Here is a 144,179-nt window from a genome sequence, read left to right as displayed (position 1 = left end):
ACTTAGATGTATGTAAAGTGGATTATTATTATCTTTATTTATTCAGAAATGTTTACTGCATTCACAAGTCATAAAAGTATTACAAATAAAATAATTGGTTTAAATAATGATTACTATAATAAAATTTATAAAGGTTGATTGGTTATAGTTATAAAAGTTTGGAAAGGAGTGAATGTATAGCTAATTTTCTGTCAATTAATGTGTAGTACACACTATCTAGAAATCAAACATTTCAGGTATAATACATAAATATAGATAGATATAGATATAAAAGAAAAAGTGATTTCAAAAATCGAATTGTATGTGGATGTTAAAACTAATTGCTGTTAACTACCTGCCCCCGCAGACTTTGTACTGCTAGAAGTTATTGGCCAGTCACATTTCAATGGAAATATTTCAGGGTGATCACTTTATACAGGGTGATTTGAAATAGGTATATAATCTTTAAATATTTTATACCTATAACCAACTACCCTGTATAAATGCATGAAATGAAAAATCTTTTCAAAAATTAAATTTTTAATTTGTATGTTAGATTAATAATGAAATCAAAATTTTATTCATTTCAAATTAACATTTATTTTTTCACAAAATTTATAATAAGAATAGTTTACAACAAGACCCAGTTTAACGTCAAACTCAAATTGAAATATCAATAAAATTTAAAATGAAACTTTTGGTATATAAACACTTGTGAACAACAAAATCCTCATACAACGTTAGACAATATATATTATATAGAACCTTTTTTGTTAGCTTCGGAATCCCAACGCGAGCATCCGTACATTGTACGAAACACAAAGGATTTTTTCACTAGTCACCTGTATCATATAAATACAAACGGAAAGCCTGATGGCTCAGTTGTTATAAGCAGTCTTCCCGGATTCGTTTCTCAAGTGTTCCTTACTAAATAACTATTTAAGACGATATAAGAACTAGATTTATTGACTCATTGGTAGTAGGGTATATATATTTTTTTATTTATTTATTTAAACTAGATGATTAGTAAAGAAAAGCAATTTATTTACATATAGGCACAAGAAGCTAAAAAATTTATAAATACTACTAAAAGGGCAAAAATGATACATTATAAAGTAACAATATATTCACCAAAATAGTAATATAACTCTTCATTAAAAAAATATTAAAATCTAGCCGTGTATATAGAAGGTTAAAAAAGCACTCACACCGGAAATACCCGCGTATTCCTCAATAAGACAATACTGATAATGCTACTTCACGCCTTTTTCTACTTCGCCTTTCACTTAGAATTAACTTAATTATTATTGCATAGTCACAGGGTGCAAAGAAACTGTAGAGTCGAATTAAAATACAATCCTTTTCCGTGTCGTGTGCAGTTACTATTAAATCAGAAATCATTTTAAACGACTCCTTGCTTGATTGCAAAACATTCAATAACTTGAGTAGCTTTTAACTTCGACTATTATTGTTGCCTGCTATATAGCTTTCTGAAACAGTAAACGATATTTAGTTTAAATAAATTTTAAACAGCTTGTTGTTATTAATGACAAACAAACATATATATCGGCGTAACAGCTTTGTACAATCGCGTGATTGTTAAACAATTAATTATTGTGGCATGAATAGATATTTTAATTCGTAGTTAAGTGGAAATGGGCGGAGCATGGCGCTCGAGCATTCTCGCTTCACTGGAGGCAAAATTCTTGAGTACAGACCACAAGCCGGTAGACGTAGGGTGAGGAAACCTAGTGATGTCGCAGAAGGAGGCTGCGAAGAGAGAGAGAAAAAAAGAACGTCTGAGCTGTACATCCGCAGTCGCAGACCTGAACGTCGGAGGGTATTATACCGCGCCTTTCTCCAACTCTCTTGGCATGGCCTTGGCGACAGAGTCGGGATGGGATTCGCCGCAAGTAAGGAATCAAGGCACTGAGCCTCTTCTGCCTTTGGAACTGCGATAGTATGCGAAAACGTTCCTGTAGTTTCAACAAATGCGTTCAAGAAGACCGTGGGGCTTTAGCGGGTAGGAGTAACCTTTTCGTCTATGTGCTGAAACGACAATTTGCGTAAACCTTGCGTGAAAAATGTTAATAGTAACTTATTTAGGATAAGTATTAAGTTCGACTCCCCTAGTTGGTGTTGAGTAAAGAAAACGTTTGAACAAGTTATTAGAAACAATTTGTTCCTACGAATGAATTTAAATTGGTGTAAAAAAAACTATTACAGAATTTCCCAAGCGTCGATGTTTCGCAGAAGAAACCACTAGGAAATGCATCGAACTAGCAAATTAAAGAGTGCAAGTTTCAATTTTCGTGGAAACAAATTTCACGGAAACCCATTACGAAGTTACCTTAAGTGGTCGCACATAAATTTCTAGTTTCACTGATACGCGAAAAGTTTGACCCATTTTAGTCCAATTACCGGGGGAAGGTTGCGACAATTTTGATATATTATGACACCGGTGACGTCATAATGTATTATAAACTGCCCGTCACCCGCGACTATCTCCGAATGAATTTATACAATGACTCTTTTGTAGGTTAAACGTATTTTGAATGTTATCTTTTCCAGTTAAATAAAAAGCAATGGATCCGAATAGTATACAATGGGACGGATAAAAACATTTTGAAATGAGATGAATAAAAATATATTGATACGAGTAGAGTAAAACAATATGGTATTAAAATCAATTACTTTAAAAAAAATGTTGCGAATTTTTCTATAGAAGTATCAAGCTTTAGTTGAATATGACTCATTGTAGTATAATTCATACCACATTTTTTCTGTTTAATTTTAGTTTTGTTTATATATCTTAAGATTTCAAACATTCCGTGATATATAGCTCGATTCTATTTTCGATTTTGAAATATGAAAGCAACCTATCAAAATGTGAATGTTAATATTGGGGAACGCTATTGAGTGTTTTTAAAAGATTTTGGATTTCAAAATTTTGTAAAATAATCCATAGTTATACACGGGTAGTTAAGACAATATTTGGTTAACGCTTTTCTCCTCTCATTTATATATATTTCACGCAAAAGACAACGTAATTTTTTGTTTTATTTTTTTTATATTTCAAAGACATTAGCGTCTGTACCTTTGTTTTTTTACTTCCGCATTTTATTTCTTGCGTTTCTGCATGTCACAGTGTTTACTAAGTCTCTTAAAGTATTTCCTAACTTAATTCTTGGGTTCATAGATCATTGGTGTCTTGTTTGTTTTTCACGACGCCATAACAATGTCCAGTTTTTAACATTACGATTCGTGCGACCATTTCCTCATCCCTACTCCAAATTTCGATGGTTGCCAATGCAGCGTATTTTTTCTTAAATATGCAATAAATGTTGCAGTGGACTGTACTTTTAAATTTGGTTAATTAATTCAGTAAAGCCACTGTGCTCTGCTAAACTTACCGTTAAATATTAGATGAACAACGACCATAGATAAACAGTCAAACCCTTTTTTTTACAAAAGTAATAATAATAGGAATAGATTAATAAATAATTTTAAATATTTTGGTCTAATCATTGAATGGCTGTCATTCACTAACACTGGACCCCACCTCTAAGAGGTCCACTAGTGCATACGAGATGGATCCTGGTTTATGCATTTTGAGATGCATAAAGTTAAGACTATTTTTAAAAATAAAAAACCGGTTATAAATCAATACGTATCTAAAATGATTTATTAATAATAAGCTTGAGTTTTATTTTTCTAGTGAGACGCAAGACAATTGATTGTAAAGGAACATATGAGTGGCGTATGCGCATCTCTAACGTTTCGGGGCAGTGTAACTTCAACCGTATAGTTGACTGCACGCTCTATGCTTTGTTAATTGTTACATTTGTGTTCCTATTAAGTTTGGTTAGCGTGTGTGACGAGTGTATGGTACGATGGCTGCGGTTTGGTATACAGTAACACCGATACTTTTGGGATTCTTTTTAGGTGATTACATATGATTTTTTTTCTATTTATTAGCATTTATTATTTATAATTGTACTTTTTATCATTCTTGTATTAGATAAAAGCGTCGATCATAAATATCTTGTAGATTTTCTCCGAATATTTAATATTTTTCGAACAATTTTTTTATGAAACTTTATCCACGCTTGAGATTTGTATTCCATAACCAATATATATATATATATATATATATATATATATATATATATATTTGTTAAGAGCAGTATATATATATACTGCTCTTAACAAATATAATAAACTTGCTATCCCCACACCTGCTTCACAAACCTAATGAACGCTATCTCTAAACCACTTTGAGGGTGGAATTTCGTAAAATTAGCCAACTGTCCTCTACTCGGCAGGTATATATCTACCATAACTTCAAATATTTAAGCATTATGATTACAAGATTATTATCATTTAGATCAGTCAGTAAATAGATGTAAAACAGGGTGATTGACTATCGACCTTATAGCTTTAAAGGGATGAATGTATAGTATATTTGTTGTCAAATAATATTTGGTAGACCCAACCCAAATATCAACGTTGTCAAAAACTATAACGTTATGTTAATAAAGTAAGCAAAAGCGTTTCTAAAATTATAATTGCTATGTAATAACATTAATTATTATTTACAATTTTTCTCTGCAGAGTTTGTACTGACAGATGTTATTGGCCTGTTGAATTCCGATAGATAAAAAAAATATTTTAAATTGATCACTTTATATCGGTTTATATGAAATATGTAAAAATCTGTAAGGCTTTTTGCTTTCAAATGAGCTATATTTTCACTCCTTTAAAGCTTTTACATCCATAACCAATTACCCTGTACACCACTGCGCTTAACGAATATTACAAACTAGATGTCCGCCGGCTGCTTTGCAAATTTAATAAACAGCGCTTCAAACTCCTTGCGGCTGGAATTTCATAGAACCTGTCCTTAGCTGACCTGTAAGCAGCAAAAGAAATATTCCTTGAGGTCTTGACTTATGTTTCCAGAGACATCTTGATGAGACGGTACGAAGGCGGAAATCTTTTATATGCAGGGCATTACAGAGTGATTACAATACCCGGCGACAAATATTGCACATCGACCTTTGAAAAGAGACAATCGGCTAATTTCTCTGTCGCACGACTGACAACACGTCACATAGGTAGTATGGGATAGAGATAACGCTCTACGAAGCCCAAATTAGACGATTGTCTCTTTCCAAAGGTCGAAGTGCAATATTTATCGCCGGGTACTGTAGTTTTTTATGATTATTTTTAATAACGGCAGCTAAGTGACTTTTTGCAATAGAAATTATGTATGGATAATGTAAATATTAATTCATTTTAAAAAGTAATAATTTGAATTTTGTAAACCTTTTTTCCTGCTATATTATCATTAGATCATTAATAAGTTTTGAATTCGTTGATTTAAAAAAAGTGTACCCTTTCCAAGAAAAATTAGGTACTTCCATAGTGTATTTATAAGACAGTGAAAAATTGACTGTACCAAAGTTACGACTGCAATAAGTTTCTTACTCGTTTGTAATAAACGGAATCAAATTTCGGCTACCTTTTTCAAAATTCAAAGTGCTTGTTAAAAGTAAATTGACAGAAAAATCCCATTATTCAATAAACGAAAATTTAAATGACAAGAATCCTTGGCAATGACGTCGCTTGATTATTTTTATTTCTTTTAGGCTATATCTGATAAAGTGTACATGTATGTCTTTGTTGGTAAATTATTAAAAGATGTGTTGTTTTGGAGTTTCTTCCTGCTTTTTAACACAACTATACACCTTGAGAATTAGAGTAAAGTCAAAAATAAAATAGTTTAAAAAGGTGACTATCAATAAGAGTTATGATAAAGCTCCAATGTTAAATAAATGAACTTTATCTTAATTTTTATCATACGTTAATTAAAAACAAATGAGACATAAATTCATCTCTTTAAAGCTGTTACACATATGTCCAAACACCGTGTATATTATATGTGCAGTCATATGTAGTCACTATGTTTTGATATATGATAAAAGAATATAAAAATTAACTATTACATTGGTAAAAAGATTTTGTGCTCACTATATACATACATACATATATATATATATATATATATATATATATATATATCATCGGCATCCAAACTTCACTACTTTAACAAGTGCCACTGAATACTGAAGACAGACTGCAGATGTGATTGACGTGTCAGTCAAGATATAGATATATATAATATTAAGTAAAAAATTCTGTACACTTCTCTATTATTCGTTTAAATGAATATCTTTGTACATTTTTAACAAGTTTTTATTTCTAATCAACAATATATTTACCTTCGTAATCAACAGCCTTTTGCCATCTAGTATACAACGTCTTCTGAGTACGTCATAAACTACCAAATGACAATCAAATATCGACATGCGCAGAAACGACAATGTTTACCGGTCTGCCTAATAATTTTGACAGATATTAATTACTCCTAAAGCCTTCTAAGTTAATTACACGTGGTTCAGGCTACGCCCTTTGCCGTGAACAATTCGAATATACAACCGTAAAAAAAAAGTTCACACACATTAGCCGCTAAATAAAATTGTTCAAACATTACTACGTTCCTTAAGACACTATCACAATATACAGTTGGTATATCTTAAATCCCACAGGATTTTGAATTTTAAAAATCTCTGCATCTTGTACCTCAAAAGAAGAAAGAGCATGAATGAATTACAAGTAGTTTTCTTTCGTTAAGAGTCAGTTTCCTTTATCATTGATTGATCACTGTGTAAGCGAAGTCCGGATATTAAAGCTCTAGCCAATCTTCACCGGTTATGCATATTTTTCTCACAAACAGACTCTTGCAGATGCTGGTCTTAATTATACTCAATTGGAAGCAATTACTTAATGCCCGGAGTGGTGCCTCTGTGAAGGGACGCCATAACTTCAGTTATTGTTTTTAAGAGGACATTAAATAAACTAAATTGCTTCAATAAAACAAACGAATCTACTTTCGGAGCAGATTGGCTGTTACGCAGAATAATCTTTTTTTAATTATTGTGTTTATGTTGTGATTAAATGTTATTGTTAAAGATAACAACAATATATTTCGTTTGGTGCAGGTAATGCAAAACCAATTATCGTGACAATCTTTAGGGAAAGTATATGCCTAGCAGTGGTTTGATCAGGTAAGAAGAAACTACGAAAATCCCCTTGCAAGGTAGATTAAGAGGGCATAAAATGAAGTTCGCGAAAGCGGCGCAGGACGGGAGCTAGTGATATGTATAGATATATTTCCAGTCAGTGTACAGTTTCTTTTTTTATTATATAATAATATAATAAAGTATATCAATATTGACAAATATTCTATAAATCCTTAAGAAGCATATAAAGAGTGTTTATAAAACTGTGTATAACTTTGCCATGTCACATTTTACAATCGGGTTCTTAACACAACAATCTTCAAACTACAATTTGTGAACATCAAATATCTCAATAACATACTAATTCATCATCATCAATGCAGCCATAAGACGTCCATAGTTGAACATAGGCTTTTTAAACGGACTGGTTGGAAGCTGCCTGTATGCAGCGACTTTCTTAACGACGACCTTGTCTGTTCATCTTGTGGGCGCAAGTCCTTCGCTGCGCTTGGCCCGTGGTGATGAATGCAGAATCTTAAAGCTCTAGCGACCATCTGTTCTGCTATATAGCTTGCCCACCTCCACTTGCCAATCCACTGGATAAAGTCAGTTTTTTTCTTTTTTTAAATGGTCCCCGCTATTGGGGACCTCTCGTTCCCCTATCTCGTGTGGGACAGGGACTTTTTATTTATAATAATTTATTCAAATATTTTTTATTATTATCATTCTTCTCTTTCATGTATCATATTATCTGTCGTACTGTTTTTTTTTTGTTCTACAATTTTCTCAGTCTTTCGCTTTCATTCCATTAGCCATACATCCATTCTCAACCACTGCATTCTAGGTTTCCTTGGGTAAAGTCATTTACGTATACAGGCGTATACGATATGATTCATTTTAGTAGAAACTCACTCCAAAATTACCAAGAACGACTGTAACTCTAAAGGAAAAGAAGGAAAGAAAGACGTATCAATAAGTCCATTGAACCATGTCTCGTATGAATATTGTTCTAGTACGGAACGATTGCAACAACAATGTCCAATTGCAACAAAAAGTTGTTGTAATTTTGATTACTTACAGTAAGCGTAGCTAAAGAGGAAAAGGAACGTATCATCGTCTAAATTGAGTGTTCCGGATTCAGGTTGACGGATGGATAGAATGGAATTCCGTCTAGCAAGCCTAAGATGCAGATCAAGAAATGTTCTTGAAAATTAAAACGTAATTTAAGATAGTGGGACTTTTATAATTACTGAATTTAAAAGACTATCAAAATAAACTATGAAAAGAATGGTATCTTTTTCTAAAACATTAAGTTATTAAAGTAAAAAGATATATATTATATATAAATTAGATCGTCCCCTGGTCACTAAATTATGATAATTTAAATATGACTTATTTATATATTTAGTGACCGATTTCATTCCTCTTTTATACAAGATTTCTAATACTTTCTACAGCTGAAAAATGAAAACAAAATGACGTAATTACTTGAATATCTTCATGTCATATAACAATATTACAAAATAATTTATTTTTATTTTTGAAACTGAGGTCCAATAACCTGTGAAAAAAAGAGTCTGTCGGTACAGCTAGTAGTACAGAAATATGTGTTAGTTTAACATTAGTTTAAAAAACAAGATCGAGGCAAAAAAAATTAATGTCTGTGTGTAATATTAAAATAACCGCTTTTTAATAAATATGAATATATAACAAATTTTTTTTTGCGTTTCTATTTGTTGCGGATAATCTCAGAAATGGCTGAACTGATTTTAACAGATCTTATACTGACAGGTAGCTGATGTAATAACAAGTAATTTAGGGTTCTTTTATGTTAAAATTTTTTTTAAAAGAAAAAAAATTACTAAATAATTTTTGTAAAATGCACGCGGACTATGGCGTGGGAACAGCTATTTCTACAATAAAATAAAACTCTGTCATTATAATATTAGGTAAAGGTCTTTAACATCTATCTATATATCTAAAAGCTCTCTAAAGCCTTTTTCCAGGAGGTAATTTAGAATCAAGATTGAAACCACAGCTTTATAAAAAGTTTAAATGAATAAATAACCTAATAGTAAATAGTCCTCTAACGAATAATCCATTAAAATTAAATATGAAGATTATCTAGAAACATGCATTATTTTACGAATGCTTTATTTGTTAAAAGACTTTAATTATTTGTTTGAAAGATGTGTGTTTTACACATATATACGTAGGAATATGTACACTGGAACACACGAAACATACTCAGACTACTATTGTGAAGTTATTTTCTTATTAAATTAAATAAATTGATATGAAAATAAAAAATGACAGCTTTGTATACTGATTTTCATTTAGTTATTAAATATGAAGTTCAAACAGCACTATAAAATATAAATATTTTAAATAACATCACAGTCGTTGTCTAATATTTAGAACAACTCACTAAGAAGATATTTACTAATTAACTATATTATCTATGTATTTAAGAAGTAGTAAAACAGAAGCTGTCAACACAGCAATTGCTTAGTCATATTTCTTCCGCCCATCGCATGATCGCCAGTATCACAACAAGCGACGTCCTAAATACGATACATTAAAGTATTAAGGCGCGCACGACTCCTCAATTGAGCATATTAACCATCCTTTTAAGTCTTGAACTTCGTACAATGCGAGCACTGTAACTTGTTCACTCAGTTATTAATGCTCATAGCTCTTGTTGTAGTTTTTATTTTAAATTCTCTATGGTCACTGACACCGACAAAATTAAATGTAAAAATGCACAGATAGTATAATTTTTGCTATAACGATGTATATGTATTTTTAATTACACACATATTTTATAATAATTTTAATTAATACATATAATATAAAAATAAAATAAAAATGCTCTAAAATGGAAAACGTTTGACATAAAAACGTTTAATAATCCATTAAATAGCAAACATTAACACATAGAACATAAACATAATACCAAAGAAGTAACAAAATTAAAAAAGTTGTTATGAATATTAAATATTTCTTAATTAAAGTTGATAGTAAAAAATATTATTATATACAAATACAAAATGTCTGACAAATATTATCAAAAATTGAAATCGGCATTGATTTTAAGTAGATATAATAAATTATCGATGAAAAAGCAAACATTAAATAGAAATAATACAAAATTACATATTTATATATACAAATATATATATGTAGATATATATATATATATATATATATATATATATATATATATATATCATGCATTGATGTATATATTTGTAATAATTTAAACTCTAAACTATGCTAAATGTATTAACGCATATAGCGGTTTCATAATAATGATATGTAGAACTACTTTAAAAAGAAATTACGAACGTAATTGTGAATATAAATCAAACATATAAACTAATAAACCAAGAAAGAAAAAACATAAAATATAACAAGAGCTATTAATTTCTGTCGCATTCGCTTTGCATAGTTAAGCGGTCTAATGTATTTTATTATTATCACAGCGATGAGGACCGAGTCGCGTGATTCACAATTTATCGCGTACATAAACAATTGTGTGCACACATACGAGAGCGCGGTGCGATCGAACCGAAGTGGTTAAGTAACAATAAAAATAAATGAGATATGACGTCCCTTTCCCTTTCAAATATTTGATAATTGGCTAATTTACCAAATTTAATGTATGGGTGTCAGTTACTTGACGTTAAAATTATTCATAAATCTATATTTCATTTTCATATCTCCGTTCACAAATAAATATGACCGACGTAACTGAGTGGTAAAATCGCTTGATTCTTAAAATTTAATAAAACAGTACGTAATAGTTTTCTTTGTCTTTCAGAAATTTTGTACAAAGGTGTTAATGATAATATGATAAATATATAAATCGTGAAATTATATAAATTTAATTATTGTAGACATTTTGCAACCGTTTCATAGTTAAAAATTAATGTTGAATAAAGACTTATACTAGTCTTATTGATGGGTAGCTTCCCGTCCCAAAGAAAAGTGCTCCAGAACAAGCATTTTTGGGCAACACGAACAACGGATTGCCTGGAGTCTATCACCCTAAAGCCAAAGGGTCCAAGAAAGAGAGTTCTAATTTAGATGATGATAGAGTCTTTAGCTCCATCGCGAGCTATTTTAGCGCGGAAGACTTTCCTTCACGTTTTATATCAGCTAGTAGGAATAATGGTCAGTCCTTTCTCTGTGTGATACTTCCACACTCCATAAAACCACTCTGTTAGTATATTATGACACTTGCATCTGCTAGTATGCTTTAATAAATATAAAAACCTTTGGCAAGTCGTAAGCCTTGAGCAGACTATGTAGGCTTTCCTTGTCTTCACAATTGATGACCATGATTGTTTATCTTGTACGTACTTTTACCAACCTAGCCATAGATGACGAGACTAAAAATCACGTGGAAGTTGGAAATCATTTTATTTCAATATAAAAGGGCCTTTTAAAATTCAATATAAAAAATTATAAAATAGCGGTAAAATGCCATTGAAGTTCCTTTTCACTTGTAAAATTCTGTGAATTACAATCTCGGCCACTGTGATCATTTATTGATATATACGAGTATATGTAAGTAATGAACCGAAACGCAAGACTATAGTTTTTTTATAACATCAGACAATCGTTATAGCAAGATGCTATTACTTATTTTTATTATATCATTATATAATATTTTAACTATGCTAATTATCACGTAATACGCTATAAGCATTTTAATACATTCTTAATAAAATATCTGTATTAAAACTTTTTGGTTATTTTGATTATTAATTCCATTTTATAAAGTTAATTTCCGTATAAAAAACGCGCTATATGTAAACGCTTATAATAATATGCGTAAAAACGTTAATATATAATAAATAAATTTGCAAAGATGTAATATTTTTAATCAACAAATAAATACTAATATATAGCCAGAATATACAAAAACAAGAAATATACGACAACCGCAATTAATTTAGGATTTAACACAATTGGTTTAAGCGTCTTAACGGAACGTGATTTAATTGAGCAAGCTGTTAATCCGGCTCAAGTGCGAACGCGATTTCTTTCGAATAACTTTATAGTGCTATAGCGGACGCAATGCAGTCGTTGTTTACGCTACTTTATGGCTTTATTTACGCTAGTGAATTGGCACGCGTGTCCGTGAGTGGATTAAACAATTAATTATGTAAATGCGAAGGTATGGACGCGGCTTTATAAGGGCAGGTCACGCGTGCCGGTGCAGCGGAAATAAAACAGAATGACGGGTGTGTTTCATTCATTTAACTGAATATACATGTAAGTTTTTGCAAACAAAACAATTGCGATAAGTAAGATTAGTGCTTTTTTGTATTACTTACCCAGGAAGAGGAATTTAACTTACTATGTTGGCCTATTCTAATTGAACATTTCTGTGGTTGTGAATACAAAGACTTGTGTTTTTTAGGGACCAAAGATCAGTTTATCGCTTTCACTCTACTCCGCAATTTTTCTGAGCGCATGATTGGTTAATTCTTGGAAGTCCTGTTGCGGTGGCGTGCCTTGAACTCCATTGTCCATTGCAGTGGTGTTCTTGAAGGCGAGTTGCATGTCAAATAAGACTATTGTTCAAAAGGAATAGACGTTGCTTAAAGCGTGCCGTCCGTATGTTGAACTCATTGTATGACAACTAAAGAGCTACAGGCCTATGGAATATATGTAGTCACCCACCATGTTTTTCCCTGTGGAATACAGACATGATTTTGTATCGTGAAACCTGAATTACAATTTAATTCGTACAGTCCACTAAATCATGTTTTAAGTGACAATGAGCAGGCCATAAATGACGTAGGATAGATGGTTGCTGAGGTCTAAGTTCTAAAGTAGGACCATGGGCTGGTAAACGCGAGGACATCCTCCCACAAGGTGTATGAACGAATTTGTCTAGGGCATCGGAAGACCATGAAAGGAGACTGTGTCCTATAAGCACATGCATCAAATTAATTACAATTATATATTACAAACAAGTTAAAATATCCTAAAAATATTATATTATGATTTATATTTCGCACTAAATACATTCGTAAATATAAAAAGGTTTTACAGGTATAACGTAAATAAACAACCAACATAGTTATTATGCGGACTGGTTGAACACATTGTCGTGTAAAGTGGATTAGGGAAAGTTTTTACATCTGTGTTCTTGTATTATGAGCCGCAATTGTATGTACACTGCAAACAAGATGTACCAAAATAAGAAGATTAACTTCTGATCTTTCATAACATTAGTATATAAAACGGTAATATGCGTGTGTGTATAATTTATATATACGGACTGTAATAAATGAATAGTAGTATTGTCTAATAGTACAACTAAGCGCTCTTAAAGATATTTTAACAAATTCCTATGGGTGAAAAAAAGGCTTTCACCTTAGTGTACATAAAAGATGTACACACGGGAGCAAAATAATGAAAATCGTTGCGTGTTTTGTGTTATTTACTCCACACAGACATTCTTAATAGAATTAAAATAAATGGTATGAGTAATTATTGTAATTTTTAAAGGAAAAAAAATTTCGTTGTACAAAATTTTAGGAACATAGGTGAATTTTTTTTTAGATATATATTTTTATTTATCCAAAATATATGTGAATGTGCAGTGGTAGCCTAACAATAGAGGATCAGTTAGAACAATAGAGGTCTTGGGTTCGATTTCCGGGCAATCTTATACAATCCACACTTTGTACATTAATTTTATAGGATTGCCAATACTCACAAAGAAGCTATCATAGGATGGGCAGTAGCGTTCCTCTGCGTACCATAATACCGGCGATTATGGTGTAACAGATGTTTTACCCCTTACGTCTTGCTGTGAACGTAAAAAGAAAGCTTGTCTTATATTGTATGAAATAAAACATTAAGTTTTACATGAATCAATCTATGAAAAAGGTATGAATTGTCTATAATATTATTTTTCTATCACACTTCACAGACGCAGATTACAGGTTAAACCCGTGAAGATTAACAAAACCTTACCTAACTAAATATAAGTAACATCTAGAAAGACGTCTATATCGTCTTTCATATTAGGAAAGGCGATACTAAACATCTTTCATAATATCAAGGATTAAACGAAGTAAAGTCTTATAAATAATAATTATTTTCAAAAGCACTCCCCTTGTCAATCTATACAGTACCCGGCCATAAATATTGCACATCGACTTTTAGAAAGAGACAATCGGCTGATTTCGGATTCGTAGAGCATTATTTATCTCTTATTGTACATCGTTGTATCTTGTAAAACCATTGAGAGTAGTACAACCAAGCAGTGGATTTTCGAACGCAATTATCGATTCTTCGTTATTGAATCGTATGAAGTTTTACATTTCGATATATACAGACGTTTTATACGCTCAAAAACAAATGTAGGAAAAATTTGGTATTAATACGAGAAGTGATACTGAAATATTAAGGAGAACGGATAGTAATGTCTGTTATATTTTTCATGAAGTACACATGTAATAATTTTTAGTGGTCATACGTAGTTAATAATGTGAATATAACAAAGCACCTGATAAATAACAGATATAAAAATAAACTTGCAAAGCCTAAATTTCTTCTTCATAAATTACCAAATCATTCATATGTGTAGTACGCATATATAATAAAATTCCAAAAGATGTCTAAGACCATCCTTTTCCAAGTTTTATATCTAAAATTTAAAGTATATTATTAAATATATCTTACTACAAGATTCATGAGGTTTTAGTTTATCGAAATGTGTGGAACTTAGTATGTTGATTCACTAAAATGATTGATAGATATAAAGATATACGCATGAACTGTTGAGTTTCTATTAGACTTTTATCCACAGATCAGCGTTCCGAGCCTGTGGTAGCTAACTATTTATAATTTTAAAATATCGATGATTCAAAAGCGCATAGAAATGCCTACTTGAATAAAGATATTTTGAATAAATAAATAAAAGATTCATTTACTTCCGGTAAGAAAACACAATTGTTTGTTCTTTATTTATTTTATAACTTTTTTACAGATGTGACTGCGGAAACCATCGATTTGAACATAACCAGCGGATGGAGACCAGAGGTGGGGTGGGAGGTTACTTGCTCCTGGAGAATTCCGAATAACGACAGTTTGCAGTCCGTGCGATTGCAGAAGAACGGTCAGCAGTTCATGATCTACAGACCTGAGGTTTAACCCCATGATCTTAACTCCAAAAAAACTTAAATGTTCAATAACGGAGGAGCTTTTACACACTGGAAACGTATGAAAAGGACCAATATTTAGCCACTTCCGCACATGCAGTGGTAGTCGTGCAATGAAATGCACCGCCTGCCAGCCCGCTGATAAACGCGTATGCAGCAAACAATGCGAATCACACAACCGCCACAGAGTTGGTGTGTTTAGCACTGATCGGTGTAACATAACTCCTGAAGATGTCCCGTGGAGGGGTGAAACACGTGTTGAGTAATTTGGCGGTGGCGGTTGTGTGATTCGCATTGATTGCTGCATGCACTGCATGTGCGGAAGTGGTTAAATATTGGTCCTTTTCTTACTCAGGACTTCCGCAAGGTAACGCCTGATTCCATTAAATACTGGAAACGAATGTAACAGCTCCTCCGTGGACTCACGTTGAATGTATTCGCTTCACACACCCAGATACTACACCGTTCGAAATAATGCACTCTACAGAAAATAAAATTGATTAGTGTAATTATATATATTTAGTCTAGTTCTATTTCGTACTTTTATTTCAATTTTTTTCCTTGTTTGGTTTCTGTTATGTGTACTAAATATATATAATTAGTTTTAAATCAAAATAATATACCACTACTGCCATCTATTAGCATTACTTAAACCATTCTCAAATAATATATCAAAATACGTCTCATGGGATTGAATGTAGTGCGTAGTATGTAACGACCAAAGCATAGCCCTTGCGTCGTTACCTTAAAAGTGATCTTAGACTAGGCTCCTTCTTCGCCCTGCCACTTAGTATTCAATCTGTAAATACTTACCACTTACTACAGCTTAAATCAGTTTTAAGAAAATAAGTGAAAAGAACTGCATTTATATTATTAGATACACGGCCCGTCGAAGGCGGAGATATTTCCAACTGCGGAGAGCGCTATGGGCGTGGAGTGCAAGCTGACGGCCGCGAAGGGTCGTCAAGGAAGCTGTGTCCTCACTGTGGAGCCGCATCGTCCACAGACCTCTGACTTCACCTACACTTGTGAGGTGTCCGGGGAACGGCCCACTTTCGTCATCGAACGCAAAGACTACCTCGTGAAGATGCTGGGTAAGATACAAAAATATTAGGATACAAGATAATATTTTTATCATATGCAAAGGAATTGCTTAAGACTCATATAGGTCGCGTGAAGTCACTGAATCCAGGCAGCGCAAGAGCAGTCATCTTTGAATGAGGCCTATGTCGTGCAGTGGGCGTCTTTCAGCTAACTTGAGGATGATAAAAGAAATCGCTGAGTTACTATATAACTAGAATGACATTTAATCTTCCTGCTTTCCTATTTCTAGAGAATTATAACTCGAGTCCCTTCAGCATCAGAGTAAATAGGTTCCTACTGAGTCTGCGTGCTTCACCTTTTGCTTACATCGCACCATCAGCTGAGTTTGTGGTTAAACGCAGACAAATAAGCTATTTAAAAAACACACACACTCATAAACACACATTATCCTTTACATATTACTAGGATTTTTTATCAGTTCTTTTCTATCTGCTTTTAAACATATACTGGTCATCTCTGTACTACACTGGGTTTTTTTGACCTGGCTTACACTGCCGCTCAGTATTTGGAGATTACGTGAGTTCGAGGAGGTAGAGCGCAGAGGTTACTTAACCTAAATCCTCTGTTAAGGTTGAAAATCCCAAGGGTTACCTGAAAAGCCTCTGCTCGACCAAAGCTCTTACATTGCTCAAGCAGACACTAGAGAAAATAGATTGTCTTCGTCGTCGTTGTTTCAGTCCATTGACAATCAAAACAAGGCATAGGCCTGCCCCAAAGATATTTATGGGGTACATACCATAATCTCCTGGAAGGCAGTGAGGTATTATGATACACAGAGAACGCTGCTACCCTAGAAGCGTGTTTATAAGCAAAATTATATAAGATATCCGCGACCTACGATCAGAAATCTCAATCTTCAATCTTCTGTATCTCTGCTATTCTACCTCGAGTTGATTGAATAATAGAGAATGCCTGTAAATCATTAACTCTTCTATTAGACAATGTGTGTTAACAAATAAATATGTTTTGTCAGTACCACCAAACGACGCTCAACTTGAATATAAAACATACGATGAAGTGAACCCAGGAAGAGTAATGCTAAACTGCAGTTCCTCGGGCCTGCCAGCTCCGACGTTACAGTGGGAGGTAGACGAAAATAAGGTAAGAAAATAACTATTTATATTGAATGAATAGAATAAGGTGAACCGGTGAACTTGATAAGAACGTCCTATTTGAAATCTACGAATCTTTTTCCTATTTCTATCACCCTGTATAAAGTGATAACTTAAATCTAAATATTAATCTAAATGTATGTATATAACCTAAAAAATATAACATAAATTTATTTTTGATTAAAATTTAAATGCGATAGAGCAATAACTCGACAATAGAAAGTCAGTCGGCATATCTAGTATAGTATAATATAAAACCGTCCCATATAAACAACCCTTATGTTGAACATGTTTACTCTAAATTAAATTTCCTCTCAACTTACCCGTTATAAATGGATGTATTCCTTTGGAATGATTAAAATCCAGATAAACGTAACGCTTACCAAGGGACGTTACAAATTTGCCTTTGTGTAATGTATCAAATAAAACGTTTTAAATTAAAGATAACATACACGAGGCATTTGGGATGCCATCATTATTCAGCTTCCGCGTACTTCTCATCTCCGCGTTATCATTTATCACGTCGTATACAATATTTAAGTATAGTAGATAAAACATTAAAATTCTTCGAGACTAAAATATTTTAAATAATTTGTTAATTAAAAAAAGTGTACATTGTTTATCTATGGTCGTTATCCATCCAAAATTCGATGACAATTTTATCAAAAAACAATTGCTGTACTAAATTAATTAACCAAATTTAAAGATCCAGTTCACCGTAACATTTATTTACATATTTAAAAATAATACATTTAATTGGAACCACCGCACAGATACTAGCGTACAGCCTGAGTATGATAATTTGGAGTAGGGATGAGGAAGTGGTCGCAGCAAACCGTAATGTTTAAACTGCATATTGTTAGGACGTCGTGAAAAACAGACAAGACAGCAATGATTTAAGAACGTAAGATTTAAGGTAAGAAATACTTTAAGAGACTTAGTAAATCGCGTGACATATAGAAACGCAAGCAAAAACGTTATTGAAAAAAAGTCAATTACACAAATGTCTGTAGAATTTTTATTTATATAGTTGTAAAAAAACCTTTTTAATCACCGTGTATATAAATTTCCCAGGTTCAAGCGGACTTTACCGGAAGGATTTGGAATGCGACGTCGAAATTATGGCACGCGTGGTCGTTCCTTGCGTACACTCGAACTGACCCACACGCAATCGTCAGCTGCAGTCCCCAGGTCCTGTCCCATCAGGAGCTGATCAAAGGAACACCGGCTTTGTATAGTGCAGCCAGCATACTGTGTAATCAACTTTTTATTTACTTCCATTTTGTTTATGTACAAATGACGTTTGTACGTTGGCGTCTTAATAAGCTCGAGGGATTCCTCAATACAGAAGACGTTGCGTAAATAGGAACTATCGACTAAATTTCGAGAATATGTTACATAATAAATATTAAAATGTCAAGACTGCGCCCGCAACTTAGGAATTACCCATGAATTAAATTTATATACCTTTAAAAGAATCTCCAGTTTATTTCAAGATATAACTTAAAAACTACTTTATCGACTTCATCTTTTGTTGGAGAATATTCTCATGAAAAAAAGAAATCAACGCAGAAACTCAAACAAAATATCTATTGAACTTCACATTTGACAGTTCGCTTTGAACTTCTTGCTTTTGACAGTTCACTTTGAACTACGCACGTTTGACAGTTCAAGCGCGTTCAAATATATTTAATAAGAAAATTAATTATACTATTTAATAAATAAAGTTACCGATCTGAAATAGCTTACATTAATTTATTTTTGTTTTGGTACTTTTTCTTTCTCTTCTCCCTTTTGCGACGATAGAAGCCCACTACAAAAAAGATGTCCATAGGAGAATGTACCATAATCGCCATGCTAGATAAGCGTGTTGGCGATCGCAGTGTGGTATTATGGTATGCCGAGGATACTGCTGCCCATTCTCTGAAAACTTGTTTCAGAGCTGTGACAATACTATATGATTAATGCAATAATAATAATAATAATATAGTCTTCACTTTGTTGGCACTGCTCTTTTGTAACGCGACAGATAAATAACTTGGTAGTGTGTCGAAGCAGCTAGTTGATTATAAATTTGTAAATGATTTAAAATTAACTCTTTCTTTTCAGATACCACAAAGACGTTGCTAGCAACAATAATGTTCTTAATACTGTATAGATGACAAGGAACTAGGAAAGGTTGTTGAAGGATACTTAAATAAAAAATACGACATTTCAATGTTTATATTTCGGCGTAGTACCGTTGTGAACGATTTTACATAAAGCTGCGGTTACACCACACATACCCGTAATAAACAATAGATTTGCGATCTTTACATTGTATAGAATCGAACTAGTTTGTACAAGCCTGAATTATGAGCCTAAAATACACTAACACAATATTTATAGGGGACCTTAATTAAACAGTTTTTGCATGGATGGCCGATAATCAATAAAGACGCAATTTGATTTCATCTCTTAAATTACTTTAAATATATCAATTTTGGTAGGTTTTAAAAACCGAAACATTTAATGTCAATATATTTATCGCTCAAGTGTAACCGCAGCCTAATATTAAAATAAGTTTATACAGACAGAAATTTCTTTTACATTGCAGTCCTCGTATTATTATTTTATTTATTAGAAACATTTTATCGAATTATGTGAAGTCGGAATGCATTTTTTATATTTTATTTTTACGTTTTATTTGTAATATTTTTTTAATAACTGCAATGTAAAATATTTCTTTTTTGGCATTTTTACTGTAATTATATTAATATGTTACATAGCAATGTGTTTTATTTAAACTTTGACATATATCTTGCGGCAAACAATAGAAAAATGTATATAACTTTAATACTAACTTAGAGAATACAGATAAATAATTATATTTTCCTAGTTAATCTTAGGAATGTTAAAGTGCGTAATTTAAAAGGATTTTATGCATCTACGATATAATAAGTTGTAATGCAAATGTAAATAAGTTTGGACGAAATATGATAAAACTTTATATAATTCGTTAAATTCTAATTGAAATAAATTTACTATCGCTATCAATGAAATTCGCGGACGAAATGTGACTAGACGATTTTTAAAATACAATTAAAATGTTCACGACAAAAAAAATTGAAAATTCTTGATAACACAAAACAAAGGGCCGTATTCAGGCATATAATTTATTATGAAATTCCAAATGAATTTAAAAAAAATGTTTTCAAAATGATCATACAATGATTTATTAAAGACTATATCACAGTGCCTTCAACTAACAATCTATCTATACTTCATATGCACATGTTTTAGAATGCACATAATTAAACATGGATTCATTTATTTATTTCACGATCAGTATGGTAATTTTCATTTATATATTCAAAAGGATCATTCACTCAAAGTCGTGTGAAGTGCCGTGATGTGAATAGACACGCAAAAGGCATCAAGAACCATGGCTTCGGCTGGTTTAATGGTTAAACGTTAAATAGGTAATTAGCATTCAGATTCAAGAATGTCTTTGTTGACATTGAAATGAGCTTAAGTCAAATTGAAAAAAAATACAATCTATTTTTCTTTAATAATACATAATTCTTTTTCATATTCTCCAGCGTTGGTATTTTTAAAATAAATATAAATGTCTTTATTTTTTATATAATTATATTAATTTCACTTTCGAGTACTTTATTTTAATCAAAACTTTAACAGTATTTTAAGTTTAAGCACCCATAACATTGGTATTAAAAAATAATTATGAGCATTCTTAACAGCTTCACAGTGAAGTATAGATATAGCGCTACCAAAACCACTATACCGCGCTTTAGGTATGAGGAGACGGGGGGCTACTCCCAGTGGCTCCCACGCTCCCCCACCATGCCGCGCTATCCCAAGGCGCGGTACAGCGGTATCGGTAGCACTATAGTCGTTAGCCGACAATCAGTCTCCTAGACGTGTTAACATCAATTTCTCAACGAAACCAGAACCCTCACTTCGTTACGTCTTTTATATAACCAAATACGTAATCAAATGAATTTTATTAGTCATACGTACCGTTTTAATTACTCAATAATTTACGACTTTTTATATAGTTTATAAACTTGTGCGTGAATTTAACAAATCGTTTGTGATAATTGAAAATTATTTTTAAAGTATATAGAACTTGTAATATAAAGATGAACTTTCTCGTAACGAAATATTAATCCGTTCACAAAACGTGTGGACAAATTTGTTTTTAGTAAAGTTCACTTTTTGGGGATTAAATAAAAAATATATATGTACAGTATAGTGGACAAAACAAACGTAATTGTAATAAAATATAAAGATGTGTTTACCAAGTCGATTTTTTTAGATTGATAGAGGTAACAATTATTTTTATAGCATCCACATATTACTGTTTTTTTATAAGTTTTTTATTTGAAATATTTGACGTTGCGTGCTGACATTTGGCACCAATGTAAACACATCCTTATATCATTACGACTAACTAATGTTTTTATGGCTGGTTAAAGTAAATAAAAGTACAGTATTATTTAACAATTTTTCGACTTGAATTTAGAACAATTAGTACCTATTTCCGAAACATACTGAAAAACATAGATATGACTGTATTTAAACATCATAAATTTTTGATACAATAAAATATTTAAATTAAAATTAAAGCGCCAGAGAAACAAATGTTAAATGATTTTATAATATTCGTTAATATATTATTAGATTTAATATATAAATATTACTAATACATAGTAAAAGATCGTTGAAGCGTGCCTACGATTTCTAAGGGGGGAGGGAGTACAACATCAAACTACATTTATATGAAAAAACATTATTAAATTTCAATACAGACGATATACGAGGAAGATAATATCACGGCTTAATTCGAATATCTGAACTACGTATAATTAAGATGCACTGCGATAGTGCAAACTACAGACTCCATTGTAGTTAGTTAAAAATGTTACACCATAGATTATAAATGCTATTATATCATAAAATGTTCATACAAAACTTCGTGTATCCGGAGTGTCAAAACGCATTAACCACAGATAAGAAATACTGACGTCATTACACAGATTATTAATAAACATTAAATCAAATCTCACATTTAGATTTCAACTTACTGAATACGGAATGACATGTATATTTAATAGAACTATTTTGATATAATATACAAGAACATATTTCACTTCGAGTGACAAATATAAGAATTTTTATATTTAATGACTAGACGAAGGTACTATATTTCATAAATTTAGATACTTAACTATATATAATCAGAATTCAAATATCGAACTTGATATTTTATAAAAATTCTAAATCGGGTAACACAAATGGAAATGTTATGCGACAAAATTAAGTAGTATGATATTATAGAGGAGAATTCAAGTCGGCAACTGTTTTTATATTTTGTCGACTAACCAGACGCCATGATGAATTAGAAATTGTCAGTTATATTATTCCAACAACCTTATAATAATTCATTTATTAACAATTTTCAGATCAATCGGCCATATTGGAAACTTATGGGAGAAGCCTATGCTACCGGGGGGCGTCTTATAACTGAAATGATGATGACGAGTACATTTCTGTTTTTACAAATTTCGTTAAATTTTTCTTCTAATTTCTCTAGTTTATCTATTGGATTCTATGCGTAATTTGTTACACCAAACTTCTATTTCACTATGACTCATCATGAGCCGGGTACAAGACGGGTCAATTCGACCTTGTACTCACGAAAAATGTAATTATACGTATATAGATATACACATATAGACAAAATGTTAAAATGAGAGAATGTATAGCTAATATGTCAATGTATGTTATATATCCAAAACGAGATACCAGAACGAGAAGCAGACCTAATGGCAGATGGGCTGACGAGATCGCGGCTACGGCAAGTCACGGGTGGCTCCAAGTTGCCAGATATAAAAAAATGGAAAGCTTTGAAGGGTGCTTTTACTCTGAGAGGGTCCATATAAACTTAGTACAAAACTATCAAAACTATTATCATGTCATTTGTATGGAATGAAACAAAGATTTATTATTATATCTAAAAATAAATGGTTTTAGAAATAATAAATAACATAAGGATATAGTATAAAAAACAGTTTAAAAACTCAGATTACTTCATGTTAAAATAATTATTGTATGCTCTATACGTGTCCAAGCAGGCTTTGTACTACCAGGCGTTATTGACCTGGCGCGTTCCAATAGTTAATAATTCTATATTATTCTATTTCAGAGTGATTAATTCTGACTATACATTCTTGATACTTTTAAATGAGCTATACATTCTTTGATACTTGTAACCAATCACCTTTATATTGTATATTATCATTTAATCACCATTTAAAATTTTTCGTCGTTTTTATCCAATAGACTTCCATTGCAAGACATAGTCCTCTCCTGAAGATATCTATAGGGGGATAATAACGACGCTGCTACCCATCCTTCTTGAAATTTGTTTGTGAGCAATGACAATTTCATACAATTAATGTACAAAATCTAAATCACATAAGATTGTAGCACCGAAAATGACTCAGCGATATGATCCCAGGACTGGGACTTGTGATCGTGGGCATTTTTGGAACGCAGCTTATCGTTTATCAGATTTTAATATATCAAGTTTGAGATTTAAATCTTAATCACATTTAGTTATGTACCTAAACCTATCAAGAGAAATAGTTAAAATTAGTTACGTGTGTAACCAGTCTTACTACATGATACTATTATTGCTAATTATAGAAATTAAAATACACTAATAATAAAATATACCAATTAAAACATAGATCGAATATTCATATGCATTTAAACATTCCGCTAAGTGATGATGGAAGCGGCTTCTTAAACTCTATATTCAAAAATTAACAAATATTTGTACACTACGAGTAAAAAGCGCCATTGTGGACAAAATTTTGTTACATCTCCAAATTAAAGAATATTCCAACCAAATTTTAAGTCTCAAGTCCTTATGGTATAAAAGATATTATGTCGGATGTGTACATATGCGATATACATACATATATAGATTATTTACTTACAAAATGAATTTTGAGATATTATATTATTATAGTGCCCGGCATTTGATTTGGCACTTCGTAAATAAACGTTCGGTTTTAACTACTCTATACATATACCAGTCTGTAGGAGTATTGTGCGATAAAGACAATAATCGACAATAACTAAGAACAGACGTATCCGCCATGATGTGCTAAATCAAATGCACGATACCTTGTTAAATTTAATTAAATTTTAAACTATATTCAAACTGATTTACAAAGAAAACATATTGTATATTTAGTACAACCATCAACCAACTTATTGTTACATAAGTTCTTTCCATAATAAGCGAACGACTCAATCCTAAGTAAATATGTATACGAATATTCGAACACTAAACATAAGACATTACTTACCTTAGTATACTTATATTACCTTGTGCGAATTAAAGACACTAAGTTAGAACAGTCAAGAGCTTAGACTTTCGAAAATAAGACCACAAAAGACTAGACTTTGAACACAAATATACCTTTTACTTCACGTCTTCAAACAAATATATGACATTTCAAAAATTTCCAAGTTTATATCACCTTTTTTAGTAACCAGTCATATCTTTTTTTTGAAAAAACTGTTAAGAAGACTTAGTCAAAATAACAAATTGTCTTAAAAGTAAAGGTGACATTATACCGCTACCGAAACAGCTGAACCGCGCCTGAGGTATGCGCAAGACGGAGGGAGTAACGGTTGCTTTTTGTCGGTCTCACACCTTGGGCTATAGTTTCTTTACGGGATTGAATCAGAAGTCATAGAAAATAACAGATATTGCCCAACGGATTAGCTAGTATTAGTTCTGGAACCCCACAAGGACCAAATGGCCTGGTTAAGGTTGTCGGAAGACCCTGGATGCAGAATGTTTCCAACTAGTCCTATTAGAAACCTATGGGGGTGGCATATGACCAGCTGTGGACGCCCTATTTAAATTATGGTGACGGCAGTTTGACATCGGTGATATTTATGACAAATATATAAACATTTCTACTTCAATTTTAGAACCTATTAAAAATGTAATTATAATACTAATATCTATTTAAAATCATAATATAGCCATTTCAGCCGAGCAAACAATTGGAATTATTACATGTCTGCAAAAACGATATGTCATCTGTTGATATAGAAAAAATTAAAGCCGTAAATGGAACGAATTCAATTGTACTTAATATATTAGCTGATAAGTTCAATTTATAATGCGTTCATACATTTTTAAAAATTAATCTATACGGAGTAAGAACGCATACGTTTACGGCAACTTAGAGTGACGCACTAGGTTTTACCTTCGGTTTCAGCTGAAAATCAACGTCTATGAACGTCAACATCGAATGACGCAATAGGTTTTACCTTCGGTAAAAGTTGGACATCAGCCTCTATACAACTCCGAATGACGCACTATCATCTGTCGAAGTTGTAAGGCGGATATCGATGTTTATACATGCAACTTCAAGTAACGCAACGAGTTCTACCTTCGGTGACATTCAGACATCAACATCTATACAACTCCGAGTTACGCACTATCATCTGTCGAAGTTGTAAGGCGTATATCGAAGTTATATATGTCAACTCCAAGTGACACAACAGGTTCTACCTGGGGTGACATTCAGACATCAACATCTATACAACTCCGAGTGATGCACTATCATCTGTCGGAGTTGTAAGGCGTATGTCGAAGTTATATATGTCAATTCCAAGTGACGCAACAGGTTCTACCTGCGTTGACATTAAGACATCAACATCTTTACAACTCCGAGTGACGCACTATCATCTGTCAAAGTTATAAGGCGGATATCGATGTTTAAGCATGTCAACTCCAAGTGACGCAGCAGGTTCTACCTTCGGTGACATTCAGACTTCAACATCTACACAACTCCAAGTGACGCAAGCAGGTTCTACCTCTGGTGACATTCATTCCAAGTGACGCACTATCATCTGCGGTAAGTGTAAGCGGGAAATGGACGCCTACACATGTCATCTCCAAGTGACGCACTAGGTTCTACCTTCCGTGTCACTCGAATATCGACAGGTCCATTCTAAATGAAGCAAATGACCTGTGTCAAAAGGATTTTAATGAATCACCACCACCGAGTAACGCACTAGCTTCTACCTACGGTGTCAAACTGGTGAGGCTCTGGATCCTACCTTTGGCGTCAACTGGAAACCGACGCATATACTCGTCAATTTCTTGTGGCGCACTAGGTTCTACCTTCTGCACCAGACAGGTTTCGACGTATATATACGTCGGCTATAAGTGACGCACTAGCTTTCTATCATCGTATTAGACGGATATCGACATATACACGTTAACTCAAAGGGATTCCTCGGACTCTACTATTGACTTCAGCTCGATAGTCCGGTACGAGTCAATTTTAAGTTGACGCACTAGGTTTTATCTTCTATATTAGCCCGATTACAACATATACACTCGATAGTTCCAAGTGACATCATAGATCCTACTTTTAGTGTTTGCTAGATAAAGTCTATGCATGACAGATCGTGACGCACTAAGTTCTACTTTCTGCATCAGACGAATTTCGACGTATATATACGTCGGCTATAAGTGACGCACTAGCTTTCTATCACCGTATTAGACGGATATCGACATATACACGTTAACTCAAAGTGATTCCTCGGACTCTACTATTGACGTCAGCTCGGTAGTCCGGTACGAGTCATTTTTAGGTTGACGCAATAGGTTTTATCTTCTATATTAGCCCGATTACAACATATACACTAGTTAGTTCCAAGTGACATCATTTATCCTACTTTTAGCGTTTGTTAGATAATAAAGTCTATGCATAACAGATCGTGACGCACGAGATTCTACCTCCGGTGTCAACCGAATATCAACATATATACACGTGAGGTTCATGTGACGCATTAGTTTTACCTTAGGCGTCAGCTATTACCGACGTCTATACACGCCAACTTCAAGTGACGCACTATGTTCTACTTTCTGCGTCACTCAGATATCAAAGTTCATAGACGTCAAATGACGCAATAGTTACCATCGTTCAATCAAATACAGACAACTTATAATATTAATACTAATTTTTAATTTAAGGATATAACTGTAAACTCGGTGGATATCATGTCTAGAGATAGCAAACCATAAAAGCGTTTATATAATTGTCTGAGATATAAATCAACGAAAAATGTTGTAAATATATGACATTTTTAACGACTAGTAAATACTTAAAATTTACTTTAAATACGTAAATTATTAAATGCAATATTTATAATAATAATTTATGCACAACTTTAGATATCCTAAACACATATACTTGTTAAAAATCCACTTTTCTTGATTTCTATATAATAAAAAGCTTCGCTAAGTAAAAGCTTTCCTACGATTATACGATAATAAATATATAATATTTCACGTTCTATTTCAGAAATAAAATTTGAGATTAAACCCAACTAAAATTAATTCTATCCGTAGTATTCACTATTAAAGTATTTGATAAATTATTAATTAAATAACGTCGTTTTTTTTAAAAAAAAAAAGATAGCGTTGAATAGTCAATCTTAAGTATTTGTGTCTATCTGTGTGTAATTCGGTAATGTTTGGCGTATTTCCGGCTATATATAAGTAACAGAAATATGATATACATCTAGTATGAACAACCGTAGTGTTATACAACCGTGGTCTATGCTACGTTATAACAAATAATCAGTCGTATGTTTTTAAGGTGCGGTTTGCAGCCAAGCACGGAGTCCCTTTGCCCGTTCGGCCAATCCGTCGGAGTTCTCGTTGATCATTGGGTCAGGCTGAAAATTAAAAACAATACCCTAAATCAACAAACTATTTTTTACATGTTGTTAATTTAATCAAAAATAAATTACAAAATCTAACTTATGTTATAATACCCGGCACTTGATTTGGCACATCCATTACTACCCTTACTTTCGTAGTTGCCGTTAGAACCGACTTAAGGAAAAATATACACTGAATTATAAATGAGGCGACCTTGGTGATTAATTTATAGTATAGCACCCGGCACTTGATTTGGCACATCTACTTATTTACTTCTCTTACTGGTACCGGACATATTCGAAATAAAAAAATGCGCTCGTCAACCTAAGAGAAGGCCTGTGTTCAACAGTAGACGTCTTTCGCTTGAAATAATAAACGGGAAGAATGTCAGAATAGCCCATTTAGATTCAAGTTCGGATACTCTATATTGGCCTAAAGAATTTTTGAAGAGCATTGTCTTTATCGCAAAACTTACATTGACGACGTGCCAAATCAAATACCGTGTGCTACATAAAATAAAATTTACGAAATACTATTTGAAGATAACAATTCAAAAGAATACAGACATCTTGGCGGTATCTACCTTGACTATGTTATGTTTTGAATATATACAACTCATATGTTAGATTATATACAAATGCATAATAACGAATTACACATAATTCTTTCATAAGTTTTCTTTATCTGTTTGCATTTTGAAGGATAACGGCTCTGTCTAAGTTTGCCATGTGTGAGATTATATAAGGACATATACACGTGTATATGTGTATGTGTGTATTAGTTTTTTTCATAAATTAACTTTCAAATACTTTTATTCGACTAGAAATTCATTACAAATAATTCTTACGGTTTTGTCTGCCGGTTTAAGTGGTCTAAATTATCAAATTCTTGGTATAGTGAAATGCATAATATTTTAATGAAATCTGGGGTGTCCCATTCTTCTCCTTCTTTTCGGATGATAGACGCCCACTGCAAGGAATAGGCCCCCACCAAAAAATAGCCACGATGACCGGTCCCACGCTGCCTGCATCCAGCGACTTCCGGCGGCCTTAACTATATCGTCGGTCTACTTAGTGGGGGGGGGGGGAGCTATCCATGCCAGTTGCATGAACGGTGTGCTCTGCCCGATTCTACTTCAAACCCTCTCCATTGCTATCTGGATGACCTTAAACCTATTTAGTAGACCCATTGTAATGGACCACGTTCAGATTCGTATGTCATCACTGGCAACGCACATGAGACCTTCATCTTAAAACATTGTAGTATTTTGAACAAGACGATGTTTAGGAGATTTCTTAGCACTGCCTATCCGTGTTGTAGTCGACGAGACGTACCATTAGTAAAGCCACATTAAATTAATAAGAAATATTATAGTTAACTCACAGCTGACAATGTCATCCTGGTCTGTGATGTTGTAGGCACATTACAGGAACTTGTTTCAGGTGAGGCTGAAACAGAGACGTTTTGAAATTTTATTTAACTACAAAATATGATTAGCTATTTTCGGAATTTAATACGATACAATTCACACATCGTGTGTCTGTGCGGTGATTAGGTATCGCATAAAAGACAACGCTTTATAATCCAAAAAACGAGCTATAATTGCATAAACAAATCTCACATAACATGTTAATCAAAATCTAACACTATATATATATATATATATATATATATATATATATATATATATATATATATATATATATATATATATATATTTATTTATTTATTTATTTATATATATATATATACATATATATATATACATATATATATATATACATATATATATATATATTTAAACTTCTTCCTGCTCGTTAAACTTTAAGAGAGAAGTCTTCTTTATAGTTGAGAGAACACTATTAACAAAAGTTCAAAGATAATACTGATCGGTTAGTGTAAAACCACCTCAGTGACCTAAAGGCTCGTTTACACGGGTTGAGTAACTACAGGTTAGTAGCTTCTCGATCATTCTAGATAGATGCGTTGCTGGAGTTTCATCCATTTATTCTCTCAACGCTAACATTTTTTAGTAACTAAGGGACTAATATATAGCTACTTCCGCTATGCAGCAGTAGTGCGTGCAGTGAAGTGCCAGACGATCGGTGTAACATTACTCCTGAGGATGCCCCGTGGAGGGATGAAATACGTTTTGAGTGAATTAACGGTGGTAGTTGTGTTTCGCATTTTTTACCACACGCGCATGTATCAGCGAACTGGCGGGTGGTGCACGGTGGACTTCCGCAAGGTAACGCCTAAATCTATTACATGTTTTTTGGTCACTTGGCCAGGTAATAGCAACCGACCAAATGAAGGTTTGGCACTGTCAGGCGCCCTTGAATCGGAATACTAAACAGGTATTATCGAACGACAATAAAACCAAGGTACCCCGCATGGGAACCCAAAGGGACTATAGCACCCTCTCCCCTCGCAGCCGGAATCCTTAAATGCCACATGGCCAGTGCAAGTCAGGTCAAAAAAGCATGTTGTCGTTCCTTACCAGTGTTAGGCCTTCGTGCATCCAGGGCACGCCAGATATCTCTCACATCCGCATGCAAGGCTCGGAGAGAGCGAAGAACAGCACCGCTGGTCTCTGCGTCCCCTGCCGCCTCGCTGCCCGACGACGCATCACTCGTCTCCGCTTCCTGTGCATTCAAACACACATATCCCAATTACACGCAAATCATGTTTATCTAATACTTAACTTAAATTGGATTACATTGATTATTTACACTTGATTTTACACAAATACAACAATTAAAAGGATATGTAACACAAAAAAATATAGAGATAATAAACAAAAGTTAAATAATTTATACAGACAACCAGCAATTTTATCGCTCGAGGCTATATCGATCTCTACCGGACAACCTATGGATTAATATGAGAGACATGACGAAAGGGCTATTTAGGGTGCACAAAAATAAATATGAGACGCCCACTGCAAGGCATAGGTCCAAAGATCGCCACGACGACAGGTCCTGCGCTTCCTGCGACCTTTACCATATCGAAAGTCCGCTTAGTGAGAGACTGACGACATCGAAAAGTTCCACTTTAACATTAGGCTCTTCTCATTTACTTCTCTTGAACACAATAAATGAGGTCATACAAGGTCGGTGTAACATTACTTCTGAGGATGCCCCATGGACGGGTGAAACACGTGTTGAGTGATTTAACGGGGGTAGTTGTGTAATTCGCATTGTTTGCCACATGCGCATTTATCAGCGGGCTGGCGGGCGGTGCACTTTGTTGCACGACTACGACTGCATGTGCGGAAGTGGCTAAATATTGGTCCTTTTCTTACAATAAATGATACAATGGAAAAAAATTATAAAAATGTGCTTCAATTTCTCCCGATAATCTATTAGCAACCAATCGGACTGTCTTTCCTATTTTAAAATTTTTAGGTGGCAGCTCTAGTCGACGTTCTCCCTCTGGAGCCTTTACACCCAGTCACTCCATACGACGTCGACCTAAGCAACCTTAAAGTTTGACCTTCAGCGTACACCATCATGATGCCATCGTCTTACTAGAGGTGGGTTATAATCATTACGGACCGCGGAGAGCGCCCACATGTCCCCTTACTCTCCAAGCGGAAAAAGAATTATGCCGAATTGATGGTAAATGGCGACTGCCAAGGAGACGGGATTGGGCAGCAATCAACGCGGGCTCGGCAGCAGTACGGTATAGAAGACGCTCGAGAGCGTCCCCTATTTCTGGCTTAAAAAAACCAGCAATAAACTCGTGCGGTAGGGAGAGTCGAAAGACCTCACCTCAGCCCGAGTCAATTAAAAAGGGGATAGTCCACCGTTGTCGTACGCCCAACTCGAAGGCAACGGTTAGGCTTGAGGGACACGTGTGGCCTCCATCTGGGCTATCCGAGCATCTCAGCTCGAACGTGGCACAGGTCACGCTTCGCCGTGAAGCTAAGCGCTCGCGCATGCCAAACGCATCCGACAGACACACTCACAAACCTGACTAGCGCCATTGACAAACAACACTAGTGGAAAGTGCGCTTCGTTCCTCGTATTGTATGGAGGTACCAGCGAGGGGTAGTCCTGCAAACAGCCACCAACAGAACTACTTATTTAGAAGCTCCTCCCTCTTGGATCAGTCGAAAGCAGCGGCGCCACGTACAAGCCCCGGTTATGAGTTGAGAGATATCACCCCCGAGAGTGATGGTCGCCCGAATTCCCGTTGCTAGCCCCGATACGGGTCGTTATACTAGGTGATCTGAGGCCGGCCGTCGAGCCCCGATCATCTACCGTCCCATGTATCGTGAGCTAGGAGCAAAAATGTCGTCTGCGCCCGTTAGGGCCCCGGTGGTGAAGGTGGCGGCCAGTTAAGAGTCATAGTTACTCCTGTCTAAACGACCCAAAAGCTTGACCCACATTTGCAATGGAGAATGTATTAAAGCGGTCCTTAGCCCGAAGGCTTTGAGTCCTCGAATTCAGTTAATGCAAACCCATGTAATGTTAATAATTAGACATTATTATGGAGTTGTGAAAAATGAAGAAAACACCAATGAAATTAATATACTTCAATTCAGTTAAAATATAGTTTAAGATATAGTTTAGGATGTAAAGATACTATGGTTTAAGATACTTAGTTAAACAGTAACGTGCAGAAGAGAAAAAAAAATTGGAAAAATATTAGATGTAAAAGGAAGGGCACTAACGTTAATGTCTGTAGAATATAGATTCTGAAAACAAATCCTATGCTAACAGCGCTAATTTGAAAACGAAAAAACAAAAGTTGTTATTCACATAATAATCTTATTACTACAGAAATATAAGTATTTATGTAAATTGTATAAGAAGGACCGAAAAGTAATGTCAATTTCTTAAGTTAAATTCACACGACTACATTTTTAACAAGTTTTTATTTCTAATCAACTATATATTCACCTTCGTTATCAACCTTTTGTCATCTAGTATACACATGTTCTATGCTGGAGTGGTAAAAATCAATCGATTTTTCTGTAAAATATATCGACAGATAGGATATTACTTTCCGGTTCCCCTAATAAAACAACGTGCAGCACAAAAACTTGTTATACGAGGGACACGAAATCGCGTTATATGAAAACACGTTATGACTACCGGTTTATAGTAGGATTACTGTATATACCAGACCTATTTTATACAATAAATACTATAAACTATTTAAAAGGTTTTAGGTAGACTTGAATATATTGTAAATCTATTGGAAATCTATGGTGGCTTATGTCCAGCTGTGGAAGAAGAAGTGATAATACTATAAAATTGTAAATGCGCAATAAAAATTACATGCGTAATTAAATAAAAAAAAATACAAGAAGACAATTGATGATATTACACATAAAAGATGCCTGCAAAATAAATAATAAGTGTCAGCGTAAATTAACAATGACAAAGAATAAATAAAATAAAAATAGTCCAAAGTAATATAGCGCATAAACATTTGCTAAAACAGCTATCAGCTATATAGCGCATTATAACCATTTTTTGAGCATTTTAAAAGAAATTTTAATAACGTGATCTGTATGATGTAATTTTTGACATTTAATATTAAAATAATTGACACATCGAAAGCATTTTATACAGCATGATCTAATAATAATGACATTGACAAATATATTAGAGGCACCGGAAAGTAATGTCGCTTTCTTAAGTTAAATTCACACGTCCATATTTTTAACAAGTTTTTATTTCTAATCAACAATATATTCACCTTCGTTATCAACAACTTTTTGCCATTTAGTATATAAATTTTCAATGCGGAAGTGGTAAAAATCAATCGATTTTTCCGTAAAATATGTCGTCAGAAACGACATTACTTTCCGGTTTTCCTAATAAAATCGTTTTATATGCATAAAAAACTTAATAATAAAATTATTAACATAACAAATCGTCGCCCACACCGAATAAACCTGCAATCGATTAAATCTAATTTTACCGGAGAAACAAAAACCGAATTTCTTTAATATCTTTCATTATATTCAATCTACAAGGATTATTTGTATATCAAATCAAAACTATTTTTTTCCTACATTCATGTACTTAATAATTTTTATTTTCTCGCGAATAATATCTTATTCACTCTGAGGATTTCTTTTCCGAATTGTATCGTAATAGTCTTTTACCGTTTGAACTTTATTTAAACTAACTATTTTGGTAAAAGACTGTCACTTATATTTTCATTTAAAACATTAACAGTGGAATAAATTGGTATAAATAAATCTCCATTTTACGTTATACAAAAAATCCCAAAAAAAATCACAAGGTGAAAATTTCTTGTAGATGCCGAATTTGACAGAAACGGAACAAGCCCACAATAGCTAATATGATCGGTGGGAGCGACGAAATACAACACAAGAAATGTACAGAGTAGACGTTAAAAAAACTAAGATAAATGATTCGAGCGGGCTGAAAATTAAAGCACAGAAAATGTGTAGAGTAGAAGAAAAAAATTGATGTTAAAAAAATAACGAGTGAGCTTGATAAGGGAAAAGCGACTTTGATGTCTACTGGTTAAGAACCTGTATAAGGGGCGGGGGATGTGTATCGGCCAGCCTACGCAACGCGCGCTCGATGTGTCGCAGCCGAATCTCCTTCTCGCCCAACAGCGCCCGCGCCCGGTGTAACGCCACCTCTAACTCTGTCGCTTCACGATCCTCCTGATCATATACTTTCTCATATACCAACACCCATCCAGTACTTTAAAATTACAAATTATTTCCGTATATTTTTTCATTATTCACATCTTTTGAGTCACTTCAATATTCAATTCGATTGGTTATATAGGTGTAAAAGTTCTAAAAGGGGTTTACACCTATTTACAAACACGCTGTATAAAATGATCACTCTGAAATATGTAACATTACTTCATTTTTAAAAAATAAATATTATAAATAATATTATTAATATATAATTTTTAAATAATAAATTATAATGAGATAAACCAATAACTCCTGGCAGTACAAAATCTGCAAGAGCAGGTAGTAAACAATAATTAATTTTAATATATAGTTTTAGGAATTTTGAAAACGCTTTTTCTTAATATAATTACGTTATTTATTTTTCTAAAATCATTATTTTTACATAGTTGTACCATACATTAATTGACAACAAAAGAGATATAAATTTACCACTATAGAGCTTTTACACCATAACCAATCACCCTGTATAAATTTCATCATCCAAAAAGACACGAAATGATTTACCCTTGAATGGTCTGTCATGAACTCTGAGTTTTAATATGATAATCCTATTGAAGATGTAGGAAATCATGGTTTTTGATCTACCGAAGTTAAGCTATAGTTCGTTCGCGTTAAAAAGGAAGCGTCCGTTAGGCCACGCCCCTTGACCAATCAAATGATTCCCATTTACAATGTGACTAAAATACAAACTAGATTATTTAATTTTTAACGCAAACGAACTACAACAGATTACATATAATAAAATATATATAATGAGAATAGTAGGGCGTGTATTCACAGATGTTTTTTTATTGTCACTCCTTTTTAGGGGGCACGCTTATTATCGAAAGTTGCAAGTCAATATCTCTAAGTCTTGCAATATAATACACGGATATTAACTTCAAAAATTCAATTTAATTTCTATTTAAGCGAATAAATACAAAAAAGGAGACTGTCCTTTTCAATATACTTAGGCACAGATAATAAAATTTTGAATAGTAATTTTTAAAACAGTCGTTAAATAACTGCAGACTTTACTGTTTTTGTCGGTGGTAGAATAATTTTTAAAATTGAGTTAAAGTTTTTTAATTTTTTTTTCAGGTTTTGTTAAAGGTTTACTACCATTAGGATCACTGCATGCCCCCTTGTGCCCAAAAAGACTCTGCCTGTCACATAGTTAACCGATAGATTGATTTCATTATGTATCATGACATATTTAACACGTTGAGCGCATTTTTAATTTTAAAAATGTCAGGCACAAATCTTATAAGCGCTGGTATTTAAAGAACTATATTATTTATCTCTATCGATATCTCTTATTCATAAAGTTACAAGGTAAGTGTTTTCTTTACTGTTTAGCCTGATAAACATAGTAAAATGGATTATTGGCGGGTGTATCAAACATTAACACGTTCCGTGCCGCGGTAATTTTTGAAGGTTTTCCATTCAGGCAGTACGTATACGACCCACACTTTAAAAGTTAAAAAAGTCGTTTAAGACATATGCTGTACACTTTATCAATGCTGCAAAGCGGAAAAAAGTTATAAATTTTAATATGCATTACGTAAGCGCGTACGTGATGTGAAGTTATCTCTATTCGACCCTAAGATTCATTTTTTAAGAATCCTTTGTTTTTCTATGAAAACTGCAAATGGCCTGGGGTCATATACGCCCCACATGGCATGGAATGTGTTAATTCTGTAATTTTTAATGAATTCTCTTTAAATACATAAAACAATGTAGATATATATAGTTGACCACTCAACGTGTTACACTTGTACCAAAAAAAAAGTTAAATGTCATTGGTTTCTCAAATCAAGATATTTCATGCGGATTTGAACTCACATATATATTGTAATTAAAAATCAGAACATTAACGACTTAATATATGCAATTACATAAACATTAACAATATACATGTAATCTAAACATAAAAAATGGTTAGACATTTACCAACTACATTCCACCTAATTCTAAATACCATCAAAATATATCTAATATACATTAAATTCATATTAAAGTTATAAAATGTGTCTGAAACTTACAGAAGTAGCTCTATGGGGTGACAAAGAGGCCCTGGATTCCCTCAGAGCTGCTCGCCTTCGCTTCAACACAGCTCTCGCTCTTCGCATTCCCTCTCTTTCTACAAGAGCACGATGTCGGACGAACTCCAACTCTGGTGTGTTCGCCGTGGTCACTCCACCTGACGATGACCACCAAAACATCACATATTAATTTAAAGTCGTACCTGTGATAAAATATTTTAACCTGTATAAGGTAGATATAAAAAATAATAATAAAAAATAGTATAGCATAAAAATAAAGCTAAAAGCGAAATTTGATAATTACTTAAACCTGTTATTTTTGAAAAAGGAGGTGAAGAAAGAGAGGATGCATGAAAAGAAATTAGTATGTAGAGGAATGCTAGAGAATTATAGGATGAAAGAAGAGAAAAGTAAGATCATATGACAAATAAAATGGTAAAGAAATTATTTAAAAAAAATGTGAATGGCCTGAAAATTAGATAGAGAAATACAGTACCCGGTGATAAATATTGCAGATCCACCTTTGGAAAGAGACAATCGGCTAATTTCGGCTTCGTATAGCGTTATCTCTGTCGCACGACTGACAAAACGTCACATAGGTAGAGAAGGATAGAGATAAATAATGCTCTACAAAGCCGAACTTAGCCGATTGTCTCTTTTCAAAGGCCGGTGTGCAATATTTATGGCCGGGTATTGCACAAGAGATCCCGAATAACGGGTTGCCATATAAAATAAAAGCAATCAATCAATAAACACGAGTACAGATAATAATATTTCAAATTTTTATTTATTCCACTTCATAGTTCCAATTATGAGCTACCCCACTAGATTTCCAATATATCGACTTCAAATCAATAAAATTAAATGCGTAAATATTCTAGTTATATATTCTTGGACACTGCTTATAAGTGTTAAAACGTTTTTAGCACTTTTCGTAAATTGTTTTCTTCACCTTTCTTTTTTTCATAATAATAAAAATGAAAGTATAAAATCTAGGTTATAATTAATATAAAATAGATTCTTCGTATCTTTGTTTTATAATTACTTAGAGAGCCATTAAGTACCGTCTTATGTTTTAGTCATTTATTTTATATTTTTATATAAGCTAGTATTAATATGGCTGTACACCAGGCGAACATATTTCATTTCATACTATGTTATATTAAACTATGTTATATGAATGTTTTGCTATTAGAGTTCCTATTTAAAATAAGCAACTATTTATTTATATTTTTATATATTCAGAGAACGTAAATAAAGTATAATTTTACGACATGTAAACGCATCTTAACTTTTTTTCTACTTCAGATACAATCACTTATCTCTTGCTCACAGACGTTATATCACAAAAACTTTTTTCCCATACAAATCGCAGAGCAAATATAACCACCTTTTTTATCTGTCAAACATTTGACGTCAATCAAAATCAAACATAGGCGTGGTAGTATATAGTTAAAATAAAAAAATGTATATCGTAAATGATATTGTGGCATTACAATGAAAATATAAACACTTTATTTTTAAATTAATTAAATATATTAATGTGCTAGATGAACTGGCAGCAGGCCGTTTATTACCAGTCCTATTGGAAGTCTTAGGGAGAGGCCCATCTATATCCAGTAGACAATGTCTTACGACTCAAAATGAACGTGTTTACTCATAATTTAGTTTAATTTACGAAGTTTATCAGCTAGATATGAAAAGAATACCTAATTCTCCGAAAGGATACCGCAGACTGTAGGCGGGCTGGCACGCCAAGTCCGGGAACTGGTCTTCCAGGTCGTCCAGCTTTCGGAGCTGCTGGCGTAACGATTCCAGTGGACTCGACCAGCCCTCACCGCGCCTGGTCAAACGCGAATAAATACGTGTGTTATTAATATCAAATTCAAATAGTAATTTATACGCGCTTCTAAACCGTCAATTATTTAAACTTGAGAAGAACCGGCCAGAGACTCAGACTTAGTTAAATTCACAGGACTACATATTTAACAAGTTTTTATTTCTAATCAACAATATATTCACTTTCCTTATCAACAACCTTTTGGCATCTAGGTACAAGTTTTCAATGCCGGAGCGGCAAAAATCAATCGGTTTTTCAGTAAAATATCTCGACAGAAACGATATTACTTTCCGGTCCCCCTAATACATTAAAAACAGTTTACCACGCGTGGCGGTAACATTTATTGAATATAGATTAAACTAAATAGTGATCAGGTACATGAAAATTATTTGTAGCTACTTACAACACCATAACCATAAAGACATAGTTTTGTATGTATTTTTTTTTTAGAGTAAAATTATAGAATCCTACCTAACCAAGATCTATTCAAAGAGTGTCACAAATTTTTGAATTACGAATTAAAGTATGAATGAAAGTATATTCGATTTATTGGCGTTATGTTGGTACCCATGAACCATATAACGAAAAAGTTCTGCCATTTGAAATGTTTAGTTAATTTTTTACAGCTATTTCACTAGGACGAGTTATGGCTCGTCTTCATTTTTGTTTTTTTTTTTTAAATATGAAAGGATCAAATATACCCAATCAACGTATAACGATGCAGCAATGTATACCGTGCTAGGGGCCCGACCTCAACTAAAAAAATAATTAATTAACATGAATTAAAACTAAAATATACATACTTCGGAGAGTAGTTCAGTCTGGACGTGGAAGCAGACTTTAATCTCGTGAAACACCTGCGACGTCCGTGACTTGCAGACACTATAATAAACATAAAACAACTTTAATAACACAAACAATGAAATGAACTATTAATTATTATTAATACGCATTTAATATTATTATAACGTCAGTCGATAGACGCCTACTTCAATAATGCATAGGCCAACTCCAAAGATCGCCAAGATGTCCGGGTTTTTCGCTACCCGCATCAGCGACTACTCGCCACTATCGTAGTCGCTATTAGGGAACCCAAAAACTCTGCGCATGTGTATTTATACATAGTATTGTCTCAATTTTCTTCATATACTGCTACAGCACGTACGTAAAGTTAATTGCATCGAGAAGAACTTGCCTAGAAACTTCATCCATACTCACTCTTTTCACACCAAAATTTACAATTTCTTATATTTATGATACTAATCCTAGATATGTCTCCTCTATAACCTCTCTTGAGCAACAAATCTTGCATTGACATAAGGTTTGACTGTTTTCGTTGACAAATATGAAACTGCTTCAGGTATTTTATTACAGAAACGTATCCTTGTCGTCCTAAACTGGATGAATCAGCGTAATTAGTGCTATGGAAACCGCTGTACCGCGCCTTAAAAGACCGCGAAGGTTAAAAGCGCATGGAACGGCTGATTCCCCCCCCCCCCCCATCTAACACGCATACCTGTGGCGCGGTACAGCGATTTTGGTACAACTACAGATTATACTTCAAATGAAAGATTCTCGAACTTTTTCCTTACAGGCCTCTTATAAAATTAATCCGTTTCTAATGGACCCTCTGAAACTACATCTCTATCGTGTTAAAATTAATAGTGTGCATCTCAATCAAGAAACTGGAGATACAAGTAATCCAGAAATGCAAGATAATATGACGAGAAATAGATGATGAATTAATGAACTTGTAATGAATTAGGAAGGGAAAGAATTAAAATAGAAAAACAATTATGTAAAAAAATTATTTATAGAATAAATAGACAATGTAACACACAAAACAGTAGTGGACTAGTAGCTCCCATAAATGGAGGCAATAAATTAAAAAAAATCAAGTAATTGATAGAAGAATTCGAGCCAACATTTAAGTTTCGAGAACCCCACTTACCAATCACTCCCCTTTTTATCACGCAAACGTAGCCCTACATAGTATGTCATAGACCATTAGTGGTCCACCCGTGGACACCTGGACTCCTTTGATAACTGATACTTTCAATAGTTACGTTTTATCTGCAGGCCGGTTAAGAATAACAATAAATCAAGATAAAAAAAATTGGAAATTAGATTAAGAATATATAGAAATAATTTAACAAAAGTTTAAGAGTTCTAAAATTAAATAAAATTGTAAAAACTCAAAATAAAGTAATAAAAGAAATAAATAATAATCAAAATTAAAACTGTAGTGTAATATTAAAAAAGGGCGTGGCGAAGGAAGATAAGCGAGCTGTGAATGGAATGTAAATAAATGGTAAGAGATTGAAAGAAAATGAGAAGTGTGGAAGTAGAGTCTAAGAGTCTTCAACATGATAGGGGGTACGAAAGCCCCCTAAAACGGATATTTAAAAACAAAAAAACTTCCTATCTACACATATTTTTATATTTAGATAACTCATTGTTACAGGTAACATTTATCAAAAATATTACCATATGTAATTCGCTCATTTTGTGTCTCAACTTACCATTTATAGTCTCCTTCGGCTTCTCATCAGCCGTGGTCGCATCGGATGAGTCTTGATAGTCAGTTGTCGCACCTATTAAACAAAGTATATTAAATACCTTATTGGACATGGTTAGGTCGACGGACAATGATTCAGTAAATTTTTAACGCAAAAGAAATATTCATTCGTAGTTTATAAAGTTGATTATAATTAAAAAGAAAGCGCGTCGAGGCGGAGGAAAAGGTTAAAAGAGCAGGGAACGGCTGATTCTCCCCCCCCTCCCCATTCTAACACGCATACCTGTGGCGCGGTACAGCGATTTTGGTACCACTACAGATTATACTTCAAATCAAAAATTCTCGGACTTTTTCCTTATAGGCTTCTCTAATTTAGTTGGGTCTCATGGACCCCTTGGAACTCTCTATCTGCATCTCACTTATTTTTCAGTCGATAGACACCTATTGCAAGACATACGCTTCCTCATGGATCGCTAAAATAGCTAATTTTGCATCCACTAACTTCCCGTGACCTTAACTTAAGACTACTTACCCTCGCGGCGTCAACTGGCTTGTGGTCAACTTGAAAACCTTTCGGACCCAACTGCCATCGATTGCACGAGAGATATGCCCCGCCCACTTGCACTTCGGAAGAGCAATTCTTCGGGCTACATCGTTGACCTTGATTCTTTTGCAAATATTTTTATTTCTGATTCATCTCAAACGAATCTCCGAGCAGTTCTCTTCATTGCTCCCTGGGTTACTTTGAGCCTTATGAAGCCTTTCGTAAGTGACCACGTCTCGAATCCGTATGCCATCATTAGCAACACACATTGGTAAAAGATCTTTACCTTCAGACATTGCAGTTTCGACTATGACTTAAATTTATTTCTTTTATGAGATTTACAGCATATTTGTATAATTCAAGCGAATTTAAAATGACAAAGACAAAAAAATCTCACCGTTCTCTCTATCTCTGTCGCTCCTGCGTCTCGGAGGCTCGCGGAATGCGACCGCCGTTCTGCGATGCGGTCGCTGTACTTTCATGGCGGACGTCAAAGATGAATCGGCAGAAGGTAAAGTCTGAAATAAAAATATTTTTGGTTTAATTCAATATCGACCTTTTTTGAATATTTATTCTTTTAACCTCTGTCTCGCTTAAGTCTCCGTCTTGCCTAAAGTGATGACGAGGTCTACGATGGCACGTGCTTACAGTACCCGGCAATAAATATTTGATTATATAATATACTGATTTAGTGATATTGACCTCTTTGAGAGCACAAATAGTGAAACGGAAGTAACTGAAAATGATTATTAATATTATTTTTATTTTTAATACAGTGTGTCATTTTAACAATAGATATAAGGGTGTTTATTATATACAGTTGTAATTGTGGCTTACAAAAATTAAAAACAATTACTAAAAGAAGCAAACGATTCTTGTTTTAACAGCTCCTAATAGATACCGGACCGTTTTTATTTCGTGCGACAGAGATAACGCTCTACGAAGCTGAAATTAGCCGATAGTCTCTTTCCAAAGGTCAATGTGCGATATTTATCGCCGGGTACTGTATCTAGATGTAATCTATTTACTCTTGACTTAAAGACTCAAAAATTAGTAGTTAGCTGGAAACGAGATCATGGTAGATTGTTCCTTGGCTATTCGTACTATAAAGGAAGTTTTAAATTATCAATTCACGAGTCTTTTTGTTTGATAGAAGAAAGGAGATGGGAGAATTAATCGATGTTTCTCTACTTTTCACTCTAAACTCTAGACAGAGGCCTGTAATTCTAGAATTGTCTGTAAAAATTAGTACTCACGCTACTCTTCGGCTTCCAGTCATCGTTATTGTTGTCAGACTTGTGCGCGTTGCTCTCTGATATCGAAGTCTCATTATCATTATACTTTATGGTGGGGTTATTGTTCACTTTGCCGCGCGAACTGTCCGCCTCTATCACCACACTCACAGACGTCTCGTTCACTTCTTTGCACCTGAAATTATTTAAAAAAATTAAATTATGAATGTACCTAAGTAAATTTTGTTTAATATTACACTTGTACTCAAAAAACGTGATTATTCACGGGGCCAAAGTTACAATGGTCATGGAAGTATACTGAAAATGCGCGCACGATTTCCCAACACGCCACGATATCTACTTGACTTTGACACCTGGTAACAACGTGCCGGAAAGTTAGGCGAAAACCTGCCTGCCTTCCTAGGTGGGGAGGTGAGGTAAAGAAACAATAACCTTATTTTATCTAACCGCCAGCCCAGCTGCAGTGAAAAATGCAATAACTCGAAGGACGCATAAAAGAGCCCAAATAACTTTATTGACTTATATACCCCACCTGCCAACTTTTGATGTCGAGCCGTCAGCCCCGATAGGCTCGTTCGCATAATTCGTCCTTTGTATACAGTGGTCTTCTTATGTCAGATATTTGAGCTACTTTCACATTGTCTAGAGTCATAAGAGATAAATAAGGCTCCCTCCGGTGAACAAAGTATGCTATACGTATATAACGTTCTCAAATGGTCTTTTGCAAACCATTCAATGCTTATTGAAAAAAAACCAACTGGTTTTCCTTGTCTACAATTATAGTCTCTATTTATAAATTAAGGTTTCTATTGAGCACGCCATGTTTAGAAAAAGACTATTTTAATCACACCTTTTTAATGTTTCCTACTACTTCGAAGAAGTTTCTTAAGGCGAAAAAAACTTCGGAAAAATGAGTAAAAATTTGAGATTTTCTGTTGTTAACATTTTGCTGGGAACTTCGCGTGTTTGACAATTTACGTGCTGCAAATTCATTTTGTTGTTTAACATCTGCATCGGTCAGGCTAAACTTCTGTCATTTATAAATCTGAATTACACAGAATTCTAACAGAAGTATAAATTAAAGAATAAAATAATCTTGTGTATCTGTTACACGCTGGTCTGAACAGGTCCGAAATCGCTACAACACAGTGGCCGAAGTAATGAATACCGCCATAGACAAGCATAGATGGCGTAACACTACCCTACAATTTTTGCAAAAAGGGTGACGATCCTCCGTAGAGAGAGGAGGGGGATGTTAGGTAAGTTAAGTAAACAAAGATGAACTTATCTTACTTTTCAAGAGACTGAGTGGCTTTGTGAGAATTAGATTTCTCTGTCTCTGATCCAGTGGTCATACTCATCTCCCGTCGTTTGTTCCGTCGCTCTATAGACATCTGTAAACACAATTCAAATCAATTTATAACAATAATAAATATCTCTTTATTTATTTTTTATGTATATATATAGTTATAATTTATATGTATAATAGTTATATTAGTATATTAAGTTTTCTTCAGGAAACATCATGGCAAGTCAAAAACAAAACGACAATCGTGACGTCACGCTGTTTAAAAAACATTTCTGGAGTTTTCTGAATGGGACTACCTTCATAGGTTAAGATTAAAAATAACCTCCAATATATTCAATTAGGTCTACAGCCAGGAGGAACATGGGTTATCAAGGAGTTGGGAGCTTACCTTGACGTCATGCTTGAGACGAGCGTACTTCTCTTTAAGACAGCGGTACTTATCAGGCAGCGCTCTCTCGTGCGTGAGGGCGCTGCGAGCGGCCGCCGCCCTCTCTCCTGCAAGTCTAGCGCGCACCTCCTCCAGGTGGCATGCGTGCTGACGTCGCAGTCTCTCCACCTGCTCATCAATGCATCAGCTTCCGGAGAAACTTTGACAAAGCAATGATGATTGCTAAGAAATACGCTTTTAATGGCGCTTGGCCAATTACTCAATTATTTGACCACATAACGACGAAATTTACGCAAGATCTTTGTATCGCTTCATCGCTTGTTCACAACTAATTCTCTATATATCTACATTTGGCGCCATTTGTAACAATTAAAGCACCTTCACATTGTGACATTACTTTTGCGCCACCCGTTAATTTGTTTACATTAATAATGTAGTATGTTGTTTTTTTTCCATCGGTACAGCTTGGCCCCGTATTAAGCAGATAGCGGAGGTGGAGGGTAGTTGTCGTTTTTTTTTCATATTAGTGGCCCCCTTGTTGAGGAGCTCTAGTACACCCCATCTTATAGGACTTTTTTGTCTTCAATAATTTATTACATTCCTTTTTAATGTCATTCTCTATCAATCTTTATTATATCATTCATTCATTTTCTGTCATACATCACGAAATCTTACGTTCTTTTTTAATCTAAATTTTCTTTTTTGCATCACCTTTCATCCTCTCCTCAGTCATCACAGTAGAGGGTTTTTATCACAGTTTATCATAACATTTCTTATTTCATCGGCTAGTTGTGGTTGTAGTGATTAAGATACTGGCGGAGGTGATACAGTTAATAATGGAAGGAGGAGTGGTGGTGGTGGACATCATGGCTGTGGTAAAGATGTAGTTGGTAAAGTAAATGGGTGTAATGATGTAGATAGCGATAGGGTGTGTTGGTGATGATGATAGAGACGATTGAGTTCATAATCAAGGTCATAGAAACTGATTTACCTCAGCCCTGTAGTCATGTCTCAAATCAGTTATCCTCGTAGTGTGCTCCTCTCGAAGAGTGTCAATCGTGGCTCTGTTCTCTTCTATCATACGCGTTCTGTCTCTGTTCAGGGTCATTTGTAATTGTTCCCTCACTTCCGATAAGGCTCTTTCATTATCTGTAAACACGAAAACATTATTTAAATCATTATTATAGTATATATATATATATATATATATATATATATATATAGAGAGAGAGAGTTAAAAGATAATACCATACCTATCACAAGCTGCTCTCTTTCATCGGCTAATTTATTTCGATAATCTTCTCTTAGTCGCGCTATATTTTCTGCGTGTTGCTTCTCTGCTACCTCAACGTCCTTCTGATATCTTTTCTCTATCTCTTTCAATGCACTCTCCAACATTTGTTCGTGGTTACGCTCAGCGGTTTCTAGAGCCTTAACAAAAAAATTAAAGCCTTAAAAATTAATACATACTTGATTATACAGATTTCATACCAGTGTAAGATTTTCGAAGATATGTATATATAGCCAATTTGCTGTCAATTAATGTATGTACAACATGGTACACATAATAATGTATGGTAGAATAACTTAGTTTAGTAAACCACTGTGACGTGCAGAAACATGACCAAAATAAAAAGGGGAATATTAACTTTAATTGTAAAAACAAAGGCACAGACGCCTCATGTCTGTGAAGTATAGGTTCTATGGATTCAATAAATAAAAAGAAATGCATGGTATAACCTATACAAAAATCAACGGTTTCCGACAATAAATAATATAGTGACAACAAAGTAAGAAAAGGCGTTTTCAAAAATACAAATTACTACTACATATTAAAATTTATTACTGTTTAGGATCTGTCCCTGCATTTTGTACTGCATATACATGGCAATAAAAAAATAATTTTAACATATTTCAGAGTGATCACTTTATACAGGATGATTGGAAAAAGGTGTAAAACCTAAAAAGATGTTTGCTACATATGATACAAAGGACCTACACATTCTCCCATTTAAATCATTTACACCTATAAACAATCACATTGTATAATATCAATAATTACTGTAAATATTTTTAATATCAAAATTTATCATATCATAAAACGCGACATTAAATATTATTATTACCTCGTTCATAGTTTGAATGAAGATTCAATATAATATCTAAAATACCAAATGAAATAATGTTTATATGTAAAAGGATCCTAAAACTTCATGGATTATTTTAAATGTGGCGGCTGCTTTAATGGGTAACTAATAAATAAATCAATAAATTAATACTAAGCCGATTTTGGCTTCATAGTGATTGATTAAACTCCTGTATAACAAAAACGTTTATTTAGACACTTACATTTTCCATATCCTTTTTGTGCCTGTCCGCTTGCTCGGCAAGTCTTATTCTCTTTTCATTCAAAAACTTCTGTTCCGCTTCCTTTATCTCCTCTTGTAGATCTGTTCTCATTTTCTTCTCCTTCGCAGACCATTCCATTCTTATTATCTCTAACTCCTTCTGCAAAGATAACTCCAATCTTCTCTTTTCGTCATTCTTATTTCTTTCAATGAAATCTCTTGTACCCATATCAGGTATTAGAGGTGATTTTATTGGTTTTGGAGAACTCTCCTCCTGCGTTCCAAATTGGTAAACTACTACTACATTATCAGAACTAGTTTTACCTTGAGATATTATTACACCGTCCAACCTAGGACTTGTAACGGCTTTACCTAGACTTGTCATTGATTCCGATGACTTGTTTTGACCTGAATTAACTTTCAGCGGTTTAAAAGTTGATAGTGGACTAGTCCAAGTTTTACCAAAGTCTAATCTAGACGATCTATCTGAACCTAAACTAGGTGTTGGGGATAGTTTGATTTGACTTTTAATTTCTTTTGGAATGTCTATACTATTTGATCTAGTGCTAATTTTAATTTCATCATCTCTATTTGATGACTTTTTAGAGTCCTCAGAATCGGAATGTGTGAATTTAGATTGCCTTGTCAGGAAATCTAGTTTAGGAACTTTTATTTGTGGTATAGGAATGTCTGTATTTCTAATAGGTCTACTACTTAATGAATCCGATGCTTTTGAATGTACACTCTCTGATACTTCTCCATTTTCTTTGCATGCCTTCTCTTTATCTATATTTTTCTCGGTGGCTTTCTCTTTTTGAAGACTATTGTGACTTTCATTCGATTCATCCAGGTCATTAAGATCTAAATTTGCAAATTCTCTATCGGGGGAATCAATAGATGTCTCTGACTCTATGCTTTCCATTAGATTTATCGATATTTTGTTCTTCTGTGGAATTAAAGGGGACCTGAAATTATTTTTAAATATATAGATACATATAAGTCATTATTTTTAATGAATCTACTAGCTGACATATCCGAAGAGGAAAAATATAGTGATATTAAAAAGATAATCATGATTGTAAAGTTTCTTTGTACATAACATTGTTAGAAATATATAACGTTGATGCTATTTCAACAGGGGTACAAACGAAATACTAAAACATACATTCTAAAGATTGAAAAGAAACACACGGAAACAGCCCTAGCTATTTATTTATCGACATTGCAAATACAAGAAGCACTTGATTTTTTTACATAAGGATCTTTTACAATGTTTCAGGAAATTAGCATAGTTATAACGTAACCAAAACACTGGTTGTGACGTATTTAGCGCCGAAAAAGCTGACTATCTGTTTTGGTTGCAACTGAGGATAAAGGAAGAGAGTGGGAACGATCGCCGCACTAGTGAGAAATAAGGAAAGTTACCAGACCTTTCTAGACTTCTGTAAGAAGTTCATAGGACCTGCGATAAGAGCCAACAAATAAAGGGTATAATTTAAATAATACAAAAAAGAAAGAAAAATGTTAATAAACTGTGACGTAAATAATAAGTAATAATTAATAAATATAAATAATTAATATTTAACTAAGGCGAGTAAACGTAAAAACCAAAAATATATAAACAAAAAGATCTTGCAGAGAAGACGATGGAAGTGAGGCGATGTATGTAAGGAAAGGTAAGAAAAGGAATGCAAGATATTGTAAAAGCGAATAGAGAAATTAATGGAAGATATTAAAAAGGATGAGAGAGAGACAAAACAATAATAAACTTCAGTTAAAATAATCATTTATGTAAATAGTCCCTGCTTTACCATGGTAGGAGGAACGGGTCCCCAAAAAGAGGGTCCAAAATATCTAATGGATTCGGACGTTAATTTGCAGAAGTCCATCCTAAGTAAGAAAAGGACCAATATATAGCTACTTCTGCCATGCAGCAGTAGTCATGCAATAAAGTGCCCCGCTGCCAGCCCGCTGACAAATGCGCATGCGGAAAACAATGCGAATTACACAACTACCACCGTTAAATCACTCAACACGTGTTTCACCCCTCCACGGGGCATCTTCAGGAGTAATGTTACACCGATTAGTGCCAAACATAGAGTGAGTGATTAGGTCCAAAATTTAAAAAAGAAAAAAACAACTAACCAAAAGTAGTATAGAATTTTTTTTTACATATAGTGTTTAGATTTACAGTACGTTTATACTTAATAACTTTTTGCTTCATTTGCAAGCTCCCGAAATTTTTCTACGAGGTCGAACCATCGACATAGTTCAGCGGAATAGAAATTTATGTGGCATTAGATATGTCACATAGCGTAGATCTAACATCCATTTGGGCGGTAAGGTTCTGGAGAGGAAACCACAAAACAGGCAGCGCAGAGGACCTTGTTTAGAAAACCTTGGATGTAAAACTTCCTACAGGTCTTATTGGAAATCTATAGAGATCTATGTTTAGTAGCGGACATACTAATATAATTATAAAATTAGAAATAAAAACAGGAAATTTGCAGATGCAACTCCAGAATACGTTACCTCGGCCTGCTCTCTTTATCCGAATTCTCTTCTAAACTGGCCGGCGTAGATTCTATATCTCCACGTCGCACCAATTCAGATATCTTCTGAAAGTTCTTTTGGAATAAATCTGGTTTAATGTACTCGGACGCTGGTGGTTTTAGGAGACGTTTCCTTGGTGATTTCTCTCGGATTTCTCCATCTTAAAAATTGTATAGTTACAGCTAAAACCTTTTTTTATGCACTGGATAGGGATACAACTAGGGGATAAAACTAAACTCAAAACGACGAGACGGTCAGAATTATTTTTATATGGTACATGGAGACTGCATAAAAAGTTTCACTAAGAAAGTCTTTCAATCCGTCTACTTTGTTGTGATCAACTGGTTGAAAATTACTTCTTTTACTTGAAGCCATACAAATAGATATGTGACCACTTTTTGTGATAACTCACTAGATGCTTGTAAATATCTCGATAGCCAACACATATAAGAACCTTTTATGTTTTTTATTGTCCAAATTTATCAATTGTATTTCATTATCATCATCATATCAACAGGAAAACTTCCACTGCAAAGCATAGACCTCCCTCAAAGATCCTCTCCCTTGTCTATACAGTCTACCTGCCCAATATCGTCTACTTAAGAACCTTTATATTTACAACAATGTTACTATACATACCAAAGGAATCTTTTTCAGAAATACTTTTCGGTTCTCTAGGGCTTTCCAAATTGTGAGGTCTAGGTGGCAATGGAGGTCGGGCTACCAGAGGTGAGAGGTGGGGTGTATTCAACATTGAAGGCACAGGTGATGATATTGGCGATAATGGTAATGGTGATGTGGGTACAATGGGTGACAATGAAACGACCGATGTAGGAATAGTTGCAGGAGGTGCGCTGATGATAGAGCTCTGTCCGTCATTCTGATCTGAAGAACTGTTTGACCCTGGACTAACGGTAGGTTCAGGAACATTCTCTAATTTGAATCTGAAAATAATTGTTAAAAATGGTTGATAACTTCAATATATTAAAAACACCCTGACCTAAGTTTTAGTCATAAGGAACACGAAACAATATTTATAAAGCATAGAATAAGTTATCGTAAGTTATATATAAGTACATATTAAACATAGTAAACGTACTTGCTAGAAAAAAGCGGCACTTATATGTTACAAATCAATATTTTACCTTATGTAAATATTCAATTAGTTTCAAGGTAAATTTAAATAAGAAGGTCTTTGCCTCTTCGGTAGATGCTCAAAAGGCGTGATTTTATAAAAAATACATATTTTTTATTTAGACACAATAACTATCGTCTAAAAAACAGTTCGCGTAAATCCAATACATTATTAATAACTTGTTAAGTGATAAAATAACTTCAGAATAAATAGATCCCAAAAAAATAAAAACAAGTTGATTTGGAAACCCCGTAGATTTATTTTAGGTTGATGGTATTAAATTTCAATTTGATACTAACTTCTATCACATTGGACTTATCTTTTGATCCAACTTTTGGACAAAATAACATAAATAAATAGCTAATAAACAAGTTGGTATGTAAAAAAGTTTTCTATTTCAAATAATCACTGCGCTTTTCCTTTCTTATTCTAATTTCTATATATGTAATGAATTATTAAATTAAACTATTCAATTGTCTTACCGAACACTCTTTTTATCTTCGTCAAAGCTAGCCGTCTGTCTAGGTCTTCCCAAGAGAGCGCTCTCGTTCCTTTTATGGAACGAATCGGACTTTTCTCGAAGAATCCCTTTCGGCGGATCACTTTTTGTTACAGAATCCGCTGGTAAAGATTTCTCTGTATCCGGACTCGGTAAATCAGATTTTGAAAGTTTCAGAAACATGCTGCCTTTTCCTGAAAAATTAAAAAAAATTGTGAACATAAACATAATTTAACTATTAAAAGGTAACAAGTGTATTTTTGACACAACTTTAACAAAGCCATGTAATTTTAAAAATAAAACAAATTGTTGAAATCTGTTATTATAGTGCTATCGAAACCGCTATACCGCGCCTTAGGTACGCGCGCGGCGAGACGGAGGGGGAGTGTCAACAGCTTCGTTACGTTAATCCGTCGTGAAAGCTCGTGTTAAAATAAACACTGTAGCAGAAATCGGATGGTATATGGAGAAAGCTTCAGCGAGTTAATTATAGATGAATTAATAAACCTTTTTTAGGAGTTTATCTTGCACATAAACTGGGTTAAAATTACACGAATCTTAGTAATTTTCACAATAACTAAACAACAGTTATTAGTGTTTTATAGATTAAACTATCGATTATTCAATTACTATCAAGTAATATTCTATTTATTTATCTATCAGGGCGACCGGAAAGTCGTTTCTATCGACATATGTTACAGAAAAACCGATTGATTTTTACCACTCCGGCATTGAAAGTTTGTATGATAGAAAAAAAACTTGTTAAAAATGTAGTCATGTGAATTTAAGAAAGCGACATTTTTCGGTCCTCCTAATATTTAGGGAAACACCATAATGTAAAAGAATTCCCGCAATTATATTTATGTATACATATATGTATATGTATATATATATATATATATATTTAAATATATGTATATATATATATATATATATAGTACAAGATAGACAGCTGAAAAATAATTTATATTATTATACACACCTGAAAATGGTAATCCTTTGTCTATCTTAGCAGACGACAGGAGCGGACTAAAATTTTCCTCTTCAGGACTACTCAGTATGTGCATCTTGAGGTCAATGATCTCCGATTGTTGCTTGAACAGCATCTTTGGCCTTTCGAAACTTGGACGACTCAATATATCTCTATCTGATGTATTTCTTACTAGGACAGGTTTCGGGGAAATTGGACCTTCGACGCTTCTGCGTAGGGGTGATATTCGAAAATCACCCAATTTCTTTTCTAGTCTTGAGAGTGGGGCAAGTGGAGGTCGGCCGAGTGGGGTTAAGCGTCGTTGTGCGTTTGGATCCTTGACGTCTGATGCGTGGTTTTCGCTGTCCGTTGATAGGTCGTCATCGTCACTTTCCACCTTCGTTTCGACGCGTTCTAAATTCTTAGTATTGTCCTCTGATGTAGGTAGTTCCTGATACAATCAAGAAATTTACATGAATACTTTTTCCTAGGAAAGAATTAGTTGAACCGTATTTTGTATATGCTCGATACATATATAGCAGTATAGAAAAAACTATCACCGCGCATATACCTCACGTAGTGACTTACACTTCCCTGTATACTATAGTAATATTTAATTCCTACTCCAGAAAATTATCAGTCCACTATGTATTATTTTAATGTATTTAATTATCTTTTCTTACTTTTACATAAAAGTCTTATAAAAACAAAGTCATTACAAACATTGATTACTCACAAACATACCTGTAAATAAACTTAATTACACTTATTGTTATTCAGAAGGAAAGACAATAATTAACAAATTATTAATTAATAAAGTTTTATATATACCCATCATACATAATACCTCATTACTATATAATCAATTTTAATATATTTATTTTAAATATCTCAGTATTATTTATCAAAGAAATCGGATACTGTTACAAAATTGAAATTTCTATAACGATGAATTATTTCGGCTTAAAAAAACAATATAGCTGAATTTTTGACATACAAAATAAATCACTTTAATTTAAAATTCTATTAATGAAGCAGATATAGTACTTGGTATTTCGTTTAAAATATTAAGTAACAACAATATTAGAAGTAAAGATGAACCGGGTTAGTTTTATAGAGCATTGTGGGATTTATATCCCACACCAATCCAGTAATAAACCTATGTAATGATCTGTTACAAAGTAGCCCAATGCAAAGTTACTAAAAGCAATATTCTAAATTATAACTAAGTGCCTTCAGGTCCAACTCTAACCCGTGAAAATCTTATTCTTCTTTCTTTCAACTGATAGACGCCCATTACAAAGGATAGGCCTCCCCCAAAGATTGTGATGATGACTGGTCTTGCGCTGCAATAACCTGCTTCGACCCTGAATATTTCATCAGTACACATATTGGGGACCTACCCACGCCCATACTTCATCAGGCTGCACAGCCATTGGTTGTATGAACATATAGTTCTCAGCCCCACCCACTTCAATAGTCAGTAAATGCAAATAAGTAAACAATGACAAATGGTCACGAAATAGAAGTCAAAACTAATTTTGTAAATAAAAGATTAATATTTCTGCAAAGAAATTTGAATTATATTTGAACTCACCTGCACAGATGCACAAGTGTCATCATGCATAGAAGCATCTCTTGCCCTCTTCACCAGCTCTCTGTAAACATTATCAAGTGGATGCTCCCACTGTGTCTTCTTGGTGTCCTCATTGTAGTAGTAGTGAGTTTCTAGTTTCTCATCAAAACTGGCAAGTTATAAATTTTAATTAATTACAACATTTACAAACATACTTCTGATTTTAAATTTAAAAACATAGTGTAATTGTTTGTAAATAAAAATTAATCAGTCAATGTTTTAATAAACTAAAGGACATGTTGACCAATTTAAGTATATAGGTTCTTACAGAGAGTAAAAATAAAAACATTGCTAAGAAAAACCTAAAAACATTCCGTTATTTTCTAATCATTTACTAACCCAAACATTACATTACAACATTTCACTCAATTGTGAAATTTTTCACCAAAAAACAACTGTTTGAATGTGAATTAAACAGAGGTGTCAGTAGTACAATATATAAATACATGTAAAAAACTGGCTGTATTAAAATTTTTAATGCAAAAATCTCTAATTCATTTGTAATATATGTTATATATATGTAATATATATAAATTAGAAACAGCTCGTATAAATAAATCTAAAAAAAGCCATATTATTCAATAAACATGTATTTAAAATACAAGAATACTTAAAAGGTGAAAGATTGTTTAAAAGATTTGTTGTTGTCGATTTCTTCCTGCTTCTTCTCCACAAGTGTAATAGATTGTGAAGCAGAGTAGAGTCAAAAACAAAAGTTTAATCTACAAGAGTCTTATTAAAAGATCCAATATTGTATAAATAAATTTCTTTACATTAAGGGATATGCAATAACAAAACATACTTTTCTAAGCCATCATAATTATTTATTAAGATAATAATTAAATAAATAAATTGGCTACTCTGGAAGACATTTTATTCTTATTACTCTATATTAACACTAGAAAAACTGTGGTGCAAACAATTTTTTTTTTAATAAATAAAATTGGGCAAGACCTAATTGATTAATAGAATTTTTTAATATACTTCAACTAATTCAAACAAGATTGCACAAAATAGACTTTACACATAAGCAATAAAATTTATCAATATAATATGTTAAAATTAAATTAGGATAACATATAACACCATTTCTTTTAATAGAAATACAATTTGCTTAATATAAGTCATGACTCATTCTTTTTAAATAAAAAAAATAAAAACCAGAAATGTTTCAACTGATAATGCATAAAAACTTTTAATAAATGTTGAAACTTAAAAAAATAATGTTTCAAATGAACAAATAGATTTATGGCTTAATGGTGATTTTACGGTATCTTGGTAATAGAATTTTGGCAATCAAAAAAGTTTTATACAAGATTTGAAAAGTTGTTTATCTTACCACAAATAGTTTAGTTTCAATCATGACTTAATAAATGCTGTGAACTCTTTAAATATTTTAATTTTTTTACACTAATTAGTATACCAATGAAAGCAAAAGTAGAAATTTTATGAATACATGATGCACCATTATAGCCAATACATATGCAATATTTATGCATTTTTAAGTTCCGCTCTGTAAACTAAGCTAGGACTTTCTTTTATCCCACAGCCAAGATATAGGCCTCTCCCAAAAGATTGCTTTAATGACCAGTCCCACATCCAGCAACCAAACCTTGATCATATAGTTGGCCCACTTGGTGGAGGGCCAATCCATACATCTACCAGCTCGTGATCACTCATGGTAATAAATACATATACACATAAAATCAGCATAATTATTTGTAGAAAAGGCTATAGTAATTTTTTCACATAAATGACTGCCCCCTTAGTCAATAAAATTTTGGAATATTATAATTTACTTTTCTAAGAATCTTACGAAAAGTCAGTAGTTATTCCCACAGATTTCAACAACTAGCTCACAAGAAGCTGACTGGTCACCAAGAAAATTAACTTCCTTCTTGGCATGACTGGAAACTTTTTCCTTCTTAGACATGGACCCAATAAAATAGACTGCATTTAATATTATTTACTTACTAAGCCTTCCAAGGAGGTGGGAGTGCTTGCATAAGTCCTTCTCGTGCCAGAGGCAAGAGATGGCTCTCGCTCTCAGGATCAATGCCCAATTGTTGTGCATATTCAGAAACTTCTGTACAAGAAATTAAAATTGTTTGTATATTTATTTTCTACATACAGTCCAAAAAGTACAAAAATCCTTTAATAATTTGTAATAATTTTTTTAGTAAATTTGTTTCAGTATAATTTTTTTAATCGAGAAATAGGTTCCCTACTTAATATTTTTTGTGTATTTCTAACATGAAATACGGAACCGCAGTAGAGTGAAAAAAATAAAAAAATATCCATAATTTTAAATTTAATTCCAATAAAAATATCACTTGAGTTATCTTAAATAATATGAATACAAAACATAAAAAATAAACATTACAAACCATCGGCCGACGGTTGACTATTTTCATCGAATATTTCGCGACATACTATTGCTGTGGGTGAAGACATTTTTAAAACATATTTTATTTTATTGTTTACAAAACGCCTCTTTATATTCCTCACAGACTTTAGTTTTTAATATCGAATTCTCCATTATTATTTAAATACAAAAAATCGGTCAATCAAGGCGCTGTGAAAATTTTGACACATCAATGACAAGTTTTTCTCTATCCGTTCCTGTTAGAGAACTACTGTGTAAATAAAAAAAAATCTGAGAAGTATTAAGGAGTATTTAAAAATTTTTTAAGTGTTAATAGAGACGAAATAACATTAAAGATTTACAATTTGAAATTTTATTGCGACTTAATTAGACTTTTGTATTAATAAAATGTACGCTAAAAATAAGCTGTATACCTTAATAATAAATAAATATTTGTAGTTTAGGTTTTTTAAAATTAGGGTATGACGTCTAATAAATATTTTGTGTTGAATAATATAACAGTTCTAACAGTGATCTCAAAAACTAATCAAGGGAAATATTATAGGACACTTAGAGAAAGATTTATGTATTTTAAATTATTATAATAAAGAAGATTTACTTAAATCGCTGAACTGCAACAAAACCGGTCACCCATGCCTTGCAGGGGTCGTCTATTGCCCTATCTTGTCAATTTATTCTATTATCGAAAGGAAATGAAAAATAATTTTTTAAAACTTAAAATTTTTGGGATTACTTGTTTGCCTAAAAGTTATTAAAGTGACAACAATTGCCATTGAATTTTACATGACAATAGTGAAAAATCGAATAAAAAAAAAATCAACCGTTATGATTGCATTTCTGGTGCAATACGAAGCTATAATTTTCATTAAAAATGTGTACAAAATGATGGCACAGGTGTACCAAAATATTCACATTTAATTATTCCAATAAACCAATTATTCACATCATTACCAGTCACTGTTGCTCAGCTGAGAATGTCGTTTTCGAAAGCCCACATAACTATGTTGACCTTTTTTTCAAAAGTATTACATGGGCGTTAAAATAATCCATGAAACCATAGCCTTATAAATGAATGACGGACACAGTAGGCCAGTATTTCTAAAGTTTTAGAAAACATTTGTCAAACATGTAACGAAAATGAATAATGAAATTGATTTTGGGCAATAGAAAAAAAATGCAGAAATAAATTACATTAAATGATAATAAAGTAGAATATAAAATCCAAAAATCTGTGATAGATTAGAAAATAAGTACACTGTGAAAATTTTAATAGTAAGTAAAAATAAAAAAAACTCTTAAGAGAATTCAGTCTACTACTTTTAGTTTTTCTATCGAAAAACTTATGATCATGCAGTTTTCTGTTTGGATGTCCCTCGGTTTCCTTTTTTCTAAAGATTATAACAACGGCTACATCACATGCCGTAGCAGCTTTTCTCAGATAGCATATGTCTTAACTGCTTTCAGAGAGTTATCTAAATCATTATACGAAAAATGTATACACGTAGGTATATTTACAACCTTTTCGTGCATATCGACTAATACAATAGTCTTTTTGGAAGCTTTGGAACTGTCGTTATCACTCTACGAGTTCAATTTATCAGTCTACTGGTTTTATCTATTTTTTCACTTCATTTACTGCTAAATTACTTTTGTAGATTTTCACAAATAATGTGCTATTAAAATTCTCATGTCTAATGGAAAACTATTGATTTGATTGACATAAAACCATATTTATTATCTAAGTACGACATTTTGGACATTAGTTTTTAATTTTAATGGAATATTCAGTCCTCTAAGTACAAATGTGCAAATTGCAAATTCGAAAAGTGCAAATTTAGATATTTATACACTGAAGTTTATCTGATCAATAGGTAACAATTAATAGCTTGAAATCAAATAAATACTACTTACGAATGACTATTTAATAATTATGGACCATTTGTATAAAAAATTATGTACGGAGGACATAGATTCTATGTCATAGAACATTGAAAATTTGTTCCATAAATACAAAATAACTAAAATGCTTTAATATTAATTATGAAACAATTTATTCAATTACACTTGTAGCGTTGCGACCACAATACAATATTTTAAATAATTTTTGTACGTTGAAATTTAAATTAGAATAATGCATACGGGCGCAGCCAGCAATGCTACCGTCGTTTGAACTGATTTTTTGGAGCAAATACGGGCACGGTTGATAGTTCACAACCACGCGCTAAACACTCATATACACGCCACACTTTAGTTTTTCTTTTAAAACAAACTGACTTAGTCGTCTGTTTTTTTCTTAACGTTTTTTAGTAGTCACGAAAATAATATCATCGAAAAGAATGTTCATATTATATCATAAATATAATAACATAGGCAGCCTATAAGTTATAAATTGTAATTATTTAGATTTTTATCATATGTTACCTAAATATGGACATGTTCTTATAAATAGCAACACTAGCAAACCATAACGAAAAGATGAATATGCAGCTTAAATATAGGTAAGAGCAAAAGTTGCAAGTCAAACACGAAAAACATTGAATTCGAAGATTAATCATTAAATTTTACTGAAATAGTATTATAAAATTTCCTAAATGGCTTCTTTAAAAGATGTGGCTACTTTATATCAAAATCTCAAAACTGAATGGGCTAAAAAGCCACGGAAACTTGATAAATGTGGAGAACTTTTAAACAAAATAAAGGTAGGATGACTTGTCAAATGAATTTAAGATTTTAATGTCTTTTAAAATAAAGGATTGTGTTTAAATAAAATATGAATTAAAGATATTAAAATGATAGTCTCAAAAAATACTATGTAACTAATAATATAAGTGATAAATAATATTAATATTATTATAACAGGTTGCATTGACACAACTAAGTTTTCTACCAAGTAACAATGCTGCAGCTAATCAGAAAGAGTTAATCTTGGCCAGAGATGTACTTGAAATCGGTGCTCAATGGGCCGTCGCGAGCAAAGACGTAAAAGCTTTCGAGAGATACATGTCACAGTTGAAATGCTATTACTTCGATTACAAGTAAGTGATTTTAAGTGTTATTTGAACAATTACTGATTGATTATAGGACAATTGGCATTTAATTGTCCTATAATCAAACTGCTCTCTACACTCTACAAAACCAAACTCAATAAGTATTTGTGGGAAATCTTACTCTTCTGATTAATTTACCAAACTTACCACACTTACCATACTAGTTACTGGTATTTTAGCATCATCTCCATTTATGCAACAAAATGTGCTCTGCTGGACAAAGACTTCCTCCAAAGATTTAGTTAAGAACTTGTGTGAAGCTTCTTTATACAACATTAGGAACATGGGTGGACCTCCTTCACCAATTCCCTGTGTTTATTTATAGCAAAACTTTACCTATGTCTTAGATATTGAAATCGCAGTATATTACTTCCAGTCCTTTATATTTTTTATCATCAAATCAGCTGATAAGCGATACTTCAAGTCATACTCCTCCCCCCTAGGTTGCTACAATGACCAGTCCCATATTATCCCATTCAGTGACTTTCCATGATCTTAACTATATAGTTGTCCACCTTGTTTTTAGCCTAGTCTACCATACTGCATGTGCTGGTTCATGAATGATTTATTTATTTTTAGTTTCTTATGAACGACCAATAATATTTCTTAAATCAATCATTTATATTTTACAGAGATCATTTGCCTGAATCAGCATTTATGTATCAACTGCTGGGCTTAAACCTACTGTTCCTGCTTGCACAAAACAGAGTTGCAGAGTTCCATACAGAGCTTGAGCGTCTTCCTGTTGATGTAATAAGGGCAGATCCATATGTAAGACACCCATTGGCCCTTGAACAGTACCTCATGGAAGGAAGCTATAACAAAATATTTTTAGCAAAGGTAAGATAATATACAAAAAATTATTTATTTATTTTAATAAGCACACTAATAGCTGTACAGATGATATGTAAGTGTGAGTATTTAGTGTAGGTTGTCAGTGTTGTCTTTTTATTCTTTCTGATTTCTCAGTTTTAACTAACATGTCCCATCTCAATGGGCTGGTTTCTCCAACTAAGTAAGATTGCACTCATTTTGTATCAGGGTTAGCTGTAGTCTAGCCAACCAACTTCTCGGAAATTCTAAATAAACTATTGATATTGCCTGTGATTTTGGAGTGCCCCTTCATGAACCTAGATAGATGACCACAAAAAAAGTTAGGTAGGTGGCACTGTAGAATGATACTTGCACATTCTGGATTAGGATGTGAGCGTAAACAAATGGTTGGTTATTTATCAATTATTGACTAGTTAACATCTCGTCTTCAAAGGCAGTTATGACTAGTTGTAACAGATTTTTGTAGATTTTTCCAATCAGTACCAATATGGTCTGCAAAATAATTAATTGGGTTTCCTTAAGAAAATTCTCCAGATAATTTTAGAGGATTTCCACAAAATTTAGTGTGTTATGAAACTCATAGTAATTATATGCAATACTTATGCTATTATTAATCAGAGAATTTTTAATGAGTTTTCATATAGTCTTTTTGCAATAAGAATTGTAGTGAATAATTGTCTATTGGCCTAGCTAATCCCTAAGTAGCTTCATAAGAATTGTATTATGTTACTAGCCATAACCACAATACTTTTTAGACACATTATTATTGCGCATTGAACATCAAGTAATGTTCAACAATATCCAGGTTTTGAATAAAAGAAGAGTAAAGAATAAGTATATGAAACAGTTATTCAAAAGAAAATGTTAAATGCCCTGTCCCAAAATCAGAAAGGGGACACTAGAGGTCTCTAACAATGGAGGCCATATACCATTTATAAAAAAAACATATTTTTATCTAGCCAATGATGATGAGAGATCACCCAGTGCGCATAGTTATACCATTAATGGTGAGGTAAATCAAAGGCAGATGTGATTGAAGTGGTGTATTTATATATATACATAGTCTATGTTGAAATCATGACCAAGGCAAATGGCAGTGGCCATCTCACTGTATACATTCAAATTCAAATGCACAATTATACTTTAGGTTGCAAAATTATTTTGAATTTAGTGGCCAACAACACAAACGTTTAGTATATTAAATTTAGTAACATTTAGTATATTGATTTAAATAAATTTATCATAAATGAGAACTAGAGAGAGAATTTTATGATTGTCTTAATAAACCGAATAAAACAGTTGAAGACATACTGTCCTATTTAAATGGTCGACGCAATAATTATTTACTGCATTTTTACATAAAAACATTAAACAATGATTATTCTTTTTTACAAAGGGTAATGTCCCGGCAGAGAGCTACACACTGTTTATGGACAGTTTGCTGGAGACAGTTAGAGGTGAAATTGCGGCTTGCATTGAGAAGGCGTATTTGAGTATACCTTGTGCTGAAGCAGCAAGAAGGCTCAATTTGCCATCACAGGCGGCTGTTCTTGAATATGGGAAGAAGGTAAATAGACAGTATTTTTATAGAAATATTTATCACTATTATTTATCAAGATGTATGAGAAAGTATATATTATCATTGCAGCAATAGATTGTCTAGTGCTAGATGTATATGGCGTCCTGTTCAGGTTACTAAAAATTAAACCAGTATCTGCTACTATTAATGAAACAAGTGATTGTTTTTAATCACTAATGCTTGGGCAATTACTACTTTTATCTTCAATAAGATCTTATAAGTTATTATGAGTAAATATTTTATTCGTAAAATGCTAAAAAGATACAATGCTTAAAGTTTAATGATCATAAAATCTCCAGTTTGTATTTATATATACATTTTCAATTAAAGTAAATATGCATTCAAATCTCTGATTTTGCTTATAACCATATATACTAAATTTATTTTAATTAAAATTGAATTTTGATTTAACTTGGTAAACAAAGATACTGAAATGTTTCAGTGGGTTAGTGGCAGTGGGCCATGCAAGCACAGTATATGACATCTACTCAACAATCTAGTTTTGTTATTGAAATACAATACAGGTCATTTCCAACCAGTCCTATTGGAAATCTATGGGGAGAGGATTATGTATATATGTGTATGATTAGGAGCAGTGAACATTCTTGGCTGAAACAATGAAGAAAAATAAAAATACATATTGTTCATTTAAGCACCATGTATTAAAACAATAATACATTACCATAGAGAGTACAATTGTGGTACAAACCGCATGCTAAATTTTATTACAGACATTTTTGTACATCACTTAACATATTTTAAATCTAATAATTATTCTGTTTCCCAGCGCAATTGGGTGCTTGGTCCGGACAACTGCTATCATTTTAATGCGGCAGAAGAGACTTGTTTAGCGGCTGCTGGAGTTTTACCCTCAGCTGAACTAGCGGAGCAAACAATAGAATATGCAAGACATCTTGAAATGATTGTTTAATACTGCTATTATAATGTAATAAATAACATTTTATTAATTTCGATATTCTTATTCTTTTATAACAAATAAAATTTATGCAGATCTTCGAACTTAATTTGCACTCATAAAAAGTAGTAATGTTGCCATTGAAAGCTTCCGTTTACGAAAATAGCAAGTAATCAATGTCAATTTATTCCTAAATAAAAAAAAACTAAATGGTTTTTGCTAAAACTCGTATATTATCGGCTTAATATTTGGTAAATAACATATCTAATGTCATTATTCTATTTCACATAGGCACAACAACAGCAAAACAAACCATATATATAAATTTAATAATTTCACATAATAAAGCACAAAATAAAATGTTTGTCTATTGTAGGCGCACACAGTAAAACATGTAAGAATAATTAAACATTTGTCATTGGGACACAAATCTAAAAATTGTTTTACTGTATTCTTTCCTCACTGAATACATTTAACTTTTAAATGCAAACACCAATATAGTATTTTTCAAGATAAATTTGTCATTTCATTAGTGACTTACTCTATTAATGAAATCATACATTATGTCTTAATGGATATACTATAAAGATCTATACAATAAAGAAAATTGATTAACCTAAACATTCATAATTAGGGCAAAGCCCTACCAGACAGCATGCCTTTATCTAAAATACATGAAGGTTTAAAAAAAAATTCTATACAACGTTCCTGCCCCACCATTTCATCAAGCACTAATGGTTTCCAAAGTAGTAATATTGTTTTTAAAGTGTCCCATCCCGACATTCCAATAACAGAAACCGTTAGAGCAGTTATTAGGATTTCTCCGACATATTCTAACAAGAATGCTAAACAAGTTTCGTATGCCCAAGTCTAGGCTCTCTTTTGGAGGCATTTGCATCACTCCATTGAGCAACGTCCTAAGTTACCGAATTTGTGGCTTCTTAATAAGGAGAAAAAAATATATTTGACTGACCACGAAAACTATGGGGAGCTCTCTAGCTTAGTTGCTATAGAGATCTAATCACCCTTCACCTTTCTATCTCAAATTTGGTGAAGATTAATTACCAAGGAGTAAATAGCATTGGTCAAAGTAATGTGTAAATCATAAAAATGATAAATTACAATAAAATCCTTCTAACAATCTATTTCTTGTGTGAAATAACAAAATAATCACTTGAGAAATAACAGTATAGTTTAATTATTTTTGATTATCCTCATAAGGATTTGACAACATGGTTTTATAACTAAACTTATTTAGATACGGGCGTGTCGTACAAAACATCAATGTGAATTAATTTCACCAGCTTTACAAAAAAATCCAAAGCATCTTTTAAGTTCCAGTCTTTTTCCTCCAAGCACCTAAAATAATAAATGCTTACATTAGTTTTGATTTTCGTCAGAAAATAATTTAATCAAGAAAAGCTTATTACGTATATTTACCGTTTACTTGGTGATCTCTCTAGTTCTGTTAGTTTCATAAAAATCTTTATAAGATTTTCCTTCATTATTTTATCGGGTGGTGTTTTTAGTTCTGTGGTTAATGTGCTTTTAGGTAACTGAAACATTAAAAAGAATAATAAAATTAATTTTAATTTTACACGTAATGTTTGAAGACAATAATAATATTTTTGTTTTATAAAACAATTTTTATTGTTTGTGGTTATAACCATTTTTATTTTGTTTTCTGTGGCAACTATTCCATTGATTCGGTGACGCCGCTGTCAAACATTGTGAGTTACGACGAAGACAGTACGAAATTATTAAGAATACACCGAAAATAACATTAGTCTACGAGAGAAATATGAAGAAACATCAAACTAGACAAAAGACTCTTAACGACCCAATAATTGTATCGCGTGTGAAGAATTATTTAGCAGAGAATGTGGACAAAACGTTCGTCGATGTCAGCCAAATGGCGCGTTCTCTAAAAGACCGATATCGTGAATACAGCAATAGAAGCGACAACGCATTCTGTCAGATGGTCGAGAGCGCTTACAAGGTGGTTTTACAGAGCTACGGGTTGGACGGCGCGACCACGTCAGAAGGCTCGGAGGAGGAATCTGATATAGAATTATTAGATGAAAATAATAGTGAACTCAACGATCGTTTATTAGCGATGTACAAGATGCAAGATAAAAAACGCCCGGCGGCCTCCCGCAGAGCTACAGATAAATCCGGAGAGCCGATAGACATACTTAGTAGCGATGAAGATGGCAGCGCGGCGCCGAAATTACCAAAAATCAGTGATCAAATTACGATAACTCCACATATACCTACGCGGAATACTAACAGCACGGCCGCGGAAAATACCACAAAATTACCGAATGTACAGCATCCGCCCGAGAGAAAACGAAAGGCTGATGCGAATAAAAATCCTATCGCAAAGAAAAAGTTCGAAATAGGCGAGGCAAAACATGTTAAGGTTAGTTTTGAAGATATAGGAGGGTTGTCAGATATAATAACACAAATTTGTGACTTAATATTGCATATGAAACATCCAGAAGTGTATAAAGAGTTGGGGATTAAAGCTCCTAGAGGAGCCCTCTTGCATGGGCCACCAGGAACTGGAAAAACATTATTAGCACATGCCATTGCTGGCAAACTTCAATTACCGCTGATTGCTGTAAGCGGTACTGAATTAGTTGGTGGATTGTCGGGGGAGTCTGAGGAAAGGATAAGAGAGTTATTTGAAAGAGCAGTTTCTGTTGCACCAAGTATTTTGTTCATTGACGAATTGGATGCTGTGTGTGGTAATAGAATTCATGCCCAGAAAGATATGGAGAAGCGTATGGTGGCTCAGTTATTGGCAAGTTTGGACAGTCTAAGTGAAAATGGTGCTTCTGTTCTCATATTAGCAGCCACAAATAACCCTGATGCTTTGGATCCTGCACTAAGAAGAGCAGGCCGCCTTGAACAAGAAATTACATTGGGTATCCCGTCATTAAAAGCTAGAAAAGAAATACTAGAAATTCTATGTAAAAACTTAGCTTTAGACCCTGATGTAGATATGAGTATTCTTGCTCAAATCACTCCAGGTTTTGTTGGAGCCGATTTACAGGCTCTTGTTAACAAAGCAAGTACATATGCAGTAAAGAGAATTTTTTCAGAGATCCGTAGCAACACAAAAGTGCCACCTGTTGTTATTATTGCACCAGATTCAATGAAGTCAAATGAAGAGGTTAATAGTATACCTAACGGAGATAAAGGAACTGAAGAGCCTGTACCCAATGAAGAAGGAAAAGGAGAGAAAACTGAAGTCGATAATCAACAGAAAGAAGAGTCTGAAGTTTCACAACAAGAAAACCCTATCCAGGAGCCACCTGCGACTGATAAAGAACAAAATAATGGGAATGTCATTGAAAAAGAAATTCCTAAGAATCCACTTAATGATGTTCTAAGTTTGCTTGAAGATAATGTGCCCTACACATCTGAACAATTGTCAGGGTTGTCTATAAGACAGGATGACTTCACCAAAGCTTTGAAAACAACAAAACCATGTGCTGTCCGTGAGGGTATTGTCACAGTTCCAGATGTAACATGGGATGATGTAGGATCACTAAATCAAGTGCGTAAAGATTTGCAACTAGCAGTTTTAGCACCAGTGAAATATCCTGAACAATTAAAAAAACTAGGCTTATCTGCACCTAGTGGTGTTCTACTGTGTGGACCACCAGGATGTGGAAAAACATTATTGGCTAAAGCTGTGGCTAATGAGGCTGGAGTTAATTTTATATCTGTGAAAGGTCCTGAATTATTAAATATGTATGTTGGTGAGAGTGAAAGAGCAGTCAGAACATGTTTTAGACGTGCTAGGAATTCTGCTCCCTGTGTTATATTCTTTGATGAATTTGATGCACTATGTCCAAGACGTACTTCACAAGACAATAATGGAGCTGCAAGGGTTGTAAACCAGTTGCTCACAGAGATGGATGGTATTGAAAGCCGTGAAGGTGTATTTGTCTTGGCGGCATCAAATAGGCCTGATATTATTGACCCTGCAGTGCTGCGGCCAGGACGATTAGACCGTGTCATGTATGTAGGTATGCCAGCCAGAGAAGACCGGTATGACATATTGAGGAAGTTGACTAAGGAGGGTACACAGCCACAGATAGGGCCAGATGTGGATTTGCAGGTGATTGCAGAGTTAACTGATGGGTACACAGGTGCAGACCTTTCAGGTCTTGTCCGAGCAGCTGCCACAAATACATTAACAAGCCACATTTCCAATGGGACACTTGAGGGTGATATTTTTGTAACATTTGAAGATTTTAGAGCGGCTTTGACGAAATGTAAACCATCGGTTTCAGCAAAAGAGCAAATACATTATGAAAAATTGAGACTGAAGTATTCAGGGATAGATGAAAAGGATATGGAGATGGAGACGGAACCGACAAATGAGGAATCCATGGACACAGTGTGAGAATCATTTAGTAGGTGGATCATATGGACTCTGTAGTTCTTTTCTATTTATATAAAATCTAATAATTAATTCAGTGTAATTTCATATAGTGCCAAGTGTTCATTTAAGCTAATTCTTTCCTGCAATTAGATCTGTTCTCTCAAGTAATTTTATTTTACTACCTTTGTGTTACATCACATTCCTGATTCAGCAACATCACAATGTGGTACTTGGTATAAACATTAGGTTGTTCATTAAAAAGAAAATATATTGTTAGTGAGAATGGTTCCTTGTACTATGACTCCTACATGTGTAAGATATATGGAGTGTATTATAATGGTTTTTTGAATATTTTTGCATATGCAATTGGTAATGTGTAAGGTAGATATGTTAGAGCCAATTTACAAATCTCTTCACTTCTAATCCAGTAATATGAATAATAAATACATTATTTTTGACAACAATGCTTTATTTATATTCTCTTCACCAAAATTTGTTTTTTTGTGTACTAAATTGTGTATTTCATCTTTAAGAAATTTATTCAATAAGAAATATCTAATATTTGCAGTCCAAGCTCAAGTATGTTTTCACATAAATATTTTATAGGTGTATGATACATGCTATTTTTGAATTAATTAGATATACTTATAATTTTATTTCTTTTTTATTGAATAATTAAATCCTGGAATGTAGCTTATACAAAGTGCAGTCGTCATTCTACATTTTAACACGAATTTAATATGAAAAGATTAGTAAACACTTTTTTTTCTCATACAAAATGTTTAGTTTAGGCTAGAAAAATAAAACTTTATTTTTATATTAAAGTAAAAGTAAATAGATTAGATTGTTATAAAAAGAGATATGTTTGAAAGTGTTATGAAATGCAAGGATATTGCGAGGGAATATAAAAGGCAGCCTAAGAATTTTATTAAATTAATATTTCTTTATATTGTCTATACATACAAGAGATTTATACTTATGTACTGACATCACGATATCTCTGGATTACCTCCGTAAACTCCTGAAGGCTTAGAGACTTGAAATTTGGTGGGAAATTTTTTTGTGACAGCGAGGAGGTGTTCATTAAGTCTGCACAGCAGATGGGGATAGCTAATATAATTTTAATTTTATGTAACTTGGGAAATCAAATATACAATACCAGGCGATAAATATCGCACATTAACTTTTGGAAAGAGACAATCGACTAATTTGGGCTTCATAGAGCAATATCTCTGACGTTTTGTCAGTCATTGTATTTCCTGCGACAGAGATAACGCTCTACGAAGCCGAAATTAGCCGATTGTCTCTTTCCAAAGGTCGATGTGCAATATTTATCGCCGGGTACTGTATTTAGCGAAGAGCTATGTGTCTTTGTATTAATTTTATTATTCATATGTTTGGTTTAGACAAGTTTACAGATTCTGAATGAAATGGGAGAAATGTTTATAAATTCAATGATCTGATGATTTCTTTACCGGACTAAGGCTGTTGTACTGATTATACTTTTTATTATTAAATTCATTGGTAGGTGTCTGTTGTATTATCCCGAGAGCAATGCCTATGCGAACAATGGCCATTGCTTACATTCATTCCTATTGAAATATGGCTTCAAACGTTTGTTTTAACAAATGTATAAACATTCCAATAATCACGACGATTTGCAATTCTTGGATTCATTTTGTATTTGAGTTAGTTTATTTCGGACGTGGTATGTCTGTTGAGATAATATTAGTAATTGAGAGAGATCATATATATATATATATATGAAATTCCCACCTGTTTTGACACGTTACAATATCTCTTGAAGAATTAGAAGCCTCGGGCTAAGCCTCTCTTCGGGCTAAGAGCATCAAGATCAACAGAGAATAAGTAAGGACGTATTGTGTGTGTGAAACGAAAATAATCAAACTATAAATGTTAAATATATATAATAATAAAATACCTACACCAAAAAATATATATAATAGATGGAGATAAAGGAATAAATAATTCTAGGAGCATGCCAATAATGCGGCTCTATAAATATAAAATTTGGTTCTTCTGATTGTCACAGAAAACTCGTTTTACACTCGAATAGCACACACAATAAGTGACTGGGGAATTGTGTGGCAAGTTCCGGAATTTTTAACTCGAGTCTCAGTTGCGATCTGTGGACTACATTACATCTTTAGCACTTTTTTGAGCGAGTCTTTTTATTTTACTTTTTGGTACGGTATATTAAAATTTCAATCAAATTGGAACGTAATCGTCGAAGTTGTCAATAAAAAAATAGTAAGAATCATATTGTACATATTGCTATCGAAACAAACATACATTCGTCTGTCTGCCTCGCCGGTGACTCTTAAGAACGAGAGGAAGAAATTTATCTCCTCACTAGACTGCTATCGCCACTGGAGGGTCTGTGGTCTATATACCAGGGGTGACCAAACTGCGGCTCGCGAACCTCATGTAATTTTGAACGATTATTTTTGGCTTCGATCGATTATAAAAATATTTCAATATAAAAATTTATATTACCTATTTCAACTCCTGGGAAATCGAAACAAATTACTGGTGTGATTAATAATTATTCTTATTCCACCATAAAATTAGCTAAATCTAAACACCGATCATAATTAACTAACCGGCTTCTTAAGTATTATTAGGAGTGCCTACATATACGTGTGCCATTATATATAGCTTCAATACACATATTTTGTACTTTTGTTTAAATAATTTTAAAAGATATTATTAAAAAAAATTCTTTTGCGTGTTTTCGGTTCTCGCAAAATAATTCAAATTTCGAAAAATTGCTTTCACTATCAGAGAGCTTGGCCGCACTTGATATATACGTTCTCTTTAGCAAAGTTGACGTTACACAGAGTTCACACCGTATGGACAATTATATTAATACATTTTCCCCATGTAAGAAAAGGACCAATATTTAGCCACTTCCGCACATGCAGTGGTAGTCGTGCAATAAAATGCACCGCCCGCCATAGATAAATGCACAGAGTGACTCTGTGTTTGGCACTAATCGGTGTAACATAACTCCTGAAGATGCCCCGTGGAGGGGTGAAACACGTGTTGGGTAATTTGGCGGTGGCGGTTGTGTTTCGCATTGTTTGCCGCATACGCATTTATCAGCGGGCTGGCGGGCGGTGCATTTTATTGCACGACTACCACTGCGTGTGCGGAAGTGGCTAAATATTGGTCCTTTTCTTACTTAGGATGGACTTCCGCGAGGTAACGCCTGATTCCATTAAACATTTTCCCCATGTAAAACTAAAAGTTGAGGGCAGTGTGCAGGGGCCTCAAGATTCTCGTGACGAGACCAGAGATCGGCAAGCATGTGATGTTTCCTTACAAGGTAGACAGATGACCTTGTTAAGATTGGAAGACACTGGACGGGTGCCGTTTCCAACTGCTTTTGGAAATCTATGGACCAGGACTAAGTCCATTTGATGATGAAAGACATAAATCAGAACTTACCGTTATCCTGAAGGCATTTTTCGTGTATTCGTCAGTCGGTAGTTCCCAATATAGCATTTCGTTCCGTATCTTGTATTCACAGCCGTTACTAGTATGCAGCAGAAAGGTCCTGGTGAAAGCCAAGACATGTTCATCTACAGCCAGGGTCTCAGAAGTTATTTTCACTACGCCACCTACGCGCAGAATTGTTGTCGTGTCCTGGCAATAAAAACTTCATCTGAATCAATTTATTTAATACTGAACGCAGACTTTCCTCTATATGAAAGAAAGAAAAATATTAATTATTGGTTTAGCTAAAAATAAATACACGTAAGATATTGTGAGCGACAGATATTGGAAACGAAGGGGATCGTTGAACACAATGGATGAGTTTTGCGAACTAGCCAATCGGGGCTGACGGCGCGTGCTGTGCTCTATTGTACGTCGCTCGATTTATTGCATATTTCATTTTTAAATAAATTAAGTACTGTTATAGAGACTCGTCCTTTGGTAGCATTATCTCACCTTCCCTCACTCGCCGAACACTCTAGAAAATATATTTTAAAATTGGAAATATTCTATTTTACAACGTAATTCATAGATCAAAGCTGATAGTTATTTACAGGTTGATTATTTATAGGCGTATCTTCTAAACTAAGTATTTCTAAAAATGCTGTGAAGCTTTAATGGAATCAGGCGTTACCTCGCGGTCCATCCTAAGTAAGAAAAGGACCAATATTTAGCCCCTTCAGCACATGCAGTGGTTCACGCAATAAAATGCATCTCTGCCACTGATTAGACTCTGTGTTTGGCACTAATCGGTGTAACATAACTCCTGAAGATGCCCCGTGGAGGGGTGAAACACGTGTTGAGTAATTTGGCGGTGGCGGTTGTGTGATTCGCATTGTTTGCCGCATACGCATTTATCAGCGGGCTGGCGGGCGGTGCATTTTATTGCACGACTACTGCTACATAGCAGTCTAGACATTGGTCCTTTTCTTACTGCTGTGAAGCTTTTACACATATTTTAATTGATATTGTCTTGTATAATATTAGTTCTGTATATATATATAAATATGAAATATACATACAAATGTTACAATATTACATATCAATAACTTCTGACAGTACAGTCTGCAGGGGTAAAAAATTGATTTTGTTGTTTAATGTCGTAAATAAATACATATTTTTTGATTAAAATAATAAAACGAAAGGTAACTCACAGAATGCCATAAGACATCGACTGTGAAGGTTGTGGGGTCGTGCTTCAAGTTGGGCCATTTGCTCAGAAACTTCACTATGTTTTGTTTAGACGTGACGCAATCTTTTTCGTTTTTGCTGTTTTTTCGCCCTGAATTGAATAAGCTTCGGAAATGCCAGTGTACAGCGCTGAGACCTGTGAGAGAATTCCTTTAATACAGACTAGTGTTTATATAAAATTTAATAGTAATATAATTACTTTATTATTGTACAGAGCAGCTGAAATCAATTCTATATTTATTTTAAGAAAAAAAAACCGTTGTGCGGTATACTAACAAATTATAAGATAGAGATTCCCTGAAAGACATTAGATATTTCTCAATGGATAAAAATGAAAATAAACTTTCAATGCCTAAATATCGTTTTAAAAAAGTTAAATAATTCTTGGGTGTGATATACTCATACATAAAGTACCCGTCGATAAATATTGCACATCGAGCTTTGGAAAGAGACAGTTGGCTAATTTCGGCTTCGTAGAGCGTTATCTTAGTCGCACGGAATACAATGACTGACAAAACGTCACATCCGTAATGTGAAACAGAGACAGAGCTCTTATTACGTTTTCTAGAAATGATGAATGTTTTAATAGTGGCATAAACTGTTTCTTTGTGGTCTGGAAATTTCGAAAACATCTACTCAAATGGAAAGCTGCATATCACTCGAACAGTAGTTAGGATAGCAAATGGCAAATGACATCGAACAACATATTATTGTGATACTTGTCCCAAGAAGCTGGGCATACATCTCTGCAAATGTTTCAAAATATATCATACGAAGCAAAGTTACAGATTAATTTTTAAGAAATTATGTACGTAAAGATGTCAAGATATATTAAATATTAAAATATAAAAGTTTTGCGTTTGTAATTATTTTATGTTGGAAGTAGTAAATTCATCAAGAGTGTTACGAAAAGTTTCGAGGTCGATCTACGCGGAACTGTCCACAAGCGGAAAGGGTTAAATCTATCCTAGCGTGTACAATAAAGAATATTAAAAAAAATAGATATACTCTTAAAAGTAACGGAAATTAAATAATTCAATAAAAATTGTCTAGAAGACCATTCTTCGTTATAATTCCACTTTTCGCGGGAAAAACGTTAGATTTTTTTTCACACGAGCATAGATATATGTTTGACACCTAAAAAATGTTAATCTACCCACATATACTCACCCAGTTTAGGCTGATGAGTAATTGTCAAAATTGCGTCATTGTCATACATCGATTTAATGATGTACCTTTCACTTGGCTCACTGTCTATAATAGGGAAATAAACTTCTAGAAATTTCTCCACGACATCCTTCGCTTCATGGAAACAGAAGTTCTTTTGTATCAGCGGCATATTTCCTTTTAACACTACTGGTAAACCATCCTAAAATAATTATAATTTTATTATGTTACATATAGATTGTGTTCACACATTTTTATTTATTCAATAAGTACCAAATGTTTAAAAGACTATACTTTTTTCTAATCACCTTTTATAAAGTGATCACTCTGAAATATGTTATTTTAAATTATATTTTTAATTATAATGCTATAGGCCAATAACTCCTGTCTGTACAAAGTCTGGAGGGATAGATAGTAAACAATAATTAATTTTAGTACATAGTAATCAGAATTTTAAAAACGCTTTTTAATTATATTACAATTACGTTATTTATTATTTCTGGATAGGATGTACCGTACCACACATTAATTGACAGAAAAATAGTTATACATTCACACTTAAAGCTTTTACATCAATCATCCTGTATATATATATATATATATATATACATATTTATTTATGTATAATACATATATAAATGTTATAAACATCGTGTTACTTACAATTTTCTTCAACATGGGAAACATCATTCTCAAAACTTTGACATAGTCATCCGGATTCGTGTAGTCCGTACAAAGGGGGTTCCCCTCTAGCGTTAGCGACTTTAGCGGTAGTTCACGGCATTGGAGCAGTACTGTTATTTTTGCAATGTAGTTATTAGAGATGTTTAAACTGTACAGTTGTGGTGTCGCCTGTTGTAGATCGAAACCGTCTAGAGTCCTGAAAATACTATTTATTAGCCAATGACGTAGGTTTAGACGATATAGATACGCCTTGACGGCGTTGCGAGGTTTATGACCTTTTGACCTGAACTGCTGCCCGAGTGTCATTCTTTCATGAAGATAATGAAGTTCGAGGGTTCCTGAGAAGCCTCCGCTCGGTTCATTACATATAAAATTTAAAAGGATTGGCCTCATTACAAACTTAAGGCAACCAAAGTAATACCATCAACTCTAATACATTCATCCTCCTGATAAAAGGAGGAGGAATGTCGCCGTATCTTCCTACAATATCGAGGGAAGGTAAAAGAGGTCATAGGCCAAATAACCAAAAGGTCGGTTAAGAAAGATACAGGAAATAAGAAATAGAACTGCGATATAGAAATTAGGAAATAGATTTAAAAAATATTTAACCACCAATAATGACATTAAACTGTATTAATTATAATAATAAAACGTAAAAAATGTAAATGAAATCTCAAAAATGGAAAGCAGTATTATTTGAAACAGCGAAGAATGGAAGGCGATGCATGGAAAGAATGTCAAAAACTGTTAGAGAAAGAGAGAGAGAGAGAGGTAGAGAAAGAGAGATAGTGAGGTGGAGAAAGAGCGAGGGAGGGGAGGGAGAGGGAAAAATTTATTGAAACCTGACAAATTTATTAAATTTAACGTCAATATACTTAAAAAATGATATGGCGAAGAGAGGCCCATAAAACAAAGCCTTACAAAATGTTTTAAAAATGTATTTATGGAAATAAACGGCATTTTGTAATTTTCAATTAATGCAATTGTAATCTTGGTTAAAGTTTCTCGGTATGATTCTAGGTTCAAGTAGTTTTTTTTTAATACATATTTTAATATCAAATTCGAACTGTTTCTATAATTTTTAAAGGTCCACTTCGAGCGATCAAAGGGTATTTTAGGTGGCTAAGATTAAATGAATAAATTAAGTTATCTCTAAACCACCTTATGTTTATGTTATCTATTTGACAGGAATATAACTTTGAACTCGGGAAGTCTGTCAAAAGATAAATAATTCGAAAATGCCGATATAATAAAGTTATCAGGGTTGCGAGCAGCGTTAGACCAGATATCCTAACAATCTTTAGGGCAAGCCCATGCCTTGCAGTGGGTGCCTATCTGACATGATAATAATGATTATACTTACGTAAGCCTATTGTCAGATAGATCCAGTTCGCGCAAATTCCTCCATTCGTGATAGCTTCGCAGCTCCATAATGCCCATTTGATTATTTACTCGATTCAGAGGGAAATATATGAAGTGACTTATATCTGGGGAAATTGTTACATGTTTTATATAATGGTGCAGGAATCATCGAACAGGGGAATCCCACGGTTCCATTGGTTGATTGGTTTTCATAGTTTCAAGAATTAGTATAAGCTTCATCAATATACACACTTACTTTGGACTTCATGTTGTCATTACATCCAAAACCTACCAGCCTTAGGAAGAATCCTACAATGATAATACCTTTACAATGGGCCTCATTAGAAGACTCCAGGTCATCTTGAAAGTAATGGAGAGGGCTATGCTCCGGAGTTTAAGAAGTTTAAGAAGGAATTTGAAATAAGGAAATTCACAGAAAAATCAAGTTCATCGACGAAGCTTGAAGAATTGCTTGAAAGTTTCTCAAGTCGCGACCAAGAGCCGGTAGACGCGATATAGGTAGACCTAAATGGAACGACGACACACTTAAGGTCGCAGAAAGTAGCTGGATGAAGGCAGCGCAAGAGCGATCATCGTGTTGATCTTTAGGGAAGGTCTAATACTGGCAGTGGGCGTCTATCAGCTGATATGATGATTATAATGAATACCAATGGGTAGCCATCCCCCCACTAGGTAGACTGAGGGTATAGTCAAGGTCGCAGAAATTCGATGGACGCAGGAAGCACAAGACTGATTATCGCGGTGATCTTTAGGGAATGTCTTTTACTCGCAGTGCGCATCTATTGGCTGATATTATGATTATAATGAATACCAGTGGGTATTAATCCCCCCCCCCCCCCGGGTAGACTGAGGGTATATCAAGGTCGCCGGAAGTCAATGGATGCGGGAAACCCAAGACCGGTCATCATGACGATATTTGGCGAAGGCCCACCTCTTGCAGGGGCATTTATCGTCCGAAAAAAGAATACCCTTCCATAGACAACCAGATGGTTGTTATTTGACTTAAGGCTGTATTAATTAGAACAATTACGGCTTATTTTTGTCAACCAGTTGATTTATGTAAGGTTATATTGAAAAATAGAAATTATAAAAATAAATAAATAACTTTCAGTTTTAAACTAGCCTATATACAGAATTATCTATGGTTAATTCGATATATAAAGATCTTGACTTGTTTCACAGTTCTATTGCCGTAATTAGAAATTTAAAAAGTTTATTGTGGTTTATACTTAAATAACTTGAAGTTCAGAACTGTACAGATATAAAGATAGTGAAGATGTATAAACATCGAGTTACCATCAGTAAGTTACGGCAGCTTAGTAATCAATACATTGTACATTAGTTTTATGAATAAATATATTAACATATTCTATGCCATGTGGGGCGTATGCGACTCCGCTGCACTCCGTTCAGGCCTTTTTCAATTCTCTTTCAAAAACAAAGGATTCTTAAAAAATGAATTTCAGGGTCGAATATAGATAACTTCACATCACTTATGGGCGTACTTAATACATATTAAAATTTATAAAATTATCCCTCGAATTATAACTTTACAGTATTGAAAGTGTTAAGCATATGTCTCAAACGATTTTTTTTAATTTTTAAAGTGTGTGTCGTATACGCCCCACGCGGCCTGAATGGAAAATCTATAAAAATTGTCGTGTTACGGAACGTGTTAAGAAGATCATGTGCCATATCATATGCCGGGTACGATATTTTAATTTTTAACATTAAATTGACTCATGCAAATTAATACATCTTACCTGACTGCAGCGTGAAGGCTTTCAAACTTAATTTCGTCTCGTTATCAATTCCCATAGCAATACGTTTTTGAAGAACGTATTTTGGTGTGAAATCTAAGTTTTTTAAAGACATATTTATATTTGATATGGTTATAGATAAAACCACGTCGTATTTCTGCACACAGAAGCCTAACTTATGTATCGCAACGAGCGCAGATCGACATCTCACCACTAGAAACTTGCACTGTAGTGGTGTGAACTGAAAAATAATTATTTAAATTTTATTTGCGAACATATTTTTTTAAATTTAATACTTAATGATAATGCTAACTTAAGCTTTTCTCTTATATATCACTCGATAGACGACAAAAAAAAAGGCAGTGTTGTAATGTCTATATGATTTAAACAATTAAAAAATATACATATATATATATATATATATATATAAATATATATATATGTATGTGTGTGTGTGTGTGTATTTTTTTTGCACGACTACTGCTGAATAACGGAAGTAGCTATGTATTAGTCCCTTTCTTAGTTAGGATGGAATTCCGCAAAGTAACGCTTGAATCTGTTAGATATTAAATGATATACATATATCATTCACAATACGTAATTGCTTTATCAATCAAATTCGGCTTGACGTTGATTTATGGGACACAATGTACAGTAGGCTTTTTTCAGCCGACAGAGTTCCACTGCAAGGCAAGGATCTACCCAAATGACCGATTTTGGGTGTTTGATAAATAAAAAAGCCTTTATTTAAAGTAGACATAGCTTACAAATGTTCATGAAACGTAATATAAATAAATTTAAACTACCGCCGCGTTCGGAAGACATATGTCTTCCTAACGTCGAAAATTATTAGTAAGAAATTGATTTACTCATATCAAAAAGCCAAAAATATTATATTAGTTTTTGTCACAAGATGTATTAGATATTGTGAGCATATGGAAGCGAGTATGCCTCTAAGTATATACAAAAGTATGCAATGAGATGTACTATTTTTACGAATGGTGCCTACGTGTCGATAGATGCGACGTGGGCAACCCCCCTCCCCCACCCCCACTAGGTGAACCGACATAGTTGCTAGAATTAAGCAGCCTGACACTCCACCGTAGTGATTTTTGGGGAAACGCTATGCCTTGCAATGGGCATATATAGATTAAAAATAATAACTCTACTATGTGTGTCCCATAAATTAACGTCAAGTCGAATTCAGACGATAGCTTTCCTCCCCCGTTCTTTCATACTATATGTGTAATGTTTATTTAACAGATATATCACTTTGAGTCAGTATATGTTTTATTTCGCAGTTAGCTGTTATAACTTATTGAATATAAAAATTACCCCCTTTAAACCTTTTACACTTAAAATCACCCTGTATAGTTTACTCAACAATACTATTTAATACCTTACCTCTATAAAGCACGGAATAAAACTTTTTCCTGCTAAGTTCTCAAGCAAAGTGTCTAATACGTCTTCTTTAGTCCATGTGCTTGGATAGCCTTTTACCTTAAAAAATAGAATATACACATTGTACATAAAGTATAATTCAGAATGATGTATATTTCGACTGATTTTACTGTTGATGTTAATGCTAGTAGGGGAGCTTTTGAAGCTTCATCGAAATTGAGTTAGCAGAATTGAAGGATATGAACTCCGTATGCCAGTTGAAAGATGATCGCATAAGGTTAGCGGATTATATACGGATCCTATCTCGGATCGATGTCGCTGTGCACGGAGGCTGTAGCGGCAGGAGGCCATCGCCGGAAGTCAAACGGATTATGACAATTGTAGTGATTATGTTGTATCGTACGCGTGTTTGTGTGCGATATCTTATGAGTGGAGTGATAGTTGTTGAGGTGAAACCTGTGCTTGCATTTTCCTGACTGAGGGTGTGGTGTGTACCCTTAGTAAACTAGTCCCGGGTAGATATATATCCGACCGACTTGCGAGGCTTTTCGGATTTATAGCTTGAGAGTACGTTCGATGAATTGGGCATTGTAATATAGATATATTTAGAAAAAACATACCGCGACTTGTACAAAAATATTATTATTTTCGTATATCTCTTCCATTTGTTCTTGCTCCATCATCATTGCACTCTGAAATCAATCACGTCCATCAAGATTCTAGCGTATAATTTTTATAACTCCCGGCATATGATTTGGCACATAAGACACCAGAAACTTTCATAGTGCTTCTATAGCTAGAAACTCGTTACTTCTTATGTACCAAATCAGATACCGAATACTCAAAGACTTTCGAGGGGGCGGAACTTCGACTGGGAGAAGAAGTGGGGAAGGAACTTCAGAGTAAGCACGTACCCGTCTATCATACTTATCAAAATTTTATAGCTATTTATACATTGGATAATGAACCAGATCCTAAATGAGCGCATAAAAAGCGGTTGCAAAAATCAGCCCGTTAAGATAAAAAGTCAAATTTTAGCGGTCTACTTTAAATAAAATATTTGTTAATATTTTAGTTTTATCGCCACTTAGTAATGCTTTAAATGTGTGCATAAATAAATAAATAAAAAAAATTCACCCCCACAAAAATAGTCCAAAAATCACGTTAACCTTATTACGTGCAGCCATCATCTCAGTTCTGCGATTTATACAATCGTATGTGGTTTATTAGGTATATTATTGATATAATATACGAATAAAAATAAAACAAAGAAGTAATTTCACGAGAAAACGACAAACCTTTGAAACTCTTGCGCTGACTTCCCTCTTAACTATGATCCTGTTTTTCCACGGCCAATGTGGAAGGTATCTCTTTACGATCTCATCAGAGCTTGTAACGATGTCTTCACGTTCGTGGAAAGGTATGCACTCTGGAATTTGTGGCTCTTGTGTTTCTCCAACAACTTCCCTGAAATATGAAGTGTAATGTGGAGCATAAATAGTATATATGAAATACGTCAGGTACCAGAAAAGGATACTATTTAAAAAAAACACTTCTCTGAAGCGAATGACGCGATGTTTACACAAGGCAATTGTACATATATATATATATATATATACACAAAAATGTGTGGCATATTTGCCTTCAATTAACCATAAAATCAATGGTTACAAAGATATATTATGAAATCGAATTCAAATTCTGATTACTACAAAGTGAAATTAATATTGTTTACTATCTATCACTACAGAGTTTCTACTGCTAGAAATTATTGAACTGTTGAATTCCAATAGAAAAGATAATTTTATCTAACATGCTTAGAATAAGACGAATAATATCATAAAAGGGTTTCGACAGTCGTGCAACGTATCATCATCATCAAATCCACTCAGTTTATTTTGTGCGATGTTTGCCAAAGAGTATCTAATAGATTCAGGCGTTACTTTGCGGAAGTCCATCCTAAGTAAGAAAAGACTAATATATAGCTACTTCCGCCATGTAGCAATAGTCGTGCAATGAATTGCACCGCCCGCCAGCCCGCTGATAAATGAGTATGCGGCAAACAATGCGAAACTCACAACTACCACAGTTAATTCACTCAACACGTGTTTCACCCCTCCACAAGGCATGCTTAGGAGTAATGTTACACCAATTAGTGCCAGTTCAGAGCGGTGACAGACTGAGCTCACTCGGTGTTTGGCATGCGCATACGGATTTATCAGCGGGCATGCAGGCGGTGCACTTTATTGCACGACTACTGCTACATAACGAAAGTAGCTATATATAAGTCCTTATCTTACTTTGCCAAAGAGCTCCAAAGTGTTCTTGAAAGGAAGTCTGATGTCAAAAAAATATGGATTTTCATCAAATTCAAAGGGAATCCACTTCGCACAAGGCAAGCCATCGGTTGGGGCCATTTGTTGTGCGATTTCTGTACCTTTTATTGACACACAATTATTTAACATATATTTTAATTAAACTCGTTGCAAATCATTTTACATAAAAAAAATTAAAATTAAAATTTAACTGTCCATATTTTTATAATTATATATTGATGTCATTATATCAGCCGATATACGTCCACTGCAGAGCATAGGCCTTTCTCAAAGATCGCCATGATTTGCCGTAATTAATTATATTGTCGATGCACCTAGTGCAGGGCTTCTTAAACTATGGGTCGCGACCCCAAATGGGGTCGCGTAGCAAAATTCTGGGGTCGAGAGATTTTAATGAAAAATATTTATATATACCATTTTATAATATCACTAGACGGGCGGAATACAGGGAACTTGCAGCGTCTAGACACGCGCATTTCTTAAAGGTTTTAAACTAATATAAATACAATTTTATAATTTTTTGTACAATTTTTAATTTTAGATTTTTGTATGTATCTAAACGAATTCTAAAACTATATATTTTCATATGTATATGTGTATTGATATCTAATAAATAAATCATCAAAAAATATTAATTTATTTTTCTTTTATATTTGTATGGGGTCGTCAAGAAACTCGCAATCATGAATGGGGTCGTGAATGCCAAAAGTTTAAGAAGCCCTGACCTAGTGGGTAAAGCCTTACCGACTTTACCGCCTCATGGTAGTCGGGAACTTTCTTGCTGTCATTTGTAGGATGTATTAAAATCAAGGCATGTACCTGACATTGTGCTCTTTGCCCAAACTAACATTGATAGTCAACTTTGGTTTTTTAGTCTGTGTGAGAGGTCCAAGACGTTTGAACGCGCTCAAACGCTTCTGTCCCGGCTCAAACATATCAGGCGATGATGAAACGGCGCGAACTTTTGCGTCTGTGAAGAAATTATATAGTTTTTATGTCCCTAGAGAACAAAATTATATTTAAAACAAGCATATTGTAGCAAGAACATCGATGGTGGTTCTGATATACTATAACGAGGTCTACCACGGTACATGCTCGCCAAGAAGAAACCTATTCGCTCTTGTCTGGAAGTTTCCAAAGCTATAGTTGGTTGGAAGCAATTAGGCCGATAAGTTGTTCCAATCTTTGGCTTTTTGCACTATAAAAGTATTAGCGAAACGCTTAGAACGGATGGAAGGGAGTTTAATTTTACCTTCTTTGGTAGAGTCTTCACGGTTCTCATTAAATATTTCCGACGGAGAGTATGGTTGTGTGATAGCTGGCCCAGGTATGTCTGTGTTCACGTAAGTTGGTGCGTTCGTAAAATTTTCCGTATATACGTTATGCGGAGGCTGTTGTACATACGTTGGCTGCATCTGATCATATGGCCCCGGGTACACCGGCATTGGATTCGTTGAAACGTATGCTAAAAACGCTGGAAGAGAAAATTAAAAAAAAATACAAAAGTTATTCATCAGGCTATTCTTAATGTACAAGCGTAAACAATATTACAATTCAATTTATAATAAAATTTATATTGATAACACAAGGTATATACAGGATGATTAGTTATAAATGTAAAAGCTTTAAAGGAGTGAACGTATAACTCATTTATCAGCAAAAAGGTTTTACACCTATTCACGATTAAAATCAGTAAAGTTAATTTTCTAAAAATCTACCAGAATGCCACAGATCAATACCATCTGTTAGCGCAAAGGCAAGGACAGATAATAAATAATAATTTATTTTAACCCTTTCCTTACGGCATTACGTTCCGCTAAAGTGAAATACTGTGTGTGAAATACCGAGCAGCGCGTCGCAAAGTGCACATTGAATGGCGGCAGGCTGATGTTCGAATTTTCTCATTTATGTGTTACATATTTAAATATTTAATGGAATCAGGCGTTTTATTGCGGAAGTCCATCGTAAGTAAGAAAAGGTCTAATATTTAGCCACTTTCGCACATGCAGTTTTAGTCGCGCAACAAAGTGCACCGCCCGCCAGCCCGCTGATAAATGTGTATGCAGCAAACAATGCGTATTACATCACTGCCACCGTCAAGTCACTCAACACGTGTTTCACCCCTCCACGGGGCATCAGGAGTTATGTTACACCGATTGGTGCCAAACACAGAGAGACTCTGTGTAGTTGTTGTTTGCAGTTTGCCGCATACGCATGTATCAGCGGGCTGACGGGCGGTGCACTTCGTTGCACGACTACTACTGCATGTGCGGAAGTGGCTAAATATTGGTCCTTCTTCTTCTTCTTCTCTTACATATTTAAAAATTTCACTGGTATATCAATTAACAACGGAAATTAGTATAATTATTAGTAATTTATTTGCCTGTGATAAATCTTAAAACAGGGATTTACACATAAGCTCACATTAAAATTTTTTCGTTTATATTTAAATTCCAGTCTTTTGGCATTTACACTGCAAACAACGCACTTTCTACTTCCATTTATTCCTATTGATTTATAAATTGAAAGTGAAACTTTTGGTCAACCTTAGTAGATTATTACTGCAGAGATACTTTTTATATTTTAAATTTTAGTTTCCAAATACATACTATACTTGCGAAGAATTGTTTTGTGTAAAGTCGCATTCAATAACATTGTACTTTCTTAGAGCAGGGGTTCTTAAACTATGGGTCGCGACCCCAAATGGGGTCGGGTAGCAAAATTCTGGGGTCGAGAGATTTTAATGTCGAATATTTATATATACCATTTTATAACATCATTAGAGTTGGCGGAATACAGTGGACTGGAGCATCTAGACACGCGCATTTGTTGAAGGTTTTAAAGTAATATAAATACAATTTTATAATTTTTGGTGCAATTTTAAATTTTAGATTTTTGTATGTTTCAAAACGAATTCTAAAACTATATAGTTTTATATGTATATGTATATTGTTACCTAATAAATAAATCATTAAAACTATTAATTTACTTTTATTTTATATTTGTATGGGGTCGTCAAGAAACTCGCAATCATAAATGGGGTCGTGAATGACAAAAGTTTAAGAAGCCCTGTCTTAGAGGAATCAATTTAATAACAATGCAATATAAGGAACGGCAAATGGATGCCACCAAAACCGGCACTGGTGCACACGGCGTGTCCGGTGGATGACGTCTAACTCTGGGTCTGGTAACGAAAGGGTTATAATTTTGAAAAGGCCTTTTCTTACTGTATTATCATTACGTTATTTATTATTTATGAAACCATTGATGTTTTGAAAAGCCTTACCATGCAATAATTGACAGCAAACATGCTAAACATTCACTTTATTAAAGCACTTACATATAATAATCATCCTATATAGTTTCTTGTAACCATGAATTTTATCAAACAAACTACGAATTGTTATTTGCTAATAAAATTCTAAGCGCATCAAATTAACTCATGTAAGTGGCAGTAAAAATAATTAAGTGATAGAATTTTACATCAATATCTTACCTTCCCGAGGTTGGATGGATGAAAATGTTTTTTGGTTTAGCAGAAACGACTTTGGCACACCTAGGAAACAGTTGGAGTGGAGAGACATGAAGCCTTAAAATATATAAACATTCAATTCTTATTTAGACAGCTATTTTGAAATAACGAGGTTTATCAACAAGAAAAAAAAAAACAATTTTCTTCTTTTACTTTTCAGACAATAGAAGCGCTTCCAAAGACTGGCGCAACCTCAACTATGTCGTTGACCTAGTGGAGGTTCTACCCACGCTGTGACAACCTCATACCAGGCCTAAATGGCTCATGACCATGTGGGCCTGGGATAGATAGGCCTAACCCATTTCCTCCCACGGGTGTCGTACAACACTCAGCGATCGGTAAGATTTTTTGTTCTAGCACAGAGTTTCCTAACCTTTTTTAAACCATGCACCCTCTTAAAATTTTTATAGCCCCTATGTATAATTTTCATATTAAAGCGAGAGAGTTAAACTCGAGTTTATTTTCAAATTGCACTTCTAAACAATCAAATTACTCCCCCTGTGGACCGAGGGTCCACATTTATATATACTTTAGGTTATGTTTTATAAATATTTACGTAACATGTATTTTATTATTGCCGCTTTGGCACATAGTTTTTTATTTAGAGCGATTTTTTAAACTTGTCGAACATAACGCTAAATTTACTTTGAAATCAATTAAGAAAAATGTATATACCGTGTAAAAAAGAATTGATTGTATATTTAAAGCCTTAAGTATAAAAACTAAATAAAAAAATAAAAATTAAAAAACATTGAACAGTTTTAAATGTAATTACAACAACATCAAAACGTAGTAACTACGACAAACGTATTAAAAGTAAAACATGCAAAAGGTTTATAAAGAACAAACAGTATTGCCAGAACTAACTACTGTAAGATTTATGAGTAAATTAGGAAATTAGACTAAGAATATTTGCAGTTCAGAAACGTATTCCAAATTCAAATAAACAAATCAATACAGATATGATAAAACAATTTACAAAAGAAGTTAATAATTTGAACATACATACCACTTGGTAATCGAGCTGAAACAAAAATAAAACTATTTGAGAAACCAGTTTATAAATGAAACTGCAATAATTATTAATTAAATATTCATCATCATTTCAACTGCAAAAACTCCACAGCTGGACATAAGCCTCTCACATCAATTTTCAATAAGTACGCTTGTATTTAATGGAATCAGGCGTTATGTCATATGTATATCAGGTGTTATCTTGCGGAAGTGCATCCTAAGTAAGAAAAGGACCCATATATAGTCACTTCCGCACATGCAGTGCTTCACCCATCCACGGGGCATCCTTAGGAGCTATGTCACACCGATTAGTGCCAAACACAGTGCTCTCTGTGTTTGGCATTAAAGTGAAGCACGTGTTGAGTTGTTTAACGGTGGCAGTTGTGTAATTCGCATTGCTTGCCGCATACGTATTTATCAGCTGGCTGGCGGGCGGTGCACTTTGTTGCACGACTACCACTGCATGTGCGGAAGTGGCTAAATATTGGTCCATTTCTTACTTAAGTACTCTTGTGATGACCTTGTGAGACCTGCCTACTTCTACGTCAACTTATTTCTCGTTTACTTCGTGGCCACGACCGTCTTAGAGCTAGCCAACATAATGTATGTGACTTTAATTCAGTTTTGAATGCTTTTCCTCTACAGATCTCAAATAGGACCATCAGAAGTGATCATCCTCTGTCCATATTGTAGTTGTGGGTGCGCTTGCCGAGGCATGGTCTCCTATCTAGTTCTGCGCTATATGGCCTGCCAATTGCCACTTCACTTGCCAATCCGCTGGTCTACATAGCTCAGTTTTCTTCACATCCAGATCTCCTCATTCTCGATTCGATCTTGTTTAAAAATCATTCATGACATGCTATTGAAGCTTGAAGTGAGAGACAACCTTTCAGTATCGTAAATCATAACTGGTTACATCTTGGTCATATACCATCACCTTAATGCACAGAGGGATATCGTTCGAGAAATTTCGTACTTATAATAACGTATATATTATTATACTATAATAGCTGATCCCGTAAACGTTGTTTTGGCATGTATGTTATTTCTAGGAAACATTAAAAAATAAATAAAAAATAAGGGTTAGTCGTAGAGGGATGAAAATTTAGGGTTGTATGTATTTTTGTATGCTGTATCATAAAATAACAAAAAAATTGTTTAATAAAAAAAATAGGGGTGGACCACCCTTAACATTTAGGGGGATGAAAAATAGACGTCGTCCGATTCTCCACCTTGGCCGATATGCACGCTAAGATTCACGAAAATCGATCGAGCCATTTCGGAGGAGTTCAATCACTCACACCGTGACACGAGAATTTTATATACTAGATAAATAAAATCATTAGATGTTAATATTACATAATTATATAAATATAGATGTCTTGATTTTTGCTGTTCGGTCATGAAGATGTCATTATGTGTATAAGTGAATATTTTATTTTAGAATTAAATTCGGAAAGATGATAATTGACGACCTTTTTGCCATTGTTTACGTTTAGGGCTTTGTCATTAAATCCGTTAAAATGCTTAAAAATTGGCAGCCATTTTGAGTTTTATCACTACTAGCAAACCTTTTTAATTTTCGTCTACATGTATTAAAATTGTTATATTTTAGTTTGGACATCAATATAATTATTTCTTGGTATAAGTACTGAAAATACCAATGATCACTTCAATTATAGGGGAACCTTTGCTGTGAATGGTATCCCCCACTACCCAGCGTATTTTGAAGACCTTAACAAGATCGTTTGTTCACCTACACTCCCTCTCAGTTTCAGAACCTCAAGGCCGCTACAGAGCCTGTCAACTGCCACTGCTAATTTTACACAAGTTCAAATTACTTACATGCACTATTTAGACCCTGATAATGTATATTCGGATAATTCTGTAGCGATTCGGGAGGCCCTTGTACAACCGGAGTTTGAAATGTGTTGTTAACTAAAAAAAAAAAAACAAAAAAATTTGCTTAGGAATATTTTGAACTCTTTGCCCGTAGCAATAAGACACTCGGAAACCATACCATCACGTAAAAATCGATTTGTATTACCTTTAAAATGAACATTTATAGTTTTTCGATTATTCATCCTGTGATCTTTGGGGAAGGCCTGTGATTTGCAGTGAGCGTCTTTTGGCTGATATGATGATAATAAATACCATTGGTTGCGAGAAGTCACTGGAGGCAGGAGACGTAAGACCAGTCATGCTGGTGATCCCTATCTTTGGGAAGAACAGGGTCGTTTGTTGCCTTAATAATTTTTTTCACTGTCCTTTTCATTGTCTACTATCATTCTTCACATAATCTATCGTTCCATTCTTTTATTCCACAATTCATTCTATCTTTCTCTTTCGATCTAATTCTCATTCATACATCGCCTTCTTATTTCTCTATTTTACACTTTTGTTTACATTATTTCGCATTATTATTACAGTTTTATGCTTACTCTATTACACTGTTTGGCTTGTTTATTTTTGTAACATGTTTAACTATTACTTTACAAAAACTGATAAACGATTCCCTACTTTTGGAATCTTCTAACATAGAGGCGATGTTTTCTTTATTAATTTTTATGCCCAACCGGCATTCGGAGTCGACCTGGAGTCCTCCGAATGCGGGACAGTGGACTACCAGGTGGACCACGGTCTGGTCCACGCCCGGTTCACAGACGCACGAGCGGTCCTCCTTTAGATTAAACCGTTGAAGGTACTCGAAGAACCACCCGTGTCTATTAGCTAACATGATGATTATACATTACCTGGAAAATAGTTGGGATTTTCCGTATTGTAAATATTAGGATAAGTCTGTTGTGGCATCTGGAACGTTCGAGCTGGAGCATGTGTTAGAGTAGGACCAGTTGGATTCTGCATTAGGATAGGATGTACTGGATTCTGTATTTGCGCAGGATAATCTGTAACGAAATATATTTTGTAATTATTTTACATTATAAATTCATAATAGAACCTCGCGGTAGTCCATCCTAACTAAGAAAGGAACTAATATATAGCTACTTCCGCTATGCAGCAGTAGTCGAGCAATGAAGTGCACCGCCCGCTGATAAAAGAGTGACTCGGTGTTTGGCACTGGTCGGTCTAACATTTCCTGAGGATGCCCCGCGGAGGGGTGAAACACGTGTAGAGTTATAGGTGATAGTTGTGTTTCGCATTGTTAACCGCATGCGCATTTATCAGCGGCCTGGCGTGCGGTGCACTTCATTGCACGACTACTGCTGCATAGCAGAAGTAGCTATATATCAGTTCTTTTATGGATGATAAATTTTCTTTTATTTTGGATAAAAAAACTGTTACTTCTATATTATGACATACACTTTTTTCGGGGAATCCCATTTTGAAGGATGTAAACTAACAGACCTTATGTCAACAATTGTTTAGAGATATGTAGCTACACCTAATGTAATAAAACATAAGTTAATGTAACTTGGCTAATTATGATTTAATGATAATTATGTTTAGCTTATTTATATTATATTTTAAGTGCATGTACCATTTTGTTTAGACCGGACCATCTCAGATGCTCAAATGGCATTTGCAGAACCCGCGCGGTAGGGCACAGAAAGCATCTAAGATCTTTTTTAAAATACCGAAGTTAAATGGCTCCAAGGAGGAACATCTATTTATCTATTTCATTTGATTGAGAGGCCGAGGTATCAGTTCGGAGCTCTCTATGGAGTTACTAGGCTCCTCGGTTTGGATTGTCACACGTCTGTTGGTTTGTTGGTATTGCTTGTGTAATATTTTTGAAATCGCCTAACGAAATTCCAAAATTGTAATTAATATAAAGCATCATTCACAGTGACCACGTACATACACAAGAGGAGTAGTATTTGAAATAACATTAGAATTAGATTAAAGTCATTGGGTAAAGTCTAGATAAGTTGTTTGATCCATGCGAGAGTGGTCATCGCATCGATCTTTGGTTGGAGGCCTGTCTTGCATGGCGTCTATAAAATGAAGCTATTCACTCACATACCTGTATTATTCATCACTTGCATTGGTTGTACATTATTATCAAAGCATTTATTTTTCGTTTTATTCTTCGCCGTCATATTTGAAAGAACAGGTATTTTTGCTGCTTTTTGTTCGGCTACATTCGATTCAATTGAATCTAAAATTAAAATAAAATAATTGTTAAAACTCTTTTTATACTAAATTAAAAGTGAAAGAATATATTTTAATGTTACCTAAATTATCTCGTTTGTCGGGTTTATCGGCTTCAGGTTCAGGTGTGCTAACTTTGACTTCCTGTTTAATAGTTCTTTGTAAATTAATTTTTATACTCTGTTGTGTACTCTTTGAATCTATTTGAGGTACATCTTCGCTCTCAATTTTTATCGGTTCTTGTTGAATATTTTCGACAATATTTTGTTCATTATTATCCGGAATATTCTTTTCAATTTTCACAGATGGTTTGTTTAGTGTTGTATTTGTTTCATTTGATTTTTCATTCTGATTAACATTTTGCTCCTCCCTATTTTTTTGTTCCTTCTGCACTTGTTTGTTTACAAAGGGCATCTTTAATTGGTTTCTGTAATACGAAAGAATGATATGAAGTTAAAATAACATAATATACACACACTATAAGTGCACCTCATACTAGCTGGAGTTACACAGTTATTTGGCATGGATATGTCGCGATAAACTTTCCATAAGACTTTAAGAAGCTAAAAGAGGTTTTACAAGCTAAGCCGCCTTCTTCTTTTCTCTATAACCTAAGTATAAGAATCTCTGGTATAATTCGTGTAATAAGATGGAAGGATAATATTTCGAAAATCATACATGAATGAGGCAATTAACTATATATCAGGGGTCGCCAACCTGCGGCTCTTTGAGCGATTGTTTTTGGCTCGGATTGATTGTAGAATTATTTCAACTTAGGCTATGATGAATGTGGTAAAAAAATACTTACGTCGAATCTTGTTGGCTTTCAATAATAAATTCAGCAGTCTTTTGTTTAGCACCTAAATTTGAATTTAGAGTACAGTCGCTTGCATCAACATCTACCCAGAAAGGAATGTTTTTCTGTTTGTATTGCCACCCCTGTTTAAACTCAGTTTTATTTTTTTTTAAAAACTTATTCCCACTGTAAGTTCAAAACAAAAATAACAAATATATATATATAAATATTTGAAAATTTAATTCGGCGTTGAATATTTAGAATAATATTTGAAAGGGTAAAAAGGTTTAATACCTTTGTTGTTCGTTTAATCTATTTGTAATAAACACAAACTTAGCGAGTATATATATAATTAAATTCACACGACTACATTTTTAGCAAGTTTTTATTTCTAACAATACATTCACCTTTGTTATCAACAACCTTTTGTCATCTAGTATACAAAGTTTCAGTGCCGGAGCGGTAAAAATCAATCGGTTTTTCTGTAAAATATGTAGGATGTGACAGAAACTTTATTACATTCCGGTCCGCCTATATATACGCCTATATGTAAGTATGATAAAACATTTTAGCGCTTTGGCTAACTTATTTTTGGTTTATTTAAGTATTTAACGTTTTATTCCATGGTTAACTTCATTCTCTTGTAAATGTAATTCATAGTTTAAATGTGAACAAAATTCATATGGAAGCTAAATCAAATACAATACACACTAAATATAATGATTTTTTTATAGAGAAACACTATAGTAGCGCACGCATTAGAAAATGCATTGAACTACGCGACACATTTCATCATTACCACGTTTTCCATGATTACCCTACATATAAAAAAATCTTTTGCAAGAGTACCCCCTCATTTAACCAAGTAATTTTAATTATTGTTAACACTTGAAAACTAAAATGTAAAATTTGACTATGGTTTCTGATAAAGTATGTATGTATGTAATAATAAGTAAATATAAATTAAAAAGGCGAGCATGTCCAGAACATCATATAGGTAAGGGAAGTAAGTGAAACTACCATAAAAGTGCACAAAGAAATTATAAGATACTTACAATGAAGTTTCTTGGCTCTGAATATTAGTTTCAACTATTGCCGGACCCGGAGAATTATTAGTAACTTTGTTGATATACTGTTGGTTTCTTTGGACTTGTGATTTTGATGCAATGGGTTTTGATTTGACCACTGAATTTGTAATACTGCTATTTGATGCAATATTTCTCTGTTTATATTTCAAATCCTGTTTGAATTTATTTTTCTTTTTACTATAGACCGGTTTCACTCTGGAGTACGAACAAAAATGCACAAATTACAAAATATAAATGTGGTAAAAATGACTTCTTCCAAGTGTTATTAAATTAAGCGTAATTACATACATATATATATATATTTACATTACACATTATGGCCTTTGGAAAGAGACAATCAGCGTACTACCATTTCACTATCTGTGCTCTCAGAGGTCAGGTCTTATTACAATGTCTCATTTCCACAATAGATATAACGGTGTTTATTATGTACAGTTGCAATTCTTAAATAATTAAATACGTAGATATAATGTGAAGTTGTTTTTTTATTTTTATTTTACCCCAACCTAAATCCACCACTTGCACTTTCACTCACACAGAAAAATTTGTTTTTATTTTTATATACAAAGAGCTCCTAATAGATACCGGACTGTTTGTATTTCGTGTGACAGAGATAACGCTCTACCAAGCCGAAATTAGCCGATTGTCTCCTTCCGAAGGTCGATTGTGCAATATTTATTGCCGAGTACTGTACGCATAGGACACTGCTACTCATCTTTTTTAAACTTGTTTTGAGCAGTGGCATAAGATTGCATCTCGAGAATCGAACACGCGTCCTATGATTCTAAGTCTCAGTCCTTACCGCTGAGCTACCAACACTCAACTAGGAGTATGTGATTTTCACCTCTGTACTGACTCATAATAACATCATTGGAAACATAAGGTTTAAAGATTTGCTTTTGCCCAGTTATCTGTAAGGAGCATTGATAATATACATTAAGAGTATGTATATTATCAAACTCTTATAGTTATCAAAAATGACTAAAAAAAGTTTTGTGGCATTTCAAAAATTACCAACAATTGATTTTATTTCAAGTTACACTTAGAAAAGCAAGTGCGGGCCACGAAGCGGGCGTTGTAGTTCCTTACAGAGTAATTATGGATAAAGTTAAGTGTTTTTAAAAATAATGATCAGGAATCGTTGCGATTTCAAAGCAAAGGTTCAAGAGCTGTTGCTCGACAAGCTATCGGAGTCATCATGATAGCTGGATTTTATTATTTATTATATTAATGTGAGTAGTATTGATAGATATTCAAATTTATATGTATATACATGTATACACATGTATATATATAGCAACAGTATGTAGCAGCCATTGGTATATTTATATAAGCTGTTTTGAGCGATTCTGTACTATTTCGATTTGATTTTTTTTTATGATATTAACTATTTTCACCGACCCTTATTAATTTATCTCTACACCGCCCAAACGGTTATCTTGCAGAGAATGCTTTTGGCATTAAATTCGCCGCTATACAAAAAAGTTTTTAAGTAAATAGATAGATTTGTTATTAAATAAAAAATTGATCATGTGCGTAGTATTCCAAAATTATAGAGCAAAGTGAAAGTACCTTATATATCATAGATATATTGTTTTCAAAAATTATATGATACTTACATCGAAGTTTGATGGCACTGAATATTAGTTTTAGCGGATGGCAGACCTGAACAATTATTAGTTAGATCTTTAGTCGGTTCTTGGTTTCCTTGGACTTGTGATGATGCTGCAGTGGGTTTTGATTCAAGAACTGTATTTGGAACACTGCTATTTGCAGCAACGTTTGCATTAAATGGAAAATTTGTCGGATTATATTGTAAGCCCTGTTTATTATCACTATTTTCGTCAAAATCCTGTTTGACACTGTAAGTTTAAAACAGGAATAAACAAATCAGAAACTGGGTGAGTCAGGTTAGTTTTTTTTCTTTGGTTAACAAAATGCATCGAGTCATCATTATATCTAGGAAAACATATGACCTAGAGAAATTCCTTTCGCAATCGGTTTAGGAGCATTGCATATTTTTAAATGTAATTTGTAAAGTATAAAATATAAAAAGAGATAAAACTAAAATTTCACACACAAGGCAATACGTTTTACGCAAAGCGAGTAAAAGGCAACTAGTAAGTATACAGGGTGTAACGCGACCGATGGATTAAACATGATAAGGGCGGGGAACCTTTTTAGCAATTTTAATTGATACAGCTGATATTTCTAAATGTCTAATTTTTTGGAAAATATTCAATTCCTTCAGAGAACATAATGATGCAATATAACTGTTAGGCCTATGTTCGTGACTTTTTGCTTAACTGTCTAAATACCAGGCCTTCTGTATCATGTAACGTTAATATATTTTTTTAACAAAGTTGAATTTTAACATCAATTTAGGGCTGTATACAAAAACATCACATGACAAATTTTCCTCAAACCTACCTGAAAAACTACTAGGATTCATTTTAAATAATCCATTATAATTTAATTTCGCTACCAATACTACAAAATGTTAAAAAAAAATATATAATAAGTGAAAAAGCAGTGAAATTTTAAAATTTTATAATGTGGATTGTTTATGTAAGTACTTCGATAAAATACATGGCAACACTTTCAAATATTCAACAAGATGGCGACGAATGAAGACGATTTAGGGCAGTCTGGAGAGCTAGTAAAGGTCCTGAATCTGAAGCTCTAAAAGCCAGAATGGCTAACATCGTTTTGCTACAGTCGAATGTAGCCTGGTAGATGATGAGAGTGCTCTACTTCTACGTTTCAGAGAATGTTGAATGTGAAAGGCCCGCATTACCTTTTGTAGGTGTAATTTTATAAATTCCATTCCTTTATGTTTTTTATTGGAGGAATTTCGTATAATCCATTCTTAGCCAACCTCTGCTCGGTAAAAAGAACATTCCCATCAAATTAAAAGTTTCTACGCTGTGATTTATTTTCGCCACTTGTAAAACCTCTTTCGTCTATTGACAGAAATCTTTCAACATCGGGTAATGACTTTTCAGCATTTGTATGTTTTTTTTACAATATTGTCATATATATATTTTTCCTTACTTCAATTTATACGCTAATACTTGGCCTTTTTATTTATTTAGTTACTAGTTCTACTAGTTTTTTTATTTATCCTTTAATCTAATTACCATGAGATTGATTTCAACCTACCAGTCGTGTTAAGCCTTGTATAAAACTTAAAGTTCTTGAAAAGTAAATAAGGTAATATTTAATTAAAAAGAAATATCAATTTGGGCTTAAATGAAAGAGCCTTAAATATATTAAACCTATATTTTACGATATGTATTAAAATTGTAAGATACGAGATACTTACATTGAAGTTTCTTGGCTCTGAATATTACTTTCACCTAACGGCAGACCCGGAGAATTATTATTTATTTTTTTAATCGACTCTTGATTTTGTTGTACTTGTGATTTTGCGGCAATTGGTTTTGATACTGCCACTGAATTTACAATATTGCTATTTGATACAATATTTTTCTGTTTATATTGTGGACCCTGTTTAATTTTCTTTTTCTTTTTATTAAAGCCCGGTTTAACACTGCAAGTTTAAAATGAATATATACAAAATTCATCATCGTCATTTCACACCTTTTACTCCCACTTTATGGCAGGAGACCAATGTCCGACATTGGTCTTCTCCCATAACTTTCCAATAAGACTGCTTGGCAGCATTTGTTGTTTTTCGGATGTTAACAAGTTTATCTGTTCACTTTGTCAGTGGGAGTCCTATCCTACGTTTAAAACGAACCTGGAAGCTTGAGTTACTATCTATTTCACAAAGCTTTGTGGTTTGCCCACTCCCTCTATGCAATCTGCTGTGCTATATCGGTTATTTTCATTAGTTGGACAACTTTATTCAACTACTTTATACACAATTCAATGTCTTAGAGAAATTTCGAGCTTATCCCTGTCTATAGCTCCTTAACTGTGACCTTGCCAATTGTCCAAATTGAGACAACATACATGTATATATATATATATATATATATGTGTGTATATATGTCATTTTAATTCAATGTTATATTCAAATGTATGTAAATTAATGTTTTATTTCATGGTTGATAAATACCTTATTCCAAATGTAATTCAGTTTAAACATGTTGTGTTTTAAAAAGTAAAGATAATAATAATCAGATAATAAGTTAACTAAAAGATATATTTGAAAATATCTAAAATATCATAAACGCAGAAAAATAAATGCGTTTTATACAGGCGATGGTTTATAGGTGTAAAAGATTTATAGCGGTTAATGTATACATCACATGACCGCAAAAAGATTTTACATATAATTTATCTATTATACCTATATGAAGTAATTGGAATGCAACTGGCCAGCACTAAAAAATCTGCAGGGACTTATAGTAAAGGATGATTAATTTTAATAAGTAAGAATTCGAAATTTAAAAAACTTTTTCTTACTACATTATCATAGTATTTTTTATTATTTTTGAAACCTTTGATTTTTGGATAGAGACCATTAATTAATTGTTAAAGAGCTGTACATTTACACGATTAACACATATAACCTATCATCCTATATAAGGAAATAAGCATATAATATACAAAAATTATATGATACTCACATTGAAGTTTGCTGGCTTTGTATATTAGGTTTAGCGACTGGCAAACACGGAGAATTATTACTTCGTTGTTTGATTGGTTCCTGGTTTTGTTGGACTTGTAATGTTGCTGCGATGGGTTTTGATTCAACAACTGAATTTGATATACTGTTATTTGTTGCAATGTCTGCTCCAGAAGGAATATTTTTTAATTGCAATCCCTGTATAAAATTACTTTTCTTTTTACCAAAGCCAGACTTTACACTGGGACTATAACAAAAATTTACATATAAAAAATGTCAGTTTAATTTAAGGCAGAATATTTTTAATAGTATTTTTAATTTAGTTTCAATCATATACATAAGATACTTACATAGAAGTGTGTTGTCTATGAATTTTCAATTCATCTAATAGCAAAGCCGGAGAATGTTCCACAGTTTTTTCTACAAGCGATCCATGATTCTGTTTGACTTGAGATACTGTAACCTGTTTTGTTGTGACTTGTGTAGCATTCAGATCTGAATTGGGATTACCTACTATATTTGCCCAGAAAGGATTAATAGTTGGTTTATACTCCAAACTCCCAGCCTTCTTATTCTTTTTTTTATTGCGCTTTTTTCCACTGAAAAGTTTAAAACATTTGAATGTTCAAATACTATATCATGGGAAAAAAAAAATACCTAAAGACCTTACAATTACTTTTTCAACTTGGTCAATGAAATAATTAGAAATAATGGAGGTATAACAGTGAAATCTCCTTATAACCTGAAGGACTAAAGGGTGGTAAGAGAGGACATTAACTCACTTCTAGAGCTTGAATTTTGTAAGAAAGTTCCGATTTTTTTTGTAAGCACTAACACATTGCAAAAATGTTTTCCTAAACTTGTTAAGTAGTTTAATAGCACCATGTCTCGTCTTTTCTCGTCTCAGTGGTCTGATTTCTGCTACTAAGCAGTACTGCACTCATTTTGCATTGCGGTTCGTCTTAATCAAGCCAACCTCAAAAAATCCCAGCAGACCCTTGACCACCATATCCGGCCTTTTTCTTAAAATACAATGGACCAAACATATGCAGAGAATATGCATGGAATTTTCGGAATTTACATTTAACTTTTTCTTACAAGCTATATCATTCAAGCTCTAGCTGGTGGGTATTTCGAATTTAATTTTTTATATAAATTGACAAACAAATAGCATCATTGGATGGTAAGTAAAAAATTGGAGCTTGGGATGAGGATAGCTTTTAGCTTAATTAATATTATTCACTTGACAATAATATTAAAACTAAATACACAAAAACATAAAATTAGGATTTAATGTATATATTAAAATTATCATTATGATGTAATAAAAATAAATGAACTATATGCATCTAAGGCCTCATTCCTCCAGTTTTTTTAAATATTTTAAAATTTCGTAAACTTCTTGATTGATTGATTTATCTTCACTACTGTAAATCACACCCTGGAAAGCCTAGGTCAAGGATTCAACAAGTTGTCTCCTCAGGTCTTCTCAAACTGCCCTTCAACACCCACACTGAGTCCTCAATTCGGATTGGTGATCACCCTTTGGAACTGTTTCCTATTACAATCATCTTATCTAGACTCTCTAGTTGCCTTTTAGCTATGTCCAAATTAGTTAGGAATTTGCTTGTAGAAGATGGTGGAGAGCAAGCCTTTCTATGGAGTTGATCGATAATAGTTCTCCTAGATGAATAAAGGATTAAGAATATCAGAGTTCTTATCAGTGTTGTTTTTTAGTGATGGAGACAATTCTATTTTGCCACAATTTTGTCAATTGAATGGTAATATTCATTACATTATTTGCCATTTGAGTTTGTTTTTAAACCCATATCTGTTTAAGGTCAATGTACTAGTCGACAATGTAATTATTAATTGTTCTTTTAAAGCAAACTTATTTACTATAAACTATTTTAAATTTAAAAGATATGAAATTGTAAGATACTTACATTAAAGTCTGAGAGCCTTGAACATTAGTGTCATCTAACGGTAGAGCTGGAGTATGAACATTAGTTTGGTTTAAGAATGGTTCTTCATTTTGTTGGACTATAGATGTTGCAATGTTTTTATTTACATTTTGTGTGGCATCTACATTTGAATTTGAAAAACTGCTACTTGCAATATCTGCCCAGAAATGATTATTTGTGGGTATATAATCTGTCACCTCTTCAAACTTTTGTTTCTTTTTTTTAACACCACTCACACTGTAAGATTAAAATAAAAATAAAACGATTACAAGATAGTTAACACTGATTCAGGTTTAAATGTTTTCTTTTATAGTTACTTATTCATATTTATACAAAAAAATTATAACAATAGTAGTAGGGACATAAATAAAGAAATAAAGATATTATTATTTTAGGAGCGGTTTCTAAAACAGACTATAATCCATTAAGCATTTAACAAAAAGAGAAAATAATAAAAATTAAAAAAATAAATAAAAGAAGCTGTAAAATAATACATAATTTTTATAACGAAATTGTTCAGTCGATTTTTAAAATTACATTGTTTTTTTTTAAATAGGTATCCAATTTGTTATTATAAATTTTTGGAAGGTTTTACAATTACTCAGATCATAAGGCTAGGATGAACCAAAAAATAAAAACATACTTCTTTTTAAAAGGAAAATTCATTTTATAGAAATAATGTATAGAAACTTAAAATTACTTTGTTTTATAATGCAATATTTATAATCCAGTTTTGGTTATTTACGGATTGACATTGACATACCCATTGTTATTGTTGACGGCTCTGGAGTTACCTGAAAGAAATATTAAAAGGTTTAATTATCATGTCAAGAAAAAATAGCAAAAAAACAAGCGAAAAGTCTTAAAAATAAATTACACATTTATAAAATGGCATGAACTTATGACAATCGTGTAAAATATAATTTATATACACGTAAAATATAGTTGATCACGCATGATTCTTAAAGTTTTAGTAAATTACGAAAAATTTTACCGGTGTATAATTGCACATTATGGTTTTAGTGTACCTAGTGAGACGTAATAGTCCTTATGCAAATTGATTTGCATAAAATATCATGAACACTTTCTAATCTACAGATTCAACTTAATCTCTTAATCTTTTGTATATGGTATTGTTTCGTCAAATATTTTTTTCCTTGTTTCCTAAATTTGATTAATTTACAGTGTCAAAGAACGATCATTTCTTTCTTTATCCGTCAAATTTGCTTGTTTTATATACACATAATTCAACAGTTGCTTTGTTCACGAAAGTTGATCGGCAAATAAGGGATTGATCAGGTTTTAAGTCAAAGTTTAAGTTGTGAAAAATGTCCCGAAACAGTTCTTATAGGTGTTTTACTTTTCACACACGAGTTTCTTAATGCTGATAATTAATTCCAAATTTTAAATTAGAAAGTGTATAAATTGGAATATGCAAACTTTTTAATGAATTATTTTCATATCTCGCCAGTGTTTCATGCATAAAACCTTTTTTTCGCAATACTTTTTAAGAAATGTATTTTGGTAAATAATATTTATTTAAAAAAAATCCTCGTTCAGTGAAATTTATGACACATAATATCCTAGCAGCGAGAGGTTTTAATGAAACTTGAGACAGTTGGGTGAAGTAAACCCCACGGCTATACGAAATGCTCTGGTGGAATTCTTACATTGAAAAAATTATACAGTTATTTATACACCTGCAGGTATATAGGATTGCCACGTTCACGCGGTGTTGTGACGACATTTGTAATTGTAGTGCGATTTAGACCTTACTCCAAGACTGTCTGTCGACGAGACTTTATTTATCTCCTTACTTCAAGAATATAGTTCGTAGGACTAACAAGAATAACTTGTGAAGATTCAATTGTGGCAGCTACAATCATAAGTAATATCTTATTTATACACAGGTACAATAAAGCTGACAATTGTTGATAGTTTTTAAAATTAATTTTTACGTTTGTAAAATACATTTACTTCGAGCTGCAGTTAGTAACTGTAACTGATTGTAGTAAAAAAAAAAAAACAAAAAAACTGGTTGTAGTAGACAAAGTCAGAAAAAGATAAATCAACAATGGTTGTGAAGCATATTTCATTAAAAAATATTCAAAGTATATAGGTAGGTTTAGGTTATATCTCACCTTTGTATAGATTTTTTTATTTCAACATTCCGAAGTAGAATATTTGTTTTTTGTTCTGCAAAAATTACTTTATTAAGCAGAATTGATAATACGCTGGCAATACCAATATATCGAATATATCGAACCAAATATATTTTAAATGATTTTATATTTTAGTCTCAAAATATTTTTTTGGTTAAAAACACTGTGAATGAAATTTATTTAGAATATTTTTTACTTTGATCATTGCTAGTATAAATAAACAAATTGAAAAATATTATTAATGTAAATATTTAATGCACTGTGCAGTCTTCAAAAAATACTTCAGGAGAATAGAGAGTACGCATATATAATACAGTTACGCAACATAACATAGACTATTCTTTTCTTAGTTTTAAATCTTAATTTTAAAATATATTGTTAAATAAACCTTATTACGGCATTCAAGATTTTTAATTAATCGAAATGTGTGAACTTGTGTTGACAGATTTGCATGGTTAATATTCTAATTTATACACTAAAAATTATTAAATTTATTGAGGATTAATTTGCTGAGGTACTGATCGGTTCTTAGATCAGAATTCTGAACCAGTGGTAGCTTACTATGTTAAAATAATAGACGATTCAAAAGTGTAAATGCCTTGAATAGAGATATTTTGAATTTAAATAAGTTTTAAGCACTCTACGATATTTTATAAATATAACTAGAGTTTGGGTATTCTGTATATGATATATTAGATAATTATTAAGTTGTATTTGAGTTTTTTGCTTTCAGAGAAAATTAAAATGCAGATTCACTTTTATTTTAAATTATATATTGTATTGATAGCAGCCATGAAGATAATAATATTAGTATTCATAGTAATTTTTATTAAGTTATACGCATTAGCACCCGGCCCTGATACATTGTCTGCGATCAGAGGATTCCCACAGAACACTCGCCACACCACTCACAACAGTGCAAGCGCGAATCACTCAGCATTACCACCAACCACTGCACCTGCAACACTTTACATAGGTCGTCGCGTTCTGCACAATAGAATAAAATATCACCCACCATGCCACAACACCCATTTTTAGTGAGCGGCCGCCCGCTCCTTAACCACGAACAGCGTGGGCGGACCGTGGTTGGATCTGGATCCCTCTTTGGCTCGTCTCTGGTACACGCTGCCGCCCTAACTCGCAAGCATACTCCAGCAACACACTCCGTCAAAGCTCTACCGCGAAGAGCCCTAACAACGTGCGAGCGTCCCCGTGCAACTGGTACGCATCCTACCAGCTTCAATTTTTAATTTTTAAATCCAGTTCACAAACCCTTTCGCTCCGTGAACTCAGCTCAGATGAAGATGAAAAAACCTGAGGGCTAACAGCATTAACATCATCAGAGAAAAAAGCAAAAAAAAAACATTGTGTGCGACCACATCACTGAAGGCATTCGAATACAAATCGACGTTCGAATTTCAATTTGAACGCGCGAGAATGATTTAACATAAAAGTATTCTGTTAGTATTTCTGTAGTCCCTTGTAATAAGAGGCGTATACGCTAGAAGGTGCTAATATATAATTTTAATAAATTTAATATTGTAATATTTTTAATGAAAGCTTTTAAATTTAGTACATCGGAAGGTAAAACGGTAAAAAATTTTTAAAATCTAAAAGTATCTCAATGACGAAAATGTTAAATCCTAACATGTCTTCAGATTCTCTAATCGTCTTCAGATCTACCAAAAATAAAATCGCTAGGCACACACATACAGTAGGTATCACAATATCAGGATTATACCTAGTCTAGCTATAAGTTCTGTTACAAAGAATATATTCAATAATTTCTAAAGAAATGATTTTGTTTTAAAGTTTTATGTGATCATGTCGAGTGAAAAAGATATGTTAATGTACTAAACTAGTTATTAAAAGTGTCCCCCTTAGTTTTAATGTATGATGAATTTACGAACGGTTTCCATTTGAAACTTGGTCACTGCTGCCTCCGAAGATTTCAAGTAGGCAATGTCCTCTAGCACAGACCACAATTTATAGTCCAAACGGTTTAAGTCCGGATTAGCCGAAGGCCAATCATCAGCCTGTATGAAGTCTGGGACATTTTGCTTAAGCCAAATTTGTAGTAGTGCGCTTATGATCCGGGACTGAATCCTGTTGGAATGTCCACACTTCGTTTTTGAATAAGGTGTTGTTGAGAGGTTTAACTACGGCTTCTAACGGTGTCTTGATACATTTTGACTAAAGTTTTCACTGCTTTTTCGTAAAAATGGAGTTTTGTAATCCCTTTGGTAGGAACACCCCACCAAACCATGACGTATGGTGGATGATGGTCTCGCTGAACTTTGGTCACTACCTCGGAACCTTCTCTAGAGCTGTCTACATACACTCGACCATTTAGTTTGTTGTAGTGCTCCTCGATTGTAAAAATTTTTTCATCGGTAAAGAGAATTTTTCTGTGTTTTTCGTCCGCGTATCGAAGTATCAGCTGTTTTATCTTTAGACTCTCTTTCGTTTTAGTGTTTGATTTAAGGTATGTTCTGTGTTTCTCCGGTAAGTTTCTAAATCTAAGTCTTGTTTGATAATCCGAGAAAGTTTCCTCGGTGGGATTCTTATTTCTCTGGAAAGGATTTTCTGCTTCCTTATGGGATATCTGCGAATTCTGGCTTTGATTTCATTAACGGTCTGGTTTGTTCGAAAAGATCGCGGTCGGCCGAATCTCTCACGGTCATCAACAGATGTGGTTTCAGTGAACCTTTGGATGGTACTATACATAAACATTCGGCTAATCTCTAGTTTTTTCAATGTATCCAAAATGTCGGATGGCTCCTTACCTACTTTGCACAATGCAATTACTGTTATCCTATTCTTCTTTAGTGCTTCACTCCATTTTTAAAACAATTTGTAAACAAAAAATACAATAATGGTTGGTAGAAGTCTATTTTTTAATCGTAAAAGCTAATCTTCTAAATTCAAATTGATGTTTTTTTTTAAATGAATGTAAACCGCCTTGAACAGAATTTATGGCTAGAGTCGTTATAAAAAATAAACGAATTAAAAAACTAAATAAATTCATTTATCTAGTTTTTTAGTTCAAACATTGAATGATACACAGATAGACTATAAATAGGATTTTTTAAAATTTACTGCGTTTTAACAAATCTTACTAGATTTGGACCCGATTTTTGATTATATATTACGACGTCCAGTAGGACGTCGTAATATATAATCGTAAATATGGTAAATAATAATCGTCATAGGTAAACAAAACATGCGTTAGAAATAAGATTGTAAGGTAAGACTAACTCTATTTAAATTTAACTTAATTGACGATCACAATTAAAGAAAAAAAGATGGAAGGGCACAGTAAAGCATATTCTTAACTTTTGGCCGCAGAAAAAAAGAATTTTATAGAGAGCCTGGTATGAGCCGCGGTAGTCTAGCGGTAAAGGACTTACTTGCGATCGTAGGTCTCGGGTTTGATTTCCGGGATATAATCTAATATAATTTACACTTTGTGCATTAATTATATGGGGTCGCCACTGCTCACAAATAAGTTTCCAGAGGATGGGCAGCAGTTTCATCTGCGTATCATTATATCATTCTTCAATCACCGATCAGGCGTTTTGATTATGGTATATCCCCCCATAGATATCTTTGAAGGAGCGTCTATGTGCTAAGACGATGATAATACAAATATATTTATAATATTGTTTTTATTTACTATGACAGCGGCACGGTGACTTAAGAAATACAGATTAAAAAATTGTCGGTTTTAATTTTATAAATCAACATACTCAATTTAACGAAATGGCCCATATCAGCATAAAAACTGTAGGAAATTTTTTAATATGCATTCATGAAAGGAGTCTTAGTAACGTCGCTGGCAACATTCTACAAGTACCGTGCACTTGTACCCACGTTGTATATTGAAGCCCGACACAAAATGCAATATCGCTCGTTAAACCACTTGACCTGCAGGTCTTACCGTTATACAGGCTGTTTTATTACATCCGAGACACTTTACCGAGCGAAGATTAAAATAACAGCGAAATATTTTCCAAGCATACCCGCTGGCGGGCTTACGTGGGCGCTCTAAGATAGAAATACTGGTTATTATTAAAAGTAAATTGCGAAGAAATAATCTTTTGTGGACTTGTATTTATTTGAGTATGATTTAATAGAGCTTCTAGTATTACAATGTACAATTGTTTATCATCACTATTATTGTCTGTAGTAAGACGTCCACTGCAGTTGGAAAAGACCCACATCATGCGTCTTCCGGAGACTGTAACAAGATCTTTTGTCCACCTTGAAGGTGGACGACTATCGTTGTGCTTGGCGGTCTTTGGCTTCCATTTCAGAACCGTAAGGCACCAGCGGTTGATTATTTTGCGCACTGTGTCCTGTCCAGCGCCAATTCAACTTGCCAATCCGCTGGAAAATATCGATTACATTCGTCTATGGAACCTAAAAAAAGAGGCAGCGGAATGGGATCGGTAGAGGATTGATTTCGCTCAGAGACAACAACGTACTCAGCGCCTCTGAGCATCATGGCGGCCTCGTGTGTTTAACCCTTAAATGCATGTCTTTTTTTTATATTTAAAAAATATATTTCTTGCAGATAAGTACACTACAATTTAGGAAAAAATATAAAAAGATATACAACATTTTTATACTTATTAAAAAACCTTATATTGCAGATGCACATCATTATGCACTTACTTTTAAGTGTAGTACTCATTTTACTTTTAAGTCGTATATTGCAGTTTTACATAATTATGCATTTATGGGTTAAATAGTGTTTCCTTACCAAAAATGTGGCCGTTGAAGTAGAAGTTCTTTAGGGTGGGGGCCCTAAACTCCCACTAGATTCCATTCCATTAAACTATAATGGAATCAGGCGTTACCTTTCGGAAGTTCATCCTAAGTAAGAAAAGGACCAATATTTAGCCACTTCCGCACATATAGTAGTAGTCGTGACAAGCTGTTTTGCAATAATCGGTGTAACATAACACCTGAAGATGCCCCGTGGAGGGGTGTAACACGTGTTGAGTGATTTGGCGGTGGCGGTTGTGTGATTCGCATTGTTTGCCGCATACACATTTATCAGCGGGCTGGCGGGCGGTGCATTTTGTTGCACGACTACTACTGCATGTGCGGAAGTGGCTAAATATTGGTCCTTTTCTTACTTCCCACTAGTAGTAGCGACACTTAGGCTTACAATAGATTTACGTGATCTTGTGATCAATCAATGTTATCTAAACTAATGTTGAAATTGTAGGAAAGTACTACATATAACCTATTGATATAATCAACGAAGTAAAAAACATCATCCTGTATAGTTCTGACCTTAGTCGAACCTCCTGTTAAATTGAGAGTCCATCGAAATAAAAATAGGTAATTAAATAATTTGCACTAACGACAATTGAAGCCAGTTGCAACGGAAGCTTTAATAGCACCAGAGCCACTTTATCTAAGTGTTAACATAAATTAATTTATTTCTATACTTTTCCTTGTCGATAATTAGTCATGAGTTTATTAGATTAAGGTCGGAGAGTCCGTGTTATTACAATCCAAAGTTAGTGATATATTACTTGTTTACATAGGAACACAACATCCCGTTGGTACGTAAAATAATAATTTAATTAAATCTTAACCAATATTTTAATTAATTATCTGTATAATTGAAAAATAATTTGTAATAATATTCGTGAACGAATAGTATTTAGTTTTTCGATTATGATTAAAATTCAATCAAATGTGTAATATTAATTTATTTAATCTGTGTTCATATATACAAAATTAAATAATTTAAATGTTTCTGCTAATGTATACTTCTGGTAGTTCACTGTTAATATTTTCCGTACAGATAATAAATATTGTATTTTTTTTGTTATTATGTTTGACGCTTACGCCTGGATTTTTGTTTAATGTTTATATATACATATATGTTTTCATGTATATATCATCGAATAATTACGAATGTTAAATCTCTTAAATTAAAGTAAATATAATAGTAGTGTTTATGTAACCTTAGTGTGTAAATATTGGTGTCAAGATTGAGCTGATGTGATTAATGAATATAGGAAGACGTCTTAATGAGAGGTGGCACTGTATTAATATAACATTATTATTACAAAGTTAATAAGGCTTAACATATTACCTGCATAACTTAAAGATAGGATGTTAAATGTATTTTAAAATCTACGAAGCTACGTATATATATATATATATATATATATATATATATATATATATATATATATATATATACGTAGCTTCTAGTTCATTATATCAACGACCAGTGCAAGGCATAGGTCTCCCTAAAAATCGACATGACTACCAGTTCAGCTTCTAGCAACCTTGACAACGTCATCGGTTCAACTCGTGGTCGCCATTTTAGAATTTTTCGCAAAACGATGTGCCACTTCCCATTGCCATTTCAGACGAGCAATTCTTCGAACTATATCGGTGACCTTGGTTCTTCTGGCGAACATCCTCATTTCTGATATATTGACTAAATAAAATGAAAATATATTTCGTTGATATAAATCGATGTTTATATGGTAATGTTGATAATTAATTATGTTTATGATTAAGATAACCGTCTTGGTCTGTACATACACACATACATATATACATACATATATATTTATATAAAATTTTTGCTGGCCATCTTAAGATATAAGATAGGTCTTAATATAATAGTAATTGACCTGATGTATGCTTTAGAATAGACGAACGGCATAGTCAAGTTCGCAAGAAATCGTTGATTACGGGCAGCGCGAAATCGGTCGTAGTGGCAGCCATTAGGGTTTCGGTTACATGATGATGATACTTTCAATTGCTTTCAACTCGTAACTAATTATTTACTAATTTGAAATCGTGGCACGGTTTCTTCTAGAGTCTGTCTAGAAGAGAATTTCTCAATCTTTTTTCGTATCAGGCCTATGTATAACATACATAATTTTTATATTAAAGCGAAAGGGTTAAACACGTGTCTATTCCATTTTCGAATCGCCCCTCTTAACAGTCAAATGGCCTGTCACTAGGAAACACCGGTCTATAAGATACCGCAATGAATTACATGTTTGTTTTTAAATATACACAACAAAAGTTAAATGAAAATAAAATTCCACGACATGTGTAAATTTCTCTCTTAAACCGGGAATCGGTTAAAAAACTTAAGAAAATGTTTAAAAGAAATTAATTTCATTTTTAATTACAGCGTTTAGGGTCAGCGATTTGAGAGTGCCGTTTCAAGAAATATGCAGCTTACATGATATATTAAAATGTGTTTCCCATTCATCGGTTTAAAATATGCAAATTTAAAAATAGTACGTCGTTATTTTTTAAAAAGATCTCTTACTAACGCGCAGAAAAAGTACAAGAGATTTGGCGGGAAAACTACGAAAGTGTCATGGCGGAAAAGAAATTAGACTGGTAATATAATATTATTTTATACAATTTTAGACATTATTGTTATTTTAGACAAGATTTTAATGAAGAAAATGGATAAAGAAGATTCTCATTGATTCACAAGTGATCATCATCATCTTCATTTCTGCCGATATCCACAGCTGGGTTTTCTCGTAGATTTCCAATGGGATCGGCAGGGAATGGTCTGCATCCAGCGTCTTCTAACAACCTTTACAATGTCTCCTGCCTCCATTGTGGGTGGACAGATGTGACCAGGTCCCTGATACATGGTCTTCACCTCAGCGGCTATCTATTCTTCGTTTCATGTGGCTTCTCTATTGCCATTTCAATTCGCCATTTCGCTGGGTTATGTGCATTGAACAAATAAAACTCCGGTACTTTTCCGTTAGCCGGGCGCGAATGTAACATAACCTAAGTTAACCTTATCCAAAATTAGTTGCTCTAATTTTTATCGCAGCTAATTTATTTTAGCGATTATTTTTTTGCACAAATGTTAAAGCTACATCCGTTTTTATTTATGTAACATGCAAAAACAAAAATTATACTCGTTTTGTACATTAAGTTAATATCACTTGCGTCCGGAAAAAGTACGGAAGTTCGCTTAGACTGTTATTAAAATTCCTGATACTAATGATTATAATTAAAAAATGACGGTATAGATGTAAGAAGAATTATTATCCGTATTTTAATTTTAGATTTACCACATTCTAATATAAATATAAACTTTTGTATAACCTTTTAGATTTGGACAGATTTTAATAATTTTAGATAAAAGACTCTTGAAATGTTCAAAAAGAAATTGTTGAAGACATTTATCTATCAAACATAATTCTTGTAAACAACTAACGCCTTAGTGAAATTTAGTAATAATTAAGTTTCTAATAAAAATAGTGACATCGTGACAAAAGACGAATAAAAATTTTAAATTTTTTTAAGAACGATTATTAAAACGGAGGAACTTAATCGTTGATTGATAAATCAATTATTTATTGCTAATTTGACCAAGTGGATATGGCTAAAACCCATATTTCTTATGATTGATCCCATAGTGTGTAAAATAATACGAAATTAAAAGGTTTCATCGTCATGATTCTCTTTAAGTCTTAGGACGTCGACAGCTGGACATAGGCATGGCCCATAGATTAAAGAATTTTTAGGAAGCGGCTTGAATCAATCGTTCCCGGACAAGGTTATCGGTTCATCTTGTTGAATGTCGTGTGCTGCGTTTGCCAGACTGTGGTCTCCATTCCAGGCCCTAACGACCATTTATTTTTTAACAAGATCTTGTGGAATAAGCCCAGACATAGCATAAAAGTATTCCTAATATATTAAAATATCTATATATATAGTTAGAAACAAAAGAAGATTACCCTAAATAACATTTTGTTTTTAAAAAAAGTTTCTGCCTTTCTTTTATACAGCTATGTCTTGCAAGATTCACGTTTGAAGCTTTAGCTTTGATTATGAACTTATTTATCAAATTATAGAGAGAAATAAATTGATTCAATGATTTATTGATTGACCACTTGTGTTCGATGGTGACATCGTACAATTGACACATAATTTGTCTGACGATGAATAAGCTCACGTATGTCATTAGTCAATTACAATGTTTAACTGCAGTTTGTTGCTATGAGTGATGATGATATACATTTTTTTCTCGTATCTAATTTTTGGGATATCTAACTTTTGTCGCATGCGCTATTCTGTCATTTTTCTTAAGATCTCTCTTTCTTCTTCTTATATTCCACAATTTGTCTATCTTTCTATTTCATACCAATACTCCTTTTCGTTCGTCGCCACTCTTTCTTCACTCTGTTCTACTTTGATTTTATTTTATTCCTAACTTCTTATAGATCTTTTTCGGGTTATCACATTTTATGTATTTTTTTTATTCTTTTACCTTTTTTACTAATATATTATTTCATTATATTTCAAAATTAACTACTTTTCTGTACTATATTTTTAAATTTATTATCGCCTAGTTCTTGTTTATTCACCCCCCTTGATTTTTTTTATTTTGGCTTTTATTCCTGTATATTGTATCTTCTGCTATCGTCCTGCAGTACTTAAGGAACGTAGGTATAAGATAATGGTGATATTAGGGATATTGATATTAGATATTTATAGATGATGATCTATAGGTTTGAGGTGAGGGTGCCTGGAGGAACATCGGCTCGAGCAGCCACATACTTACCACTATAATTATACAGCCACTATAATTTTACCGGAATAAAAGTCTAATCCCGATCACTTCGGTGAACGCTTCATGAAGTGACTAGACTCATGGAGTCCCATGAGGGAACCTTGTCTTGAGCTGTCCCTCGTCGAATATACCCGCATAGCATTCCGAGACAAGGGCGCCTGAGAGGGCTGAACATTGGCTTGATCAGTAGAGAAACTTCGGAAAGAGCTAGCACTTGGAGAAGACGTGGTGTGATGTGAGAAACTCCAGCATTGCTTCTATGATCAGGGGTTAGTCGTCCCCTGTGATGTATGATACCACCTCGTTTCAGACGAGACCAGCTATTTATTGAACGGATGAAGAAATGAACAATGCTTTTGCTAATTAAAAATATGTTCACAGGTTGCTGGTCGTAGCTGTGATGGTGGTGTGTTGCCAGAGTGTTGATACAACTCAAATAGATCATCACGGAATTTGCAAGAGTATGTTTTGCAATTCAATGGAAGCATTGATGAGATTGAAGAACTGTACTGTCGTGTTGGGCAACTTGCACGTTCTGCTTTTAGAGAGAACGAAACGTGAACATTTCAACAATGTTTCATTCCCAAAGCTCAAAGAGGTGCGTAATTTTTTTTGTCGAGAAATTTGTCTATTGTTTTTTTAATAAAACTATAAATTAATCGCAACATCATAGTAACGCTACTATTTATAATAAAAGAATTTCAATTTGATAATACCAACTGATCTAGCCCATGTACATATTTATTTATGTTATATACAAATTTTAATTTCTGTACAAATACATTATCATCACCTCATTTGTAGGATATTCACTGCTGAACTTATTATTCCTTTATATATTTTAAAGAAGACCATTAGGAAGAGACCTGCATCCAGGTCTTCCGACGACCTGAACTAGGTCGTCTGTCCACTTTGCGTGAATGCTGCTCTTGCTGCTCCGTGGTCTTCACTTCAGAATCTTAAAGCCCCAGCGGTCATCTGTTCTGCATGCTATGCAGCCTGCCCACTGTTGAACATAATTATTATGTTCAACAGTGGGCAGGTAATTTAACTTATGAATGTATACAAACGAAATGAAGAGAAAATACCAATAATAAATGGAATAGATTTTGTGTTTCAGATAACAGGTTTCCTGGTTGTATATCGTGTGCGAGGCTTAGACAGTCTTGGTCATTTGTTTCCGAGCTTAACAAGAATACGAGGCGCTCAGTTGCTGTATAATTACGCACTCATTGTTTACGACATGCCTAACCTTAAAGAGGTAGTTATGGTTTTAGTAAATGATTATTAATTTTGTCACTAATTATTCTTACTTATGTATTTTTAGCTAAGTAAATAGTTGAAGTAATGGTATGACCTTATCTACAGTTTTGTTATGAAATCCTCTTTCACTTAAGAAGGTCCCAATTGGGGCCGAAAGGTTCTCGAGTAGCGTCCATGAGTCAGTAGACGCGACTCTGTGTTTGGCACTAATCGGTGTAACATAACTCCTGAAGATGCCCCGTGGAGGGATGAAACACGTGTTTAGTAATTTGACGGTGGCGGTTGTGTGATTCGCATTGTTTGCCGCATACGCATTTATCAGCGGGCTGGCGGGCGGTGCACTTTGTTGCACGACTACCACTGCATGCATGGAAGTGGCTAAACATTGGTCCTTTTCTTACTTAGGGTGGGTAGGCCACCAACTAGGTGAACCGACTACATATTTAAGGAAGCTTCGCTGGAAGTCGCTGGATGCGGGCAGCGGAGGATCGGTTATCGTGGCGATGGAGAAAGGTCTATGCCTAATGGAAGTCCATCGGTTAAAAAGAGAGAGGGAGAGTGAGAGAGAGAGAGAGAGAGAGAGAGAGAAAGATAGAGATTTCCAAATCTATGGTAGCCTGTTTGGCACCATTGAAACTAACTCACTATAGCATAGAATTAAAAATAAATGCCAGTATCTAAAAGCTGTTCCTAACTAAACGATTTAAGTGACATTTCATTCATTGTTTTTGATATACCCGTGTCAATGAAATATTTCTTCACAAATCTGCATAAAGTTTACATTTAGTACTGTATTAGAAATTTATGCTCTGTTATGGGAACTTAAAAAAGGCTAGTACATAATAAAATAAAAAAGTAATTCTAATGTGGATAATTGTGTACTACGGGCACAGCGTTACTAGCCGATGGTAGCTTACTACTTATATTGTTGAAATAATCGATGATTCAAAAGTGTGTGTAAATGCATACTTGTATAAAGAATTTTTGAACAAGGTTAACTTTAGTAACAAAAGGACCAATATTGTGTGTGTGTGCGGAAGTGGCTAAATATTGGTCCTTTTCTTACTTAAGATGGACTTCCGCAAGGTAACGCCTGATTCCATTAAATATAAAAAGTTAATTTTATTACAGATTGGACTTTATAACCTTTTGAAAATAGATCGAGGCGGTGTTATAATATGGGGAGCACCACAAGCGTGCTTCGTAGATACAGTAAATTGGAAAGCTATAGCACCACAGTCTAGACACGTTCTCAGTGTCGCCAAGCACTCTCAGTGTAACATAGGTTGCACATGTACGGCCAATCCTTCAACTAACCACTGCTGGAATAATAGGTATGATCCTATCTTTTTACCAGATACGTAAAACTTTCAAAAAGTTGTAATATGATTAATATATTTTTAACATTTAGGTAACCATCTTCATTTATATTTCTATATTAAGAATTCGCGCAGTCTCAATTTGAAAACATAATTATTTGACTTTTTGTAATCTAGGTTAGGGATTACTTTTTGCATTCTGAGTAATCGTAGCCAAGCGGTAGAGGACGGAATTACGATCATAGGTCGCGTGTTCGATTCCTAGATTGCAATTTTAATATGTATTAATACCAATTTTTAAATTGATTTTCCTTATTATTTTGCCATTACGTTACTTATTATTTATGAAACTATTGATTGCTAGATAGGTTGTACTGTACAATAATTGAGATATTTGAGAGAAGATTTTACAACTATAATAAATCACTAGGAATAAATGTATTATATTTCCCACGTGGTAAATCAAATAACTTGTAGTATACATACAAGATTTTCTACCACCAATAATAGTACAACCCACAAACAAATAAAACAATCATTGTCGTCATTACCTTTAACGACGAACCTTTGTTTATTTGTAACAAAGCGATTCGTTCTAATTCTACTTCTTTCTTAGATTTATTTATCTAAGACCACGTATCGCTACTTTTACGCACTGTTGAGTGATTTCGAACAAAGTTTATGTATTTTTATTTCTTCTTTGTTTTCCCGCTAAACAACTAGTTTTAAAAATACATCGGTGAGAAAACACTTGAACTAATTTCATTTATTAAACGGTTTTATTTAGTTCGACCCGTACAGAATTTGTTTGGGTCAAAATTAGAAATTAAAATTTAAACACCTTCCCGTTGTTAGATTGATCTGAAATTTGGTATACATATTTAATTTAGATGACAATACAATATAAAAAATCAATAACATTATAAATCTAAGATGGCCGCCGATACAAAATGGCGGATTACATATTTTTCCTTAACTTCCTCAATATGGGTATCAAATGAAAGGGCTACACTAGTAAAACACGATAATTATGTCAAAATTTAAAATTCAAGATGGACGCCGTTCCAATATGGCGGACTAGGTACATATTTTTCCACAACCACCAAAATATGGGTATCAAAAAACCGTTTAACTTAAAAGTTTTTTAAATATATTTATGTTACTTTTAGTAGACTCCGCGTTAGTAAATGAATTCAGAGAAAATTTTCCTCTTTTTATAAATAGATTGAAAGTAAAGAAACTCATTGATACATTGATTTTATTTTGACGAACAGCAAAATTTGGCGAAAAATATTCACGTTCATTTTTTTTGATTTCATCTGGTAACTGATATTAAAAAGTGGCCAAATTCAACCAGTCACTTCAGTTCATCAACACCTACTGTAAGGAATAGTACTCCCCCTAAGATATCCATGGGGTGATATACTATAATCGCCTCGCTTGGCAGGCGGGTTACTGATTGCAATGTAGTATAATGATACGCAGAGGACGCTGTTGCTAATCCCCTGGAAACTTATTTATGATCAGTGTTAATCCTAAATAATTAATACACAAAGTGTGAGTTATTTAAGGTTGTATCCCGGGAATCGAAACCTCTACCTACCATCGGGAGTCCCGGTCTTTTACCACTGCCCATTTATTACGTTAGTTAAATTAATTACTTTTTTATTGTGTATTTATCTTCTTATAACGCTTCATGGGTTACTTTTATATTAGTAGCTACATTTTAACCCTTAATAGCCTGATTTACGAAAGTGATTTTTTTTTAAATATTACTGTGTTTGCTTTTAGATGAAGGGAAAAATGGATTTTTTAATTTCGTTGAATATTATACAACAGTAAAATTCGTACAGCCAACCTAAAAAAAAAAAACTAATAGTAATGTGAACATTCGGTTTAAAAGATTGGTATCAAAATTGAAACTCTAGGCTACTAAGGGTTAATTCTTTATACATTATATATTTTTTTTTGGCATCAGTCGTCACTATTTATTAAAATACTAACCCTGCAAAGGTGATCTGTATAAAATCAGAGGCGATAACAGCATTAATTGTACTTATGTATTATTATTAAAATGTTTTATGATACAATACAGTAAAGCACAACAAAGAAAAGTATATAAACAAAGTTTGAAAACACATCAGTCATAAGAATTGAAAGTGTTAAAATATGTAAGCGAATATTCAAAAGGGTTAACCTGTGCTATTATTCATTTTCAGAAAGTGCCAACGTTACCTGGACGGTCCCGAAGGTGAAAAATGTAAAAGCCAATGTCTCGGCTGCCGGAAGACAAATAGCGGCGATTGCTCTGTGTGCCGACGCTACACGTTCAGGGAGCAATGTGTCTCCAAGTGTCCCAATGGAACGTAAGTTATAGAAATAGGACTGTTTAAATGTTTACATACATTCGTTCCTTACTTATCTTTCGGCAATCTTTTTTTAAGCATTTATAATAGATTCACAAGACATCTTAGATCTTTCTTTTCTTAGTTCTACATCTAAAATTATAAGTAAACTATTAAATAAATCTTATTATAGCATTTGAGTGTTTTTTTGTTGATCGAAATGTGTGGAACTTGGTTAACATGATTTATGTTAAGCACATGAAATTTTTTTTTTTTAATTTTTCATTTAAAAAAGCATTTCTGGCGTGCTGTTAGCAGATAAAAATGCCGAGAAGGAGGTAGCTTGTTATAATTTATATAATCGACGATTCAAAAGCCTACTTTATTAAAGAAATTTTGAATTTAAGAGACTAGAATACGGAATGAACTAGATATTTTATTTAAGAGTTTTTCTTTAAATAAATTATGAGCTTCAAACTTTAGGATTCTATTCTATCCGGTTTCTTAAAAGAAATGTGTTTATTAAAATTTACTATCTTTGTTTTATTTTATTAAAATAAGATTTTTTAAAAAAATGTTCCTGATACTAGAAGTATTTCTTATAATACTTTGTTTCTTATACAAGATGTACAAACAATTATTATAACGAGTACACATAAATTATATATACCGGGAATCGAAACAACGATTAAGGATCACGAATATACGAGTAAGTACTCGACTGTTGCGCTTCCATTGTTTGTACAACTAAATGCATGTATTACACTATAATACAGCAATACCTCGCTTTGCATCGTTTCGTTTTGCGTTTTTTTTCAAAGTTGCGTCGCTGCTTAATTATTACTAATTTTCACTGTGCGTCGTTAGATTTTCGAGGTTGTGTTGTTTTGGGTTCGAGTCTTCAATTTTTTTTTCTAAAAGATGGCAACACTTTTCTTTCTAATCGCACCATGCCATCAAAACTCGGGGATTTTCTTTCTAACTAATAATCAAAGCAATTTGAATACAATTTTATTTTCACTTTGTTTTTTAATTTTAGAGTTCAGTTTCAATTACGTAGTGTGTTGTTCTTTTTTTTAAAAGAGAATATAAAAATTATATAAATTTTTACGTGTTGTTTCTGGTTACAAAAAAGGTAAATATTTTTCTTTACCTTTTCTTATTTAGTTATATTATTTTTGTTTTTTAAACGCTAACTTTGTTCAATTTTCTTTTTAAAAAATACTACATTTTTGTAACCCTGGAACCTATCTTCGATCTTTACATGGATTCCTATAGAAAATCTTAATTCACTTTGCGGCGTTTTAAATTTGCGTCGTGTTTTTTTGGAACGTAACCACGACGCAAAGTGACGTATTGGTGTATAGTATAATAATCATGATTACCTTACTCTTAGGATGTTAATCACTTAGTTTTGCCATAAGTTCGATGGGAAACGGCTCGGATCTATCGTTTGGCGACAGCTTTAACAAAGTTGTTGTCACCTTGTGGCCGGACACTAATATATTATACTATATATAAGTATATTAAAAAACTATTTACGTCTCAATGTTGATTTAAATTTTCAGTGTCATCTTACCAGTGAATTCATATTGTTTGACTACAGAAGAATGTCACGAATTGGGTGGATGGCCGTTAAACAGCAATTGCGTATTCGAATGTCCAATTAATTATGTAAAAACATCCAACAATACATGTAGATGGTGTAAAAATTGTACAGAGGTTAGTACATGAGATTATATTTAAAAAAAAACATAATAATACTACTTTCATAAATAGATTTTATATAATGATATAAAATATAATGATAATAGACTATATATACATACATATACATATATTTAATGGAATCAGGCGTTACCTTGCGGAAGTCCATTCTAAGTAAGAAAGGGACCAATATTTAACCACTTCCGCACATGCAGTGGTAGTCGTGCAACAAAGTGCACCGCCCGCCACCCCGCTGATAAATGCATATGTGGCAAGCAAATGCTAATCATACAACCGCCACCGCCAAATTACTCAACACGTGTTTCACCCCTCCACGGGGCGTGGAGGGCACGGGGCATCTTCAGGAGTTATGTTACACCGATTAGTGCCAAACACAGAGTCTGTATCCGCGGGCTGGCGGGCGGTGCACTTTGTTGCACGACTACCACTGCATGTGCGGAAGTGGCTAAATATTGGTCCTTTTCATACACATATATACATATATACATACATATATATATATGTATATATATATATATATATATATATATATATATATATATATATATATATATATATATATATATATATATAACAGAGTGATGTTAAAGCTTGTATATGTTGTAAGAAATTGTCCAATACGTGCATTACCCTCTTAAAAAAAATAATAGTAATTAATGGTACATGCGGAAGTGAAACATGAATTACTTGTCAGTTAGCCATAAGTAATGTGTTGAAAGGAATACCTTTATACGGGCCACGACAAACGAAACGTGAAAGCGTAATAAATAGTCTCGACTCGCCATCGGACAATAATCGTGAATCAGCTTTTAAACTGAGAACGCTTACGGGAACGCTAGTTACGTTTTAAAATCTATTCGATATATCTTTTTCATCGCTTTAATGTCAAGTACCTTTTGCATTAAAGTGTTTTCATTTATGATGTCCACGCATTTATTTTGATTTGTATAGATTTACATTGCCCATTGAACTAATATTAGGGGGACGGGAAGGTAATATCGTTTCTGTCTACTTATTTTACAGAAAAAACGATTGATTTTTACCGCTTCGGCATTGAAAATTTGTATACTAGATGGTAAAAGATTGTTGATAACGAAAGTGGATATATTGTTGATTAGAAATAAAAACTTTAACTTAAAAATGTAGTCGTGTGAATTTAACTTCAGAAAGTGACATTACTCTCCGGTCCCCCTAACATATATATATATATATATATATATATATATATATAACGAGTATATATAATTCTAAATATCATTTAAAATATGGTATAATTTAAGTATATATATATATATATATATGTAAATATATGTATAGAAGAATGTTTTTCAAAATATTTTAGGTCCTAAAATGTGGAAAACATAAAAACAATGTTCTTAACTCAGTATCCGAAATGTTATTATCACTCAGTGTGATAACGTATAGCGATGTATATAAAAAATATATTTTTGGAATGAAAATTAATCAAGAAAACTATTTTTTGTATTATATTGATACTTTTTCATAATTTGTCAACGTTGTAGGTTATTTCCTTGATTTAATCATTTTTAATTTATTTAACATTATGAAGAATAGTTACAAATTTTATTAGAGTATAGCATAAGAAACATATTAAATTTATATTTGTTCTAATAGAGTTAACAATGAATAAAAAAAACCTAAAATAAATAAATTAAAAATGTAGTAGCTAAACCTATGGCAATACGTAAAAGAAGACAGATTTCTGTTAGTCCTATAACGAGACGTATAGTAAATAATTTTGAATTTAAAATTACACAAGTATATTATTCTATATTTATAATGGCAAATATAAGAAGGTTCAAAGTCATCCAGTGAATGATAGGGAGGTTTGTAGACGGTGCTTCGCTGCGAGAATCAATTAGAAATAAGGAGATTCTTAGAAGAATCAACGTCATCGAAGACGTGGCAGTGGGCGGGGCGTAAACTTCTTTTGTTGGGGCCAAAGAGTCCTTTTTTGCGACCACAAGCACCGGCTTGCCACGTCTACCGAGACGTGGCGTGGGTAAACCCACCATAAGGTGGACGACTTAGTCGTGGTCGCTGGTAGTCGCTGAATGCAGGCAGTGTAAGACCTGATATCGTTACCATCTTTGAGGGAGGTCTATACCGTTCAGTAGACGTCTATCAGCTGATATGATCATGATAACGACGATTATAAAAGTAATTACATGACGATATTAAAAAAAAATAGTTTTAATGAATATCTATATTTATTGAGTCTTTAATTTCAAACCAGGTACTGTGTTATGTTCAAAAATTGATTTATACAATATATTTAATTTACAGGTTTGCGGAAGTCAAGTAATTAGAAGTTTAGAAACAATACAAGCAGCTGGTCGATGTGTATATATTAACGGATCCCTCACAATACACATATCGTCGATACCCGAGACTGTGAAAGAACTTAAAATGTATCTAAGCGAATTACAAGAGGTTTCCGACAGTATAATCATATACGGCTCCATCACAATAACGTCATTAGATTTTCTCCCTTCGCTTAAACGAATAAGAGGTGAAAAATTGGAAAAAGGGAAGTATAGTCTCGTTGTATATGATATGAGGAATCTACAGTCTTTATTTCTGAGTAATGTAACTAAAAATCTTAAAGTTGATCGTGGAACGGTTAACTTTTACGGGAATCCTATACTATGTATGAGTCATATAGAAAAACTACAAGAGGCTTTTCCGACTAAACCTAACGAAATTGACGTACCACAAGGTATGAATGGTTATAGTGGTGGATGTAAAGAAGTATCATTGGGGCTTCAAGTCAAAGTGCTTAACGAAACATCGGCTTTAGTTCTCTTTAGACCTGAAATTGATGATCACGTTCATTATACCGTCCTGTATGTAAAATTGCCACATGGAAGTCATGCGACTTTCGTTCCAGAGACTTGTAGCGAATCGGAATGGTTCGCCGTAGACGTCCACACAGAGTTCAGTCATGTAGCAATGGTTCAATTGACTCAATTACACCCTGCATCACATTACGCTATTTGCGTTGAAACTTACAACACTATTCATAGAAATCTAGCAAGAAGTTCCATTCTAAGTTTCCAAACTTTAGTAGGGAAACCAGAGCCGCCGTTCATTTTGGAGCTTGTCGCTTCATTGCCAGAGGCTGTAGTTATCCGTTGGGTGGATCATAGGGATTACATATCAAATATAGTTCGATACGAATTAGATGTGATACTTATAGAAATACGTTCAGAAGATGTTACAATAAGAGATCACTGTAAACGTGGAGATGAAGATTATGACGAATTAGACTATTCACGTCATGCTGTTGTATTGAAACCTCCTCCTAATTACGAGACAGGATGCAAGTCGATGTGCGGTGTATTATCATCAGTTACAGAAGGAGCTTTGACTGAAGAATACTTTGAAGTATGTAGTAATAGTGATTTCGAATGCGATGTTGAAGAAGCGAGTCAAATAAAAAACTCTTGGACGACTGTTGGAAATTATGTAAAAACTTTATCTTTAAATATAAGCGGTCCAAGAAATGACTTTCAAGTGGGTGGACTGGCTCCGTTTCGAGACTACAAGTTTAAATTACGAGCATGCACTGAGAACTTTTGTAGTAAATCTACTCGTGGTGTTGTAAGGACGCTGAGGAAACACGGTGCAGATATTCCTGTCATTACTTCAGCTGAAGCTAATTTGACTGGATATTTAACAATATATTGGAACCCTCCTTTAGAATTAAATGGTCCAGTATTATCTTATAATGTAGAAGTATTACCAAAAATAGTTCTGAACGATATTAACAATGTTTTACCTCAAGTTTGGTGCACATCGAGTAATACAACAAGTATCACGGTAAGATCAGAGATAGCTGTGAAGTATGTTATACGAGTTTGTACAACAACATTGGGTTCAAGCAAATCATGTAGTGAATGGAGAAAGACGTATATATCTATAAGAACAGTTCCCACTTGGTGGTGGTCTGGTATATTATTTGGTATAGTTCTTTATATTGTTTCTATTGGATTTGGTAGATTATGCAACAAGAGAAGGTATTATATTGATAGGATATCATTAATAGATAATACAGTAACATATAGAAATGAGACTGAACCACCGAGTTTAATGATGTCGGATTTCGCCCCTGTCTACTCAGTATCATTGCACCATAATGAATAAGAATGATATTTTTTTTGTTAAAGCAACAATTATAACATTGTATTTTTATTATCAATCTTAGACGGAGAATAAACTACGAAAGAAGTTTTTTTTTTATTATACTACCCTAAAAAATTATTATTAGTAACTTTATAAGTATGTTGGAGAGATTTTGTTTTGTTTGAAGGCATGATGTTAGCAACTCTGACAATATTAACATTATTTCGGTGACTAGATAAACTAAAAATAAAATAATATTATACTACTATACGATAAATTCTTGCAATCTGAAAGCGTAACAACACATCGATATGAAAACTCCGGCGGTTTAAGCCATAACTTTCTATCTTTCTGTATCGCCAGTGAGAAGCAATTGTGATATTAAAAGATCCATCTGTTTAAAAAATAGACCGTGTATAATTTTTTAAATGAGGAGATATCACTTAAATAATTTGGGTGATTAAACAAACTTTCAATACTACAGTTTCTAAGAGTCCTTACATATTCGATTAACTGCGTAATAATAATGGTTTGAGAGACTCGAACGCTCTGGCGGGGTCAAGTGCCAACCCTCCAAGCCACCGCGGAGTCGATACTTATTCCCTCTGCAAGACTTACAAACATTCGATAACCCTTAAGTCATCTCAACAATCGTAGGGTAACAAAACTTGTGACAACCCTACAATGATTAATTTCAAATTAAGTATAAATAAACTCCTAAAATGATAGAACTCTGGACGGAAGAAGGAAGTGAGGCGGTGTTTGGAAGGAAATCATAGATGGTGTAGAAGGAAATTAGAGGAAAGAATGAAAAAACATTGAGAAGGATTAAAGATGAGGAGAGGAAAATAAATATTTTTTTTGAAAAATTATAACGCAAATAAAGACCCAAAACCGAGCCATAAAAACATGTACATAACGTTTTTATTTTATTTAATACCTTAAAAAAAAACCCATGATATTGTGACCTCTTTAGATAAGTATTTCGAATATACATAAGATATTGAACAAAATGTGCACTTTAGAAGAATACAATATTCTTTTATTATAAATCTCTGTAATTGCTATCGGTACGTAACAGATCACCTTATTGTAAATAGAATAAATAGACGTCTGTTTTTTTAAGACAAATCCGCGTGTCCAAGAGAAATTTTTGAATTTTTGTAGTGAGAATTGTGTTTATTTATTTGAAATGAGCACGCCCGCAGCTAGGCGAAAGAGTGATTCAATGGGATACAGGGGTGTCACTTCCCGTGATTTGATTTGCAAAAAATCAACAGCGATGATAAACGTTTTCTTGAAGTGTTTTATTATTTATTAGACACGACGCACATTTTGTGAAACTCACTAGTCGCTTTGTTCTATTTATAGTATTAGGAGTAAAGTGTTACAAAACTTTGACAAATTTTCTCTTCGTTATTGCGATTAAGAACAAACATTTCACTATTATTGGAATCTTTATTCCATATTATTAATAGTTATTTTTATTCAATGTTTACTATTAATAAATCAGCACCCGTAGTCTAGGAAGGCACTATACCACCTTTTTCCTTTCATCCGTCTATAGCTGCTTATGAAAATAAATAGCATACACATTTATCATGATTTATCTTCATTCGAAATTCGAAAAAAATGCTATAATAAATATTACGATCACATACATAAGCAATACTAATACATAACGTTCTGATATTAAAATATAAATAAATATTATATTACTCAAATTTTTTTATTTACATTTAGTTATTTATGGACGTACAAAGATTTATTAATGAATTAAATAACTGATTTATTAATTTATTCTTTATTTTATATCAACGTATATATAATACAATTAAGTTACATAAATTACGCAAAAGATGAAGTACAAAGGATTGTCTCATCGCAAATGGTGATTTTTTCGATACATTTATGGCTTTTTTGTTTTATTTTAGTATATTCTTTTTTAAAATGTAGTGCAATTTGTGAGTGACAATTATTGAAATTGAAATTAAATCGGTATTTTTATTATTATGTTAAAACTCGTATAGATACGCAGTATTGATAACATCACTGGCAACCCCTAAAACATAAAATCAAATAAAATTTGGTCACAACCCATAAAGCACAAAAAAAGTCGAAAATTAAAAGGTGTATATAGTCAGTATTCAAAAGTTAACAATGATGTGCTGTTGTTATTACAATAAAGGAAAGTTTTTTTTTCTGTAGTGACTATGTAAAAATATATGTTTAAGTGTAAACAAAATAGATAATCTTTCTATGTATGTAACAAAACATGATAAGCGGAATGGTACATATTTCAAAACGCGAGATTGAATTATAACTTTCGCCGCTCTGAGCTCCGAACATTAAGGCCATGAAATTTTGTATTATACGAAATAAATCCTCTTAAAGCCCTTATAAAGACCAACGACAATAACCCCGGTCAAAATGGTTGCCGGGGGACGAATTGAATTTAATGTAATTAGGTTTGGAATCTTCAATGGAGACATTGCCGAATGAGAGTTTTCGTAACCCTCTCAAAGAATTAAAGACATTTATACTTTATGAAATATCGAAAATTTAAAAAGATGAAAGATTCTTTACTTGTTTAAGTGATGACAAGATTCAGACAGACGCTTATATAATATGATTTTGGAGAAAGATGTTGCGCATTATCTTGCAGGTACTACGTAATACCTTCTCATGATTATCATTTCACCCGTATGATGTCCACTGATGGTAATAGATTTCCTGATCTCCAAGAGAACCAAAAGAAGCCAACATCTTCCGACGAACTTAAGTAGATCATCTGTCCACATTATAGGTGCAACTCTACTTAGTTCGAAAACGAGGAAGTTCTTCCCGGACGCCGAGACGGTCTACCATTTTCTGCGCACAGTAGTGCTGGAGAGCTGTCTGGCCCAAATGTTCACGGGGCGCGGGGGGTTCTCAGAGTACCTGTATAGGTTTTACTTCAAAGGGAGTCTCTCGTGTATCCGTGACCCTGGGGTGGACCAGACTGTGATGCACGCAGTTACTTGCTGTCCCGTATATGGAGGGCTTAAAGTGGGTTGCGAAGTGGAAATGGGTAGGAGGAGGTCACGACGAAACAAAACCGTGTAACGGTAAGTGTGGCGAGGGATGGGAGACGATGCGTAAATGTAATATGGGTGAATGCTGTATGTTGAATAATGGAAAATATGAAGGATGAAAGAGGGAAGGTAAAAATATGAGGGTGTATATACATGTCCCGAAAATAAGATAGGGGAATAAGTATTTTAAAAAAATCTACGTAGCACGTTCAGGTCTCTACTGTCCTATGTATAATAGGCTGTAGAAAAAGTTCCTATCTATCGATAAAATTATTAGAAACAAAATTGTCGTTACCGCTGAAAACTGTTGTAAAGTATATGGTTGTAACTTGATCAAATATTTTAATTATCTTGTATAGAATATAAATTGTAAATTAAATTCTACCTGTAAATTACGTATGGTGTATTTATAATTCTTTTTTAGTTATATTTAAAATGCCTAATAAAACTTCAGTATATCTCTACATATTTTTGTCGACGGTGTTTGATATTTGATTTTAATAAATAAAACTTTTCAATACTTAGAGTCAAAACATCTTTTATCTGTACGTCTATCAAATTTATATAAGTATAACAGTTGAAATATTTTAAACAAGATTCTATTTACTTTTTTCATTATTTATTTTTAAGTTACCTATTCACGTAAAGTAAATGACGGTAACTGATCGTTTTAATTAAGAAAACCCGTCAAAATGTCCGCTTTAACGCGGGAACGTGCTATGAAAAGATCTCTTAAACTCCACGTAATTAGGTAATTATTTTCGTTAATTATTAAACAGAATCGTAGAGCGGAGCGTAGCGCGCGAGTTAAATTTCTTATTACGTGCTCACGGCACGCGAGTGAGATTCTTGTGTTGAAAAATATGTACACATGCCCCGCGGCTACTTCCATTTGAGTAAAACTTAAACTTTCTGTATTGTAATAGGTTTATTCAATTTTATTATAAGTTCTATTCCAAGAAATAATCACCGGTAAACTTTAAAGTATTTAACTAAGAAAGAGACTAATATATAGCTACTTCCGGTATGCAGCAGTAGTCGTGCAATGAAGTGCACCGTTCGCCAGCCCGCTGGTAACCATACCCGCTGATAAGATGTTACACGTGGCATATATCGAGTGTAACATCTCCTGAGGATGCCCCGTGGAGGGGTGAAATACGTATAGAGTAGATTAACGGTGGTAGTTGTGTTTCGCATTGTTTGCCGCACGCGCATTTATCAGCGGGCTGGCGAGCGGTGCACTTCATTGCACGACTACTGCTGTATAACGGAAGTAGCTATATATTAGTCCCTGTCTTAGTTAGTATCAACTTCCGCAAGGTAACGCCTGAATCTATTAGATAGTAAATATAAGTTACAAAACAATAAGTATCTTAAATCTAAGGAGATACAGCGTGTATTATGTATAAAAAAGTCAATTAAAAATTAGATAGTCGGCTTTGAAATGATGTTTGGTGATTAAATACACTTAAAAATATATGCACTGGTCATGTTAACTGTTCGGAACTGTCGTCCGAGGGAAACTTTCGAATTCCTGCAGCTAGAACATGTTCTAAATCTCTCTTCCATTTATAAACTGCTAACAAACATCGGTAAACGTGCACCCTTACATAGGATGTGTGACGTCCACAATTCATATGTTAGTGATATTGATATATTCTCTATTTCATTCGAAATTATTGGACATAAACAATACAATTAAAACCTCACTGGAATATGACGGCTTGCTGTGACTCGTAATTATTACCGTCTGTTCTGCGAAATGCGCTGGATTATCGATCCCTGTTTAGTAATGTTTTTGTTTCGTTTTGTTATTGTTTGACTTTGATTCATTAAATGTTTTTAGTGAGATCGTTTTAATGTAACAGTTGTAAGTAATTTTATATGCCTATGTTCGTAAATTTTTACTTCCTCTTCTTTCTTTTCATCTCCAATGAAGTAAAAAAATAAATAAATGAAAATATAATTATCAGTTTAATTTGTTGTCGGCTCTGAAATCGGAGCGAGTTTGAAATCCTCGTAGGTTTAAATTGAACGATAAATAGGAGTACTATCTGATTCTTCTTTCTATCAAATGATGCTATTCTGGCATTCTTCTTATGACATAAATATGTGGTGAATGTACATGACCTTAAGTCGATAATGATTAATTTTATAAATGAATAAAAACCAAGAATTATTAAGCTATAAAATTATTAAAAAAAATGTTCAAACTGAAAAAGTTATAGGACTTCAATTGCTGTTCAAATGGTCTTTGCAGATTCTGTGGGCTGGAGGTGGTAGGACGCAAAATGAACCTAGTCCTCTATTGAAGTAGCAAGGCTCTAGGGCTTCCCATTTTACCTGATTAAGAGGTCACCGACCTCTTAGATTATTTTAATGTACGCTTCATGGAGTGACTAAAGTTAAGGACCCCTTTAATGGGACCTCGGCTTGAGCTGTCACTTTTCAATAATACCCGCTCAGCGTTCTTAAACTGAACTTTGGCTTGGGCGATTGCTAATACCTGGCTAATATCACTACTACCTAAGAAGCGTTAGCGCTGGGAGAAGTGGCGGAAGAAATTCCAGGAACGCTTCTATCTAGTATGATCGTCGTTTGGCGATCCCCTGTGATATACGATCTGAACTAGTTTCAGACAAGACTGGTTGGTTATCGAACAGTATCATTTACTTTAAGATAAATTCGAATTGGAAATAAAGATGTGGTAGAGTTTAAAAGGTTAGGTAGGCAATGTTAGAGACAACAACTAACGAGCTGGAGAACAAAAATTAAAACGCATGGATGAAAGATAGACACAGTTTATTTAAAAAGTCATCTGCCTTCAACTTCAGATACACCAACGCCGTAATAAATGATTTGTCATGTGAATGAAATAATTTTTACATAAAACTTTCACCACTCATTTACAAACATTAAACATTGATTCAAAATTGATATAAGATGATATTTAATTCCATATTCCATCACAGCACTAAAGATTTAATACAAATTCAGAAACAAAAACACATATGTCACTTGACGGCTTTCGCCATTACTATATTTCATAATATTTTTCGGCGTGAGACGCAGTTTTGACAACCGCCTACAAATCATACGCCGCGCGTCGTTAGATTTTGCGCATGCGTAGACCGATGGATTGACAGATAAGCGAAAGCATTTTGACAACTGTGATTATTACTGCAAGGAGATCCGCAGAAGAAGCGAGATCACCAACGTAGCTCGAAGAATTGCTCGTTTGCAGTTTGCAGTCGGCGGAGCACATCGCCCGTGCAACCGATAGCACTTGGGGCCATAAGGTTCTCGAGTGGCGACCACGAGCTAGAAGACTCGGCGTGGCGTGGTCCACAAGGTGGACTGATGATATGGTTAAGGTTGTGGGAAGTCGCTGGGTGCGGGTAACCCAGGACCGATCATTGCAGCAACCTATGAGGGAGCCCTAAGTCAGTGGGCGTCTATCGGCTGAATAAAGAAGAAGAAACGCCTGGATATCTTTATTGAAAATTGATCTATATTATAGGCAAAGCATTTGACCTCTGTCTCGCCTGATGTCAAGCGATGACGATGTCTACGATGGTACATGCTTGCCTAGAAGATACCTATTCGCTCTTGACTTGAAGACTCCCAAGTTATAGCTATCTGGAAACAACGACGTCGGTAGATTGTTCCATTCTTTGGCTGTGCTTATTATAAAAGTACATGGAATGAAGAATATCATGAAGTTTATTAAAGGAATCGTTTACTAAGAAATCCGAGAATTAAGGCAATGGTTTCATTCTGCGTACGTCTTCTATCTTATACAATTGTTTTTGTCCAAAAATTGTTTTTCCAATCATGACGGCACAGAATCGCAGTCTCAGACTTTTGGTCTCTTTCTCTTACGTCTATCAATGAGACGTGGAGGAATGAAGTGTTATTTGGATGAATACACAGTGGCAGAGTATAGCGAATTGACAATTCGAAGTGGCAGAGGTCATCGGGGCCTTAATATTCTAGAGAGACAGGCGCAGAATAGAATGTATACTCTCATGTTGAATAGATGATCTTGATAAAGTCGTCAGACGCTGGATATAAGGGACTCCTTTTCTAATTGAAAACCTACGGGAGAAGTCTATGTCCAGTGGACGTCTGGTTGGAATGAAGATGATCTCTTATTTAAATTAGCATTACCTGGTTATATAAGTAAAACAAAGTTAATGACTTTTGTTTTAGGGGTGTAATTGCATATCTAAGAAGCATTTCGCAAGCATAGATATAAGGCCGAAACCGCAAATTTCCTCATTTGATATGTCCATCATTCAATTCTCTTTCCAGCTTGTGGGTGGATGCTTTTCACTGAGCTTAATTAAAAGATACATCCGTGCCATTAAGCCGCTTTCATTTTAAGCACTTTCGAAATTATTCATTATTAACTCGAATTATCAATCTCGTAAATGTCACGAAAGCATTTCTGTGGGTTTCTATTATGGCGTAGCGTATAAAATATTTATGAAAAGCGAGGCGTAAAATCAAAGAAGTAATTAATAAAGGCCGCGATTTAGACCGGAGTTGTCTCTGGCTTCCATTAAAGGGAATTAAAAACCCTGTACGATTTATTCACTCAACTGGATTAGTTTCAAATGATGTTCGCTGGCCAAAATTAACGTACACCTCTTCCGTGGGAGGCGAAGCGAAAAATCGAACGTTATTTTAATACATAATTTGTAAATTTAACATTTAATAATATATAAAAATAAATATTTTATAAGAGCAATTTTATTTCTAATCAATTTGTATAAAGTGATCACTTTCAAACATGTCACTTTAATTACTTTTTTTTCTATTGGAATGATACAGGCCAATAATTTCTGACAGCACAAAATCTACAGGGACAGATAATAAACAATAATCAACTTGAGGTGATTCGAAATTTGAAAACGCTTTTTACGCGTTAAATTATTCATAATTTCAGAAACCAATAAATTTTGAACCCGGTGCACCATACTTCGACAAAAATAAGTTATACGTTCATTACCTTTAAGTTTTTACACTTGTAACCAAACACCCTGTATACATTAGCTCCGTCAACTGACTGTTATTTCGGGGTGCCCTATTAAACCAAAACAAAAAACATATTAAATATAACAACATTTTTGCTATTTGATGTACTTGTAATTATGATGCTAGCCAATCTAGGCTTGTGCAGCTTTATCGAAATTGAGCCCGTGGAAACAGAGGTCCACGGACTAAAAATTTTTACGCTGGCGATCGTACCCCAGTTACGATGATTACGTACACACGCGGAGAACTATACTGGTGTAGGTGTATAGTGTAGTGAATGAGGTGTTGAGTATGTAGCACGAAGCGAGGACTGCTCGGCGGTCGGGATAGACACGGGCTTCTCCGAACCGCGACCGACGGGGCTCGATGTGAGGCGTGTGTCCTGATGTTGAGACGGGTGAGCGGATATTATTTAAATTCCGCTTTAAGGCCGGCGAGGAGATCCGAGTGCTCCGCAATACAGTTTAAATTCCTCGGAAGGCGAAGTTGCGGTTTAGGGTTTAGTGGGTTTCGGTTGCTCGTGAGCCACCGAAAAGGCGGAAGGGAGGGTAGTGGGCTTGTCTCTGGGGTAGAGTGGCTTCGCCCAAGCTGAAGTGGCTGGGGGCGGATGGGGGAGAAGAGGTTTCGAAGTGGGCTTCGAAACTTTCACCGCGGGAGCTGAGGTGGTTGGTCGGGCGGCGACTTTGGGAGGGCGGGAGGTCGAAGGGCGCTTTGATACAGCCCCTGTAGTAGGACTGGACCGCGTCCGACTCAGTCGACCGAGCCGCTCGCACTGCCGCAACCCCCGCAAGCACTGCGGCCCGCGCCTTGTCCGAATGATAAACCGCCTGCCGCACCCAGGAGACGCGAGACCAAGACGGTGAGAAGTACTCCCACCACGAATCCAGAAGCTGAAAAATAAACTCAACGGCGTATTTTTTATTTTTAAACACTTTTTTGTACATCATAGAAAATAAATAGAGAAAAAAGTTTATACGGTCCAAGGTGCGGTCTTATCGCTCGAGGCGATTCCTACCAGACAACCTTAAGTAATAAGAATAAAATTATTTTTGTTCCGTGGCTGTCCAGTGGTAAAGGACAGACTTGCGATCAATGGTCGCGGCTTTGATTCCCAGGATGCAGTCTTATATATTTCATAGATCGTGTATTAATTATATGTGGTGCCACTGTTTACAAACAAGTTTCCAGAGGTTGGGCAGCAGTGTCCTCTGTGTACTGTAATACCACACTGCGATCGCCAACTCGCCTACTAAGCGTAGCTCCTGTGCCACCGTTACAGAGGCACCACCATCGTGTGAACCCTGTAAAACCGAAGGTCACCTCGCCAAATATAGGGGCTGTCTTAAGGCACCTACAAACCGCTCCCGTTCCTCCCGCCCTACAAAAGAAGCCGCCCGAGGCGTCTTCTGCTCCCGCGGGGAAAGTTTCGAAGCCCACTTCGAAACCTCCGCTCCCCTCCGCCTCCGGCTACATCAGCCTGGACAAAGCCACTCTACTCGAGAGGCAAGCCCGCCTCCGGAAGCCACTAAGTAGCAACCGGAAACCACCAAGCCCCAAACCCGGTCTCCTTCGCCAGCTGAAGAATTCAAAGCCTTCAAGCAATATCTTGCTAACGTAGACTTCAATGAGGTCTGCATACTTGCCGCGAAACTCCGTAAGTCTACGGTCTTTCGGAACGCTTTCTTTGTATCGCGGAGCACTCGGCACTTCTCGCCGCCCTTAGAGCGGAATTTAAATAGATTTTGCTCACCGTTTCGAAGTTAGTACATGCGCCTCATATCGAGCCCCGTCGGTCTCGATGCACAGAACAATCATTACTCTTATACACATGACTCGGCGGCCGCGCCCGCCTAACCCGCATTCAAGCGAGGGCGGTTTGCAGAGGTCTGTGTCGGTCTAGACCGCCGATTAGTTCTCATTTCGCATAATTTACATTACACCTCATTTACTACACTATACACCTACACGGGTATAGTTCCTCTACGTATGTGCGTCTTCGTTCTATGGTACGATCACCAAGCGTCAGGCCGACGTTATTTTAAATAATAAATACATTTAAAAAACTTTTAAGTTAAACGGTTTTCTGATACCCATATTGTGGTGCTTGTGGAAAAATATGTACCTAGTCCGCCATATTGGAACGGCGTCCATCTTGAATTTTAAATTTTGACATAATCATCGTGTTTTACTAGTAGCCCTTTCATTTGATACCCATATTGAGGGGGTTATGGAAAAATATGTAATCCGCCATTTTGTATCGGCGGCCATCTTAAATTTATAATGTTATTGATTTTATTGTATTGTATTGTCATCTAAATTAAATGTGTGTACCAAATTTCAGATCAATCTGACAACGGGAAGGTGCTTAAATAAAATTCAATTTCTAATTTTGACCCAAATAAATTCCGTACGGGTCGAACTAAATAAAACCGTTTAAAAGCATTTATTATTATTTTTTACTATTCATGGTATTAAGCCATACATGTGAAAAGAACAGTGTTTATTAATCGCAACTCTGTACGAAAATAGAGGTAATTTAATAACAGACGTTGTAAACTTTAATCGCTTGCAAATGGCGAGTGAACTAAACCGATTTAAATTTCTTTGACGTTTAACCGACCAGTTTCAGTGATTCTCTTATAATACGGCCAGTTCGAATGTAATTAGATTAAACCGTGAAATTCAATGTAATATTCAAAATGTAATTAATTTTTGTGAGAATTTATTACTGACGACCGAATGCGTTTATAAAGGAGTACAATGAAATTAGGTTCTTCGTAGAATTTATAATTTGAATATTCATAGAAAATACATATGAAAACTATACGAAATATGAAAATACATACAAAATGATTGGTGCGCCTTTATACAGGATTCATATATTAGTGATATCGATATATTCGCGTGCTCTATTGTATCTTTTAAAAGACAATTTCATTCGAAATGATTGGATATACACAATACAATATAAACCTCATTGGAAAGTGACAGCTTGCGTCAGTCGTAATTATTACTGTCTGTTCTGCAGAATGCGCTGGATTATTGATCTCTGTTTAGTAATGTTTTTGTTTTGTTTTATTATTGTTTGACTTAAATTCAATTAATGTTCTTAACGAGATAGTTTTAAGGTTACAATTGTAACTAATTTTATATTTCTATGTTTGTAATTTCTTACTGCTTTTTGTTACTGTTTATCTCCAATAAAGTTAAATAAAAGAATAATAAAACCTTTTAAGTTCATCCCAGAACCATCAGTACTATCCAGATAAAACATTACTCTTACACACACATTCTGATATTTCTCGTTCATACGTCATTGACAGACACATCGACACTTCACCTCACTTTTTCTCTGTTAAGACAACTTTCGTTTACTTTCTGTATTTTGTATCTTATTAACAAAGCAAACCTTCTGTCTGATAACTAGCTTAGCTATATTTTTATATATTAGCTATAACTAGCTTAGCTATATTTGCTGTCAATTAATGTACTACATCATAAAGCATAATATAAATGTAATATAGTAAGGAAAAGCGTTTTTAAAAATCGAATTATCAATAATTAAAATTGATCATTGTTTACTATCTATCCCTTTACAATTCTTACTATCGGCAGTTATTGCCTTGTCGCATTATAAAACAAAAACTAAATTTTTCAGAGAACTTACCTGATTTATAAAATTTTAATTTAAAATTTTTAATTATATATATATATATATATACTTAAAGCTTTAAAGATTTATATCTATTTACAATCGTTCTGTATAAATTTTAATTGTTATACTATCAAAATTGCTTCATCTATTTGTATCCACTTGAAACAGACAGATGTTAGTAATCAAATAACGGAATTAAATGAAAAATGAGAATAATAAAAAATTTGGGCCACTGTCATTCTCTTCATTGAATGTATATGTCGATTAGAATCGCAATCCAAAGTTTAAAACGTCTTAAAAATACAAGAACGAACCAATGTAAATAGATTTATATATTTTTCAAATAACGAATGTCTTATTAGTCGAATAAATATTCGTACAAGTGTCATTAAAGCACTGAGATTCTGTAAGCAAGAGTCGATAAGGACGAGGGGTAAAGTAAGTGAACCGTATAGAAGAGGAAGGATCCAAATTTGGCAAGTGTCGTTATATACGAAACTTTCCTCGTCCAATTATATTATTATTCCAATTACTTTCATCTTGAATCGTGAATGTCCTGTTCTAGTGACCAGGATAATTATACTCACAGATAATTATTTAACTTATTTTTATTTTTTAATTAAAGTTTATTTGTTGTAAAAGATCCAAAGCCAAAGGTTTTACATTTATACAATTATTTTCATTTATTTATAATATTCAATATATATTTATGATTTACAATCATCCTGCATATCATCGTGATTGCATCTTATAATCTCGCAATTGTTGAAAATTGATTATTATAAGGTAGACATCTGTTGTGTAAACACTATTCTACTTAGATAAATAACAATTAAAAATTCAAATTCAAAAATAGAACACTTCGCTAATTTTTTCTTGATTACTGATTGAACAGGTTAATTTGCGATTGACGATTTTTTACGATTTTATTTGCAGTCTGTCAGTAATAAAATCGCGATAGGCTTTGATTACCTTTGTTGACGAAACCTCTATTCGTTCTATCATTTGAAATTGTGGCGTGAGTGATACTAAAACTAACATCAAAGTTGTGCGGCACACAATGGAATCTGATAAGGCACTTGCCTATTGGCAAATTGGAGCAAGCTTGTTTATGTGTGTACATGTTAAATTCAAATTATTGTACAATATCATTTCGGTATCAAGAAACTTTGTGTTATTGTTATGTTTTGAAGTTTAAAAACGCGATTGATTAGTGCCTTGAAATAATATAAAAATTCGACAGTTTTGCTTGAAATGCTGTATTAGATTATAGGTTGCAAAATTTGGTTCTGTTTATTCCTGAAAGCTAGAGTATTTTTAAAGTCGGTTTCTTTATAAGAATTTTTGTGAGAATTAAAGTTTTTTATTAAAAGAATTTAAGTGCACTTCTATTACGTAGCAGTATTATTAAAATGTTCAATAGTCATAACAGTGTGGGATTTTTAAGGCTGGTTGATCTTGAAGTAGTAACGACACGAAGTCCGAATTGAGGTGTGTTTAATTCATTCAAGCTTCCTCTGTATTTATATAGAAGTAAATGAACAATTTTATTTCTGTGCAATTCCCCTTTTCGATGCACCGTTGAATTTGACGTAATGTTGCTGCCAGAATACAGATGTAATTAAAGAATTTTATTTCTGTGGAATTCCTCTTTTCGATGCGCCGCAGATGTTGATGTAATGTTGCCCGTATAATACCGATGTAAATAAAGAATTATATTTCTGTGCGATTCCCCTTTTCGATGCGCCGCTGACGATGACGTAATGTTGCCCCAACAACAATATTAAAGTTGAAATGTTTAAAAAGTGCATGTAGTTGGTATTGGTTTTGGTAATCACAAAAATCAATCTACTCGTAACCTCTTTTTAAGCTTGTGATAGTAAAAATAACATTATCGTCATGAGCTTGAAGATATCTTAATACGTTTGCAGTCTGTAATCGGAAATAATGATTCTGGAAACTTCCACACGAATTCATTTGCGTCAAGTTGCAAATCCGCTGAGCTATCTCGAATATTTTCTTTCGTCTACGGAACTCCTTAAATATATTTAAAAAGCAGTAATTATATTCTATACATAAATGTAATGAAAACATTATTTTTTGACAAATGCCTCTTTAATGTTTAATGGAATCAGGCGTTCTCTGTGTTTGGCACTAATCGGTGTAACATAACTCCTGAAGATGCCCCATGGAGAGGTGAAACACGTGTTGAGTGATTTAGCGGCGGTAGTTGTGTAATTCGCATTGTTTGCCGCATGCGCATTTATCAGCGGGCTGGCGGGCGGTGCACTTTGTTGCACGACTACGACTGCATGTGCGAAAGTTGCTAAATATTGGTCCTCTATCTTTTATTAAAATACGAAGATGCGATCATAGGCTCCGTCGCAGCGGACTTCTTTCAGTTGAAATGATGATGACCACGATTAGTATCATTAATGATGGAATTTACATTATCCAGGAATAACAGTAGCGTTTACATTTTGAAAGGTGATGAAAAAACATTGCACGTGACGTCAGCGTTCGTTTGAGTCTGCCAATTTATAGTTTAATATTAACCAATAAGTTCTCATGTACTTTCAATATTCTCGCGTTGTTTATATCAAAATTTACCATTCGCCTTTCAAAGGAGTTTGTTTGTTCATATAATTTGATGTATCCAAAAGTTGTTACGGAGAGAATCTTTTTAAAAATTATGTATTGAAAGATGAATGTAACAATTTAAAATAATCGCAAAACTCTATTGACTCATTCCTATTAATTATTTATTGCAGCTACGAATATAAAACAAATTATTTAATTTAGACGTATGTAAACATTATATGAAATAAGATATACAGCTGAATAGAGCAAATGGAATAGTTTTTCCTTGCCCGCGAGATGTGAATAGTAAAATTCTGCAATGCACTGTTTGTTCAGTACGGGAGCAACGGCCTACTTGAGTGCTATCCGTGTTAATGGGTTCCATAGCACTATCTATATTTCCATTCATGCATTTCTCCTATTTACACTACGATTTATTTATATTGGCTTGAATTAGCTAATCTCTCAAGAGAATAAGACAACAAACAGCTATTATAATTTTTTTAAATGTAATTTTGGTACCTTTGATTTGTGAATTATATATGATGTTTCTTTTACACTTTTCCTGAGAAGTATTATTTATTATTTACGACGGTACAAAAATATTTTCTAATATTCTGCTTCTTTTTTGTTGGTATTTTCGTTACGAGAACAATGTAATTAAAACGTAATATTAGAAAATTTCGAGTAAACATAATGTATTAATACGTTTCAAAAGTACATCTAAGTAAATTGTTCTATGAGGTAGAAGTTCTGGGGTCATGATAAAAAAACAATTTGAAATAATTTTTCAAGAAATTAAATTATGCACTTGTCTGTTTCAGTACCGGAAATAGGGGCTTGTAGTTTTAAAAGTTTCATTGAATTTATCAAGGATTTTCTTTATGTAATCTTACTTGTGATTATATTTGACTAATCTTCGTTGAAGTTAGCCAGTTTTAAGAGAGATGTCGAAGTCTGAGCTCGAGGATCCAGAACGCATATGATATACTTATGAAAAATATACGTTAGGTGTCTCAACGTGGGATTAGTGGTTTTGTTGATTTAATCAACGATTAACGATTAATCTTTGATTAACAAGTGTTAGGTTAGGTTGCAGGAGCACATAAACCCATCGTTGACTTTTGAAATTAAACATTGTTAAACGAAGGATCAGGTTCCGCGAAGTATTTTTAACTGATCAACAAATTATCAAAAGTTATATTATCTTGATTTTGACGATTAACACGTTCACTGCGGGCCCAATTTTGAACAACTTTCAGCTGGTGCGGCTGAGGTCGAATCAGCCTCAAGCTGAACTTCCTAGTAGTGCGGTTGAGGCCTTTTCTGCCTCATGTTCATCAATATTTTTTACAATATTGAGTCAATGCTTCGCAGACATAAAGAAAGCTATATTTGTCTTTGTCATACTTCATACGGTTGAGTGTAAACAGCCGCCGCACTAGAGAGAAAACACGAGTTTTACGCGCCGCACCATTGCAAAGTCTACTATGAGGCTGAATCGACCTCAAGCCGCAGTGAACGTGTTAATAGTACAATAAATGTTTACATATTCTCTCGCTATATATACCAAAATTTACCATTTGTCTTTCAAGGGAGAGAAAGAATCTGTTAAAAAATTATGTAATGTGGTGAATGTAATAATTTAAAATATTCGCCAAACACTATCAACGTAAAGCGAGCCTGCTCCTGCGGGTAGCAAATCTCCATGAGTTTTCAAAGAGCCCAACATGAAATATGCATGTTGCTTTTAAATCCATTATCGCGTCTACTTCAGAACAGGGCTTTTACCCTGGTGTTAGGAAAATAACACCGGTTCACTTTGTAAACCTCGTTTTTACTTAGATACTTCATTTTAACTTGGATACTTGACGTCATTATCTGCGTGGTGTACTTTTTTGAACATGTATTTTTACAATTTCAATATTTCTTGAAAAAAAAATGAAATATATATACAGTTACATAATTTTTGGCGACTTGCGTTGCTTTTTTTTGTATTATAAGTAAAATTTTAAAATGCTTGGAAAGTACAGTACAGTGGAAACTACATACATCAAGACTACTTTTATGTTTATTTTCTTGTAAATTTATATGCATTTTTTGATTTGCTTCGCCCACTGTAATTTCATACTACCAGTTCTATAAGCTATGTTAATGATCCTTTTTCTTCTGCGGATATCTTCAACATAGTGCAAGAAATCGTATAAGCAAAGATACATTCAAAGCCTCCTTAGTATGTGTTTACTCTCTCATGGAAGGCACAGCTTTTCCTTCATTTTGGTAAACAATGACTGATGAAACTTGTATGATTCTGTGTCGACCTTTAGTATAAAAAAGATCGACCCTACCTTACGTGAGCGTTCATTGTTAACTATGCCTATCTTTTAGCCAACTTATTTGAACCTTATCGAACTAATAAGTAACAGGTTAGTGAACAAACGGACATTAGTTATAATTCTAACTTTTACAATTTACATACTTGTACATGAAGCTTAAAGCCAAATAATTTTCACAGTATAATGTAACAAAAAGGTTATTGAACCTATATAATATAATGTCTTTACCACTTAACGGTAGAGGTGAGAAAGCGTGAGAAAAAAAAATGATTAACAGTATTAAAGACCAGATCTGATGCAGGAATCTAGAAAATCTCGCACCTGTGTATAACCACGTTCTTTTACCGTTCATGTCTGTGTAAAAGACTCGAGAGAGATCATTGAAGCCCAGTCCAATGGTCTCTCTCGAAAACAAGAGAAGACTTGAAATGCAGTAAGATGTACCGATGATATAATCAAGGTCGGTGGATGCAGACAGCACTTGATTGATCATTGTGGCGATCTATTGAGGAGGCATAGGCCTGGCAGTGGGCATCTATCGCTTCACATGATGAAGGAACGCTAAGTGTACAGTGGCATCTTCTCTTGAAAGATCTCTCTTTTCAGAATGACTACGTTATTTTTTCTCACTCAGAAATTTTGCATTTTTAATATAATAATTCATAGTAAAGTTGTACTGAACCCATAAAATATTAAATCTCAATCTAGGTTAGTACTAATATAATTTGTAAGTAAAAACTTCTTTGATGTACTTTATATTAATACAATATTACTGAGTATGTTATTTTTTTATATAACACATGAAGCATCACACCGCAAAAGTATAATTTAACAAGAGTCTCTAGTAATTTGCAATAGTCGAACGGAATTTTATATGAATAATCATTATACCAGCTACGATCAAGAAAGCATAATTTATAAGCGATATTATACAGTTCGAAGACTTGCATTACGTTTAAATTATAATTTATTAAAAGCATTTTGTGTCCACCTGTTGAGTTACAAGGTGTTTAGTACTGTGGGTCAAATGTAGCATATGGGCGAAGGACCTTATAATGGACAATATGACAATAGCTAACGTATAACCTTTATTTGAACAAAGTCCAGGTCAATGACGTTGGAACTCGCTCAGCAGCGTAGACTGGTCATCTTGGTGATGGGGGAGGTCAATCTCTTACAGTAGTCTTCTATAGGCTTACACAGTGTTGATGATGAAACTATGGATATTGTTTACTAATAAACTAATAAAATAAGTAATATGATTGTTTTGAAATACAGCCTTCTAAAATATATTTTATATATTAAAGTTTGTTGAAATAAACTATTGACCTTAAATTTTATACAGATGTTATTAACTGCGATCATATGATAGAGAAGGTTTAGTATTCAGTTAGTTTGAAGCTAAAAATAACGACTGTAGACCTAATAGTATCATTGTTCCATCAAATTCTTTAATGGACTCTGATTTTCACTAATTGTGGTACACCCTGTATAGTATATGAATGGAGAAATTTATAACGATATTAATGATTTATTTCCTTATACGAATAACATTTGCGTGTAGAAAAAAAATGGTCTATTTTGAAAGAAGTATTATAACTTAGCCATTATAGTTAAACAATTATATTTAATTTTAAAAAATGGGGGATGTTCATAGTATTTTACGTGCATCGTGAAAAACTGCCTGTACCAAAGTTTCAACGGTAAAGTCTAAAATTAACGGAATCAGATTTTTTAATAAAATTCCGCAATATAATAATATTGGACTTACCGTTTACAAAATTCAAAAGGAATATTGAAGGTAAACTGACCTTAAATTGACTTTTCATTTAATAAACGAATATTTAAATGAAGATTTGAATATTCTCGTCTCTCTTTATCATTGACCATGATGTCACTTGATTATTTTGATTTCATTTAGGCTACATCTGATAAAGTGTATATATAAATCTGTATTGTTAAACCTTATTAAAGGATGTGTTTTTGTGGAGTTTCTTTCTGTTTCTTTTTCACTATAACTCCTTGCGCAGAGAAGTGTCAAAATAAAATAGATAAAAAATTAATAAATTTTAAGTTGTCGAGTCTGTTAAAAGTTGCAAACTCGAATAAATGAATTCTGTCTTTTATCTTTATTCTATTACTGACCAAACATGCCTTATACCGTAAACAATTTTTTATAGTTTTAATTATGCAATGTGTTTTGCTATTGTTGAGTAATACAGTATTAGTTTTTGTTTGTTCCTGAAAATTTAACTAGGTGGCAGCACTATGTAATAATTTCATTGTAACTGTGTTGTTCTTTTTGTATCTGTCGTACTTTAATAAAAAGTTCTATTTTTAAAACATTACTATTGCTTAATAAATAAATATTCTGTAACCGTATAGATTTGGTAGTAACGACCTTGTCAAAGTCGTTAAAGATGCTGGTTGCACGGGCTGCTTTCAATCGCTTCTATTGCAAATCTTTCGAGGAGTACTATATAAGCAGTGGATGTCCTATGGCTGATGATGATGATAGCGATAAAAAGTGGTGATGATTTTATTTTCATTATTTTATTGTTACATTGATGAAGATTACGTTATACCTAATTTAGGAATCCTGCCAAAAGTATTGATAGGCACCTCCACGATGCCAACTTCAACGGCTAAATATAATCAACAATAAGAAGAAAAACTTAAATGAAGATTAAAATTTATTACCTTGGACAGGCAGACATACATTCTTTTTTCTTTATCGATGAAGCCTTTCGTTTTCCTATTTTAGCTCGGACAAGGACTTTATTTTGCATTATGATTTTTCACATTATATTATATTTCTCTTTCCTTTTTCCATACTTCATAAACTCTTCCTTCTTTCATCCATCACAATTTTTGTAACTCTTTGGCTCTTGTTCATTCTTTCATGATTTACTATATTTCCTAAAATATTCCAGTTGATTACATTTTGACTAGAATCTTTTGGTTTTACGTTTCTTATCACTATTATAATATATTCGCGTTTTACATCCTTATTTTAATATTTTCTCGCTTTTTACAATTTTTTAAGTATTTACTTTTGTTGCTATCTTATCTTTACAATTTTTATTAACAGTTTTTCTAATCCGACCTAAATTTCTATTGGCATTTAACAGCTACACCAGTATAATGTATCGATTATAAAATTTATTTGATTATTTTATTTAAAAAATCATGAAATAATGTCGTGACAGGTAGTTCACTGATAATATATGAATATATGACGTATATAAATATTCTAAATACATATAGTTTCTCTTACCTAGTCATACTAAAATATACTTTTAAGGAAAAACACCAATACTAAAAGGAAAAATCTTATCATCTTTCGTCTCTTTCTAAAGACATTTCGTTTTTATACGCCTTATAGATGAATGACCAAAATCATTTTCTAGTTCTATTAACACGATTACACTAAGCAAAACTCATTAGACGGATCCAGTAATTAAGGCTTTCATTCAATAAAAAGGAAACGTCTTACGGTAAACATTAATGGACAGGCAAAGCTATTTATTTATATAGTGATGTATGCTGAAATTTTTATTTTACCTCGTAAATAACTTGTTATAGATTTTTTATTAATTTTTTTTTGTTCTATTATAAAGAGGGTATTATAAAGAGGATGTTGGACGGTGTTACTTTGTAGTGATGTGAATTGGTAGAACTGGTTGGAACGTAGTTGGCAGCCGGCGTGCACGTCCTATGGGGGACGTGCACCATTTGGTGACCCCCGGGTACGACCACGTGAAAGCGTGGGTTCATGTGTTTGGTCTAGATTGGGTTTGTCTTCGTCGCCGAATTGATTTTCTATTTCAACCTAAAGTTAAAATGCGAAGCAGATTGTTGATTACACTACTTATGACGGTTGAGTTTTAGAATGGTGTTCTTATACTGTTAATTATGTAAAGCGGCGACATGCACAGCAGTGTCGGCAATGATTCAAATGTATAACGCCATGAGAAAAATGGCGGAAGTGTTTGATTTTTATAAAAACTGTAATCAAAACACATCTTCAAAGACAAACTTTAACAGACAGTTACTGTTAAGGGTATAATTTTGACATTCATTTTAAAAATACCAACATTAGTACTCTCTAATTATTAAAGTTTAATAATTTATTTTATTAGGTGTGCAGGGTCATTTTGATTGATATGCGTCATAGTAGCATGCCAGAAGAGTCTAATTTAATATAAATTAGAGTCAGATTAAAATCTTCTAAAACATAATTTTTCAATTTAAATCTATGAGTGTTTCAAATGGCCTAAGTGCCCTCAACAAACACAGACGGGTTTTAATTAGTGATCACTTTCAGCAAATGTTATTAATACAGTAGTCAATGTTAATAATTCTCATGTTTTATTACAATCCAAAAACATCAAAATATAAGCTTTTGATTAATATAATTATATGAATATTCAGAGATGATATACTAGAGTATATTGTAGAACCACACAATTGCCTATAAAATGGGCAATCAAAAAAGGCTGATCATCATTACTAGGTCAGCCGATAGACGTCCTCTAGAATGCATAGTCCTTCCGTTAAGATCGCCATTAGGAATGGTAATTGTTAGTCTACCTAGTGGGGTGTATATTCACGCCGCGTCTACCTGCTTATGATGTGCTCATTGCCAAGTAAGATTAGCAACTCTTCGAGCTACGTCAGTGACTTGGGTTCCTCTGCGGATTTTGTCACTTATGACTCTATTTCGCAGGGAAACTCCGAACATAGCCTATAGGGAATTTGAGCTTTCATAAATACCCCATTGTAAGCGACCACGTCTCAAATCCATATGTCATAACCGGCAATATCCTGGTTAAATACTACGTTTTTAGAAAATGCGGCATTTTGAATAGTCTAAACATACCAGTGTATCAATATATATTGACTCTAGGCAGACTAGAGCCTGACACCCTGAAAGAAAGCTCGTCTCTCAGCGTTACCAAAATTATTCGTATAGATACTGAAAAAGAACAAAATTACAATACACAAAGCTAAACCGCACAATGCGAAAGTCAATTGGTTTAATGTAAAAAGAGAAGTAGAAAAATAATCCAAACAGTTTTAAAGACGCGAGTGCTCTGAGAGCAAACATAAGTGCTATTTAACTAAAGCACCGTACAATAAAAGTGCGACTTGACGAATATTAACATCCGTCGAAAATTTTGCGTCCGTATTAAATTATAATTCCAAGACAATCTGCGCAGTCGAGATAGGCTCAAATTTTACGAGTGCCTATAAAATGATACATTTCCTACAATGGAGTAACTCGATTTTCCGGGTAATAAATATGATTTATGTACGCTGCGAAAGAGAAACATGTAATATCTTCGTGTTCGAATTGCTAATTAAAAAATTATGCAATACTTTTGTTGATAATCTGATTTTAATAATTATTTAATCATACAAGGATTTGAACCGTCATTTCAGCTTTCATTTTTAGATTAAAAGTATTTATATACGTATGCTGAGCAGTTTTAGCCTAGCGGTATAGGAAGGAGACGTTCGATGGTAGGTCGCGGATTCGATCCCGGGCTACAATCTTATATTAATTATATAGGATTGCCACTGCTCCAAGTTTCCAGAGGATGGACAGCGGCGTCTTTTGCGTACCGTAATACCACATTGCGATCGTAAAACTCTCTGTTCAGTGTGGCGATTATGGTATATTTCCTATAAATGTCCCCCTTTGTCCTCCTTTGGGAGAGGTTCATGCCTTGAAGTGGGTGTGTCTATAGTCTGAAATCTAGGTACATAACATTTGATTTTGCTTCTGGTATTCAATTGTGTGTAAGACACACTTCCACTGAAAATTTGTGATTTTTGTGAAATAAATCTACAACCCAAAAATACAAAAACCCGTTTGCCAAGCGTGGCGGTTATAATATAACTTCTATAGATATTTTTGGGGGAGGCCTGTAATATCGTGGACGTATATGGTCTGAAATGACGATTTATGAACTATTAAAATAGAATTAAAAACTGGAGATATTTTTCTATACTGTTATAAAAATTAAACAAACGCTTAGATATACAGGCTGATTAGTCATATCGTAAAAGTTTTAAAGAAGTAAAGGCTACGTATAGATATATTTCTTAAAATTATTTTCTTTAACATTATTTAAGATTTAATTAAAAATATTACAGAAAGCTCTTTTCTGTGGTTCTAAAACCGTGTTTATTGCAGCAAAATTAAGCCACAGTATCATTTCTTAACATAAAATACGTACCAAACCAAAAGTCGATAAAGTTGAAGCTTGAATATGTCTTATTTTTTAAAAAAAAAACTATCAGGATTAAAGATTTAGATTCTCTATATAAAGTAACATCCAGTTTCCTTTAGAAATAGCTGCGATGTAATTAAAATTGAAGATAAAGAAGATTGGAATGATTCAGACGGTGACTACTGCGGAAGCTGTCTATAGCATTTAATCATGTTCAGTGTGCTTAGCGTGCCGCCTTTATATGTGCTAGTTCTATTTACAGAATAAATCTTCAGGGTGATTGATTGTAGGTGTAGGTGCTTTAAATCTCTTACATAAATTTCCAATGACTCTGTATAAAGTGATCGCTCTGAAACTATTGGAATGCAAGCGTCCAATAACTTTTGGAAGAACAAAGTCTGTATGGACAGACATAGTCACTATAAAATAATAAATAATTTTAATATGTCATCGTATACATTTATTATAATCACCACGCTTAGCAGGCGGGTATGCGATCGCAGTGTGGTATTATGGTACGCAAAGAACGCTGCTGCCCATCCTCTGGAAACTCGTTTGTGAGCAGTAACAATCCTATATGTTCAATACAAAATGTGAAAATTATAAAATTGTATCTAAGAAATCGAATTCGCAACCTACGATTGCAAGTTTTAGCCCTCTACCGCTGAGCTACGATGTAATATGTAGTAATCAGATTTTTATCATTACGCTTTATTATTTATGGAACTATTGATTTTTATACGGTGTTTATAAATTGATTAAGAGCAGACGAGATATATTCACTCTTACAAAGCTTTTTCACCTACCAATCACCCCCTTATAAATAAATATAAGACAAATAGAGAAATACACAAAAAGTAGTAGTAGTGAAAATATCAATAGTACTATACACAAACCAGAAATATTATTCATTTATGTTTATATTTTTAAATGTTGCTTTTTACGTCACAAAATCCGCCAAATACAAATAGTACAGTTATACAGATTGTGTGAGTAATTTATTTAGTTCAATATAAAACAAAAATAAA

The 144,179-nt window shown here is 33.6% G+C and overlaps 6 protein-coding genes across 7 annotated transcripts; 4 read left to right on the top strand and 2 right to left on the bottom strand.

Moving 5' to 3' along the window:
• The first annotated feature begins 3,804 nt into the window (after positions 1 to 3,804).
• On the top strand, positions 3,805 to 20,193 carry LOC137931026 (uncharacterized). The gene is made up of 6 exons (XM_068774422.1): positions 3,805 to 3,924; positions 15,082 to 15,239; positions 16,131 to 16,347; positions 17,331 to 17,458; positions 18,544 to 18,724; positions 19,579 to 20,193. Exons 1-6 carry the CDS (start codon positions 3,873 to 3,875, stop codon positions 19,629 to 19,631), a joined length of 789 nt encoding a protein of 262 aa, XP_068630523.1. The 5' UTR covers positions 3,805 to 3,872; the 3' UTR covers positions 19,632 to 20,193.
• A 7,830-nt stretch (positions 20,194 to 28,023) lies between these two features.
• On the bottom strand, positions 28,024 to 56,411 carry Cep164 (centrosomal protein 164). The gene is made up of 21 exons (XM_068773640.1): positions 56,345 to 56,411; positions 55,932 to 56,043; positions 53,919 to 54,066; positions 52,334 to 52,772; positions 51,335 to 51,545; positions 50,357 to 50,661; positions 49,697 to 49,877; positions 47,166 to 48,129; positions 46,070 to 46,247; positions 45,808 to 45,965; positions 44,817 to 44,984; positions 44,413 to 44,513; positions 43,123 to 43,294; positions 42,264 to 42,384; positions 41,327 to 41,398; positions 39,608 to 39,686; positions 38,674 to 38,807; positions 36,965 to 37,122; positions 30,741 to 30,885; positions 29,624 to 29,688; positions 28,024 to 28,254 (listed from the first exon to the last, which is right to left on the bottom strand). Exons 1-21 carry the CDS (start codon positions 56,409 to 56,411, stop codon positions 28,171 to 28,173), a joined length of 4,062 nt encoding a protein of 1,353 aa, XP_068629741.1. The 3' UTR covers positions 28,024 to 28,170.
• Positions 56,412 to 58,834: 2,423 nt separating this feature from the next.
• Positions 58,835 to 62,775, top strand: LOC137931522 (26S proteasome non-ATPase regulatory subunit 8-like). The gene is made up of 5 exons (XM_068774948.1): positions 58,835 to 59,042; positions 59,203 to 59,378; positions 60,023 to 60,230; positions 61,621 to 61,791; positions 62,591 to 62,775. Exons 1-5 carry the CDS (start codon positions 58,935 to 58,937, stop codon positions 62,732 to 62,734), a joined length of 807 nt encoding a protein of 268 aa, XP_068631049.1. The 5' UTR covers positions 58,835 to 58,934; the 3' UTR covers positions 62,735 to 62,775.
• A 285-nt stretch (positions 62,776 to 63,060) lies between these two features.
• LOC137931503 (uncharacterized) lies at positions 63,061 to 98,394 on the bottom strand. Of its 2 annotated transcripts, XM_068774914.1 has the most exons (27): positions 98,307 to 98,394; positions 97,646 to 97,900; positions 96,050 to 96,298; positions 95,701 to 95,946; positions 94,428 to 94,655; positions 92,722 to 92,964; positions 91,070 to 91,297; positions 90,027 to 90,200; positions 89,302 to 89,645; positions 89,091 to 89,225; positions 87,859 to 88,011; positions 86,951 to 87,043; positions 85,101 to 85,115; positions 84,056 to 84,115; positions 81,812 to 82,024; positions 81,379 to 81,529; positions 79,522 to 79,690; positions 78,844 to 78,915; positions 78,227 to 78,322; positions 76,826 to 77,063; positions 75,043 to 75,166; positions 73,659 to 73,875; positions 72,999 to 73,197; positions 71,792 to 71,964; positions 70,590 to 70,787; positions 64,160 to 64,275; positions 63,061 to 64,078 (listed from the first exon to the last, which is right to left on the bottom strand). In XM_068774914.1, exons 1-27 carry the CDS (start codon positions 98,327 to 98,329, stop codon positions 63,970 to 63,972), a joined length of 4,521 nt encoding a protein of 1,506 aa, XP_068631015.1. In that variant the 5' UTR covers positions 98,330 to 98,394; the 3' UTR covers positions 63,061 to 63,969. The 2 variants fall into 2 exon arrangements, with proteins under 2 accessions (XP_068631015.1, XP_068631025.1); XM_068774924.1 differs by lacking the exon at positions 84,056 to 84,115.
• Positions 64,424 to 67,582, top strand: smid (nuclear valosin-containing protein-like smid). The gene has a single exon (XM_068774936.1). The coding sequence runs from the start codon at positions 64,521 to 64,523 to the stop codon at positions 67,137 to 67,139; it is 2,619 nt and encodes an 872-aa protein (XP_068631037.1). The 5' UTR covers positions 64,424 to 64,520; the 3' UTR covers positions 67,140 to 67,582.
• Positions 98,395 to 109,816: 11,422 nt separating the features above from the next.
• LOC137930607 (insulin-like receptor) lies at positions 109,817 to 120,269 on the top strand. The gene is made up of 6 exons (XM_068773907.1): positions 109,817 to 110,024; positions 110,547 to 110,687; positions 111,821 to 112,023; positions 114,228 to 114,374; positions 115,922 to 116,075; positions 118,389 to 120,269. Exons 1-6 carry the CDS (start codon positions 109,827 to 109,829, stop codon positions 120,246 to 120,248), a joined length of 2,703 nt encoding a protein of 900 aa, XP_068630008.1. The 5' UTR covers positions 109,817 to 109,826; the 3' UTR covers positions 120,249 to 120,269.
• The last annotated feature ends 23,910 nt before the right edge of the window (positions 120,270 to 144,179 follow it).

The sequence above is a fragment of the Battus philenor genome, unplaced genomic scaffold (genome assembly GCF_028537555.1).
Source record: "Battus philenor isolate CCGP_79_NKW_IND1 unplaced genomic scaffold, ilBatPhil1.0.hap1 SCAF_11, whole genome shotgun sequence".
NCBI classification, from domain to species: Eukaryota; Metazoa; Arthropoda; class Insecta; order Lepidoptera; family Papilionidae; genus Battus; species Battus philenor.
Note: the sequence above shows the minus strand (reverse complement) of the source record. Positions and strands in the feature narration are given on the sequence as shown.

Bases quoted from the DNA above. Each gene is read 5' to 3' on its own strand.
- LOC137931503 (XM_068774914.1), bottom strand. From the start codon at position 98,329: ATGAATTTTCCTTTTAAAAAGAA. The intron at 95,947-96,049 runs GTAAGTATCTTA...TTTTTGTTATAG, and splicing joins CATAGACAACACACTTCTAT to TCCCAGTGTAAAGTCTGGCT. The intron at 81,530-81,811 runs GTAAAATTAAAC...ATTTCTTCACAG, and splicing joins TGAAGACTCTACCAAAGAAG to ACGCAAAAGTTCGCGCCGTT.
- Cep164 (XM_068773640.1), bottom strand. From the start codon at position 56,411: ATGTCTTCACCCACAGCAATAGTATGTCGCGAAATATTCGATGAAAAT. The intron at 54,067-55,931 runs GTAAGTAAATAA...ATAACTTGCCAG, and splicing joins CCACCTCCTTGGAAGGCTTA to TTTTGATGAGAAACTAGAAA. The intron at 28,255-29,623 runs GTGAGTTAACTA...TTTAATTTTCAG, and splicing joins CCAGGATGACATTGTCAGCT to CCTGACCCAATGATCAACGA.
- LOC137930607 (XM_068773907.1), top strand. From the start codon at position 109,827: ATGGTGGTGTGTTGCCAGAGTGTTGATACAACTCAAATAGATCATCAC. The intron at 110,025-110,546 runs GTGCGTAATTTT...TTTGTGTTTCAG, and splicing joins CATTCCCAAAGCTCAAAGAG to ATAACAGGTTTCCTGGTTGT. The intron at 116,076-118,388 runs GTTAGTACATGA...TTTAATTTACAG, and splicing joins GGTGTAAAAATTGTACAGAG to GTTTGCGGAAGTCAAGTAAT.
- LOC137931026 (XM_068774422.1), top strand. From the start codon at position 3,873: ATGGCTGCGGTTTGGTATACAGTAACACCGATACTTTTGGGATTCTTT. The intron at 15,240-16,130 runs GTTTAACCCCAT...TTATATTATTAG, and splicing joins TCATGATCTACAGACCTGAG to ATACACGGCCCGTCGAAGGC. The intron at 18,725-19,578 runs GTAATCAACTTT...CTTTCTTTTCAG, and splicing joins TAGTGCAGCCAGCATACTGT to ATACCACAAAGACGTTGCTA.
- LOC137931522 (XM_068774948.1), top strand. From the start codon at position 58,935: ATGGCTTCTTTAAAAGATGTGGCTACTTTATATCAAAATCTCAAAACT. The intron at 60,231-61,620 runs GTAAGATAATAT...TTTTTTACAAAG, and splicing joins ACAAAATATTTTTAGCAAAG to GGTAATGTCCCGGCAGAGAG. The intron at 61,792-62,590 runs GTAAATAGACAG...TCTGTTTCCCAG, and splicing joins TTCTTGAATATGGGAAGAAG to CGCAATTGGGTGCTTGGTCC.
- smid (XM_068774936.1), top strand. From the start codon at position 64,521: ATGAAGAAACATCAAACTAGACAAAAGACTCTTAACGACCCAATAATT.